General features: G+C 46.4%; 2 protein-coding genes and 1 long non-coding RNA gene across 3 annotated transcripts; 1 reads left to right on the top strand and 2 right to left on the bottom strand.

The window, feature by feature from the left end:
* Window positions 1–72,080: 72,080 nt before the first annotated feature.
* LOC115339902 lies at window positions 72,081–88,778 on the bottom strand. The gene is made up of 3 exons (XR_003922858.2): window positions 88,539–88,778; window positions 77,899–78,001; window positions 72,081–75,987 (listed from the first exon to the last, which is right to left on the bottom strand). It is a non-coding gene; the product is annotated as an uncharacterized LOC115339902 (long non-coding RNA).
* A 19,386-nt stretch (window positions 88,779–108,164) lies between these two features.
* On the top strand, window positions 108,165–112,820 carry DLX6 (distal-less homeobox 6). Its single transcript, XM_030010502.2, has 3 exons — window positions 108,165–108,739; window positions 109,706–109,899; window positions 111,679–112,820. The coding sequence occupies exons 1-3, from the start codon at window positions 108,379–108,381 to the stop codon at window positions 111,928–111,930; spliced, it is 807 nt and encodes a 268-aa protein (XP_029866362.1). The 5' UTR covers window positions 108,165–108,378; the 3' UTR covers window positions 111,931–112,820.
* A 7,683-nt stretch (window positions 112,821–120,503) lies between these two features.
* Window positions 120,504–123,395, bottom strand: DLX5 (distal-less homeobox 5). Its single transcript, XM_030010698.2, has 3 exons — window positions 122,817–123,395; window positions 121,439–121,623; window positions 120,504–121,195 (listed from the first exon to the last, which is right to left on the bottom strand). Exons 1-3 carry the CDS (start codon window positions 123,169–123,171, stop codon window positions 120,863–120,865), a joined length of 873 nt encoding a protein of 290 aa, XP_029866558.1. The 5' UTR covers window positions 123,172–123,395; the 3' UTR covers window positions 120,504–120,862.
* Window positions 123,396–143,651: the final 20,256 nt, after the last annotated feature.

Below are 143,651 nucleotides of genomic sequence, written 5' to 3'. Positions count from 1 at the left end.
CTACATCTCATCCTGCCCTAATGTAGACACAGCCTGCTTCCACCAGAGTTGGTGGTAAAAGTCCTAACTTCTTCTTCAAGCAAGATTCATGTTTGGTGCTTTGACATGTCATTATTGACATGTCAATAATGTTCCCCAGAAACTTCAGGCTCCTTTATTTTTATTTTCCTGATTGCTTCACTAGGGGATAGGAGAGCCAGAGGCTAGGCATTTAGATTAGGGTTATACTGTTCAATCTTTCTACGGTGTGATAAAGTTGTCATGGCCAGCTCTGGGGAGTCATCACCCTTCTGACCATCAGGAGTCACATTGGTTTTGATCTGGCATTGCAGTAATGAACTTTCTTTGTTTCCTTTATCAGCAGGATGGTACATGCCTCCAGAGACAGGAAGACCCCCAGATGAGAGACGCAGAGGCCACCAGTAGGACCTGTGTGGGAAGCAGTGGCAAGAACACTTGCTGGCCACATTTTATCCCACTTCTTGCCCTCACACTTTCGCCAGCAGTCGTGTGGCTTGGGGCAGGGCAGGCTGCAGGAAAATAGTAAGAAAAAACACAGTAGTGTTTCCTCTTTGAGTTACGGTATAATAAAATAAACAGCATGGAACTACTTGTCCCACTCTGTGAAACAAATAGATGGACTAAGGACAAATAACTCCAGTCCCCAATTTTTCATCTTCAATTCATCCTGGATATTAAATGGGATAGAAGGGTAAACTGTGTTTGGGGGTTTTTTTGAGTCGTGTGCAGCTGACAGAGCATAACATAGATGAAAGAACGTGAGTGCTGTGGAGCCAGAAGATTTCTATGCTACCATAGTGTACATCCACAGTCATCTACTTCAAATTACTCGCTTCACGAGATGTACCAAGGTGGGGGAATTCAGAGACTCCAGCTGACAGAAAAGGAAGAAACAGGTTCATTTCTCCCCCAGACAGAATGTGTATTATGTTCCTCTCGCTTTGTTCTTTGAATGAGTATTTCTTCACGTTTGTTAAACTACATATCTTTGTAAAAGTCACAGCTTCCCACAATGTTATTAATTTCAGTTTGAGAGGATTGAAAGAGCAAGGGCACAATTCATTACACAGTATGAAATAGTTAGATTTAACAGGAAACTATAAAGATTTATTTTTTTAAATGTTTCTCAACTGCAGCACTAAGTGAAAGTGTAAAGCAAAAGATGATGGATTTTTTAAACGCCAAAGTAATTTTGCCCTATCTCTGGCCTTTCCATTTGCCACATTAAAGCAGCCCTGTTATTCTGTAAACTTCATAGTCTCAGTGGGAATACTACACAGCATTTGCCAGAGCCAGCTTTAAGGGTAGGCAAAGTAGGCAGCTGCCTACCCTAACAAGGGGCTAGGTGCACCAAAAAAAAGCAAATCTGCAAATATAAAACAATATTATTTGCCAGCAGTAAGTGTTTCCTGTTCAAATTCGCAAGAGAGGGTAGTATAATTCTTCTAGTATTTTGTCAGAGAGTGAAGAAATCCACAGGGGAGGACATGGAAAAGTCTTTCTGTCTGACATAAAGGGGGTGAAGGCTGGCACTGTCTCCTGCTGCTCTGCTATTTGTGGTGGCCTTTGGCAGCTGATGGGTGAGGGAGGAGGCCGGTGGGAGCAGATCTGCTAACCCTGCAGAGGGCAACACACCTAAACATGCTCGCTGCTACAGAAAGGCCTTGCCTCTACAAGCACGTACTTTTGGAATAACTTTAGAGGGTTTTTGTTCAAAATAAACTGCCTTGCAGCCATATACAGAAGTTGGGGTTGGTTTTTTTTTTGTTCTCGCTTTTAGTTTTAAACAGCCTGGTGTTTTATTCCACATCACCTGCAAAATGGGCTAAAGCAACTGTTCTGGGTTTTTTAACTGATTTCTTTTATCTTTGCAGTTACTACACTAGGGAGGACTGGCATTTTAGGTTTCCAGCACCTGAAAACTGCAGTCTTGCAAGCTGGAGTCTTTTAAATGGAAAGCAAGAAAGAAATGACAGTAGTTCACAGTGAAAGAATAACTTCTGGGACCAGATACTCGCGTCTTAGTTCTGGATCAACCAAGCAAATTAAGGTAAAACCCAGAGGGACAAATATACAGCACAGATCAGCTTGGAAAGCATCCTTTTGTAGAAACAAATGGGGAAGTAAAACGCGGTGCTTTAAAAGTGCATTAACTATACTTTATTCCTCATCTCAGAGTTAATTCAAGCAATAAACTCACAGATTTCACACAAGCTAAAGCTTCCTACAGATCTCACAACCGAGCTCCCTACTGAACCTCAGGGGAAGCTTTTCTAATAACTCCCTTCCCCCACCTCCAAGGTAACCTGGAAATGCTTAGAGAATTGTGCTTAGCAAAATTCTTGTCCTAAGACTTTTTATTATTATTGTTATTACCTGTGTTTTTCTCTGAACCACGTATAAAAAAGAGAGGGGATTTCCCCTTGCACCAATTAAAACCCAAATCTCACCTCTCCTTTCTTCCCCCTCAACAAGAAGTTAACCCCTGCTGAGCTCTTTCCCCCAAGGCATCTATAAAGCCTCACAGGTGAGCTTGCTGCAGCGTAATGAGAATGAATCAGCACTGATCTTCCAACAGATAAACACCAGTCTTTTCTAGCCACCTGGCTCTGGACTTATCAGACAAGAAAATGGCTATGGTTTGAGTTAGGTGGATTTTCTTCTTTTGCAATATTCTTTCTTTTGTATTTTCCTTCCTTCAGCAAGCACTCTTGGGCGTAAATGTGCTTTGGAACATCTTCAGGCTGGGACTTCTTTCCTAAAATCCACATTCTGACACTTTTTGTTGGAGGAAATTACCTTGTTTTGTGTATGCTCAGTCTCTTAAAGTCTTCCAGTTGTGTCAGGACTCTTTTTTCACCGAGTCCTTGAAATATAGATGAGTTTGTCACACCTGGACAGAAGTAACATGGAAATATTTTCATTAAAGTTAAGCTTTAATTATAATTAAACCTAGTTGTTATACCTCGGGAAAAATGAAAATAATTGTGTGGTTATATAGGTAAATTTGTCTTGTCTCCCTGTGGTTTTGACCATAAGAATGTAGAGTCAAGAATTGTAATAGTTCACGAAAATATTTTCTGTCCTAGATGTGCATGAATCATATAATTGTTTGCCTAATGAAGCTCTTAAGAATAACTAGAAGAAATGAAATGCATTAAGGAGTCTAACAGGAGAACGGGCCATTGCACCAAATTACTTTGAATTTTTGTGATTGTTCTCAAGTAGGGAGTAAAGTGGGAGGATGAGAAGACAATTCTCCAGTTCAATTTCTACCTCTTCACTCATTTCATGTTATAAAAAAGTGGTTTATAGGACTGCTTTCGATTTATCCTCTGGTCCTGGCAGACAGATACTGTTCTGTTGCCTTTAAATTTCACCTTTCCCTCTTATACGCTTTGAGGAGAACATCAGCAAATAACGTTAAGTCCTGTTTTCTTGAGTACTTTTTAAAAGTATTTCTGAGCAAATACACTTACTTAGAATTTGTAATATGAATTTTGGGGTCAGCTGCTACCCACAGTTTTTTCTAAGCCTATCACAGGGGAAAAAATAAGGAGTCCATGTTTTGAGCCTTTTAAATGTGTGCCTTTTGTCTGCTGCTTTTTTGCTTTGTTCACTCTAAAGGGAATGGTCTTTCTGCAAAAAAACCCGTCACAGAAACATTTATCATCAGTCTCGTGTGCAGTGGGGGTATTTGTACCAGATAGCAGCACAGATATATTAGCTAGAGTTCATCTTGGGTTAAATTCTGGGAAAGCCACAGGAGAACAAGCTGTCTATTTAACTGGCATTTTGTATCTACAAGGGAGGTTGTGTTGCTAAAACCCAGGCAGGGTAAATATCCCTTGTGTTTAGAGGACTGGGATATTAACAGATCTGCTGCTGAATTTATAACGCTATCAGTGATTTACTGGTTTTGTTGTGTCCCTTACTCATTACGATGTATTTAGGTGCATTTCTATACAAGATTGTTGAAATCTTCCTTCTTAAGAGCTGCATTTTGGGTTCAGTCACTGCCCATGGATTATTCCCTGGAAATGGAATGTTAATTGTGTTGGGCACAATAGATGCCAATATTTATTTACATAAATAAACATTATTATTCTACGCATAAAGCATTTTTTGTTAAAGCAATTTTCTTTCTTGTGGACTTGAAGAGAAACATAGTCTCATTTTCTCACTTGGTGACTTAGATAAGAGTAAACAATTTTTCTACACCGCACTTTGCGCAGAAAGAGAAAGATGGGCAGAGAAAGAGCCACGTTATTTATAATAAATGAGAATTAAAAGTAATTAGTGGAACAGCACAACTCAGAGGATTGGTAATAGAATCCAGAGCCTTTTCTTTTCCAGGTGTTCAGATGCTGGGTAATGAACATGTCATAAATACCTCCATGGTGAGGTCACCAGTTTCAATGAGGTTTGCGTCAAGAGTGGCAGGAAGGCATTAATGCATGAGCATTGGTCACTGGGACAACACAGAATGCTTCTGCCTGTCACAGAGGGGTGAAGACCGGGCTGTGTTGGTGATGGGGCTGGTGTGGACCTAAACAAGGGACCCTCTGCCAGGGGAGGCTGTCACCATATACCCTGGCATACACTGCAACTGCCTGTGGTAGCTGTCCTGGGGGGACCTCGTGGACCATAGACTTGCTGTGTTTGTTGTGTGACTTCTGCTGGGTTTTCTTTGCCGGATGCAGCTGTGTACAAATGCAATGGCAAAGGGTCCCTAACAGGCTTACGTGCTGGAAGCAGCAAATTATGGCTTATTTTATGCAGGAGATGTAAATTAGATGACTGTGCTAACTCTGGCCTCAGACTGTAGTTCTCACAGTTTGTTTCCATGTAAAAACCATTACTTAAAGGAAATGCTACACTCGCTAATGTCAATCTGTACTCTTCCTGACCTGTAGAGGAGCAGGGCTGGATCCCAGGTGTGCCTTTTTTGTTTGAAGGCAAAGCTGCTCCCAGACTTGCTTAGAACAAAGACCAAATCTTTATTTAGCAGAGGGTTTGTATTAACATCATTAGAAGTTTAGCTGTTGTTTTGAGCCTTTTGAAAGCAGCAAACAACTCGGTCAGAGGGCCATGTCATTCCAGCACTAAAGAGAATTAATTCCTTTTTTTTAATACATGGGAAATACGGTCTGTGCACTTTCTTAGCACTACTCAGAGCTGTGAAGAGAGCCTAACGCTTGGAGCTTAGCTGCATATACCTTTAAGTATTTCTAATTGAAAAACACAAAGCATTGTTTTCTCTTGGAGAATCAGTTCCCACTTTGGATTTAGGAAAGAATGCAACACTGAGATAATCTCACTTTTCCCATCATCATCCTTTCATTCTTCTTCGCTTCCCCCCTCCCCAGACACAAGGTGACATATCCAAGTACTTGTCCTTCAACAGATTCTTCAGCAAGCAACAGAGCAGAAAGCCCTAATATCTATTCATTTGTAATCTGTCATTCTTAAAGTATTAAGGACAATTGACTTCACATGTCGCAGGTAATTAGAATAGTCATCCTTTGCTCCAGATTTTTAAAGTAAGTGTCTCAAACTCTTAATCAGTACATTTATTGATGTCTTTCAACATATCTGTTTCTTGTCAAGTGTGTGTTAGATTTGAAAAAAATCTTGCATACTGAATTCTGCATAAGAATTATATTAAAAACCTTTTTCTGTTGCTTTTGTAATCAAATAAAATATATTAGTGACAACGTGGTATTTTCCACATTCAGAGTAATCAATCTCTTTTTTTAATATGGAAAACTGCTCAAAAGCAAATCAATAAATATAAATGTCAGGAGTTACATTTACACAAATGTTTTAGTACTTGTTTTCCCAAGTTTATATTTCCACATCAAGCAATATTAACTATGATAATAGCTAATACCATTTTACAAGCTCTAAGGGGCTCATAAAAAAAGGTTGTTGGATTTCTTCAGCTGTTACTGATCTTAGCAAGAAAAAGCAGCCATTCCTCACCTCAGAAACCCGAGTCCTAACTTTGGCCACTAACACAGGTTTATGTGATTTTTGTTAGCTACGGGTATGGGAGATCTCTAGGAACAGGTACACGTAAGTTGAGTGTCCTCAGTGCCCTCTTGGAGCGTGAGCACTCCCAACAGATAGCGCTCTCCTGGTCTGGCAGATCTGTATTTGTGAGAAGAGCAATCTTTAGGGCTTGCTAGGGTATTGCCATTATTCTATAGCTATGACTATAGGGGCTTATCCACAAATAGGTTTTTGGGGCTCGCTGTCACATTGCTCATTTCAGCTGTCCTATTCAAGACACTCTTCCCCAGCATCTCTTTAGCAAGGAACAGGCAAGTCTCTCGATGCTTTAGAGTAGTGGTTACTTAAACCATCCTGCAAGTGAGTCTCAGGCTGACTTCATGTGCTGGACAGGAGAAAAAAAAAACAATCTGGAGTGGTTTTTATTGATTTGAAGGCAGAGTGGGGAAGCAGGCAGCGGGAGATGCATGTCTCTGTCAGTGGTGCAGTTTTCTCCTGTGAGCCGTACCATACCAAAAGCAGGAGAGTGTTTCTACAGCAGGGATTTTTGCATGAAGAACTGGAGCCATGAAGTCTGGCCAACGCGGAGAGCAAAGCTGGTCCCTCCCTCCTTTTGCCAGTGTTTGCCCTTGTGCACCCCACTCTCTAGGACTTTCTGCCTTTTAGGATGTGGTCCCATGCCTTTTAGGATGTGCAGTCCCATTCAGGGACTGGTTTGAACTCTCAGACTGAGAATGTTGTCTTTTTATTGGGGTTTTTTTTTTTAATATTTGGCAATAAATTATTAACAAAAGATGGAGAGAAATATACTGTGGTAAAACAAAAGCTTCGGGATAACTTGGTGTTGTCACCATGTCTTAGCTGTCCCCCAGCCACAGGATATTCCCCAGCGTCTCCCTGGGGAATATGCATTGTAGACAGACTAGGAACCACATGTAGACACACACGCTGCTTAAATGGATGCTGTGCAGACCTTTTGCACATCCAGCTTGTTGGAAGAAACAGGGATGAGCTCCAGTACCTCTTTCTTTGATTGGCACTCTCTCTCCTGTACATCATCATCTTCAGCTCTGCAGGCTGTACCGATGGCAACAACAAGAGAGAAACTCGAGCTGGTGGGGTGTAATCCAACCTGAGCCTTAGAGCAGACCCAGGTCTCCCAGGAAAGGTGTTTGCTCATTATAAAAGAGGTCTTTACACCTAAGGGCTGTGTACATGATTCGATACAGGGGATACAAAGGAATATATTTGAGGTGTGCTTATTGGGAGTTGTCCCCTTTCCAGTGAATTTCTCCCCTCTTCCTTTCATTTAATTTCACTTTGGGACTTGGGGTGCATTGTGAGGATGTGAGGATGTGGAAAGAGGCAACTCCTTACTGAGGAAGAATCTCGCGAGTCTGTGGACGCTGCATATGCTAGTACATGACGGAATACCCTGCGGGCTTCAAATGAACCCCCAGTTTCACCAGGAAGTGGAAGACCTATGGGATACAAGGCAGCTGGCAGTGTCATGAGTGCTATGGGTGCTTGCTCTTTCAAAACACATATGTGTTGAGCAGAATAACTCAATTACAGAAAGGGTGTTAGGTCTGTCTAAGTGACATAGCATTGCGGTTTTCTGTGGTAATGATAGCTGTCCAGATCCAAAAAAACAAAACTAAGTCTTCATGTGCATGGTTATCTCCATCAGCCAAGGAGATATATCTCAGGACTTCAGTATGCTGGGTACCAAAGTGATTCTGAATTGTAAACCTTCAATAGCTCCTTGTTCATAATGGATGAATTCTCTGATTTACCTTACTTCTCCTTTCCTTAAGAAATGAATTGGTTCTGCACATACATAATACTTCTTTTTGTAATATATTACTCAACATGGAATAATGAGGAATACCAAGCTTGCACTGAGCAGCAGAAGGACAATGCTTGCCTCCCACTGAATCATTTTTGTCTCTTTAAAGGATTCATTTCCCGATTACTGAATTATTTTAAACATAATATTTAACCTTCACCTTCTTTAGTTTGCATGCACATTAAACAAGCCTGATAATTAAGGACTGTTGCATCTCGAAAATATGGGGCCCCATTCTGAAAACCATTACTCTTACGAATAACCTCAGTGGAATGATTGATGTAAGAATAGCTGTGGTTTTAATATATAGACGATTGGATTTAGTATTTTGCCTTCATCCATTTCATTGGAAGGTACTTACCTGTATCCCTCTGACTGCTTTGAAATTATTTTATACGAGTATCTAAACATGCACACAGTGATGTATCGCTATGTTTATCACTGTTTTAGTTCACCGACAGCCACTTCAGCTGAGTTGCAAATTCAAAATCTTCCCATAGGAGAGGCTAATTGACTTGTGCTTTTGTGGTTTATAGTGTCACCAAACCCCTTGACACAATTCTAGCTCTCTGTTGAATGGATGCTAATCTGTTCTTATTCTAACTATTGACTTAATGTGGATATAAAATCTATCTATACTTCTCTTTCCTGAGAAGACACTTTATAATTCAGTTACGATGGTAGATATTGTATCAACTTGAGACATTGTGACTCCATGGAAAAGTAATGTTTTAGTGAAGTTTATATAGATTTTGCCTTTCTAAAACATATAATACTTTATCAAGAGGGAAAATACTGATACTGGCTCAGCTCAAACTTTTATTTCAGGACTGGGACAAAAGAAACTTGGTTTCATAAAAGTGTCCAGAGCAATTTTATTGTTTATTAAAAGCCATAAAATATACCTAGATTTGCTGTTACATTATAAATCATAGGCTTTTTCAAAACTAAGGCTGTGTAGACCAGATCTCTCTTTCTTCAGTTACATAGCCACAAAAATGAGTTATCCTATGCACTACATTTTCTCAGAGTTCAGAATGATACTGCCATGAATCCAAGAACTAGAAAGGGGCCAAAGTGGAAGCCAGGGATAGAAATGGGGCTTAGCTTTATCCCAGTGTGACTCTGTTGACTTAAGAATAACAGCTGAAAGCTTTAGAGTGTGAGCTCCATCGCAGATGGGAGCTTTTCCACATGGAATTTAGGAAGGAGATAGGACGGGAGTTTGAAACCTTCCTTCTTGGTTAGGGAACCAGATGTGTTTGAGGTAAAAAGGGAGGCTGGTCTTCACTCCTGGTCTAGAGGGCTCAGATTCTCCTGAGTGGAGCTACTAGGGGTAAGATTTTAGCTCAAAGTGGCAGAAAGCCCGTGAAGGCAATTGCTATCCCGACTTTATTCCTCATCCCCTTTAAACTGGTGAGTACCTCTGAAGCAGAGACTGGAAGAATTTAAAGTCCCGGGTCTGAGTCTGAGTTTTATTTGACCCAGAACTAGGTTTTTAAGCTAAATTATAGTACTGTCCCTCTGGCCAACCACAGGTGGTGTGGTAAAAATGAGCAGCTTTATGGTATGTTACCATTCATGTTCTTGCTGGGGCAGATCCAGCTTGGATGTCTAGAAAGCACAAAGCACACTGGAGCTGTAGCCACAACAAATAACGAGTGGGCTGGTGTGAACATTTTTATCTGCAGTATGTATTAATTGTTCTTTACTTCCTGACAGGAGAAGATGAGCACAGCTGAAAAGAGAGGAATGTTAGGGTATGCCTGGGGAAATGTGGGAAGCTGAAAGGCAAGGCCTGGTGCTCTTAATAACCATTATAATAAATTAGCATATGGTACAAATAATGCATCAGAAAGAAAAAAAAAAAAGCTGTCTTGTAAAGCAGGACATAATTCCGCGACATGTCTACTGTCTCTAGATAAAGATTTGAATGGTTTTCCCAAGAAGAAGCTTTATGCAAATGCATACTGTCATGTGAATCAGATTGAGGAAGAAAGACTATTTATGCATGAAATCCAAACATGCTTCTGGGGAAAGGAGAAGAGAAATAAACCCTTTCTTTCACCTCAAATACAATATATGTGCAATGACTAAAGAGAAATGAATGTCACCTCTATTACTGACACTAAGTGATTTCCCACTAACAATTAGCATGAATCATAGTGATAAAAATCTGAGATGGAAAAGACCTATTAGAACATCTAGTCCATCTCCCTGTAAATACAGGAATCTCCCTGAAAATTTCTATTGAAGCAGTTCACTGCCCTAGAGTTTGTGTTTTCACCAGTGCCACTTCACATGGGCATTTGCTAAGAAGTCTTTACAACTACCACATCTGTTCTTCACCCAAAAATAGAATTACATCAATTCTGCTCTTCCAGATCAAAGTCCTTCTGGAGAGACTTTTGGTCCTATGAGTACCTGGAACTTAAAATATATGTTGTTGCTTTACAACTTTAAATACAATGGGTTGTCTTTGCTTCCACACAGCACAGAAGATGTACAAACTCTTCATATATTCAACAGCAGCAGAGAAAGCAAACAAAGGGAAAGGCTTGGTTACAGTGAAATAAAATAACGTAGCAGAAGCATTTTGGGTGACACCAAACTGGACTTAGCTACGTGGAGAAGGTGCATACGGAGGTGTTTGTGGCTACCAGGTTTTGGGGCTTGTTCTGTGCCACCTTTACCCCAAAGTTAGGTTAGAACAACCTTAGGATTGTTCAGACTCGTCCCATCTTGGAATGGCCCTCAAAATAGTTTGTTCCTGCTCCCTTTTCTCCCCCCATGTCCCTTCTACTGAGCTGTGCAGGAGGCGATGGGACATGCCTGGCTGTGCTGGCTCTGCTCCCACTAAGGGTCTCTCAAACAGAGGGCAGCTCTCAGTCAGCAGCACAAAACATCCAGGATGCAGACCACAGTCTGACTCTTTGTAACCACTGGGCCAAGCTTCAATGGGAATTTAGGATCGAGTTTGGCACTAATCCCTTTTTTAATAATAGAGAGGTACCGCTAGAAACAGAATTGGCTGGGAATGCCTTTGAAGGTAGGCAGTGTGTGAAGCAAGCCTGGAAGTTAACTCTCATATGCAGCTTGGCTTGAAAGTCGGGGCAAGTAGGTTCGTTTCACTGCAATCTCAGCATACCCAGGCTAACTGCTTATTTATCTGAATCTGAGGCTGTTTGCACTAGTGTGATGCTGTAGGCATATTCCATGCACTTGAAAACTGCCTGACCAGATTCTCAGCTGACATCAATTGATTTTTCCCCACTAATTTCCATAGAAAATAATTTCTCATCCCAAGCGTTCTGCACGAATCTGAGATGCGAGGCCGGGCATTTTGCTGATCACCCTCAGGATGCACATCATTATGGTATGCTTCAATTCCTACCAAAGTTGACTGGAAACTTTCCAGTAAACCCAGGGGCTGCTGAGCAGCCCCTGTGGAAGTAGAGGCTGCAAGCGAGTGCAGAGTTATAGAGCCAAATGCTATTGTGGGAGTTTTTTTTAAAAAAGAGGTGTTTTGGATATGTGGCGATTCTGTGTTTGTGGCATCCTCCCACGTCCCTGCAGAGGAGGCAGTGGTCCTGTGCGGGAGCTGCTGCTGTCCCAGGGAGGGAGGAATGAAACAAACCCTCTGCGTGGGTAACAGCAGCTACAAGTTTTGCTTAGATGCCTGTGGCTGAACAGCGTTTGTGTGTGTGCAGCCTGGAACAAATGCAAAGGCTGATCAGATGATCCCAGGCAGATAAATTTTTAAAGGGTATTGTTCCTCTGAAATGCGTCAGTTTGCCCCATGTGAGCTAAAATAATTTAGATAAAATTGATCTGCTCATGGTTTTTCTGATGGCTTGTAATGATTTTTCTGAATTACAGTGATCTTTCAATATTTCTTGTAACAGCAGCCGTTACAAAATTTTCAGGCAGAAATCTGATTTACTTTTTATTTAAAATAGATAATGAGCATTTAAAAATAAGAGTTCCCCAGTCCTGGCACCGACCCAGTCATGGGTGTCCTGATGTGTAACTCAGCACAGATCATTTTAAAAACAAGAAGTTTGCTGAACAAATATAAGCTTCCCGCAGCCTGGCATGTCTGTCCCCATGGACCAATGAACTTCCCTGTGACTCAAGATATTTTTAATTCTGCTCTGGACTTTCTCCAGGAAATCAGTAATAATTACTAATTGTATTTTTGTAAGCTAAATGAAAGGATGCATTCTTTCTTGAAATTCTCCCTTAGCTTTTGCAATTAATTATGTTGCTCTTTTGTGTGATTAATCCTTGTCTTTGTATTACAACTTCACTTAATCAAATAGTGCTGTGTAGCGTGCCAAGGGTTCTTAAGTGTGACATATTTTCTCATTTTTCTTGTCACTTTTTTCTCTTCGCTGCTACTCACAACTCTTCTAAACTTTTAGCAAAGTGATGTTTTACTAAGAACTAAAGAGTTCTAAAATCATCAGGGGAAATTCGCATGAGATTATTGTAACTTGGCAAAGCCCCACTGCCATGCATGGAGCTACAAACTGATTTTCACCAGCTGAAGATACGTCCTTACATCACCAACACATACTAAGGCAGTTTTCTGACAAAACTATTATTTCAGCAGAAGGTCAGTCAAAACTCCTAAATGACCTCAGGTTTTCTTTCTAAACCTTTGCTATATGAAATATTTTAAAACAGACTTACCCGACCTCCTTAAATTATATCTTAAAATTATCCTCTTGCAATATGCCCACACTGGAAATATCAGGCGGAAAGAAGCTGGTTTTGAGTGGTTTAGAGAAAGTCTTTAACACTTAGGTTGCTGTGCGATTTTGTGGCAAATCTTACTTCTTCCTTTGCAGCCAGGGAAAGGTTTTTCCATGGTGGAAGTGTAGCATGTCTGTCATTCCAGCATAGCATGGCTGCAATATTGCCAGCATTATATGTTCAAAAGTCAGGAGACTGGTTTACACAGAGCAAGGTCCTTTCTTTAAACTGAATCATTTTCTCTTCCAGTTCCTTATTTTTTAGGGTGCCCTAGGGTCATATTTCCAAGGGCCCTTCTGTATCATAAAATGATTAAAAAAGCAGACAAAATCAACTTCGGGAAAGGTGGCAACCTAATTGCTGCAGGACCTGGAGCTTTAAGAGCAAGATCTTACCAGCCTTGCAGTGGAAAAAGCAGAACTGGTCGGAGCTGCAGGGGAAATGTAGTCGTTTTATCACCATAGAGGTGTCAGTGGGTCAAGGATGTGTCTGAATATCTATTACCATGGAAACCCTCTCTCCCTGGAGCGCTGCAGAGGATGGGCACTGCCCATTCAAAGCTCCACCAAGGTGAGTAAGCTGGGCTGGAGCCCAGGATGACATCAGCTCTTAGGAAAGCACTGAGGAGGCTGCTTACCTTTCATCATGGGATCACTCTCACAACTTAATAATGAAATAATAAGCGAAGGCAGGAACTGAAATGTTCTGTGCCAGTGTAAATATAAGCGGTTAGCGAATAGATAAGATGCTAAAAGACATTGTTAAAATAGACAGTGCCATCACTGTAGCATGAGTCAAACTTCTTGCCAACGAGTACCACAGTGGATTCCTCTGTGAAGCTTTTTACATGGAGTTCCTAACTGCAAGGAGAATGAGCAGGCAAAGGAAAAGAGTAAAAAAGTAGAATTAATATCTCCCATTAAGCGCTTAATAAATGCTGAAAAGTAGCTTCAAATACTCAGACAACTGACCTGCATCAGCAGAGGATGGAGGTGCATGCTCACCTTAAGCATAGTTGTAATCTCATGGAAATAAAATAAAATAAAGTATTGTGGAGTTGTATGGCCCTGCTTGCAGGAGTAATGCCAGGGATCTGTTTTCTTGAACCGGGTCCTTTATGCAAATACTAAGTCACAAATGTGGTAAGGATTTATTTTATGTTCTTTCAAAAGAAGATGGGTTGGCTGTATTCAGTATATTAAATCCTTCCTGCTGCTAAGCTTAAAGAAACTGATTCTCTTGTAACATATTTTGATTTGACTACTGTAGCTTCCAAGTGCTATAAAGCACTAGAGTAGTTTGCCTTGGCCTCACACCTAGTTACAGTAGTGCTAACTTTAAAATTGCTGAAGAAACCCACATCTGGAGTCAATTGAGTGAATTTTAACCAGCTTTGGTGGTAATATGCAAGTAATATTTCATCCTCGTGTGTATTTCACTCATCTTATAAAAAAGATGCCTCATTCCAAGACTCCTAGACATATTTCTTTGCTGTCTCATATATCAAGAGTATCAGACTAAGCAGACCGCTTAAAACTGGATATGTCCAAACACTCTCTTATCCTAAACAACGGCGAATATTTTTGCCAACACTTCCATTTCCTGCAGTGGAAAAAAAATATATAACCCCAAAGCCTTGGCCAGATCCTGCTTTCCTTGAAATGCATGGCAAATTTGTCAACAAAACACTCTCTGGCTCGGTAGTGGGGGGAGAAGTTTAACAGCTGGAATTAACCAGCAGGAATAATGTGAAGCAGGCTGAAGCTTCGGATTAGGTTTAGTCTAATGCTGGGGTTCAAGGCTGAGCTTGCATTCTGATCCGCCTGTGCCAAAATCACGGAAGCGACATCCAAAACCAGAACCAGAGACCAAGCCCTTTCAGCTCTGGATTTGGCCCAAAGCCAGACCAGGGCTGCGGGCATCGGTCCAGGAATCCGGCGCTGAGACACCCGCAGGCCCCAGATTCAATGGCTTGAAACACCAGTTTTCTACTGTCAGAAATATTAGTCTGGTGCAAAGAAAGTACTTTTATTTACAAAAATGTTGAAAGCATAAGTAATTCATTCCTATTTGCTTGGACCCCGTTTCTCTGACTGTTCGCAGGGGGATGACCAGCCATATGGGAGACAGGCATTAAACTAAACAAGACCCCAGACTGGTTTTATTCTTTTTTTTATCTGAAGGGACCACCACTGGTGCAAAGCTCGTTTCTTGTAGCGCCTCAAAAAGCTATTAAAGGCAATTGTCATGTTGGACAGACTGGGAGTTGAAATCCGGAGATACCATCCTATTGGTGCTCCCAACATTTGCCTCCTCCACCCCTCTCCGACATGAATTTAATGCAGGTGCAGACACAAGCCTAACATAAGGGAGCAATTTTCTGATTCATTCATGTAAGACCCTGAGGGAGAGTAGGAACAAGATGTACAAAGGTAATGTGGCATTGTTAAAAAATTAACTTTGCTTCCATTTTATGGAGCCACAGTGCTGTGTTGCTTAGTTACGTGGATCAGGAATTTAACTGTAAACAAGATATTCCACTCTTCAGTCCCTAGGGTTTTCAGCTCCATTTGAAAAGCAGTTAAAAATGTGCATCTTTTGCCATATTCTTGGGTCGCTTCTTACCATTGCTTGTACCCTTTGTGTCTGCTGCTGCTGTTCCAGCAGCGCTGGGAGACGGGGGTGGTGGTGTCCGTGCTAGCGTGACCACTGCAGGGCTAGAGCCACACTCCTCTCTGAATGCTGCACTTGTTCAGAGACGAGACAGACTGCTTATGACTTTTGTTTTGGTTTTTGTTTGTACAAATCCTGGCTGCACGGGTTCCAAGCATTGGGAGTTTGCCAGCTGGACTATGCAGTTATTCAAGCCGTTGGAAGTGGAAAAGGGGTTAATTATCCCGGTATATTATTACATCACTAGTGGAAATTCTGCTTTTGCCCTCAGGATCTCCACTGCTGTGTCTCCTCAGAGCTGTTAAATATGACAAGGTCACTCACCCTGCTTTAGTAACAATGAGTGCTAACAAATTTGGGGGTTGCATGCATTGTCATTGCTTAACAGGGTCGTCCCTATAACTGCAAGCATCGCCTATGCCTTGTACAGAGCAAACCTCGCAGCAAGAGAGCTGTTAGATTACGCTGCTTTATGTTGGAATCTGTTTATAAAAATACAGTGACATACAACTTCCCTGCCTATTTACACTCTAAACAAGATTAGGCAACTAACAAATACGGAGAAGATGGGGAGAGATAAGTGATGAAGAGAGGTTAAGAAGTGGGCCTGAAGATATGAACAAAATACTTTAATTGATAAGGCCAACTTTCAAAATATTTTTCTCCTCCGTTTTCCTTCTGGCTCTGCAGATGGCTGGGGAGAATCTGTCTTTTACAACATCATGTATTGAAGCAACATGTACTTCTGAAGTTTAGTCACCCACTAATTACTAGTCTTTCATTAACAGCACGGAGACACAAATGATGAAGTACTTACTTATATCCAGTAGTCTCTATTGTTGAGGCTTAAAAAAATAAATCATTAGCTACATACTTGTTAAGCATGCTAAGACTGTTTATGTAAACTGCCTTGCTCTTATTTTGGCTCACACAGATGGTTAAGATACTTCAGCTAATATTTCTTATTTTAAAGAGACGGCTAATTGCCTAAATGTCAGAAGTGCCAAGTATTGCTTGTCTTGGAGAGACTGGGAATGTAATGTGGGTACAGTTCACCCTAAATGTGGGTTGCTGTTAGAAATTTGTTGTCTGGCTACCAATTTGTAAGAACAGCATTGTCACAGTTGAGGAAAACCTCCATTGTGGCCATGGCCACACAGGTCTCTCAAATCTCATGTTATTTAGGAACAGTTTTGCGTTTCTCCACTGAGAGTGCTCTTCAAGGGAATATCTGAAGGCTGAGGCAAACATTAGTAAGCAATGCACTTGTTTGGTTAAGACTTCAGCCTTGACCTCCATCTTTAAGCCCTTGTTCATTATTAATCACGTGTTTCCTGAATCAAAGAGAATATTTTTGGAGAGGGAAAATTGTTCTGGGACTGGAGCGTTATATGCCAAACACACTTGCCCAGATGACAAATAGCCTTCGCATGATAGCCAAGGTTCATCCAGCTGCTCGGCCCCGTACCAAGTGATTGATGGTGTTGATGTTCTAAATAGGCTTAAGATATGCCAAATATCAGGGCTGTAACAAAGTCCTTCAGATATATACTGTAGATAGGCAAGAAGGCATGTTCCCAGCATATGGCAATTCTGAGAGCGGTGTCAGGATTATAAGTAACCTCGCAGGGTTTGTCTGGTTTCTTTCGAAGTTAGACAAAAACAGTTTTCTGTGCCGGAATGAGCAGGGTCACACGAGGTCTGCGCGAAGCTTCCGATTACCACCGATTTTCTCTGTAACTGGACACCCTTCGGAGTTATAACAACATTTGATTTCTTAGCAGAGATCAATAAACTGTTTTTCTACCACGGTTCTGAGGAGGAAAGAAGAATAGGATGTGCTCAGAAGTTGCTGTCAGGGGTTTTTTATGTCTTAAAGGAATGGGAAATTCACACCTGAATAGTTTTATCTAGGTAACATGACAGTGCTGGTTCTTTCTACTAATCCACAAAGGGCTGTTCATCGATATACCACGGGATCAAGCAGCTGCACCGCAGAAGCAGCAGTTTCATTGATCACTCCTTTCCCCCAGAGAAACTTCCTTTATTTTGTATTTTCCCTTTGCTTTGCAGCAAATGCAGATCCCTGGATTGAGCAGGGCTGCGTGCCTGCTAGGCGGGGAGCGGAAGCGCCGTCTGGGAAATGCTGGGATGCTGGAGGACGAGCTGCCCTCTGTTCCAGCTATAGGACAGGCAGAGGTTAGAGTCAAGGGTGGTAAGGTTTTTCTCTGCTTGGTCATTCGGAGGTGATCTCAGCATTAGACTAACCCCTCCCTGACAGCTAGCAGGGTCTCAGACCCCTCGCTAAGGGACATTCTCTGGTGCAGCCCCCCGCTTGGCATTTCATGTCTTCATCTGCCACTGAGCCCTGTAATCTCGAGTGGGAAATGTGTGTTCCTGGCCCCGCAATCTCTCCACACAATGCCGTAATCTTGCTTTCTAAGAGATTAACCCATCTTGGGTTTGAGCGTGTGTTTGCATGGTTTTCTAGGAATGACGCTGAGGAAAGCATCTTTTGTGAAAAGGCCTTGATGGTGTAGGCTATTTCCTGCCAAAACCAGCACACTTGGTAATTGGAAGATGAGTCAGGCTTACACGTGCAAAAGCAACTTCTCTACTGAGTCACTCCAGTTTGGGGCCAGCAGATACCTACTGGATGCTGCCATGAGAAGTGGCCAAAACAGCCTCTGCCATGCACCAGACCCATAATGCAAATTGGCCATGAAATAGGATCAAGTGACTGCAGGGCAATCATATTTAGCCAGACCATACCGGTAAACTCAGGATCAGCAATGGTCTGAAACACCAGCTGAGCAACAGAGAATGGCGTTTCGTAATAACCAGCTCAGTTTGGGGCCACAACATGGAGCAATTGGCCTGTGTTCCTTTTCCACTCAGCCCGGCTGTAACCGGCTTCTTCAGCGATCAGAGGTTTCAAAATTCCCTTTTCTGTCATCCCCACGGCCTGGCTGGAATCAGCCAAAATCCCAGAATCTGTATCTTTATTTATTGCCGACTCACTTCTTGTTGGCAGTTGGAACCGTTGTGTCGCCTGCCCACAGAGCCAACAGGCTGTCAGTGGTGATTAGCAATTAAATCGTACATCGTTCAGGGGTGCCTCAAGTGATTTCGTTTGCATTCAGCCTGGGAGCAGAACAACAAGCCATGTTTTAATTCACATTGTAATTTAAGTGTGAGCCTGTGAGTGGATGTTCTTATCTCTGTGTGCTCCATTTCAATGGAGCTCAAACTTGTTCAAAGTCACTCAAGTTAAATCAAAAGTGAGAGCTCGGAGGATGAATGGAAAATGAATAATCACACAATTACCTTCAACTAATTAAATATGTAAATGAAACCAGAACCAGCTTTTCCAGTGGGTTCCTGTTCATAGGTAGCCCTCAGTGTGACAGATCAAATGCAATGCTAAGAGTGAAGCTGGTGATGGTCACAGTCATATTCTTGACTTTCATGTCATCTGCTGATGGGGACGTTAAAGCCCTAATGGAACACCATGGGTATGTGGTCTCACCTGCACAGCACAATTCATTAAACATTGTCTAATAATTTTGGCATCAGGCCCTTAACTTCTGCCTGAATTATAGCCTGTGTTTCAGAAAGACAGGCCACCATGACTTAAAGGCTACAAGTCACTGAGTATCTGCCACGTTCCTATCCAACCCGATCTGAGGGTTAATCATCCTCCCTAAAAGAAGTCCCATTTCTGTTCTGTAGCCTTTTCTCCAAGTTGCATGTATAACCATCTGTAATGATAATGAACAGTGATATTCCTTACTTTTGCTGATTTTCAGTTGTTGGGAAAAAAAATTAGCATCCCTGACTTTGGCTGAACTGATACTACTAGCTAATTCCAGCTGGATATTCCAGTTCATTGAATAATTTCAGTGAAATTACATTTGGGAGCAGGAAAGCTAGATTTGCCAGACAGCCTAAATAGAGGGTGATGATGTTGTTCTCCTTTTAGTCAACAGCCAGGACACTCTTCCAGGCTGAATTGAACCCAAGTTCAATTTCCATACCTGCTTGAGATGGTTATGACCTGCCAGTCCCTGGCATGGCTCTGACACAGTTGTGTTGTGTTTCTAGGTGGGGGCTCCAGCAGTCCTTTCTGCTGATGCTGCTCTTTGCGTGGGAAGCTGACGTATCATTTAGCCAGAAGGGGTGGCAGGTGGACATGTGTCCTGAGGCTGGCGGGGAGAACGCTGATTCCAAAGGTGGAACATCTCACCTCAAGCGAAAAATCTAAATATAAGCATAAAAAGTGGAACAGTGCCAAGAAGACAAATTGACAGCTTCCTTTGCCTCAGGATGCTGGAGCCTGGCAGATAAGGAGCTCCCCAGGTACGGCTCCTGAAAAGAGGACTATTGCACCCCCTTCTCCTCCGCAGTGGGAGCCATTGGATGAAGAAAGTTGGCTCCTTCTCCCTCCCTGCAACTTTAGTCTCATATGCTTCTCTTAGAAGGGACCAAAAGGAATATTTCATACTGAGCAAAGCAAAATATTTTTTCTTTCATACAGAAGAACTGAAACATTTTTAAATGTCGTTTAAACTGTTCCTTAGACAGTTGCTCTTTTGGCTGCTAAATCAGAGAACCAAAAATTAGCTAATAATCCTGGATGATGCTGTCTTTCTGGGAATGCCTTGTGAATAGGCTGTACACAAGGAATGGTTTATCTGATTATGTGCTTTTCTTATATGGTCTTTCTGTAAAGAAATTACAAGGCTTTTTTGTTTATTATCTTCTTTTCATGTACACTGATGCAGCTGTAGTTATATGGGTGTAAAATTGATCTGACGTAAGTTCAATCACTATTTCTACCATGACTTGCATACATCAATATTAATTCATTGATCCTCCTTCAGCGATGGAAAAGCTGAAGACATGATGGAAATCTACAGCAGAGCTAGAAAATAAATCAAGTCCTTTGCATTTTGGTCCTGTGCCCTGACAACACTTTCTCTTCTTACTCCTTGTAACAGAGTATGTTTCACAGCATTTTTATTATTGTAACACTTGCTTAATTTAAACCCCGTTACTTGTTCTTCTGGCCTTGTAGATTAATGACATTCATTGGTCCCTGCCTTCCTTTCTGTATCTAGAGATATTTTCTCACTTCTCTCAGCTCTTCACCAGGCTGAACTTCCCCAGTCCCTTAGGCTTTTCCCACGTGGCAGGTTACACAGATGTCTCATTCTTGCTGCTCTCCTGAGCTCTCCCCCCCTCTCAGTCCTTCAGGAAGCTCAGCACCCATGTCATCCTCCCCTTGCTATGTCGGAGAAGTGTTTGGACGTGTTCTCATTATGGAGCAGATTTGAACTAGACTTCCAGAAGTCAACAGCTGCGTTGGGCCATTGAAATGACAAAGCTGGTTCTAGTTCTTGCAAACTTGCAAAGTTTTTAAATGCACCTAATGAAAGTTTGGCTTTGGATATCCCCTGCCTGTGAGCATTTGATCTGCTCTGCAGCTTTGAGTCTCCCAGTTATTTACAACTAGCTGTTTGTATACTCAATGGGCTCCACTGTATGAGGAAACTGTTTAAAAATACATTTTAAAGAGATGATTTCACTTCATGTGGTTTTTTGCCAGCAGTGTGGTTTTTAAAAATGTTTTTTTAAACCTGTGTAGCGCACAACTATGAAGCTGTACCTTAAAAGGTGAAGCAGAGCCCTTCGCTTGCCGAAAGTGCTCAAGGGAGCCGCTGTTGGAGCACATTGCAAGCCCTGTGCACCGCTTGAAGGCTTGGTGGGAGTTTTGCTTCCCTGTGCAGGAAAAACAGTAATAAGGTTGTGCAGAAGCAGGCGGGAAAGGTTATTTAAAAATTGCTTCAATATGGCCGTTGCTATAACATTATCTGAATTGGCCTGGATATTTAAAAGAGAATTAGCCATAATGATCTCGCTCTGTCGCTTTTCCTTTTGTTCTACTTTTCCCAGAAAAAAAATGAATTTCGTTTATCAACAAAGTTCAGTTGGGGTTTCTGCCTAGATGTCCTGTGTCCAACCCACCTCTCTGTCGCGTCCGTGTCTGCCCTGGGAAGGATCGCTAAGGGCACTCGCAGAGATGGAAAGCCGCATCAACAAAATTATTCCTATCTAATCCTGCTGTCTTGATTAATGTCTGCTACCCCAAAAGAGGTAGCAGGTCAGCCAGGTCCAGCTTCAAGGGGAGCTGAGCATGCCAGTTTGCCCTGCTACTCAGTGCCTTCTCTGTTAAGGCAAAGCAGCCTGCGCGGAGATCCCATGGGTCGGGAAAGGGGTGATGAATCCTCAGCTGGGTGGGAGCAGTCTCCCAAAGGGCATTTGCCTCCTGCAGGCAAAACAGCTGTGCGGGGAGGCTGAAAATTATGGGACTTCAGACAACCATCAAGCCCTGGAAATACGTTCTCTCGTTGCTCAATCTCCAAAGTAGCAAACGTATCGCATTCTTAAAACAATGGTAAAATCTCATTTTACAAAACTTATTTTTGAGCTGTAACAGACTCAACATTATTTTAATAAAACGACAGACCTCTTTTCCCCTGTCCTATGAAATAAAAGAAATTTTCAGCTTGGAACAATATTTTTGCTCAAAAGAAACGTAAACAAAGAAAAATGTGGCTTTCTTACGGAAATGCAGATAGCAGTTGCTATAGTTCTCAATAGCAGACTGGTATCTACAAGTTTTATCCATACATACTTTGCACGTACGGCAGCAGTAATTGGTGGCCGAGCCCCTTGTTTCCAAATGACGTGCTAAAAGCAGCTTTCTGGCCACAAGACACGAATAGTTTTAGTTATTAAACTTAATTTTGCAAGGAGCCTTCCTACCCTGTCATAAATTCTCTTTCCAAAATGCTGTGACAATGAATTCCTTAAAAGCAAGTACAAGTGGGGTAAGGTTTCTAGGGAGAGTTAATATCTGTTACTTGACCAGCTGATTTATCCAAAAGCATGTTTGGTTTTTTACAGCCAGATTTCTTGGTTCCAATTTGGTTTGTATAAAATCTCAAAACAACATATCTGTTCAAAATATTCATGATGAATTCAAAGGTTTTCAAATATTCTTCTCAAGCTTGCAGAAATTTTTAAAAATTATAACCCTCGGTGGTTCCTGCTGAATTTTGTGTGCCTCACGTTGAGCAGATTAGTTTTGTTCTTTTTCCCCATTGGCTCCATCCAAACAAAATCTTCTAGTTTTGCATTTGCTGTCCAAAAATCCTTTTAGTCTCCTTCTTCTCTGCCTTAAAATTTCACAAGTATTAAATTCCATACTGAAAAAATTGTCTTCACACACTTCCATATGATTTGACACCAAAAATGTTTGGAAGGCAAAGCAACATTCCAAATGCTAAAAATCATCTGAAAGGGAACAGCCAATCGGGGTAGGGAGCTTAATTATTTTTTTCCCCCCAAAAAATAAAAAAATAACTCTCACACACTTCTTGAGCAAAAAATTTGGATAAAAAATAAAGAAGCTGGAAGTGGCTGGAAAAGATCTTCTGAGGAGTGATTATTTTTTTCCCCACTAGCAAAATAGGTATGGAAAATGTAAGTATGCACAGCTGTGTTTATTCCAATGATTAGACATTCTATTTCTCTGTGACCTCTCTGCATTGAGCTGGCAAGACACCTGGGTATGCTTAGAAGTGTCTCATTCATACATTTACATTTATTCAACTCGGACCTTTCTTTCTCCCTCCCATGCCCTTTTCTTCTCTAAAAAGACCACAGAAAAAAACAGTTGAGTCTGGTGCACTCCTTCCTCTCTATTTTTTTTCGTGTTCACAAGGTGTCAGTTAAGACTCGGCCCTGTGCTTTTACACATTTTAAATGAAAGCATTAGCACTATTTTAACAGTGAGCATAAAACCTTTCTCGGGGCTTTTTCAGGCTGAATCAGAGGGAAGGGGTGGCTGCAGTGTATCATATAATGTGACTGCACGTGTACCGTACCAGGAGTGCAATAGAAGCTAAGCCCCAGAGAAGCTAAGCCCCAGGGTCTGCATCTCCCGTGCTCTACATCTGTGCTTGCATTTTATTTATGCAAAATATGTGAGCGTGTATAATCTGGGCTATACTTGCACTAGTGCCTGACTGCTCTGGTTGATATTGATGGATGCTTAGTTGACATGGAGAGGTTTGCTTATAAAAACAGAAGGTTGGCACAGAAATTTTGCAGTTCAGACTCTGTTACTGATGTAGAAGTGGGACAGAGAGGGGTTAAAGAGTTTCCTCACTGTCATTGGAGAAGTTTGGTACAGAGCTGAAATTCCCCCTAGGTCTTCTGAGTCTTAATCCAATGCCCTACCTGCTACTTCAACCTTCCTCTGCAAGTATGCATCAGGTTTGGAAGCAGGGCTTCCTTTATGAGTGTCCAAGCTCCAAAACTTTTCCATATTTTTTTTTTCTACTATCACAGAAACGAAAAGCAGAATTTCCAATAAATTGAAAGGATCAATTCAAGACTGATTACCTCAAGCTTATTATAGTTTTTCCCCCTACTTCTTTGGATAGCTAGGTATTTCAGAGCACTAAATACCGACTGCAAACTGTAGATCCAGTTCTTCTTTCAATAACTGCGTCTTAACGTATTGTTGGTTTCCTTAGAGTTACTATAAATTTAAGCTGAAGAAATATGACTGTATATACACAGAATTAGCATAAATGAAATGACAACGAGAAGCATCTGTACATAAGACACTCATTTTCCTTTCCTTTCAAGCTATCTGAATTCATTAGCTGGCCTTCATACAGTGTGCTGTGTACAATACAATGTCTCGTATCGCCTCCACTCCGTCAAATTTGCTTTCTTTTTTTCTGCTTCAAAATCATAACTCAAAAGCTCTGAATTACTATTGGATAGTAGTCAAAGGTTCATTTATTTGCTGTTTTGATCATTTTTTACAGGAAATGTTTAGGAAGGGGCAACTCCCTTACATGTATTAATTTCTACATTATGTATGATTAGGATGTGTTTGTGTTTGCTATATTAGTCATCTTTTCTAGGGGTCAGTCTTGCGAAGGGCTGAGTGTCCAAAGCTTTCCACTGGGGTCCATAGCAGTGGTCCATGCTCAAGGACCCAGCCACAGTGCCCTCCCTGTGCAGAATCAAGCTATATGTTCTCAGGACATATTTGAACACAATCTAAAGAGAGAATTACTGGGAGATTTCTTGCACCCTCACTGCACAGCAAGGCTGAAAAGTCCTGAAGCTCGAACACAAGAAAACTCAACATGGTAACCCACCTCTTCATGTGCCCCCCAACATCATCCTTCAGAGCTGGGGAAATGTAGGCAGATAGAAAAGACTTCACAGTAGAGCAATCCTATAATTAGATTTGCAGGGAAGTGTAAAGAAAAGATCTAAGTCTGAGATAAATGGGTTTCTGTGTATTGGTTTGTCTGCCTTTGGCTAGCTTGTTAATGCACTGGAAGCTATAGAGCCAGATCTGTATACTTTGTTTATGGAAAAGAGAGATAAGCAACTTTGGCAACACACAAGGTGGAAGTAAATGAGGGGAGTAAATGAGAATGGAAGTGAGGAATAGAAACAGCTAGGCTGGAAGGAAAGGGAGAGGAAGCAGTAACAGGGATGCAGTATGAAATCTTTTCTTCGCACTTGAACTGGAAGACTTTTCAGGTGGGACATTTAACGTGAAGCCAGACAAAGTACTAGCTTATACATTCGCGTTACTAACCTTGTGTTTTACAGGAATGAGCTGGTACTGAAAGGGGTAGATGCATGGAGTAGTTTCCTCTGGTGGCAAAGCTGATTTAACAGGTTTCCACCACCTCCATTAAACTATTTGAGCTAAGGAAAAGACCAACTATTTTTTTCAACCCCTAATATTTTCAAAACTCAGATCATCTCACTTGCCCCGTTTTTAACGTTGCTGTGAAGAACTTGTCCTGCTGAGCATGAACTGAAGCACCCTAGCAGGGACAGCGAGCTGGGGGTGCTGCAGGTGGCAGTGATAGGGGATATCAGAAGAAAATGTCCCCTGTGCCACCAGAGAAACCACGTGCTCTAAGTACCCTCGGCAGCTTTACAGGGATTTCCCTCCCTCCACTGAGCGGAGGGGGAGAGAGGGGATGACTCTCAGGGTTTGCTGTCCAGAAGCGTCCAAGGGGTCTAAGCACCAACCCTCAATGAAACGTAATGGGCAGGAGGTGCCTGAATCCTTCAAACCCTTTGGGGATCACATGTTGGAGGAGCCCAAGGAGAGCATCCCCCTGGGATGGGATAGGATGGGATGGGATGGGGCGGCCATGACTGTGGGAGCCCGGCCGCCTTGCAGAGCTGACACAGCAGAGGCCGCGTGGAGGTGGGGAGACCTGGGGAGCACCGGGGGAGCGAGTTTATGAGGCTCCCTTAAGCTCAAAGCACTTTGCAGGGGTGGGGAAGGGCTGCCTTCCCAGCCCCAGGTTGAAAGGAGGGCTGGAGGGAAGGGGTAGGAACCGGCAGCCGTCCGTGCCCTGGCCCCAGGCGGAAAGGTGGTGCGTTTGCCGCCTTCACCCCTCCCACCTTTCAGCCACATTAAAGCCCGATTATTCACGCTTGATGTCAGCAAGGCAGGGCCCCACTACCCGCTGCTCCCGGATCCCTTCCCCGAGGGGCCAGATTACCCCGGCATGCACCAGCCCATTCAGGGTGGGGTTCGTGGGGCGCCCGGGCAGGCAGGGGCCCGGGGCTGGCACCCTCAGCCCCACGCGGCGCCTGCTTCATCCGTCCCGGCACGTCCCACGGAGACGTTGCTCCGTCGGCCTCCGAGGGACGGACGGCGGTGGCTCTCGAGAAGCGGCTGCTCCTCGCCCTGCCGCGGGCTGCGAGCTCCCGGGGGTGACGGACAGCCGTCGGGCAGGCGGGAGCCCTGGGTGCCGCCGTGGCACACGGGCACCGTGCGTTCACCGGTCACGCCGGCCGCGCTGCTCCCGGCGCAGTCAGCTCTGGGACGAGGAGACAGGGAGGGACAGCCGACCGCCCCACCGAGCAGCTAGGGCCGTGCGGGATGTTCTGAAAATTCACAAGGGAGGCAAGAGGGAAGGGAGAGGACTGAATTGACCCTTTTTTCCCCTTACCATTCACATGCTTACAGATTTTTATCAGGCTTTTTAGCTGCAGGGCAGAGTGTTTCTTTATAGTTCCTTCCAAAGCGCTGCTGCCAAATTCAGGCTGCAGTTGCAGCAGCTGTAACCCATCCCCCAAGGCCTGCACACCCCTGGTCTGGGAGCAGTTCGGCAGGAGCGCCTGAGAGCACTTGCTGAAGTCTGGCGGGGAGGCGATTTCGGTCTGCTCCAAGGCCCCCGTGCATTCAGCGCTGCGAGCATTTTGTAAGGGCTTTTGCCAGCTTTCGCAAAAGCACTTTGCCAAAATGCACGTGGTTGCGGCAAAATGCCGCCACCGTGCCCTCACAGCCTGGCCGCTGCCGGGGCCGCGGGGAGGTGGGCTGCGGGGCACGTTTCGGGGGTACCGCGGGCTCCCCCGGGTGCAGGGTGCAGGGTGCAGGGTGCAAACTCCTCTCTTCCCGGGATGGGATTTACCCGCCGGTCAATGGGAACCACGAGCTGCTGATGCGGTGCCGAGAGGCAGGCGGAGGAGCGCCGGGTGTGAAATCCGGGTGCCAGTGCGCGGCCAGCACCGCTCCCTCCTCCCTGCCGAGCCCAAGGCAAGTGTCGCGGTGGTGGCATCCCCGGGAAAGGGGCCGTGCAGCACCCACGGGTGGGGAAGGGGCACGGACAAGCTGGCGCTCAGCAGCTCTGCCCTCTCCCAGGGCTGAAGACAAGGGGGTCACATTCTTGCAGGCAGAATTAGAGCTTTTATGGCCTGTCTGGGGCTAGTTTTCTCTCTCTCTCTTTTTTTTTTTTTCCCTTCCCTAGCGGAGACTTGCTCGTTTGTAATAGGAAGGTTCATTGTTTTCCCGTCTGATATTTCTTTGATTACTTAAAAAGAAATCCCAGAGGCTTGTTTTCACAAAATAGTGATTGCATAATTGATGTGATTATGATGTATTTTGCTGTGTCACTGCAACTCCGTTGATTATTTTGAGAAGCTCTGAGCACTGTTAGTGCTGCCATGTGTTGTGCGTGCGTGGCCCGGGCTTTCATCCCCCTCCACATGTGTACAAGAGCCTTTCAAACACCGTTTCCTCCAGCGGGGACTGCACGAGACCTTGCTCGGCGCAAGGAAAAGGATGCAGACCCACAAATGGCTAATGCCAATGAAATGACAAATACCGTGGGGTGAGCTGCAAAGCTTTTTCTGATTTAAATAATAACTTGCTGATGTGAATAATCTCCCTAAAATCAGATTTATCATGTGGGTGAGTACACAAGTAAAATCGTGGGGCCAAATTCTAGGCCCTTTCCCTGGCTAAAAATGTACAGATAAAGCAAATGCAGACCAGCCAGGTGCGCTGGAAATAAAATTCTTCCGAATATAAAAACCGTGCAGAAGATCATTAATGGTAATTATTACTTTTAACTTGAAAATGTATCAGCTAGCTGCAGGTAGGAATATTTAAGAGCTCACCCAGGGAAGCCTCACGAGAGAGGATCGCCTTCCCTTTTCTTGGCTAGAACTTTTTAATTATTTTCAGCTTGAGGCTAGAGACCATCCTAAAAGTCCTTTCTTTCTCCTGGTGACATTTTTTTTCATTTCTTTTCTGTATTCTCCTTTCTTTTCTTTTTAATTCAGGGATGAAGCATTGCCCTCAGTAAAGCTTCTTGGCCAAATTTCCAAAACCGTTTGTTTTTCTCAACATGTGTGCAATTTTCACTATTTTTGTCCAGCGGTGACCTCTGGAATTCCAGAATAATTTTCCCTCCCCTTCCTGGTGCCCTCACGTGACCCAGGAACACAAACATCTGAGAGACCTCTGGGCATCTTCACATCTGCTGGTATATAAGATCAGAGCCATTGTGTGATGTATTTTTAACAGCAGGTGTTGGGCTTGGAGAAGGGTGTGTTGGTTTTTGAGGGGCTGGGCAGAATCTGCACTTAATTCTTAGTTCCCAGGCTATTTAGGAACAGCTTAAAAACACACTTAATCTGTTTGTACAAATTTAACATTGTAAAACCACAATAAGGAATTGCTAATCAAGTGCAAGCCTGGATTTAGTTTCAGCTTTGCATCATTGCTGTCCTAAAAAAACAAAAAACCCACCAAAACCAAGAAAAAAAACCACCATCAAACTTTAAAGCTGAGTCCAAGATTCTAGTTTACAACTTATTTTCATGAAATACTATTGATTGATTACTTGAAGCCTGTTAATTATTATTTAGTCACGGTTTTCAACACAAACTCCTTACAGCAGCAAAACAAACAGTGTGGATGTTTTATCTTTTGCCAATTAACACAGTTTGAACATGACTTAAAATAGGCTGTTAGCTCAGGGTCTGATTCACAACTGCATCTCTCCTGGTTGTGCCGCTGTAATTCCATTGATTTCCACAGCATTGCAGGAACGTTGGTGCAAAATGAGAAAAACGCTTCTTTTTAATTGACACCCCCCTCCATGTGTAAAGGAGCTCATGGCACACCAAAGCCTCACACATCACTCTCCACCATGGTCCATTAGTAGAAATTCAGCATCTAAATTAGAGAAACAGTATAAGCAGAGTGTTTTCCCCAAATATCATTGAAATCCTATTTTCACAGAAATCTCTCTCGAATTTTTTTATCAGACAAATCTAAAATGGTGCTTAGTGTTCAGTTATCTGCCAGGCATAAATGGCATAAATGGATGATTACTTTAAATACATCTTCTCTGAGAAGGGAGTTATGGGACCTCACAAAAGCATCAAGCTGTGACTACTTTCAGGAAATCACCTGGAAATAAATAAGATGATAAAGGTTGCTTGCAAGTCCTTAGATTCTCATTGCCTTTTTAGGCAGATAATTGAATTCAGTGTGAGCTGTAATTCCTTTCTGGTATCACTAAGGAACAAATTATTTATTATTTGGGAGAAGAGACTGAATGACCTGACAGGTCCTTTCAGTCACAGCATTTATGATTATAAATTCTCATGGCACCCATTGCATGGGTGTATCCACACTAAAATAAAGAGGGAGATTTTAGCCTTGTTGAAATTGGTGAGATTTTATTGGTGGTGGTTTCACCAGTAACATGGTTTCACCTGTCCACTTTTCTAGGCTAGATTTGAATTTTACCACATGACCTGTTAGGTTGTCTCTGACCAGAGTCAGAATAGCTATTTCTGACTAGTTATTTTTAATAACGTGCCACGTGTGGGTACTTCTGAAATGCAAGGCCCTTACTGTGGATTGACTCAATCTGCTTTTGATTCATCCCAGCTGCTGGGTGTTGAATTTGTATCCTCCTTTACTCCAAATTTTAATATAGAAAGCCACCAAGGGGGTGCGTATGGACCTGACATCCCAGGAGCAACCCAGAATGTCCTGCCTCCTTCCAACTGCCTCCTGCTGTTGCTGACATGCCACTTGCTGTCTCAGAGCCAAGCAAATAGCAGCCAAACATGACTGTATGCACCCGGTTTGTTGCACTGGTCAGGACCCACATGCTGCCCTCTCCTTGCCCCCTTCACCCACATCAGGCTTTATCAGGTGAGATATGGGATGCCAACAGCAACTGAATCCCTCTACCTTACATCCAGCAAAGCATGCCTTGACTGGTCAGAGATGTGGCTTTCGGATAACCAGAGCAGTTTCTTGAAGGATGGGATGCCTGCACGTGAAGCTTCTTTTAGTTTCTTTTTTTAAAAGTTATCCCTATTCTACAGTTGAGGAAATGGCGCTGTTGACTGTCTGGGCGTACGTCAAGGTCTCATCCGCTGGGCTGCTGGACTTCATGGTGCTGCAAATGTTGCTTCCAGTCCTGTGTGCCACATTCCCAGAATGGCACAGAACAACCAGGAAAGTTTCATGGAGCAACTATGAGAAGGGCTGGAGGAAATAGGACTTCTGAAGGAAGGGCAAAAGCATTGCGGTTTCTTAGCCTTAACAAAATGAGGCTATGTTGAAGGCTTCTGCAAAGAGGAAAGATTTGTCCTGCATGTTTGTAGGGGATAAAGCAAGGCTCGAGCTTCAGTGGAAAGAATTCATGAAGAGTAAGGGTAGTAAAGCAGCAGAGCAGGTTGACTGAAGAAGCTATGGAGGTCTTTAAGAAGAGATCAGTCAGGACTGGATGGCAGTAACAGCCCATTCTGCCTTGGGTTGTGGTATCTCCAGAGATCCCTAACAGCCATATATGTTTTTAGTGATTCTAAGGAGAATAAGAGGTTTTCCATTCACTTCAGTGTAAGTAGAATTAGAAACAAAGTAGAGGAGGTCTCTACCTCAGTAGAGGTGCTTCTGATGACGGTAGAGGATGGGTTTGGGAAAGCTCTTTGTTGAGGTGCTCAGGATGAACAACCCCCACAGTTTGGCAGCTGTAGCTGCCCTCTTGCTCTTCTCCATCTGGGGCTGTGGAGTGCTCACTGTGGATTGGGTCCTATGTCCTGTAATGAGATACAGCAATGGAGATCTTCCCCAAGCATATCAGACACACATCACCATTTTGCAAATGCCACTACCTTTAATGTGGTTGGAAATACTTTCCAAACATTTCTCTTCCCAGTTAGTTGTGTCCATAGAGCATTATGAAACCCATAGTGATTGTGCAAATTTGTTTTACACTAAGACTGGCTCCACAACTGATCTGAACTGACTTGGAATGGGTTTTAAGAAATATTAAAATAATTATCACTTGAATTCCAGAGATCTGCTCTTGTACAGCTTGGTCTTTGCATCTTTCACAGCACAATAAACCTAACCAATAGAGCAGAGAAGCTGTGGGACAGTTATCCAGTCAAAGTAGTGGGGAAGTAACAACAGACATACAGGGCCCTGTCATCTGCCCTGTGATGTTTTTAAGCTCCCGCAAACTTGCTTCATTCCACTCAGAATACAATTTGAGTTAGCCTTCCAACACTGAGGATGCTTTCAGACAGTACCCAGCGACCTACGTAGCTGTCCTGAAGTGACAGAGGCAACATTTTTTTCCCCTTTCACCATTCCCAAGAGACTGGAGGCCAACCATCTCTCTCTGTCCTCTGCCAGACTTCTGCAGTTGTTAAGCATTGTCTTTCTTGTCTCTACCCTCCGAGCAAAACAGCCAGTGCTGGTACAGCTGCACTCACCATTGGCAGACCTAAAACATCTCTTCTGGTTTTTAGCACAAGGATAGGGTATGATGAGAGGGGAAGGGGCAGTTAAAATCTCCAGTGCTTTTAAGATAAAGATGAAGGGTGGTACCTGCAAAATAATGAGCCAGATGTGTTAACAGCAAATGCCCTGTGTTCTTATGAATGACGTTACAGAAGGTCCACTGGTACACAACAACCAGGTTGTTGAGACCTGACAAGCTCTACACACACTATCCCGACAAGGAAGTGTCATGGGGACACACAATCCCATTCTTGGACACTTCAAGCCTGGCTAATGCACTAGCTAAGGCCAGTGAGTGATTTCCAGAGAAGAGTCAGAAGGTCTCTGGTGGGGTTGTCTGCTGGAACTGAAGCTCTTTATGTAGTGTACGAAGGCTGTTGTGCTGAAAAAAAGGGCCAAGAAAAAGCAAGCAGAAGGAAACAATGAGGAGATAGAAAAACATAAGCCTTCTACTTCAAAAAGAGTTTGCTGACTTGTCCAGGTTGGGACACAGCCTATCTCTTGTCTCTGCATCAGCAAGTCCTCTCTTGTACAGTTAGTGCCTATGCTGACCCTTTCAGAGAGGGTACACCCAGAGAAAGAGGGTAGCTCTCACTTTGGTTCAGTAAATCCACCACTAGCATTTTCATCCATGCTGATTGCACTTGATTTCTCCCCTACTTTTCTCCCCACTTGGCCCAATGAGTACCTCCTGACTGGCCCATCCACAGGGCATCTTCAAGAGCAGGAGTACCTTCAACCACAGAAATTACTGAGACTAGAGCCTGTAAGACAGACAGGCTCCCCTTGCTCAGAGGGGATGAACCTCATTTCACACATGCTGCGTGGGTGCTCTGACCACCGAACCACAGAGATTCACCACCATTTTTCTTACTGAGCTTTGCATGGTGCCTGATCTGGAAGGTGTGCTCTGAAAATGCATGTCAGGTCAGGCCTGGCAAGTGGGGGGTAATGCTTTGTTTGCAAATCCCAAAAGAGCTTAGATGTGATTTAGGTGCTCGGAGGCTCACACTGTTAAGACCTTGGCAAGTTCTGGGCCAATATTTAGGAATTTTTCTGGCAGGGAAATAGACACCTCCAGGCATATGCAGGAGCTCAATGGGAATGCAGATGGTGGTGCTGAGAAGTACAGTGGCAGGTAAGTGGTGCTAGGTGAGTAAACCTTTTTGTGAATCTAGTCCAAATCCACTGCATGTAAATAAGGATAATATCTGAAATGCTGGAATGGTGATCTGAAGGAGGTGTGGACTTGAAAAGGAGGAGGCAAATAAAACCAGGAGAGATCTAATGGAAGAGAAAAAATCCATTTAATGAGCTCATGCAGTGAGAATTGTGTAGTAATATTTAATCCTCTGTTAAAAATCAGACCCTCTGCACTTGTAGCTTACCTCAAGTTACAGAGAAGGGTGGCTAGAACGTGACTGGCAGAACTGATCATGTCCTAAGGGTGGGCTGAAATCTTACACTGTGTTTATGCAAAAACACAAGTGCTTCTTTGCCTCCCTCCAACCTTGATGCATAGAATTGCTTTGAGTTGCAAGCAGGCTAATTAATCTGGTCTGTGCCTGCTCGTCAAATCTTTCTTGTGGTAAGAGCATTTCTAGCTGTTTTAAGTGAAAATTGTTTTCTTTTGGAGAAAATTGCCTTGTGTTTCAGATTTGGGGTTATCCAATGGGATATGGGGCAGGATAGAGGCACCCTGCTGTGGCACGCTGCCCGTTTGAGGGCCAGAAGCAGTCCCTCCCGTGCTCGTTTGCACTGGGCATGCAGATGGATGTATGCAGCCACAGCACTTTGTGGGAGCTCAGCCCTGTTCATCTCATCTCTCATGGCTGATGCTGTTCTGTTAACATCTTATGGGCTACTCGGTTTGGCTGCCCCGAGAGCATGTTGTGTGGCTGTGACCTGCCTTCTCTCCATCCCCCTTGCTGAGGCTCAGGGCAGTCAAGCCGGGCACCCTTCTCAAAGGTCCTTTGAGTTTTGGTTCATGCAGCCAGCATCTATTTTAAGTCCTGTGGCAGGAATGTTACACTTTATACGTACTTAGCTGTATCCGGGCAAAATACTTCATCTTATCCATTACTAAAAGCTGAGCTGCCTTTGCTGTTGTTAGCAAAACATGTTTTTCTTCTTGGCCTGTCTTTTCTTTTGTGTGGCATCTACATTTTGATGTGGAGAAGATCTTTTAGCATGCAAATGCATCTAACCTCACAGAATGGTTCGTGTTGGATGCAGCATGTTTGCGCAGTGGTGTTCTGGAAGAAAGGAGATTTTCCCTATGATGTACAGATCGATTCACCTTAACCCCAAAAATGGGTGCTATTGTTGTTGCTTTTCTCTGCACACCATAGAAGAAACACAGGGGAAGAGCAGACATGAAATAGATTTTTTTCAAACAAACTCCAGACAGAACAACGGACGAAATGAGTCTCTTCAAGGTTTCTGTGTCATCAAATGTTATTGTTGACACTCTGAATGTAGCAATAGTTGTTACGCTAATTAGAGTGGTGTAGTTCTAGAAACAGGAACTGTGAAAAGACTGTGTCTAGAAGGTACTAATAATCTTTTGATACCTGTATTTTTGCCATTCTTTATTATTATAATGAGAGCATTAATGTGCAGGGGAGAAATCATGTGTGTCCTTAATAAAGAACGAAGCAGCACAGTTGTTATCATCTTGAGTATCATATTCATTTAAAATCAAGTAGGCAACTCAAAGGTTAAGAGGTTTAATGTTCCTGAACTGTACAATTGAAGCACTATAGTCCAGGTTATTGTTAGCAATTATTTAAAGTGCTTGGGGATTTTTATTAGAAACTTCATTTTCCAGAATAAAGTTCCCCACAACTTTAGCCAGCATTGCAGTGTGACCATTTAACAGCCAGACACTTCTGCACAAAGCGCATCACGAGATGTCATGACATAATTTGCTCCCAGCTATTTATATGCTTAGATAACCATCCTCAATCTTCAAACTCTCTTAAGTTTTCATGGCACATATCTTTCCAGTGAGAATCAGAAATCTTAAGAAGCTCTGTATTTAGAGATTAATGCAATATTCTGCATGCATTCTTCCCAACATGAGGAATATGCCATTTTTTTGCAGCTTTTCCGCACACAAGAAACAGACAGGCTTTACTAAAACAGATAGTGTACCAGTAGGTCTATTGGACTGTGTGATAAAAAACAACAAGCACAGAATTAATATTATGGTGAAGAAATACTGAAGGAATCCAGCTAACTGGAGGGAAGAGAGGAAGCTTAAAGAGGAATTACAGATAGTTTAGGAGTGCGTTAAATGCAAAGCTGAACTCCACGTCTTAAGCACAGGCAACCATAAAAGCTAGTTGATATAGATGTGGATGATTACAACATAGCATCCACAATTAACCTTTAAAAATAGGGTCTCTACAGTAAACAGAGGGGGTGACCTACAGGCTGGAAAAGATGTGTATGAGCCTGAATCAGCCCAAGGAACTTGAGAACACTTTTGCAGGAACACTGCAAAACCTAAAAAAGGCACTAACAGAAAGGTGACCATTTACTGAAAGGCCAAGATTCAGATTCTCTTGCCTACTTTTCATGTCTTTAATCCCTCCAAGATATACTAGAAGCAACAAAACTGCTGGGTGTTTTGTATTGCTTCTCTTCCACTTGATCAGTCACAGCTGTGTTGTTTTCCTTTGGTCCCTTAATAGAGGCTTATTGGCAAATACATGTACTACGGGATGGGTGTTCCCGGCCAGGTTCTTAAACTCATAGCCTTCTACTTCAGTAGCTAATTTACAGCCTGGTGCCTACAAATCAAGACCTTTCAATTGTGACTGTTTAATCTGCTAACACGATTTATGGAAGTTACAGCTTAGACTCCATTTAAGCGGCATCAGTCTGTACCAGCTGTATCTCAGCTGGCTGAGTTTCTTTTTAAACTCTAACAAAACCCAACCAGAGAGTGAATTCCCTGTTTAGGGATCCTCCCACAGCACAGAACCACTAAGCCAAGCTGCATGGGTGTAGTTTCTTTGCCTTTATTGATAGGCACATCATTCCAGTTTTACTTTATTAGTTCAGAATTTTGAAGTTTCTTTAACCTTTACTGTGATACATACATTTGTGTTTAAAGCAGTCTTTTCATAGCAGTATCCAACAGTCTTTCCAGATCCTTTCAAACCCTTGGAAAGGAAGAAGTCGCCAGTACCTCCTTGCACGTTTTGCCCCGTATGGAGAAAAAACAAGCTTCGTGGCATAATTTGCTGCTCAACAAATCAAGGGTTTTGGTGAACTGAGACAGAAATTTAGCTCCGCAGTACGGTTCCCTCACTTTTGAACAGCACGTCATGTCTCAGACTCAGCAGTTGAAGCTTCCTTGCTATTACACAAGGAAGGACAGTATCTGGTGTGGCTGAGATGCAGTTCCTTCAGGATGGATAAAATCAAGTGCAAAGAAGAAAATGGGGCAGAGCCGAGAGGTGGAATGACAGACGTCACCTTTACCAACATTTTCCCTGATTTCCAGATGCTCCAGTGATGAAGCTGTATAGGAACCCCTTAAAATGAGCTCCTGGCCTGTGTGCAGAAGTAACCTAGAAACCAGAGTGGCTCTCCAGGCTCTGCCTGTCTCTTGCAAAAATCTCCTTCAGGGCCCTGCATTGGCCCTGCTGAGGGTGAGGGTTGGAGGGGCTGGGCCCCAGCAGTACCTTCCTGAGTAATGCCGGTCCATGATGATGGGGACTGTGGTGGGGACGGCTTCCTCATTTGGTGTCACAAATCACCAGCATTAAAAAAAAGAAAACCTGAAGGGCAAAATAGCCGTCTGTGCTCCTCTAACTAGCTGTTTCCCCTGACCCCTGGCATGTTCCCATCCTTGCCTGATTGACTCATAACCAGTTCTGCTTCATCCAAGCCACAGCTGCGTCAAGGCACAGTGAAAGCCAATCAACCCTACCAACTTTGTCTGTGTTTCATGACAATTTAATCACTGAAGACTGTCTCTGTGTTGAAATATTTCCCCTTGGGGTTTTGGATAGCAGGATTATATCAAGGCAAATCAAAGCAAAAAGTGAAAAAGGCTCTTGCCCTCATGCAAATCCTTTGGAGTCAATACAAAAACACCTCTTCTGAGCGAACATGCATACGTTTTGTGAGCCCTCCACCTCATGCAGTCATAGTGGCTCACAATTCACCTGAAACAGCTGCATTTTACATTCATTTCATTGACGTCAGTGATGACATAAGTTAAGAGGATACAGCCTAGAAAGCTAGTCAGTCTCACCATCCACATCAGCTGAAGTGAAGAAAAGGTACCGGACAGTGTGAACTGATGGCAAATATATTATTGCCTCGGCCGGATTCTCTCTGGGAGCAATCAGAAATTAGTACTGAGGTATTCAGAGTTAGACTGCTCTGTAACCAGGCTGAGTGGGAACAGAGTCAGAGGAACAATTTCTGTTCCACTGGTGCCTTTTTTCAGGTTATAATTCTGAGTGAACAGTGTCATATTTTCCTCTGCATCATATTTTTATACCATCTGATAGTATATGACTGATGTGGCTCAAATTGCTGTGTTGAGATTCACAAAAAAAGGCAAAATGGAGAGATAATAGAATCAAGCACAGAGCACTGCTAACGTGGGACCTGAGTGCTTTCTCACCCTTCACTGGAACAAGCATCCAGAGACACTTGTTCACTGCTTTTGTTAAAAATATCTAATCAAACCAATATTATTAATGTATACGAAAAAATTATCCTGTACACAAGTAACACTGCTGTAAGGAAAACACTTTTTTCAATGATGTTACAAAAATTATAGGTCGTTGCACCCGCCAAAGTTATTTTAGCAGAGCTATGTTGTTAGTGCTGGAACTAAGCCATGTTTTCATAGTCAAATGATAGGCCTTTTCCAAGGTCATGCCCACCCAGTACAAAGCCCACTAAGTGCTTCATTGAAAAGGCTAAATGAAATTCACGCTTCTCAGGCAATCATTTTATTATGATCAGGATGAGTATTCACAATGTAATTTTTAAAATCTTGGAAATAAAGCAGACCAGTATCTAAAAGCAATCACATTACGTGTCACGTTGAAAAGCTTGTGATTTCTGGCTTTCACTTCCAACATATAACATACCATACAATGAAATTAACATTTGTTACTATATTCTGGCCTTTTAATCACATGCTGCTGGCTTACAGTTTTGCAGGAAAAAAAATCCACTTAAAAATAATAGAAATCAAGATTTCACTTTTTCATACTGAGACCTACCAACACTCATGTAACATTATGCATTATGTAAGTGGTATGGAGCCTTTAAAGAAGGGACAGAAGTCAGTGCATGAATTCAGGATCCTTTAGACTTCATTGGGTGTTTGGTTTTTAGCACCTGGTTTAGGTAAATCTAGACCAAAATATGGTCAATGGATTCATGAAATCAGACTTTCATCATCCACCACAAGTGGATATTAACCTAATTAATAGATAACCCATGAAGACGTAGTTCTAGGTGGTGCTAGGCAGGACCTCTGCTCTACCCCTCAGCCTCTAGCTATCGTCAGGGTCTCTCTGCAGGAGATGGCTTTCATGCCAACATAATGAACAGCCACGAACATCCTCCATGAGTTTGTCTAAACCTTTTCTGAGTCATGAATACCTCAGACCTCTGTGACAACCTGGGCAATGCCTTCCCCAGAGTAGCCACACAGGTATAGAAAAGGGCAGAGAACTGCCAGCAGGCTGGTACATTCGCATGGTCTTGCAGGGTTGTCTAGCTTGACTTCAGTAAGACTTTTGTCACCTTCATGCATGGCATTCTCATAAGCAACCTATGGAGAAATACAAGAGGGTAGGTGCATAACTGACAGGGTACTATACGGCCAAGGAAGAGTTTAGTGTTTCAACACTAAAATGAAAAGATACCTGAAATACAAAACCAACTCCTGCCAGGCTCCGTCTTAAAAACACTGCTTTTTTTTCCCCTTTAGTGAGCTGGGTGATGAAATAGAAAGTATGCTTACTACAGCTACAGGTTATATGATACTGCAGAGATTGCTGGCAGATTGGAGGATAGGCTTGAATTCAAATTGATCTGGACACACTGAAGGAGCAGGCTTGAAAAAAAAGGGAAAATTTAATAGACACATGTGCAAAGTGCAGAATATAGGTAGCAATAGTCAAGCAAAAGCACAAGATGGAGAAAAACCTGTTAGGGAGCAGTTCTTCAGAAAAGGAGACAAGCATTATAATGGACCACAGGCTGAGTGAGTCAACCCTGTCATGCTGTGGCAAAGAAGTCAGACTGTGTTGGGTGTGTGGACTATGCTCCTATACAGGAGCTCCTACACAGCTTGCTGGGCATCTGCAGGTGTCCTTCCGCTCCACGAAGCACTAGTCCAGCTTCAACTGCAAGGATGCACTTAGGTTTGGCTACTGTGCATCAAGGAAAGTGAGGACCTCTCAGAGACATCCCAGAGGCAAACTATCCGAAGTTTCCTTTGAGGAGGGACTGAAGAAATATCAGAAGAGTTGGGCTAGGGAGTCCAAAGGAGAACCATCTTCAAGTACGTAAAAGGCCATTGCCAAGAAGGGAAACATCTGACATCTGTTTCTATCATGTCAAGAAGCAGCAACACATTTTAATTGTACCCAGAAAGACTCAGGCTAAACGCTTTAGGAAAAACCTTCCTAACACTACAAATAGTGAAGCGCTGAGGTTCACTGGCTGGCAAAACAGTGAAGCACCCGTTGCTATAAATCTTACGAACCAATTGGACAAATGTGTCTCAAGGACAGCATGGATATGTTGAGTCGGCCGTCCAAGTCCCTTCCATCCCTTCGCTTCGATTAGCTTGGATGTGCATCATGTCCATGGGGACTTACTTGTTGTAGAGTCTTTGCAGGACAGTTTCTCGGACTATCCTGGGAAAGCAGCTCCAACAAATAGGCAGCAGGATTATTCCTAATATGTCTGACAGGGATGAAAAGCACCTCTGAGGGACAGGAGTCTTGCTGTTTGGATGGGGTCCTGGTTTGGTTCATTCTTCAGGCTTAGCCCACTACTGGAATTGAGGGCCAGCTTTTTAAAGGGTTTTTGTGGTATCACAAATGAGCAAAAAAGCCCTTTTCTTTCCTTTTATTTTTGAACACTGTAATTCATCCATCCTGGTACCACAGTCCACAGGCTCAAATCGCATTGCACATATCAGTACCATCTTCAGATGAAAATTTTTATCATTTAATGACTCAACATGGTGTGATAGCAATTGTGCTTCTTTACATCAGTGCATGCCAGGGAAAGTGGGGGGAATAATTCATAGTGTCTCCATTATTATTTATACAAATCTCAGGTTTCATGGCTGGGAAGTATGGAATTTATACAGATAAATGGTAATGAGCCATCACAAAAAGATGAAAACATAGGCCCATAGTCCCTGGCACTGTGCATTAAGTGCCAATAGTACATTTAAGTCTGACCCAGGAAGGGAAAGGTGGGGGTCTGCCTTCGCAAGAGGGCTTACAATTTTAAAAGAATCTCACCATCTAAAAGGGATCTTTGCAGATAGATATGCCATTTGTCATTCTTGTGCACACACAGATCAAGGGAAGGCCGTGAGACCATGGTGCTTAAAGCAGTTTTTAAAAACTTCTTAATCTCCTCTGCTTTGGGAAGTGCTGAGATCTGGTCTCCTTTACTTTGCCTTCTTTTATTTATGTATGAACCCAAAGCCTGGGTTCTTTAGAAAAGGGGAAAGTTTGCTTTGAAGTTAATTTTAGATGTAGAAGCAAACCCTGACCACAAGAATGCTTTCAAAGGGTCATAGCACTGTCTGGAGATTGAGTTGTCCTGACATTTCCTAGTATTGGGGATAAGGCAAATTCCTTTTGCCTTGATGTGAGATATTAAACTTACTCAGGTTTTATGGGTTAAAAATTGTATCCTACAAAATTAAAATTTGTGAGGACTTTTTCTTTTGTTGTTCTCAGCGTTTCTACACCCAATCCTCCAAGGGTGCCTCTGAACTTGTATTCACCATGAGTACATCTTTGCAGTTGTGGGGTTATAGCGTAGACATCACGGAGGTGGTTTCATCACTATATCCTGTAACCTTTTCCCAAGCGGTTGCCTGACCAGCAGACCCATTGCAGCCTGGGCTGTGTTTTCCCACTAACGTCTCCCTTCTGCTGTGCTCTTCTCACAGCAGCGACTGCCAGGAACATTTTGGTTGTGCCAGAGCAACAACAGCATCTCTGTCCTGGCGAGCTGGATGCAGCCAGGAGCTGTTTGGTTCCCTGGGGCAAAGAGAACACTTCAAGTAGGAAGAAAGCTGAAATCAAAACCTAAGGCAGAGGGGAACATGTGAGCCCTCACAGCCATCAGAGCAGGCGTGCCCTGGCCCTGGAGAAAGGGCAGGTGAGAGAAGGAAATGGACCCTTCTGCCTGGCCGATGCTGCATAAAAACATGGAGGAGTTACCCTTCAAAACTGAAGAAGGTAGCATCCAGAGGCAAAGCAATGGTAAGCTTTTTGGTTCAGAAAGATAAAAACATGTTATATGAATCTTTTATATGTGCATACACTTACTGCACTATGATCAAAATAGGCCAGTATACGGCTAGTGTATGCCAGTGTGCCTTGGCAATGCTTCAGACAGATAACTCTCTGTTTCCAATGGCCATGAAACTCCAAACTGTGAAAGCAGGGAATCTTTTTTTCCATTATATTGTTATTTCTTAAGCCCTCTCAGCTAGTATATAAGTGGGGATATATAGGTGTATATATGACGTTACACTCTAAAAGAGATATATTTGCAAAAGTATTGATCTTCTTTCATTCTACGGTACAAATACCCCTGCAGAACCAGACATCCAAAATCACTAGTTGCTTCTATAAGGCTTGATCACTATTACTTAATAAAAATGATCTAAGTTTTGACTTTAAAAAATTCACACTGTCTTCTCCTTGATATATTTTTCACCATTTCAATTTCCGTCTTTTTGGGACATCCTTAATAGGCTCAGCTGAGATGCTACCAAACATTAAACTGAGCCATATTTCTTATCACAGTTTAGAAAGAAAAATGTTTAATCTTACATGACATACCTTAAAGCCTAACGGAAGAACAGCCCCGAACATTGGTCTTTTGGTAAAGTACAAGTTTTAAAAACAAAAATTAAACACAGTTACAATGAAAATGCAATTCTTAAGCCCCCATAATCTTCTGGCATTTCTCCGAGTTCAGTGAATACATGGAAAGTGCTGGCACCCAGAGCAGTGGCTTGCCAGAAGTGAAGCATGTCCAGTCCTACCTGTGCCCAGAGTCCCCTGCCCACCTTCCCTTGGGAGCACCAGTCCAGAGGTGTTTCCCTAAAACTCTCCTTTCTGCCTTCAAGTTGCCTGCTCCAACTAACCTGACACAGCAGAGAGAAGGCAGGTTTCTGGCCTGGCTTTCTCTCCTTTATAAAGAAGGAAAAACTCTCAAAGCTCTCTTAAATGATGTTCATAAGCTTCCAAAAATCCTGTTCCCACTGAACAAGTGGCTTTTAAAAAGCAAGATTAACCACATGCCCCGTTCCCCGACAGCTCCCCACTTGCTCCCAGCCAGCAGTTTCCCTCCAGCTAGGTGCCCCCAGGCTCGCCCACAGGCATACCACGGCCTCTCCTCCAAGGGTATGGTCCAGAATATTTTTCCCTAAATGTGTAATTTATAGAAGGCTTTTAGATTCCCTGGTCAGGCTCCCCAAGGTTAAAAGGATATTTGGCTGTATAGGCAGGACAAGGTGGAAAAGGACATCCAAGTTGTCTCAGACCATTGGAGACGGGGAAGCTCTTGGCACATTCCCAATGCAAAGAGTCTCCCACATGGATGGACCTTCCTCCTGGGACTGCCCAGGTGCTATATCAATGATGCAATCAAAAAAGCATCACCATTTAAATGCAACCAGTAGGCAAGAGTGGCAGGACCATGGCAAGGTGGGAGGATTTACACCTACTTCAGTGAGAAATGCCACGTGGTGTGTCAGCGTCCACACAGAGGAAGGCTGTGGTTTCTGAAGCTTCAGATGGGCACCCAAAGGTGGTGTGACTTACGCTAGGAAAGACTTCGATGTGTTGTGATTTGCTTGCCTTCAGCATGGAAACCCTTGTTATGGTGGTTCTGTATTTTCATTTTAAGGCATATTAAACCATTTTATTTTAAAGATCTATCAGATAAATGGTAGAGCAAACCTTTGAGAGTGCTGTTAATGCATACTTTAGATTACTTTATCTCTGGGAATGGGCCAAAGTGGTTTCTGTCTGTGTGCGTGTGCGTGTGTAATTAGCCCACAAATTCAGACGCAAATAAAAATAACTAGGCAATGAATGTAAATAATCAGGGCCACGATACACATCACTCTCAAAATGTGATTCCCATGCACTGAGAAGACACAGGCACTGTAAAAAGTTAGAGAACCCTTAACTTTCATTTAAATCACTGGGAAGTGCTGTGGGGCAACATAGATACTCCCTCAGTTTGGTACCTGTCTAAAAAGGGAAGCAAAGCAGAAAACCAGGACCAATTTCCATGCACAAGGAAGTGCCTAGGTCAGTAAAACCTATGGCAGAGTCTAGCTAGAAATTAAGAAGGGGGGCCATGGTTTGCAGAGCTTTCTGGTTTGGAAGCCGCTTGCTGCCGTGGAGGACCCAGCCGGGCGAGTGGCTGCTCTGGCCCTCGCACCTCCTGTCCCGGGCTCACCAGCCAAGAGCTCAGGACGCCTGCTGCTAGAGAAGATTTTTTATATCCCACCTGGCTGCACTGCATGGGTGAGAGTCTGGGGCCACACTCGGGCATTTGGACACCGCTCCCGAGCGCTTTGGGGACAACTTTGCCCCATAGGCCAGGCTTCAGGGCTTGCACCTCAGGTAGTGCCTGCAACACATGGACATGCCTTCCCGCAGCCAGCCAGCCCTGTGCATGCAGAGCAGCCTCCAGGAACCTCCACCCAACATTTTTTTCCTTCCTTGCAACATGGCATGTCTGTGGCCACAGGTGCCTCTGCAGTGGTGGGGGAGGCTTGTGTAAACAGGTCTTCAACCTTCCTGCTCTTGTGTCACCCAGCATGAACCAGGACACGCTGCGGCGGTGCAGACTCCAACTGCCAGCGGTAGCCCCTGCTACTATCACCGAAGTCGTACCAGCATTAGTAATGATGGAAAAATTCAAGGGGGAAGCCTGGAGGGCAGTCTCCTGAGATACTTTCTACAGATGCTTTCCCAGAATGAGACAGTGGTTTCACAATATTCAGTGGTCTGTTTCTCGTCTACCCTGATACAGAGGTCAGAGGAGCTGTAGGCAGCCACTGCTGGCACACCCGGGCAATGTCACATGCTGCCAACAGATGCGAGGGAATGGAAACACATGGAAATATGATACTATCAGAGAGACCTATGGCTGTAATATTTAATAGTGCAGTTTGTGAAGCTGACAACACCCACCACAAGTCGCAAAACAAAACAGAAATGTGTGGAAACTGTAAATCTTTCTGAGGACAGTTGGTGTAAACCCTTCTTAAGTTTTATCGCAAAGAAGGGCACACATCACAGAAATTTCAAACATCTTTTTTTACTGTTCCTAGCTTTACCTCTCCGCCAAAGAGTAGGCTGGAGCCCAGCAGGGAAAGGACACCCTGTAGCTTCCCTAGCTGCTACTCACTCTGCTATTTTCATCCCCTTCACCTTGTTTTGCACCAGGAGGTGCCGCTTCTTTTTAGATCCCAACAGGAAAGACACAAACAATTTCAAGACAGATAACTTGACTTGACTGTATTTACCAATACGGTCACAGGTAAGGTGACAGGGAGTTATAAAACCTGATGCCGTATCTGACAATGGGGAGCCCATAATGGTGATATGGGCTCTGGTGAGAGTGCACAGTTCCACATTCCCATGCGCTTTGGCAGTGCCCAGCTCATGGTACAGGTTCACTCGTCTCACGGGAAGAGAGGGTGAGTCCCTGACCAGCTGGGTGAACCCCCGACCAAGCTGTTTTTCCACCTATCCCATGTTTCTACAGCAGACTGTTTCCTGGCATCAAGAATGCCAGAGAAGCCATGGCTGGGCAGCCCTGGCTGGAGAAAGTCCCAAGCGCAGAGAGGTTGACATAGTCTTTCTGAATCAAACCTCTCCGTTATCTCCTTCCGTGATGTGAGCCACAGCCCCATGTCACACTGGGTAGCAGGGGACACAGTAAGTCTGGCAGATCCTGTGGGAGGATGGGGCTATGCGTTTCCCATGGGCTATTTAAGGGATGCGTCAGCCCTAGAGGGTGTGATGAGAACGGTGCTGAAATCCTTTTGCATCATTTGGTCTATAACAGCCTGGGTGCATATCATTTTTCTGTAGGAGAAGAATAAATTGGTGGTACCACTCAAAAACAAGCCAGAATTTTGGGCTTTGAAACACGATCAGTTTAATCAACAATTCTCAACTGCAATGACATTGGGTCAGTCCAGTGGTTCTTGAGGTTTACGCTCAGCTATAGTTTTGCTTGGGAACATCACTGACAGCTAATTTCTGAAAGGGAGAAAATTACTTGTTTTTCCCTCTAATGAACACCTCTGAGCTCCAGCACTGAAAGGGAAGGCAGGTTGGAAAAAAAGAAATTAGTTGTGCCAAGTGTCCCCCTCCTTTTGCCCTCCCCAGTGTGAACAGCATCCTGCAGCACCTTTCCACTCAGTCACCTGCTTCAGGAAGGAGACATATTCTGAAGCAGTCAGTGCACTTGAGGCAAAGGTTTTCAGCCTAAAGCACAAAGGAGTGGAGGGGATGCACCAAGGACACTCTATTCCTGCATGCTAACATATGTGCGTGCATATAAGAGAAAGTAAGTGATGTAGAGATCATGCCACTGGAGCACAGGAAGTGTTCTGCACCATCTGCAGCTGTTTGGTACTGACTGGAGATGCAGGCAGAGTTTATCTCCATTTGCAGAAGTCTTTTCACCTCAAAAATTACTGATGGTTCTTTTCATGCACAGTCACAGGACTTACGTACTCTGGTTCAGAAGAGTGTCTGGTCACGTGCTAGAGCCATTCGTAGCATCACATGTATGCAAGCCCCAGCCTACGGTCTGTGCTGCAATATTATTCCATATTACCTGGTGCCGCACCTCATTCCCACTGCTCAGCTATGAAGCATGATGTGGGATGTGGATCTGTATCCTGAGACAAACATGTTGACGGTCTCCATGTGTACTTACCACTTACCATCCACTTACCACTAATTCAGGTGAGCAGGGAGTCAAGTAATTTGCTTCCCAATATGACCAGCACTGCCAGGCTATGCTGGGGTAGTACTTCTGAGCACTTGTTTGCAGAGCCTTGAACAGTGTTCAGGACCCCAGGCAGGGCCGTGGAGCATGAGCCAGTGGCTCCCCGTGCGCAGGGTGACTGGATGTGCTGCACTTGTGGTGTTGAGTCATCTGCACGCGTGCCAGTGGATGGATAGTGCAGCCCTGTCTGTCTGGCAGCAGGGCACGGGAGCTGCTGGCCAGGGAGGATCTCTTATGAGTGGGTACCTGACTCTATCCCCACGGGCTTATGCCTCAACACATCACTGACTGCCAATAAGAAAGTAGCTTGCCATCTTTTCCCACTATCAGCTGTCCTGCCACCATGCAACTTAGTAATGCTTACTAAGCCAAGGTTTCATCGTGGCTATTTATGGATGCACATGTCTTGTCTTAGGTTCTTAGGTTATTACTGGTGTTACCAGCTTCACTGACTATAGATTATTCAAGAAGCTTTATAGATGGTGGCATCTGAGTAATTGTTATTTGATCATTTTAAATGATAGATATGATGATGATAGCAATACATTATTGTTCAGTGCATTATAATTTAAGTAACAAGATTTCACCTACCCATCTTCTAAATACTTTTGAAATAGAAATATTGACAGAAAGCTAACTATTCTCAAATGCCACAAATTTACTCAAACTATCTGTGTATAGTTTACATTTAATTTCAGAGTCAACTGCAAGGCGACTCCAAATCAATGATCTGATTCTTTTTCTACCTGTGTTTGCAGAAGCCATATGAACTAGTGGCTGAAGGAGATAAGGGTGTATTAATGACATTTTACAAGTCCCCAGTGAGAATTTACCTCAAACGCTGTGTACCACTTTGACGTTCCCCTTTCGTGAAGGAGCTTGAGATGGTGCCCACAACCGACCAGAGTCAGATTCCGTGGCCCTGGAAGTACCTTTCCCGTCCTGTTGTCCTGTGTGCCAACTGGCATGTGAGAATGAGCCAAATTGATTTATTTTTCACAACTATTCAAATAATTCCAAAAGCACAAACTCACTTTAGAGCATACAGTAGTCTAGATTTAGCTGCAACTATAGGACATCTCATTTGAGTTAAAATTCCTGACTGGGATGCAGGGAAGGACACAGCTGGGTTTCTGGAGCGTGACACAGTGGCATTTGAAAATGCATTGCAGTTGTATCTCAGTGAGGTGATTTCTCAGCTCCACTGAATCACGGGGAGTTTTACCACTAGTTTTAGTGGTGCAAGATCATGACCTCTAGAATTAGTTGAAATCGGTGCAATTATCCCTATTTGCAATGACATCGCTGAGATCAGAATCTGGCCCTTGTTTTCTTACTTGGTGAACTAACAGATTTAGAAGCAGACTCTTAAATTCTTCTAAAAGTTTCTGAAACTCCCATCTCCAGTCCCTTGTCTTCAGCACCACCCACTGCTCTGTTTAGCATCCCAGCTCTCCCAATAAGGATTTCACTTCCAAGCCTGCTGCCCCAGATCCTTCCCTGAAAGGGCTACTCCCATCCAGGACTGACTCCATGCAGTGACCCAGGGTGGAGCAAGTTGCCTTCTGCTGGCTGGTCCGTGGTAACCCTCCACCCCTGCATATCAAAGGCATCTGTTCCCGCCAGCGCGCTGAGAGAGGCAGCAGATTTTGCAAAGCAGCTAAAGAGAGGCAGCTTGCCAGGAGGGATGCAAGGCATGGGAAACGCAGGCTCTCAAGGACCCCAGAAGCATAGGATCCAAAGCAACCACCTTAAGTTGCTTGTGCCTGTGACTGGCCTTGCTGGTTTTTCTCTTTGGAGGGCTCTTTGGGGGGTGCTTATAGCATATAACCCTAAGCATCTCACATAGTGCCCATGTTAGAGTACCAGCTATCTTGGTCATATAGGCAATGGCTCCTCCAGTGCCCCTACGGTAGGCTACTGCGGCCAGCTGCCCTCCAGGGAGCCTTCCCTCCTTGGTGACTGTGCAGGAGAGCCTGCCTGCCTTGCTTCATCTCCTGCGCTGCGTGCCTCAGATTGTCCTGCGCACGTACCCATGCACACATGCACATCCCTTCTCCCCTTTCACCTCCTTCCCTCGGGTCCAAATGCATCCATGAGTCACTATGGGAAGTGCACCTGATGATCTCAGAGACACAGCACCAAACACGAAGCATCACAAACCAACCTGTGTGAGAGCTGGGGACTGAGCCAGCTAAAGCCTAACTGGTCAGATATTCATATCTGAGGTTTTATCCATTTTCACAGTGTTTTCCAAGCAATAGTAGTTCTTCACTGTATGAGTTTGACAGACATTCAAATTCTGAAGTGGGACATAAAAATTTACATCTGTGATGTTATATGATGTGTCTGAGTGAACAAAATGCAAATAACTGAATTGTCATAAGAGAGATGGAGAGGTTATTTATAGTTTAAAGGTTGCTTTTAATCTACAGATGTATCTGGCATCGATTGGAATAGAGAAGTGTAATATGATCACAGAGCAGGAGCACGAACTTTTGCTATTGGTGCTGTTTGTGCACCATTAAAGGGGACAGAGAAACTCAGCCATTAAGGAACAATTGTCATCAATACCAACAATATTTCAGTGTCCATGAATGGACGCATCCAGATGTATTTAAATTGGCAGTAGCAGATGCTCCATTTGCAAGGAATAGTCATACTGGGCCTCACACATCAGTGAATTTTGTGTGAAGTTTATGTAAGAAACTAGATCCATCTTACACCACTGAAAATGCACAGTAAGTCTCACTGTACTCTGGCTTCACAGCTCTGTGGTCAGGATTTTCTTCAACACCTTCTGAGGCAGGAAATGCATTTCTTTCCTTTTGTATACATTTTAAAGTAATGCTAGAAATTATTTTTAATAACACAAATACTACCCTGTATGGCAGCAGAGCTCTCATGATGCAGTTGAGGGCAGTAAATCCTATTTTCTACCAAGATGAACAGGTTTTGCAGGCTGAACGTGCCTGAAGGCAGCTGTACTCTACACACCCAATTTTTTAGAAAACACAGCAAGACAGGTTCATGTCTGGTGTAATCCCTTTGCCTCCAGAATATTTCCATCTTGGCAAATTGGTCTTAGCAGCAAGCAGTATGCTGCAGCGTTCCACTCAGGGGCCAGTTTTTCTTCTATTTCCCCTAGACCACATCAACTTCCTGAGCTCGGCGCTTTTTTTCAGATGGGCAGGACACTCTATGAGGTCAACTTTGAGCAGTCCAAGCAAGAAAAATAACACAAATCTTCCTTCGGTGGAGAACGAGTGCAAAAATCGGAGATGGGCAGGACATCGAGGTACAGACCTCATTAACAGGCGCTGTATGGAAGTGGTTTTGGCTGGAATCTCACCAAACAGTCCTTTTCCTTGCGGCTTGGAGCTCCCACGCCTTTCCATTCGCGCAGGCGATCTCTTGTGCATCACAGGGTGATGTGAGCCAGACCTGGAGCCTCACGCTACTTTAATGTGGCGGCCTCAGGTTTGGATTCAGTTTGGGATTTGGAGCATTAGTTAGGAGTTCATCCACATGAGAACACGGCCGAGTTCGCTGCTGCTTCCCTGTGTCACGGCAGCCCTCGTTCGTGGCTGTGCATCCACCTCGCTTCTGCTACACCCATGTGAACCATGCCTCACCACAGGAAACGAGCTGATCCAGTTAAAATTCTCCTCTCTCCCTGTCAACACGTAGAAATGAAGACAGAAACTGCTGCCTCCGTGTTGCTCAACGTGCCGGGCGTTTGAAAGGGCTTTTAGGTGAACATGGAGCCAAAGTGTCTGTCTCCACCCACTCTCCTTTTGCCAAAGAGGCAAGAGGGAAAAAAAAATATAGAGAGCCCCCGTCATCGTTCTCTGATTTCAGTGGGTTGCTGGATGTGTGTGCATGCGTCTAGCAGGGTTTCTGCTATAAAACACCTCCCTGTTTTGGAGGGGAAGAGGTTCTTTTCTGTGTGCACAATTGACTCAGACTTGTTTGTCCTGCAGGAAGAGTTGCAGGATTAACTTTGAATGCTTTGATATTCAGCGATGAAAAAGCACGCGCCGACATGGGGATTTGGGGAGGCTCAGTGTGTCCTTCCTTCTCGCCTTTTACGCACCTAGAAGCTGGGCATGATTGACAGATTGCAACTTCACTCCTGGAAATAGTCTCTTGAGGCTTAATCCAAAGAGCAACAGATGCATCATGAAACCTGGTCCTGCTCTACTGAAAAATCAAGAACCCAGCTGCAGGCGTGAAATTCACGGTGCCAAGGTAGACTCTAATGATCAAATTCACAGCTGTGAAAGGCTTCGGTGCAGTCAGCTGGAGCTGCCAAGGCCAGAGGCACACATAAAGCGATGTCCTTCTCCCAGGCAGTCAGAAGGTGCATCTCTCAGGTGGCAGCTCACTCTCCTGTATCCATGCCTGATTCAGGAATGAGGCAGAGTGACTTGGCCAGTGTACACACGTCTCTTTCTGATGACAAGAAAGGAGGAGGAAATGCTGAAAGCACCAGCCTAGTGCTCATTCAGGAAGAGAAAGACCTAGACACCAGAGCTTGTGCAACCCGAGAAGATTCAGATTCACGGCTTTGACCTGGTGTAAGCTCTCTAGGGCATCTAAAGCATCTCAGGGGACTATGAACTGAACACTAATTAAGCTACGTAATAGGCTGCATAGTGTGCTAACTTCGATATTATCCCTAACCCCATTTGTAACCCATACGTACTTAGGCATGCTTTCTGCCCACATTCAGAAATTACAGATCAAAGCTGTGGTTCTCAGACTGCCCAGCACCAAACCAAATCTCTCCAGGAGGGATGATGAGAGATGCGGTAATGGGGCAAAGGATACAAGGCATAGGGTGCATTTCTTTCACACAGACAAGAAGCTGATAAAAACATTTGTCTGTAAAACTTCACATCGGCATTCCTGATACAAATAACTTACTGTAATTACAGATAAAGTATTTCTTCTAGGAAGCAGAGGAAAAAAAACAAATCTCAAAAGCAGCTGTTGCCTGTTGCTAAGATGAGTACGGTTGCTACAGAATTTCTTCTCTAAACCTTCCAGTAGGACATCCACACCTCCAAACACACATGGCCTGAAACACCCCTGAGAAAGCACTGCCTCTGCAGAGGAGCAGGGGTAGATATGGTTCTCTCTTTGAGAGTCTCAGAAAAAAACCACATATACCAATCATATAACTGTGATTTTTACTACTTATTTACCCATTATTTATGTCAGTAATGCCCTCAGCTTGGCTTTCAGTATCAAAAAGTATCTAACACTCCATCCTTAGGAAGTGCCTTTCTGTTCTTCAAGACACTGAAGGAAAATAATATTTCTCCAGCTGCCAAACTCGTGGAAAATACAGAGCTGATCCTATCTTAAAATTAGTTTCATTTCAAAGAAAGTAATCAGTGTAATGCCACAAAAAGAGCAAATCCTCGAACTTTGTTGTCAGTTATTTACATTAGACCTGGTTAAGAGGTTGATGGCATAACTGTCTACAAGGAGGCAGGCATGCTGCAGCATCTTACATTTCTTGACTAGACTGGGGTTTTATCCCTCTGTAAGCTCCCCACAGCTGAGACATGAGAAGCACTGAGCATTACAAGTGTAAGGCTGCACTGCTAGCCTACCAAGGTCTGGTGACACTAGCAGATCTTTAGGGGCAAGGGGAAACCAGACTGACTTTAGCTAAACTTCATTGACATCAGATGATGGTTTGCCTGCCTAATTTTAGAATGTGAAATGTTTTCAATGAGCTTGCATTGACAGAAAATTGCCGTGATATTTTAAACTCTGGTTTGAGTTGCATCATTCCTGTGGAGTCAATGTAATATCTATAGCTCATGGTGCAGGACGGCCCACCCTGGGCTTGAACACAGTGATATTTTGAAGTTTGTCCTGCTGAGGGCTGTCTTCCTCCTGAGGAAAGCTGTGCATTCACCTTTAAGATATAAACGTTATTGGGAAAGTGAAGAAACGGCATCTGATCTAAGAAATTAGGGACTAATTGGAGTGGGCAATATTTTTTCATCAGGATTCTGCTGGATGAAAAATGCAGATTTGTCAACACTGAAACTTTCCAAGAATGTCCCATTTCACCAACTTATTTTCACACACAAAACTGAGGAGAAAATCCCTGAAAATTAAAATCTTTTGTTGTAACATTTTCAAAATTAAGGATTCAGTGTTTCTTTACAAAACAACTTTTTGTTTTGAGATGCCTTTCAACTTTCTTTGAAATAAAATTGAAAACATTTTTTAAAATCTCAATTTCAAAATAAAACAGTTCAGTTGGGGATCAAACAGAATATTTCATTTAAGTGGTCAGAAAGGCTTTTTATTCTTTGGAGCTGCTGATGAATCAGAAAAATTCTTTCTTTCCACGACTCTGATATATGCTGTGTTGAAGCTGCTTTGATATTTGATATTTATTACCTTAATCTTATTTGTGCCTTAACATTACTGGCTATAATGGCTCCATCTTTGCCTGATGTTAGAAGTTTAAATACTGTGGGCCTGAGCAGTGCTGGGATTGAAGTCCACTCGGGGATCATGAATACTGTTGACATAAACCAAGCAATTCTGATGGGACTGCTGACCTGGGAGACAAAAAAGAATAATATCTTGGTCACTGACAGTCACAACACATGGGTGTAAACAAAGGATATAATAACAGTGAATCTTAATTAGAGGACAATCTGAATGTAGGAGAAAAATCAACTCAAAAGAAACGGAGAGGTCTTACGGCATTCAGATTAACTTTGAACCTATTTAAAATTATATCTGAGAGCTGATGAACAAGGTGTCATGTTTTCAATGACTAATAAAAGTAGTCTTGAGCCAGAACTGATCTGAAGTTAGGTATTTGCTTTTAGCAAATAACATATGTTAGTGCTTTGAATACGCTGACTTGTGACTACAGAAAAGCTGCCCGTCATCTGCATTTTATAAATACATCTCTTTTTTTAATGCACATAGTAGGGAATGTCGGTCTTTGTGTGGCTGGTGTTCAATGCATTAAGAAAAATACTTTTTTTTGGAAAAGAAAAGGAACCTTTTGCCACCAGAAACCCAAAATTATCACATTAGGACCACCCTGGCTGGCTTCTCTGTGGAGTTCTAGCTTCAAGCAAGTAGTATGGATACAGAAAGTTATGTTTAAACTGAGAAGACTATATAGGTTTGCATTGGAGATTTTGTTTCTGTATTTGGCTTTAAAATAGCAGTCATTATCAAAGTAACTGAGTATCATACAGACTTTACTCTTATTGCTTAGGGAAGTATTATCTCCCATTTTCAGAGAAAAAAGAGAGTTTGACTCAAGGAGAGAGAAACTTCCCAAAGTCCAAATGTTAGGAAGGGAACCAAGGTCTTTGGACCTCCAGTGTGCTGTGACAGCCACAAGCCTGTTCTTCCTGGCAAGGCCTGTTCCAGGCATCAGAGCTGGAAATGTGCCCTTTCATCTTGATTTTTGTCTGTGGGCAGGACAAGGGCAGGGCAACGCACGAGAGTGACCAGCCATGAAATTCCTACGCAGTTCTAAGTTTGGATCCTGAAGCTGCCCTCACTAAACTTCACAATTTTGATTTAGGCATTTATTTCAGGGCTATTTATACTTACACAATGAAATCTGAACACATACCAGCTAAGCCTTTGAACTGTATCCCTTCTTCTTAGTGGTCTAGTAATCTTTCCATGGTAAATATGTTAGATACAGTGATCACTGTTAGAGTGGGTTCAGCCAATTCCACATGGAAAATACCTTATGTTGAGATATTGAAAAGTGCAACACCTAACTTCAGCAGGACACATTTTTGGAAATGGGCTTTAATTCTAGCTACAAAGACAGCATGAGGCTGTGTTTCAAGTGGTACGGATGGTGGGGTCAGGTCCTCGAGCCAGAATTTCAAGGTCAGGTATCTACATGCTAATTCATACAGGCAGCTGAACAAATGGTCTCAGAGCAAACATCCACAAGGGACATAGAGGATATGAAAGAAGGAGTTTACTCCTACTTGTGTTTGGTTTCACTACTCAGATGGCCATAGCAACCTTGTCTCCATCTCCTTGTCCAGAGATAAGTTTATGCCTGAAGTTCTGCCAAAACGCTTTGGTGTGCCAAGGGGAGCTCACAAGAGGCTCAGCTGCTTCTGGAGAAAGGGCCATATTTTGGATGCATCTTCATCCCACATCTCCACGCTGCTCTATCCAAGTGTGGAAACATCCCACATTGCTCAGTCCATGCATGAGCTTTTAGCACTGCTATAGCGTGCTCAGGTGTTTGCTTCAAGAACGGCCAAATACGTCAGGGAAGAATAGCCGGTGGGTCATCTTGGTCACCCTCTGCCAATGCAGGAGCTTTCCCTGATATGTTTTCCCCGTAGCATAGGCAGGTCTGATCAGGCGCTCTGGGTGAATGAAGGGAGTCAGATGAAAGACATCTGATTTGGAAATCTTCTTGAATTCCTCCCTGTTGCTGTGAATACTGCCTGTTTCAAGTTATCTGGTAAATACTTGTGTCATCGTGTCTAATGACCTGCCTGAAGAAAAGGAAAAAGACATATAAAATGGAGCTGCATTCAGGGGTAGGTGGCCATGACCTGCCCCTCCAATTTCCTCACAGGCAAACTGCGATGGCTCTCCTTTGTAAAGAAGCTCAGAAACTTCGCATTCAAAATCTGCTGTTTTCCTTACAGTATTGTTTATACAATGGTCATCCAGAAATGGTCTAAAGCTTTACTTGTGCCCCAAAAAAATAACCCAGGCTTTATTTTAATATGTGTCTTTTGATCAAGAAAGCAACCAGTACCATTAGCAGAAAAGCAATTTAGTTAGGTGGTAGCTGTTTGAAAACAAAGTTCTGCTCTGAGTTTTTCCTGGACGAAACCAGATCATACAAACAGGAGTCTGTATACCTGGCACAGCTTTCCCATGTAGAGCCTTCAATGTCCTTACAGAGGATACAGCTACTAGACATTGAGACATAAAGGGACTTGACAAGCTGAAGATGAATCCCAGTTCTTCTGCAAGTCAGGCCACCGAGCGATCTGCCATCTTTCTCTGCCTCACCTGCAAGAGTGGGGAAGGTGAGGAAATAGTCATTTTCCCTCTATCACATCCAAGAGTTAAGTTCTGCTCACTCTGATCTCTGGACATTAAGACTCATTCATGTCCATGTGGAGTCACTGCTTATCTTCTGCAGGGCTGCGTGGCCCGTGGTCCTTTTGGAACAGCCTGCTTGCACTGCGGCTTTGTTACCTTTTTAATTTTTTTTAAATCTGTCTCTCTTTTCTTTTTCCTCATATTTTGCAGCAATAATTGAGCCCCTTTGGTTTGTCTCTGAGGAGGGGAAACTCAATGACTGATAATTACCTTGCATGCCATTTAATGAAATTGAAGGAGCACAGTAACATCCATAATCTAACTCTTCTAGCTTGTTAAGCCCTAGTTCTGCGTATTTCCAAGTGTTAATATTCAGACATAAATGGAAAAAGGTTAAAAGGATTCAGTGAATTTGCAACAAACATGCCCTTTGTATATATGAATTCTGAGTCGTCTCTACTGGACATGGTGTATTGGTTAATCTTGCAATGAATACCAAAATTACCTCCTTGTTAGCAGGACTTTTCATTGCTGTTATTACTGTAGTCCAGTGGAAAGGGCATTGACTTAGGTGCTAAGAGACTTAGTTTCTCATCACATCACTGCTACTGTCCTGCCATTTGTCCTAGGACAAATTCCTGCATCAATTTATTCCTCTGTTTCCTTTCCCACCTCGTGCTGTCTTGTGTATCTAGAAGTGAAGCTCTTTTGCACAAAAAACTCCTTATATACTCAGTGTCAGGTACAAGGGAGCCTAATCTCAGCTGATGTCTTAATGAAGTAGCAACAAATGCCAACCGGCTAAATGTTAAATGAAAAGAAGTTCCATCCAAAATTAGTGAACATACTCAAAACTGAGCATACTCTGTATGAAGTTTAAACCAGCTTTATCAACTAGTTTCAGCAGTCTTGGGTTATCTGGTGCAGGAGATGGCACATTCTGTAGCAACTTCCCCTACATTTTAAATATGGAGGCCTTTCATAAATAAGTACTGAACAAAACCCAACACAGCTGATCCCATGCCTTTTCAGTTTTACCTTCCTTCCAGTCACCCTGCTTTTATCCTGTTGCTTTCCATGCACAGCAGATTTTTGCACTGAAAATGAAAAATGAAAACTCAAAGGGAGAAGTTATCATGGGGGAAGACTGAGAGGTGATCAGAGGTTACCTGGAGTGAAGGTATATGAGTGCTGCAGCTGTATTGAGACAGAGAGTGATCAACAAGAAAAGAGAAAAAAGTGGGGAGCAGAGGAGAAGAGAGGCAGCACTTTATTTATTAAGTGCCATCTATCTTTAAGGCATAAGGCAGAAATTCCTAACCAAGCAATTCATAGTTTAAGTGTTAAATTGTACCTTTAAGTGGAAAAAGGCCACACTGAGGCCAAGAAACCACTTACTGAGATTTCTCAGAACATTTTCCAGTGATGCTGGGGTCTGCCTTCCTCCCACCACTCCGGTGGAAAAGGAGGGTGTCTCCATAAATCACATCTCCCTTAGAGGTCGGTGTCACCCACATGGATATCCTCTGCTCCCTCTATGACTGCTGCTTCACCACCAGAGCTGTGTCTTTGCAGTACTCCACGCTCTCACGAAAGAGTCAACAGCAAGAGAAATGTGGTGGGGCAAGACACTGCCAACCTAGCGAAGGAGTGAAACCATAAAACCATTTCTCCCTCATGAAAAGGACCACAGTTGGTGGGCAGCAGATAATGCGAGCATAAGGACTATTACGGAGTTCCCATCATCCATAGCTAAGCTGTCCTCTCTCCAGCTGGATCCGTTATGTTGGTGTACACCTTTTCATCCGAAGATACCCACTGTTTTCTGCAATGTTGATGCTTGGTGATTGCTACTTTTGGTTGTTTGGGGTTTTTTCACGCTTATGTGCCTGTAGCTGATGAGGTTTTGTCACTTCTGGCTGGACCTCAAGTATCTATGGCAAATTACAACATGCATCTGTCTTGGCTAATGCAGGGCAATGGCCTTTAGATCATTTGAACTCTTTGTGATCCCATTCTAGCACACCTGGATACCTAAGGGTTTCTCTGAAGTGCAACAACTTATGTGGCGGGACAAAAGTGTAAGAAAGACCTTGTATTCCTGCCCTAAGGCCTGATCCACCTCATGCAGATACAGCTTTACCACAGAGGACTGACTTACACACTGCAGGCATCAGGCTACTCTCTACTAATACCTTGACATCTACAAAAACAGAAACAACAACAAACGGGGAAAAAGTTATGAGTAACCCTCTCACTAAGGACGTGGAGTGGAAACGTGACATGTAAAACCCTCTGAAGCATTCCCAATGTCATTCTTGAGTGTGGAGCCTGTGTGAGGCACACAACCTTAGCCTCTCCCTCCTCAGCACCTTTGCATGCTCTTTGGTATTTTGCCTGTGTTGGTAATGAAAAACTGCCTTTTGTCATCATCTAAAAAGCACTATCATGCATTGGAGACAGAGGGAGAAAAGAAAAACACGACCCCATAAGCTGAGAAAGCTGCAGAAAGGTAGTGAGCCCTCCCAATGGAGCTTTTGGAAGCCTGTTCTCCTACCACAGAAAGCAGATAAAATCTAGCTTAGGACAATCATATTTGGCCTAATATGACCCCTACATTTAGAGTAAGATTCAGAAAGAAATATGTGGCCTTGCAAGCACAGAAAGGTATTAAGGCATCCACCCTAGAAATGGTCATTAAGCTAAAAGGCTGCTGATTGGAGGTGTTTGTTTTCTCTACCCATATTTTTCATACCAGGAAATGTAAGACTTTTTGTTGCCTTTTCAGAAAATACCAAGGTTATAATGTCTACCATGCCAGAGTATGAAACAAAAAGAAAATAAGAATTCGCTTCTGGTTTACAGCTGTTGTCCCAATAGTTGTATATGCACCAATAAAGTATTACAATGGCCCAGAGAGACTTATTTGCCAAGCCACAAGCACATCATGCTCCAGAAATAAACAAGGACCAAAAGAAGGAAAGTCAGTCCTGTTGGAACTATGTTAAAAAAACCTCCTTAGCTTGGTTTGAAACCACGTACATTATTGCCAATCTTGCGATACCATAAAACGCTAGTCTTCCACCCCCAAACCGTGAAATTAAATATATATGCACTAGGTATTTTTATTCATCTTCTACAAGCCCCAAAGGTTCAAATGTACAATCTTCTCCCTGCCATCACGAGGGCCTAGCGCATTTCTTTTTAAACAAAAGCTGAGATTATCATGTAATTAAGTGGCTCTAGGCACTGATCCTTAAAAAAATACCCTTTAGAGGATCACTTTCAAATGATGAAAGATGGTAACGCTGTAGCGAGAGAGCCAACAGAGAAAAGTGTGGCAAGCAGATCTGTGTGAAGTCTAAGGTGAGAGTGGCTGAGCAGGGCTGGTGACAGTCTGGGCTAACCCACGGCAAGCAGGGTCCGTCCCAGGAGCCCGGCGAAGAGACCAGCAAATACACAAGCCTCCAGCCTTGGCGTTTGGCTGCAGCTCTGCTGCTCTTGATCTGCAATTCCTCCGGGAAATCCCACTGAGATTTTTGGCCGGAGCTTTGGAACAACTGGAGAGGAAACTTCATCGAGCCCTCCGCCTGTTTGGAGAGCACTTTATAAGTTTATGCTATGCTGACTGAACACTTCTGCAGTGCAAACACCAGCCGTTAGACTTCTAGCTTATATGCACGGCAGTCAAGGTTTGCAGAAGGGCTGCCAGTAAAAGACAGCCCGGTGAGCTGGGGTGCAAGGCGGCTCTTCTTGGCACAAGCTTTTGCGGATCTTATTCTTTCGCTCTGCAGCTGCGAGTTGTGGTAGTTCCCCAATGGGTAGATGGAATCTGTTGTTTTCTCTCAAGAGAGTTACTAATCTTTTCAGCTACATAAATACACTTCTATTATTGTCTGAGTAAATTGCCTTAGAAAACTGTTTCTTCAGGAAAAAAAGCTGAAATTTCTTAAAAGGAAAATGTCAGTATATTTTTCATAATTATTCCAGTACTTTTTTCTACCATTGTTTATGGTAAAATCTCAATAGTTAGGAACTAGCATGTAAACTGACATTGTCATACCTGCTTAAGAATCTGAGCTTACCCAATCCCAAATAAAAAGTGAGACTCATGCGTCTCAATCTCCCTTGCTCCTCTGCAAATCTCACCTAGATTTCTTCCCAAATTATTGCCTGCCTACATTCATTTGTTATTACAACATTTCCTTCGGATGGAGAAGAGCTCTGAAAAGAAACAGATTATACAACCCCACCGTCAGCACCGCACTTCAGTGCTCGCATCCAGCCCTTCCCAGAAAGGTTGCAGTTCAGCAAGATATTTATCCAAATGCTTAATTCTGCACGCAGCAGTCTGCACTCGCTCTGCCCCCTCCAGCATTAAGATGAGGGGTTTGCTCCGGGAGTTGGAGAAGCGAGGCAGTGTTTTAACAGGTCTGGATATCAAGTGGTCTGAACCCCCTGAAAATGAGGGCAGAAGCCAGAAGAGGGATCTGCTCTATTTTATACACAGCATTAGGTGTTTGTAATGATATTACTGGAATTAATAATTCTTTCAGTACTTAAAACTAGACAGACTTTTGAATCATTTCTTCTGTAAAAAGAAAAGAAACTGTGCAACAGGCACTATCGAGATGTAATTTCCAAACCAATCTGCACTGTGATTTCACCAGGAGGTCTGTAAGTGGAACACAGACAAGTCCAGAGGAGATTTGTTGAGACGCCTATGGATGTTTGTCGAATCTGCCTTTATATTATAATAAAAGATTTGGTCAGAGAAGAACCCATGCCTCAGCAGAGTGCACTGGAGAAACTGTAGGCAAATCTGTACCTTATTCATATTATTCATTTTAGTATCTGGACTTACACCCGAGGGGCATTTAATGAATACAGTGAACAGATGCAGTTTGGCTCTATTCTTGACAGGTACATTTATTTGTTATAGGAAAGCTAACAACATCCCAACAGTGATTCGCATGGAAAATTCCTACCTCTAGCTGCAGTTACTAAAATCATAAAAGTGGAAGAGACTGTAATATTTTTTTAGTCTGGTCCTGAAATTACCTGCCCAAACAGCAATTTTACATACCAGATCCCATTTACATCCACAGGGCCAGAAACTCATGCGCAATTCCTAAGAAGCTTATATATTTGCCAAATTACACCTGGATATGAACATTTTGCCCTGTCTGTGGGCCTACTTGTGCTGTGGCCCTGAAGATTTTGTCACAAGTGTTGGGATAGTTTCCCCTGTCAAAATCCCAGCTCCTGGCAGAAGCAGTCTGGCAGAACATTAGCTTTCCTTTGTTTATTATTTGAAGCCTCAAATCTTCTTGGTTATAGAGCAAAGCTCAGCCATATAATCTTCTAGAGGCTTAAAAATCAGATAAAATAAAGTCCCTGCTTCCTAGATCTAAAAATTTCCTGATTTTTAAGCCAAGCTCATTATTCCAGGGATCTCAGCACTGGTTTTTAAATAACTGGGACTGCAATACCAATTGAGGGGTTCCCAGCACATCAGCAGCACGTCTCTCCTGGCTTCCAGTGGTAGCAGGTCTGGCCTGATGTCAGTGATTTATTCATCACAGAGTTTGTCAAAAATACGTTTCAGCTGCCAGCGTTAGCAAGAGGCAAGGGGGACGAGAAGCAGGTGTTATGTTTTAAGAGAGAGGACTGTGCCTATTTACTTTATAATCTAATGTTTTTACTTTATAGTTTTAAATTTCACATAAAGCTGTCGCAAAGCCATTTAGTAAATAACAGAGGGAGCAGTGGCGCTCGGGCAGACAGCAGCTGCTATCGCAACGCCAGCTTCTGACTAGAGGCTACTGTGCAGAGCCCTGCTTTTCCGCAGCTACGGGGACCTGTCAGCTTCTGATCTGCGGCATGAGGAAACCACTATTGCCCTGCTGAACTAATAAAAGGAAAACGTTAAACAATAAAGACCATGTTTGCATTCCCCACTCGGCGTTTCCTTGCGGTAAACGGTGTCTGGGAGGGCTGGGGGTGTCTGAGCCTCGGCAGTCCCGCGCACACTTGCATGCACACCCCAGGTTTCTCCGCAGGCTTTGCTGGGCACCCTGAGTGCGGCTGGAGGAGCCTGACACCTTTTCGCTGCAAATGCTGCACCCCAGCGCTCGGCAGCCTCCGGCAGCTGCAGACCCAGCGTGTCCACGGGAGCTTTCCCCCCACCAGAAACGTGGGGTTAGCAGGGGGGGACACAGTTTCCCAGCTGGTGCAACCCCCAGACAGACATCAGGGCAGAGGCGTTGCAGGGGGATCGTGACCCTCTCGTGCTCCTTCTGTATGGTCTCAGCACTTTCTGGGTGTTCCCTCCCGCTCCCAAAAGGAAAACTTCTGCCGTGATCACGAGGACTTCTTCCTCCTGGGCCAATTATTGCACCTTTTTAGTCGGGGTTTAAGACAGCAAAGTGACTCCAAGGTGTGCAGTGCAGCGAGAGGAGGGGGCCCCGGTCCCCTCCGTGGGAAGGGCACAGGGGGCAGGACCAGCAAAAGCGGCGCAAGATTGAGCACTCCTGACTTTCTTCCAAAAAAAATACTTGCAGAGAAACCTGGAATTATATATAAGTAAAGTTGCCTTTTGATATTACCACGTAATTTCCACTTCTGGCAAAGAGATTTTTGCCCAGGCTAATTTGGAGACGTTTCCCTTCACCACATTGGCACCGCCGTGTCATTTTTGATAGAAGTCTCATTCATCGGGAGAGTCGGGGCAACCCGCTCGCCTTTCGCTCCTGCAAACAGGGCTGTTTGTTGAGTCTCTTGAAAGACTGTGTGAACAGATAAACATGCTACACATGAAGTACATTAGGTGGAGGTGAAATACAGATGATTATATTTAAGGGCTTACAATAGTCGTTAAGAGCTTCTAACCACAGGCCCTGGCAGGGCTAGTCCTCGGCTTGCAGTGCATGTCTTGGCTACATCCTCAACTGACTTTCTGTTTCTCCCCCTTGAAACAGGGCCAATCTTGTCAGTCTGGTGGCAATGAAAAAAAAAAAAAAAAAAAGAAAAAAAATCAACTCTGTTAATAGGATTATAAGATTTGGGGAATATAATGTTGCTGCAGATCATTTATTTTGAAAGCTGATTTCATTTTAGTGAAAACAAGCTCAGCCCTGCACACGGGGGGGTTGCAGCCATTATGCCAAACACAATCATTGCTGGTTTGTAAGATGTGATTGCTTTTTAATGTGGAAATTTCACAAGGTTACAAAAGAGGAAAAAATTAAACTCCTTTCTTATAACAAAGTCACTCTGGGATATGCGCTACAATGCCCTGACAATGTCCAGATACTCTGACCGCATTACACATCAGAAAGGTGGAAGAGTGTGATTTACACCATTTCGCAATTGGGGTTTTTTCACGCAGCTGAAAAAGCCAAAGAGTTTTGAGCAAAAATAAAAACAGTGCTTTGTAAAATGCATTTGGAATTGCACAAACACAGCCCAGGGGTCAAGGAAGTAGAGGGCGGATGAGAAAAGAGTCCAGAGGGATAAAGAGGGGATAACGTGATCTCCCCTTCCATGCCTGATAGCTCTGGACCCACTGTGGCAGCCCATTCGGCGTATTGAAAACTAAGCTCCTCCTCAGCACAGCAGACAATCTTTATATTTGTTAGACATCAGAATAAAAAAGGATAATCAGCATCCCTGGCCTTTTCAATAGCAACCTCCCAAAGGGCTTAAATATGTTCTAGAAATAATGGCTAAACCCCATTTTCCTGGGTGTTAGAAGATGTTCTGTCACCATCTCAGAAGAACCATTGTTGTGACAAAAGCCTCATGGCACAGCCCGGACGGGGCTGAGCAGGGAAACAGGCACTAGCAGGAATGTCCCAGTTGGAGGAATTCATCGGGAGGGACCAAAAGGAATGAATTTTTCCAACGTGCTCTTAAAAGAGTGATGCAGGGGGGGAACAAGGCTGCCCCTTTCCGAGGCAGGCGGGGCAGTACAGATTCGCGGGCTCTCTTCTCCTTTGTAGTGAAGATGCTGCTTTTGATCTACAGCGCAGGGAGAGCTCTCCCCAAAGGCAGGGGTGAGGGAGGGGGTAGGTGTAGAGAGAGACACAAAGGATGGAGCTGAAGCACTGCCTCGTAGCCGGGGATTGAAATGACATGTGCGCCGTGGAACCTTTTTCTTTTCAAAGCAATTTGCTATCATTATATTGCCTGGGCATTTCCAATACATGTCAGCCTGTTCTCTTTTAACTTGGCGGGAGGGGAAGGTGCTTTTATTGCAGGGCTCCTTGCAGAAGCTCGCCAGACATTGCTATTATTACATCTGCCGGGCACAGCACAGATTGATGCATGTTCATTAAAGGAATGGGGGTAGAGTAAAGCAAATTCATTCACTCCCTGCTAGAGGACGCTTGAGAGGGCTTAGAGGTTTTCACGTACAGAAATATTCCAAACTTTAAAAGTAGGATGGTATCTATCCCTGTAACTTCAGTTCAGCTTCTGGCTGGCGTTACCAAAATCATTTAGCTTTGTTTGCCTGGATCCTGTCAGTGGTGAAAATCCAGGAAACTGCTAGAACAACATTTATTAAGGATTTCATAAAGTTGTAAATTAAAAGATTCCCATTAACTATTTCTATTAGGATTCGTCTTCTGCTTTAACTCGTGCGCTTCTCTAACTGTTGGGGGACAGTGTGTGGTTATATATCTGCAGGTGTGGGAGGAGAGGTGGGGCAAGGTTTGAAACAAAAATTCAGATTTCACTTCTTCAAACGGCTGTCCTTTCATTCATGTGCCAAGGGATGGAGCTGATAATCGCTCCATGTGGCACCGTGCCTGGGCTGATACACTGAGGCTTAACACTGATAGGCAGCACACAGAGGTTAATTTAGTCTCTGTTTCTGTATTTCCAGCTATTAGTACAAGAAAAACTAAGCAGAGCAGAACTATTTAACTTTGGTTCCCTCATCTATTTTACCCTGGTGTTGGTTCAACCCCAAACTGCCTGAGAATGACCAAGCCCTTCCTCCAAACGTCTTTTCCTTCTGTTCTTGCACGGGAGGTTGGTAGCTGGAAAGGCCTTTTTGGTGGGAGAACAGCCAAAACCAGCCACCTCTGGCTGTTTAGCTTTGGAGTCAGGATTCCTAGTGGTACAGAGAGGCTCTGCAAATTCTTTGGTTTCTTCTGCAGAACTGTGTAGGTGACATCAGTCGCCTCCTCCAAAGATGGCAAAGACTACGGGAGAGTAGAACAGAAGTCCCAGCCACGCAGACCCATGATGAGCAAACACCAGAAAACTGGGGACTTCACAATGCAAATACTTGAAGTCGTCCTGCAACACGTGGTGAAGGAGCACCAACAATAACGTGCTGCCAATTTACGTCTATCCTTTTCTCTCTTGGAGCCACTGACGGGGTGCTCGAAAAGGAAGGTGATGCTGCTGGGTGGTGGTGATGCCTGCAATGCCTCCCTCCATAATGACGGCCTCATACAGTGCTCTAGAAGGACTTGTGCAGCCAGGCTAAGAGGTGGGCTTGGGACATGAGAGGACCAGAATTTGCCCTGTGGTTCATCATGGTCTCCTGAAGGAGTGTCGAACCGTGAGGAGTCTCTCTCTTGCTCGCTTTCTTTTTTTCGCACAGAAGCCCGACTAACAAAATCAAAAGCATAGCTTGAAACAGGCCCACTGCACACAGGTTTTCTCCTGGCATGACAGGCTATCGCAGCCTTAATGGTAGGCTGCTAGACTAGAAGCAGTCTTTCATTGAGTTTGTCTTACTGAGAGGAAAAACTGCTTTGTGTAATAACTTTATGGTAAATGTTGGCAAAAGATTTGCACTGCATACTGAAAGAGAGACATTTCTGACCACAGCTCATGAACCGCATTTATTTACTCTGGCATTCGTCCATTATTTGTTCATAGGCTTTCTGTCTCTGCTAAATGTGTTCCAATTTTGGGAGCTAAATCATTGCCAGTAGTTTCCAGGACATTCCGCTAGGCTAAGCAAAATTGCCCTAAGCAGTTGTCAGAAACCACTGGAGTAGTATTTTAAATACAGAGTATTTGAAGAAAATAAAAGATACCAAGCGTCCTATCTGTCTGGATCCTGGATCCTGTGTGTTGTAAAAAGTTAGGGAAGAGAAGCAGAGGGCTTAAAGCGGTGACTGTCTTTCCTGAACCATTTACCACCATTTAATGACCCAATCTGATTTTAAAATGAGGATAGTAATTAAAAAATATATGTATTTATCAGCAGCTCTCCAGATAGAAATCACACTTAAACATCAGTCTAGAAAATCCTAGTTATTTCCTTCTTAATAAAAATTAATTACAAAATACAGGAGGAAAGCCATGGCTGTTAAAACTGACACTCAATTGCTATCAGATGGCCTTACAAAAATGTATATTTGTATCTTAGGCAGGATAATAATACAGGAATTGCTTTTCTGGACCAGCCCCCTGAACTATCTGCTCACGGTCCTGTATCTGACAGAGTTCACAATAACCTGATGTGTTACCTGCCCTGACCATGGTCTAATGAAGACTGCAGAATAATCCCTAAGACAGTGAGTGACTGGCTTGAAGTATGAGTTCCTATATTTTTCTCCAATGTTGTTTTTCTTCACATTAATTACTGTAATTGCAGATAGCCTTATTGTCCAAAAGAAAGCTCAATGCTTCTTTCGACTTTGTTGAATTCCTGGCCTGCGTGCTATCCTCTGGCAAAGTAGTCCAGAGTCAGCGTGAGCCCTCAGGGAGCAGAAAACTTGCCTGCTAGTGCTGTGGAATTAGCTGCATTTCATTTTCATCAAGTGTCCACTTTTTGCTGTGTATGAGAGGGTACACTGATTATTTTCTCTACTTTTATCATGTCCCTTTCTTTTTCTCTCCGTTTCAAAGAGAATTTCTCTACCAATGAGTCAGAGTCATTTCTGAGCCCATTTCCAAACACCCTCTCTTTCTGCAGACAGAACAACCCATCCCACCTATGCAGTGCTGGGAAAAGTGGTGGTAGTGATTTACGTAACGGCATTCTACTGTCCTGTTCCTCATCCATCCCATTAAATCCCATCCAGGGTTTTAAGCCACAGCTTCACATTAAGAGAGCATCCTCAATGAACTGCCAATTAGGATTCCCCTCTAAATAGGTGCTTAAATTTAGGGCTCTTTGAAAAAAGGAGGGTTTTTCCTTTCAATATGTATATATAAATATTTTATCAACGCTTAACTTCAGCTGTCATTTTATTACTCATTAGTCTGTAACCACATGAACCTCCTCAAAATGCTCTTTTCACACAGCGAAAAAAATAATGCTATGTCCTCTGTTTATTTTTCATCACACTGCCCACTTGTATAGTAAGCGCAGTAGTAATAGTAATATACTAATAGCTATATAGTAAGTAATGACACTGATCCTAATAAATGGAGCATTTCAATGGTAAATCTTTTACTTTAACAAAAGCCAGCCATTTAATCCCTATGTGAGTAATTGTTTATTCACTAGGTATAAAGAGTACTTTGCTTCCTATATTCTAGCCAGTTTTGATTGATGGAAATACTCAGCTTAACTTGCATGATGATTTGGGGTTTTTTCCTTAGCTTTGTGTGTGTGTTTTGTTAGAGGCTTACTGGAAGTCTAGAAGGATAGATGTCTGGTTCGCCTCTGTCCACCCAGCTGTGGGCATGGGCAATGATTCAGAGAGATTAGGGAGATATGATTTGGCAAAATCTGTGCCAAACCTTATCTACTCACATATTCCTGTTGCTATTTTATTTTTTACTTGCCATTTGATGAATTTAATGGGTACAGATAAGATTCGCACTAGTCCATGAATCCCAAGTTACCCCTGTATTTTTAAATACTGGTAGTCTGAGCACTATCCTAATGCTTTAAATATTATGTCTTCTATCTCTTAGAATTTTTCCTATTCCTATCATTAATAAGGAAATGCAAATGTTATCCTATCACTTGGCAGTGGTAGATTTATACTGTATGGTAATCCATTTGCTTTTAATTTACCAGTTTGCTTCAGTGACACCTTTGTTTCACATTCTGTACCGTTACTACTACTAGAAAAGGTGGAGAATAGCAAACTTTCCAAAACCTTATGTAATAAAAATCTTCCTTAGCTCCCCCTTTAATTCCTGTGAGCCCAAGCAATGCTGCAATTCCCTTGAAACCTTCAAGCTTGTACTATATTCAAATAAAGCATTCTTATTCTATTTGAGACATTCAGCTACTTGGGCCTGTAAAAAGCTATCTTGACTTCCTAATTTTCCTCTTGCTTGTTCTCTGCTAAAAGGCAGCACTGTTGTCATTCACTTGTGCATTAGAGTATATTTTCTAACCAACAAAAAAAAAATTAGGACTACAGTGGGAAAGCAATGGCATCTGGAAAAATCAAACAATGTGAATTAATACATTCTTTGTGGGCTAGAGGAAGCAATGGAGTCAAGGAAGGCCTTTGGATGTTATGTTTTACAATACCTCTGGAGGCCCAAGCCCCACTGTAAGCTGTTTTCTTCCTGCCTTTGGACAAGCTGAAATTAACTGGTAATAACACACAATTAAAAGTGCATGTGTGTGTCTGTGAGGGGGGGGTGTCTTTGCTCTAATTCCACTCCTTCTGTGCATTTTAACTTTCAAACTTAGACAGCAGTGAAGAGGAGACAGACAGGTATACATAGCAGCCACATCAAAATCTTGGTGGGGCAGAGGGAACATTTGACACCTCCTTGTTTCAATGCCCCCTGTCTGTTTTTAATTTCACTAAATCGCTCCCGTCTGGGGATTGTATATTTTCAGTGGCCTCTCCCAGCAATGCAGAGGTAGAGCATTAGTGTGCCAAACCCCAGCTATGCTCAAGCGTGGGGCTGCAGCTTTACAGGAGGCAAGAGGGGAGTCAGCTCTCGGGACCAGCCATTCGCCAAACTTAACTCTGGTCTAAAAGTGATGCCAAGAAATCTCACTTGCCCTTTTCCCTTTATAGCCATCTTGCGAGGGAAAAGGTGGACGACCTGAGGAACAAATTGGCTAGTAGACTTTTTACATCACTGTTTTGAAAGTATCATCAAGGTCTGTGTGTCTGAAAGGTCCCTCATTAGCAAGGGGATATTGTACTGCAGTTGCTGCTCAGGACAACGAGGACTTTGTTGGCTTGGGTAGGAGGGTTGCTTGGTTTTAAGAGGCAAGCGAGATCTGGTCCTGAGTACCCCCAGGGAAAAGGATGACTTGGAAGGGTAATTTGAGGAGGATTTCACTGGACAGCTGTAGGCACAGTGGAGCCTGGGCTCCCGTCCCTTGCCACTGAGGCCGGTGGAGGTTTTGCTCCTGGTTTTGTTGAGAGAAAAGCTCAGGCCCAACACAGAAAGCTTGCATCATCTTGGGAGGAGTCACCTCATAGCAAGGAAAGTGAGCAAGAAGACAATATCAAATAGGGAAAAAAGAAGAGCTCCTCAGTCAGCTGCTCCAAGGCTGAACGTCGCTGTCGTAGGCCATAACCCTGCATCCCTCCTCCTGCGAGCATCTCACCAGAGCAATCCCCTAACGAGAACTGAATAATGAATAGCAATTTCAGATATTTATGCCTGAACAGAAACCCTTCTTCACATATGGAGACGTGTCAGGACGTAAAGCAAAGCCATACCCCCTGGCATTAGTTTGCGCAACTCCTGGACGCTCATCTGCCTGTGCATGGATAGGGACACGGGACGAGGTCAGCGTGAAGCACTGGGCAGACTCCAGGCCTGTGTGGCTGCTGGGGGGGTAGCAGAGCTCTGCCTCTAGGAGCCAGGGGGCTAAAATAACCCTCAAGATAAAGCCAGCCAGGAGACACCACGAATTACTTTGGCCGACTGGAGCTCCTCTTGCGAGGAGCAGGATTTGGCCTCAATACAGCAAGGAAACCGAGGTGGTAATAGGGTGCTTTGAGAAATCACATTGTGCCATTGCGTGGCCCTGAGGATGCAATGAATGACTTGCACAATAGGCTAGTAAGAGTATGAAAAGATAAGATACCTGAGCCTATTACACTAGAGCTTCATTACATGAAAGCACATTTTTTAAGATCTGAAGGATTTTTTTTTCCTCCCCTGCCCTCACTGAGTTCTCTGTGAATTGAGCATTACAGTGGCTTTGACTGTAACCATTATAATCATTTTCCAGTGCTAATGTTGTGGTTTTAATGAAAGGAAACAGCAAATGGGGTATCGACTCATATACACAAATCTGCACTTCATTTGCACAAAATAGCTTCTGGATGGCTTTCCTCCATGTTTTTGGTCAACACCACTCTTTTTGAGAAAAGATCAATGTCTACAACTGTTTGCTCTTCCACAGATAAAGCAGATGCTATTCATTACTGTCTTTGCCTTGCATATATTGCTACTTTCCCCAAAGCAGCCGCAGTGGGTCATGTGTTTATTTTTCTTTAAATCCTTTTGTTCTTAAATCACTCCACTTTTGCTTTCAGGATATGATGAATGATTAATGCTGTAGTAGCAGCATTATTGAATTAGAAAAGTCACTGGCAGCTTCCAAAATCATTGAGACAACCAACAAATAAATACAAACCACTTCTTTAGAGTTAGATATAGTGGAGCAGTGTGATGGTGTCAAGATAAGGAGAGGTGATGCTGATGTGAGCACTTTTAAAGCTGTAGGACAGACTTGCCGTTACTGACATGTAAATCATAGCAGCTCTGATAACAATGCAGATGTTTTGAACAATTTTGCATTGAAGTAATATAACGGCAATAAAAACAATGTTAAGGCAAACTCAGAACTGGTGTGGGCATTTGGAGGGAATTCTTTTCTCTAAGAAGCTATATGATCATAAAGAAAAGAATTATTCATGGTTTTACGGTTTGGGTTTATTTAAAGAATAGAGATTTGGAGTCAGATGCTGAAAGGTAGGTGTTCGGCACCTCCCAAGGATTACAGCCAACAGCATTAGCAACAACTCGCCAGGAAAGGAGAGAGATTATAGATTTCTGGAGTAACCCTTTGCAGTCACCACTGGAGCATCTGTCTGGTTTGCAAGTAAAGTTAGCCTAGAGAATGTAATATCGTGAAATTCCAGTTAAATGGGAGTTTTCGTGAAACAGGAAAGCAGGATTAAGTTCATTTTCTGACATTCATGCACAGAAGGTTCTCTACTGGCTTCCTAACAAAGCCCATCAGGTTTCTATGTGGCCCTGTCCCTCGTGTGTTCCGTCACAGCACCTTGGTGGCCAGCAGAGGTAGGGGAGTCGGGCAACTGCTTGCACCACTGAGCCTTTAAAACTCCTTTATGCAGAAGTGAAGGACTGAAAAGGCTATGAGATGGTGAGGATTAAGCCCTAGCATCTCCAGCTCTCTGGGTTTGCAATCTGAAGAGAGGAACCTCTGCAGGTATGGCACTGCGTGTTGTTTGACAGAAGTAATAATCGCAGCTTTCCTCACCCAGGGCTGCCCCCAAGCACACTGCAGAACTGACGAATTCTTATCCCTGTGGCTCTGTTTAGGTTTCCTATAGATATCAAGAGACTCATATTAGTTACTTCAGTGTACTCCTGCAAATAAAGAGCCCCTTTATTGAGCGCTATAGTACTATATACTTTCCTGGCCTTAAAATCTTTTTTTTATTTTTTAACAACTTGTTCTTTATTAGAGCTGGGTAGGAAAAATGGTTTCGCCACAGAGTGAAAGATCTCACATTTTCAGGAAGGTCCCTGCTGCTGTTCTACTTCAGGATGCTACCAAGGCCTTTCAAATAGGGCCTGCTCAGAGCAGTCAACAGCCAGGGCTTAAGACTCTCACTGGAGCTGTTGAAGAACTGGGTAAAAACCATTTCTGTATAGAAATAAGAATAAAATCTGCTGTAGTCCAGGATCAGTTCAGTATGGTGGAGGAGGGTGGGGTGCTTTTGCTCATCTCCATGGCTGAAGCTGTTTCACTTTGTACAGGTAATGACATGTCAATCTTGGAAGAGACCTGGACTTCCGTCTGCTCCTCCCAGCACGGTGATGTAATTCCTGGACTACCGGCTCAGGCTCTTTCACTGTCTTGCCTAATGATTGTCGCAGCATCTATGCGAACTGGAGCATCTCCAACAGGAGGAATTCTCATTTTGAAGCAGTCAGCAGCCCAGAACCCACCCAGGCTGTGGGGTGCTGAATTTCATGTCCCTGGGTCAACTTAAAGAGATTATAGCCCTACATGTGGTCTGCTGTTTTGGACCTGAATATCCTACCCAGGGACTTCTGGCTGCCCTGAGGCAGCAAATGCAGGTCTCTTATTTTTGACCAGAAACTCACTGAACCTGTGAACATCTTCCCATTGAAAGTTCTGGGTTTGACAAATCAGCATTTTCTGATTTAAGGACGTTATTTCAGAAAGCTCCCAGCCATCTGTGTTACCTTTACCTGTAGATCTTCAGTAGGTTCCTCCACCTGCAAGTCTTCATTTTTCTAAGAAGTTTAGATTTAAGTTTAGTTAAGCTGATTCAAGGAACAATATTGGAGACTACTTCATCAGCCTTTCCACAGCATAGGCTCCGCCTTATTTTTCACCATGCTTTCAGTCAACTTGTAGCTGTGCTCACCCAGGTGCAACCCTAGAGAGAAGTTCTCTCTCCTCATCCCCCACCAGCAGTAGGAAACAAATTGCTGAAATCCTTGGTAGGTGTTATACATAGGTTACACATCACCAGCTGAGCAGGGGCACCTGAGGTATTATGGGGAGAAATTGGAGGTCCCTTCCATCTGATTAAGTGAATCCTAGATGTGGGCAGAGGGTGGGGACTATCACGGGCAGAGGTGAAGAATGGCCCTGCCCCCTTGAAAACCACAAAACCCATAAGAGAATCAATCAGAATCTTGCCCTGTAACAGACCCATCCACCTTTCCTTTATTTCCACCCCTCACATGGCAAAGCTTGTACTTGGAAGTCTCCGCTCTTCTCATGGTTGTGTCAAAACGAGGGAGGGCAGAGGCTGCTAGAGCCAGCAGAGTTCAACCACATTTCCACCCCTCCCCATTCAGGCTCACTGCTGTTTTGATGCTCCAGCTAAAGAAAATCTCCACAGATTTTTTTTGTGCTTGGAATGAAGCTTCCCACTGCTAGCCTTGGGAGATGCAGAACATCCCGGCTGGGCAAGAGCTCTTTATGAATATTTCTAGTGCTCAGAGGGAGAAGGGGGAAAAAAAGCAACAAACTAGAGCAAGTTTATGGTAATTGCTTTAATGAGGCAAAGCCCTTTAGAATGCAAACACACTCAACAATACACAAAGAAACAATCAAAAAAAGTGTTTTATACAGGCTGTTTTATAAGAAGGTAATAAAAACAATTGTATGGCACACTCAGTTGCATAAACAGACTCACCATGGAAGGTGTTTGTGTGAGAGCAGGACTATGAATACTTAATTGCTTCCATTATTCTTATTTTCAGTACAAAACACTGCAATCAAAACTTAATCTGCAGCTTGATTTTTAAATAAAAAGGTTATATTCCAGTTCCATTGTTGTAAATATAATAAAACACATTCTTTCTGTTAAACGGTATTTCATTTCTTACTGCTTGTAAGGAGGTATAACAGCGATTAATATCTACATCCCTGGCAATTTCAAAACCTTTTTCAAAGGCAGGATCATTATTTTTCTTCATATGGAAGGCAGAAGACCAAAATGTTCAAAAGGTCTTCATTAATGATGTGACTAGAAGTCATGGAAGCCTTTGATGAGATCCTTCTATGGCTGCCAATCCTCTTTGAACCAAGCCCCAAAAGCAATGCAGAATTCAGATCTATTTTCATTCACACATCTCTTCTGACAAACACAGTGAGTACAAAGGAAGAATGTAAGGAAATATGAATTTGGGGACCTCAATAAGTTGCAAAGTACAAAACTGAAAAAATGCCACCCATTTTCCCATACCTCTCAGTAGGGTAAATTACCCAGATAAAAGGCTGATATGAATTTGAATACAATCAAATGTCTGGAATGTTGTATTCTACATCTAGTGATTTTTTTTTTTTAAATATGTATTGTTACACTTGTGCTTTAGTGGCATCTAGACCACAGTACTTTTCAAATACTTAGACCCAAGAACTCCTTTTTCTTTCCTCTGACTTTTTGCTTTAGGAAGAGATACAGAACTGTCAAAAGACCTGTTGTACACATAAACTGGGTGATAGGTCTGAAAGGATTTAGAGAACAAGATTGTCTTAAACAGGAAAATTAGTATCTTGATGAAAAAAAAAATTCATTAATGGTTTGTACTTTACAGGCTGAGCACATTGCTGTAAAATAACATAACAGAGTAATTCCAGAAAGAACAGAGTCACTCTCACTGAAAATGGATGTCTCTAGGAAAGCAGTGATGATTTCTGGTTTCAAACTAATGGCAAGCACGGCTTTAAATTTCATATCTGTTGCTCATACACATCTTAATTTACATATTTAATTAAAAGAATCTTCTGCTATAATAGACAGCAAGAAGTAGCACTTTTTCAGTTCACTAGGCCTATAATAATTCCTAGCCTTCAAATCATCTGACTGTTGGAATTTCTGTTAGTGCTACAGAGCATTTGCCAAGTAAGAAATGTCACACTTATTTTCATCTTTCCCGTCATTACAGATAGCATAATGCTGTCAGGAATCAAGCAGATACCATTAAATGTTTCCTGCTTACAATTTCATGATCACATTTTAATACGTTACATCACTAATGCCCAAAAACAGTTACATGAAGCAAAAAAAATGTGGTAAGGCAGAAGCTCTTATTCCCCCTATGCCAGGGAAAACAGATAATTTTAACACCTTCCATCTCACTACAGTAGTAATACTGCCCAGGAGAACAAAGGACACGTAACTAAGTTGATGAATATTTTAAACTGCCTATGACTTGCATGAAGAGTATAGACCTTCCTATAGCCAAACTCTGATCAGCTCACAAGCCTTATGGTAAGATCAGCCTTTCCAGGCACTTATTTGCAGGGTGTCCAGGGAGCCAAGAACTCCCAAACACCAACTGTTGACCTTTCAGCAATGTATCTTACCCTCTAATTAGACATCAAAATCAGATTGTTTGCTGGCATCCATCAGTCTTCAACAGTTAAAGGCAAGAGGACATATTGAGAAGGAACATGTGTATGTGTATGTGGATGTATATATAAGAAGGAATTTTACATTATTTATATGGAGGAATTAACATACAAATTATATCCAAATAATATATATAAGGAATGCACATATATATATGTATTAGGCTGAATGCCTACACATATTTTAAGAAAATATATATATATACACGTTTGTATGTATGCACATCTGCTGGCCAAAACAGGTTTGATGATTTAAAGCAAACACCTTGATATACTGAACAGTTTGGTTTAAGCCAGGCAAATTATGGTTTCAAACCTTCCAGTATATGTGTCTCCTTAATTTAGTCATGAAAAGAACCAATTGCTAAACAAAGATTAAATGTGTACCATGGTCCTGTTGATCTCATTCCTCCTAGCAAACAACTTAACAATGGTATTCAAGACCAAATTTTTGCTTGCGAAGGAAATGGGTATCTAGGTTTGGATTACATATTATGCAGAAAAATATAGCACATTAATGTGAAATTTTCAGAAGGAATCCAGACCATGCTTTCCTCTTAGTGTCAAATTCTTCAAGGATCAGAAAGCAAGTCTGCAATCAGAAATCCAAACACGCCAAGACGATCTATAATATGCCACAGAAGTGGAATTGAAAAGACAAGTTATTCAGTCTGATGAGGTAGATGGGTGTCTGGAAGCATGCTGAATGTCATCTGCTAACAACAGCCATCAAGATCAAGCAGTCTAGCAGGGGCAGACTGAATTGATTCCAAAGTTACTCATGAGCTAACATCTGCTTACAAGGACGTGTGAAGAACAGCCAGGAACTAGTAGTGAGGAACTTTCAATAAAGAGGTGTGATATTAACCCGCCCCCAAAACTAATCAGAGAGGCTTGGTGAGATGCCACCATATGATTATCTGACTGATCCTAAACGCATTGGCTCTAAGATCCTAAAGTAGAGTTTTGCCAATGTATGTCTGTTGTCATAGAGGAGTTGTCAAGTCTTCCTCCTCAATCCCTCACCAGAGGTCTCTCGTTACAGAAATCAGGCTACAGTGAAGGTAGTCCTAGATTAACCATACACTGCTCCTTTGACCCTCTCCTCCTTTGGTTTCCCCTTCTCTCAGAGGAATCTCTCTGTATTCGGAGCTCAGTTGAGTTCATCCACTGGCCTGTCTACATCTGCAGGATATCCACGTAAGTCATCTAACGATGTGGAGAGAGGCCTCCATCCCTCCAGGCCAGTGATCACCTTCACAGCAACCTGTTGCCACTGCAGCATGTGGAGCATGTGCTGTGGAGATATAGCACTGAAAAAAAATGCAAGTGACTGCCATGTGCAAGCATACTGATCAGGCCATGTGCAAGCGTACTGATCAGGGTACTGACTGCAGGCAACTGCCTGCAGTGATGCTGCATTTTCATTAAGGACCTCAAAATAGCAGGAATCAAAACAGAGATGCTAATGCGCTGAGTTTGGGCCTGTTTTGCATTGCTGGTTATATATGTTAGATGATAGTAGGTGAAATAATACCACATTCTGGATGTGAACCTGCAGTCAAAACAGGATGCCTGATTTGGCCCTATGTAACATGTTAGTGACTACATCTCGATCACATGTAATATCTCTTATCCTTACTGAAAGAGTCTGCACACTGATAAAACCCCTAACAAGGGCTTTACAAAGTATCGTGATCCAAGTCTTTGGAAGGTGTGAATGGGCACAGTAGCTACAGTCAATCCCCACTTCCAGCAGCTCTTCCTCTTTACCTCTGTTTTTATCACACTTGCATTGGTAAAGTTGCTTACTGAAGAAAAAAAGGCTGCTTCCTTAGAAGAAATGTTGCCCAAGAGCAGTTTACATCATATGCTATCTGGAAGCTATTCTGTAAAACATTGTAATAATTGCTTTTCCTGGACTGAGACACTTACTAGTAGCAGCTAAAGTTAACAGATTGGAAGACTGCCTGAAGATGATGGATGGGTTTTCTCAGATTGTAGATTTCTGGTCATTTTCCATGGCAGCTGTAAATTTAAAAATAATATAATGTTAAGCAGTGGTAGAATAGAATTCACAAATATTACACAGCTACTGACTTGATCATTAATCATCCTAAATTTAATATTAAAGTGTTACATATGATGAGCCAGATTTTTCCCTGGGGTGTATACAGAAGTTTCTCATTGATTACAAATGGGAAATGGCACATGTATGTGATTGCTGAATTTAGCCAACTGCTTGTTTGTTTTGCTGGATTTTTTTTTATTACTATTTGAGGAAGGTGGAGACGTTTCTGGTTTACAAATCCCCTTTCATACTAGTGATCTGGAAGAAAATTATCAAAAGCCATCATCTGATTTGTAGTCAATAGCCCAAGTTATTGCAACAATATCTCTACTTATTTTCAAAGCTGAAGAGCATCAATGCCCTCCCGAGTTCAGGAGTCCTTTGATCTACAAGAAAGCTGGCAAGGGACTTTTTACAAGGGCATGTAGTGACAGGACAAGGGCTAATGGCTTTAAACTGAAAGAGGGTAGATTTAGATTAGATGTAAGGAAGAAGCTCTTTACTGTGAGGGTGGTGAGGCACTGGAACAGGTTGCCCAGAGAGGTTGTGGATGTCCCATCCCTGGAAGTGTTCAAGGCCAGGTTGGATGGGGCTTTGAGCAACCTGGTCTAGTGGAAGGCAGGGGGGTTGGAACTAGATGATCTTTAAGGTCCCTTCCAACCCAAACCATTCTATGATTATGATTCTATGATGTCCACTTTTGAGGTTGCTGCAGTCATAAAAGGATTTCTTATTGGACAGAATGAAGATTTTTGTCCACAACTGATATTCCTTCTAGACTAAAACACCATTTTTCCTAGACTTTGTCCTACTTTACCCTGTTATTTTTGATGAAGTCATGTATCTCAAGTGTCTTCTTCAGATGAGTAACTAGAGAGGAGCTGCCAGACACTCATGTTAAAAAAAAACCCAAACCAAAACAACCGTCCTCTCCTTGCTCAGCAAATCAATTCTGATGCAAATGAAGAAGTCTTGCACTTGGAGATACCATAATGATTCCTCACCTTCTCTGCAGAATCTGGAGGTCAGAAAACCTGTAATAGCCTCAACAAGGTCATGGTGATACATGGATCTTTACCTTGTGAACATCAACTCCTCTCAGCTCCTTTTGCACTTACCTAATACTGTTATACTAATTACATATTAGTTACGCTGCATTTAGGCATATTTATGTTATACATGCTGTTAGTATTAATATATATTAGCTACAGGACCGAGTTTTTTGGCATTGCTTAGTCTTGTATTTAATGTCTTTCAGACTCTAGGTACAAATACTCTACAGTAGTTGTACTGAAAACAATTTATTTGAATGCCAACTACAGAATACTGTTATCAGCAGGTTTTCTCAGGGCCAATTTACTTCTGTTTATCCACAAGGTTTGGTAATAAATACATGTATTTTGGGGCTCTAGGTACATTAAACATACTGAATAGTCAAAGCTTGTAGAAGCTAATTTCCCTGTCATTGCATTATAGTTAAATTGGTTACGCACATCTCATTCAATTATGTAACTTGAAGAATACCAACAACATAGGTTCCTGATTTTAATAGTACATATGCTGGTTTTAGCACTTACAATGGATCAGCTTTTATCATGAGACACTAAACTCATCATGCTTTGAAATTCGGAGCCACAATTTCAAATGTAATATTGTCTTTGTTTGTGTGTGTCATTAATGGCCTTTCTTTTTATACTCCCTGGATATATACTATAATATTTTGTTCAAATCAAAGTGAAGACTGGAAGGTAACACACGATTAATATATGCGGTTAAGCGTTTACACCATCAGATCCTCTATTGATATCAGCTTAGTCAAGTAGGTATTCAACCACTAACAAAATGTGCACAATAGTCAAATAAATTACTTGCTGTTAAATCCTGATGCAGGGAAAGTGCCAGGTATACTACGAAGTCTCTTCAAGGGGACTTCTTTAATGGCATTTATTCTATGTGGAAGGCACTCAGCTGCTGCAGTAGTGCAGAATGAACAAGAAGCAAGGAAGGGTAAAATTAATATCCACAGAAATTGACATACTATTATGATTTTATCATTGTGTAAGAGCAATAAAACACATATCAAATGGATTAAAAACTGGCTGACAGATCTCAAAAAACTAGGCATCAGCTGGGATTTGTGATTGAATGAATGTTCCCCATGTTCCCTTGAGTTCTGTACAAGGCTTAATATTCTTTAGCAATTTCACCAGTGGTCATGTAAACATATCCCTAAATACAATCTGTGAATGACATGAGTTTGTCAGGATGGTATACAATGATGAAAACTGGGCAGTCAAACAGAAATCGGGAATGGCACAGGAAAAAACCACAAAGTTATGCAAAGGAGAATTCCTTGCAGGAAAAAAAAAAAAAATTAAAGAGTTCCGTCTGTTTAGTTTATCAGAAAGAAGATGGGAAGAGGTTAGTTGTACACATAAGTAATTCACAGGGGGGAAATACCAAGTAAGAAAGGACTCCTCCATCTAGCAAGAGCACCATGGGCTGGAAACTTAAGCAAGGTAGACTGAAAGTAAGGTGCCTTTTTAACAATAAAGATGCTTATCTGTTGGAAAAAACTTTCCAGGGATATACCAGATACATTTTATGATCTCTTAAGGCCAAGAGGAAGACACACTATAGCCAAAACCAGAGTTTTTTGTTTAACATAAGAATAACTTGAGATAGTGTAAAGATATATAAGCAAATTGATCATATTCTATGAGTATGAATGTATGCAAATTTACCAGAGCCAACATTTCCTCATCTGCCTGTGGTACGTCTCATTAAGACAATTGCTTATTAAGAACCATCTTCTAAGGAGGTGGATTATCATTGTTTAATCTTACCTTAAGGAATCTTATGAAAGAAAAAGTTTACCAAACATTTAGAAAGTATAGTAAAGTCTACAATACCACTCGTCTTGCAACATTGCAAGTTGCTGGAGACAACAACCCTTATTTGTTAGATACAAACCTGAGGTGAAATACAGTGAAGAAACGGAACTCATCTTAGTTTAGCAAATATTAACACACTAATCATGAAAAAAATGCCACCACCTATGCTTTGAACTATGTGTGTGCTTCAGTGTTATTTTTTAAATAATTAGAACCACAATATGTCTTCAGATACTTTCTGCCTCTATCAAATAACAATAATTAATAACTGTTAGCATCCTCCCCCCTCTTCCATTTTGACGCATATAATATCTTCCGGAAACTTGCTGAGCCAGTTACATTAGCAAAAACAGAGAGTAAATCCATTCAAAACAGTGTGACTAAAAGCAGAATCTGTCTGTTTGCTTTTGCATGGTTAGAACAAAAGGTTCCACTGCTGCTTTTACAGCTAAATAGCATTTTATAATGAGCTCTGAAATTTTTGGGAAAGTCAGATTACAATGTTGGTTTAACATCAGACACTCTATTGTTTAGATGTAGGATCACTGCGATGTCCGGTCTCTGAAAACTTTAGTTTTTCTTTTGATATTAAAAAGACCACTGAAGTAATCCACAAAGAGCTCGGGCCTCAGGAAAGAAGTCTGAAAAACAAACACTGTTAAAGATCGGTCAGACACGATTATGTGGCTGACAATTACATATGATAACAATTAAAATTATCTGATTCCAACCACATGGCATCTTAATACAGCAGATCTCCAAGCAAATAACATGTCACATAATAGGTTTTGATTGATGTTGTCAGCAGCCTTTTGAATGTTACAGACACCTTCCCATGAATGCCTCAGAAATCAGTTGAGACTACTGACCTCATCCCAAACTGAAATTATTTGCATGTACCTAAATACCCTAGTTCTAACTGCTCAGTAACCTAAAACTCTTGTTTCACTAGATGATTAGATACATGCATACATGGTGTCCAGCTGCTTACTTCCAGTTGTAAATAACTTAGCTAATATATGCATTAGTGGTTTTAATGAAAACCCTAGATGTTTTCTGAGAGCTCTTTCAGTTACCTGCCAGCACATCTCTGGGAAGATATGTCTGATTACAAGCCAGCTGAAGCACTCCAAACAATTGCTGAAGTCCATGTGTTGGTTGGCATAGGGGACCTAACCAGAGAGCATAAGGAGCTGCCAAGGAGCTGCCACTGAGCAGCATGAGCCTGCTCTACTGCCGACTTTAATTTGCATTGAAAAAAAATAGGGATGAGTTAATGATTGCTAAACCAACAAATCATCCTCCTATTGGAGGAGCCCCAGAGGACACTCTGTCTCCAGTGGTGATATAACCAGTAAGCAAACACATTGTCACATTGCCTAGAATGGGCATACAAAAAGCAGAGGGGATCGGACCAGGAATTTGGAGTATTTTCATGGTGCCAGTCTCCACACATGTCCTTGGCTTAGCCTCCTGCTCCTTATTTTCCTCTAGACCCAGCACAGCCCAAAAACTACTCTTCAGATCTGGGATGCAAGTTTTATTGTTTCCTTCTGTATACTGTTAAATAGGAAGAGAAACATAATGTCTTAAAAACGAACTGAGGAAAAATACCATACATTTGTTAGAAGGACAGGTTTTGCTACCATTGTTGTTTTAAAAAAACAACTTTTTCTGCTTTGGCATCTAAATCAGTATTGCAACATCACAGCTGGAAAAACTAACCGTGGCTGCCGTGAACACAGTTCTCCCACTGTAGGCTGTGGAGTCAACAGCACATTGAGAATGACGGTTCAGTTAAGATATTGCAACAGTTTTGTCGGTGTTGTTGAAGGTGAGCAAAAATCTTATGGTTATTCACATCAGTTTCACTGGTCTGACAGAGTATGTTACACAGCCACAATGCAAGATTTTGCCTGTGTTATAAACATGTGGGGTTTTTAACCAATGCATTGTAATTTTTCCCATTCTTTATAATAGATCATACTAAGGATGAAGAAAAATATGAAGCAATAAAACTCATGAACAGACAATGCAATTCAGCAGTTATTCTTGACACCTCAGTCATAACTGTGTTTCTGCCCTGAGTTAACAGTTCTACAATGTATGCCACAGCTTTATCTAAATGGCCTTTCCAGTAAGCAATAGTCATTTGACTGCACGATGGATGTCATCTCACTGTGAAGGAAATATATTGGTTTTCAAATAATAATAAGAGAGGAATTATCTAGAAGGTCCATGTTAAATTAGAATCACATATTGCTTCTCTGCAAGAAAAATTACATTTGTTGTAGTTATGCATCAGAACTGTTAGCATCACAGGAGAGCAGCTTCTCCAGAAGAACAGTGAAGCACCAGCTCATTGCAGTACACAACACAGGATGAAGACTCCCCATAACCATATAGCTCTAAACTTTCAGCACCAATCAATCACATCCCTTGTCCTGAACTGCAGGGAACTCTCTCCAGAAAATCAAGTCACATGATACTTAAGACTTCACAGAGACAAGATCTCAATGTTGTGCAAGAATACACTAGATAAAATGTCCAAGACATTAAAGAGCCATCAGTAGAGCAATCAACAGAGTATGTAAACAAGTCAAATTATACAAAAACAGATATAGCCATGCATCTGTAAAGATGTAGCCATAGCCATATTCTCCAAAGAACTGGGTGAACGGTATGGTAGACCTAGTTCAGCTGATAGGTATTTTCCATCCCTGATGTCCAACACTACACATTCAGAGGCTACTTCATAAGTAAAATGCTTGTGTGGCTGAAGCTTAAGCAGAGGTGACTAGCATGGGAGCAGGGCCTCTCGCTTTCTTCATGCAGAGTCTGTTACAAAGGGATTTTGATCTTTAGGGGGATCCCTACCACAGTGCAAAATGATAATGATGATAAAACAACAGTAATAATAGGTACAGATAGCAATCCTGAACCTTGAACATGTATCCATTATAAACACATAAATATTCAGTTGTCTACTATAAGAGCACAGGTCATAGACTCTTTAGCTTCATTTCCCTCCTACACAGCCAAAAGTAGGCAGGAAAATTATTGAAATATATTTATTAGCTCGTAGATAGTATCTTTTCGAATTGGCATAACAGGAATTTGAGTTCCTAATATTAGAAGCAAACAGAATATTTGAGCTGTGGAAGAATCTACAAAAATTGCCAAAACAGCAGAGACTTTCTTTCAAAATGGGACAGGAGAGGTTGTGACACACATCTAAATTCCCTGCAGTGTTTTGAAAAACTTAGCATCTACCTACAAATCAATTGAGGGCCTCAATTTATTATTCTATTGATTCTATATATGACTTTTTTTTTTTTTTAAATAAAGGAGAAATGCCCAACCTATGGTCTCTGGGCCAGCTTCCAAAGGCCAGAATAACTTATTCAACCTATAGCCACACATTGCTGTCACATCCTTCACTGAAGCCCTCAGTCACAGGGAATCAATGAATTGCAAGCTGCTAAATTGGCAAAAAGGTGCCCAGAAGCTTAGTCTTAGCATCGTTTTTGCCCAAGGCCCTGTGGCCTCTACACCATTACAACCAGGAATTGCATCCATCCTAATTCAGGCATGCCCCCACCACATGATGAATGGATGACGTGAACAGCCCTGCCATAAAAGTATGAGTGAATCGCAGCCTTGAGACAGGTGCTACTTGAACTTCCTCATCTATTGCCAAAACGGGCATTTTCTGAAGGAAGCACTTGCATTTTGGTTTTCTAATGGATTGCCTCTCATCAAGTCAGAGGTCAGAGCATGTGAATTCTTCCTTAAAAATGACACAATCTTCCAGACCAAAAGGCTGAGATTGACACAAGGTATGTGGAGTACATATTTATGGAGTAAATGCAACTATTATTTCTTGCCATATCTAATGCACTAGAACTTGGCTTTGGACATATGTAGCAACAGTCTAGCATTTTCCTGACGTTGTGAGTAGTGTCTTTCTGTCACAATGATTCATCCACGACAGTGAAAGCATATCCATGTTTCAGATGTATGCAGAAAAAGAGCATCCCTGCCTTGGGAAATCAACACTCCAAGAATGGAGGGGTAAAAAAAGGTCCAGAGAGTAAAACGTTCAGAAGGTCATCAACAGTGAGATTTTCTGCAGACATCATAGGAAGGGAATAGGTATATTGCAGTGGAGAAGGTAGTAGCCGGGTGAAAGAATTCAGGGATGTTGAATAATACCAGGGGGACTCCATGGAAGGAGCCAAATATCTCCTTTATTTTCTGATCAAAAGCAATCTCTTGAACTCCAAACTCACTGAAAAGCGATGAGCTACTGCTTCAGAGAGGGGTTGAAAACAGGGAGGTGGGGCTGCTTGCATAGTTATGCTTGGCATAGTTTCATTTTTCGCAAAAATGAAGAGAGAAAACAATAATCCCAAACCCTTCCCAGGCAGTTATTAATTATTTTTCTCCCTTGGATTACAACACACACAAACATAAACAACCCTTTTGGTTATGTTGGTCTGGAGTCCTGTCCAGGCTTTCCGTGTGGAGCTCGTAAGGAGCTGTCCTACTCTCTGTGTGTTGAAAGTCTCTCCCCTTGGAAATGAATTTGGGCTGGTGCCTTGAAGTGACATTTGAAACCTGCCCATGCTGCTTTGCTTTTTTTCCGCTTCTTGTTGTCAGGCTCATCATGCTGAGTCATATCTGCAGCTAGTTCATAATGATTATCCTGAAATGTCAGCAGCTGCTCTTTTCACCCCCATATGGTGCCAGATTTAGGATGAGGTTTCCCTAATGCATAAACAATGACTATAATTGTGGTTTTTGACAACCAAGGTATCACAGAGATGTTATTCTGTTGTAAAAAAACTGCATTTCCACAGTTGTAATGAAGGGGTGGGTCATACTGACCCATATGTTGCTTTGTATTTCTCCCCAAAGAAAGTCTATGACATAAGTGAATCCCTGTCAGCGTGGCTGTTGGACATCAGATGTTGTTTGACAGGGGAAACAGCTAAAAGCTTTAGCAGTTAATATCTTCCTAACTGTGAGCATTATTTGCCTAATTCCAGAGCTGATTGTTTGATAGACAAAAACCTGCCTTTAACTTCTATTCTCTTAATGTAGATGCAATTTCCTTGCAGTTCTCAGATAGCTCTGTCTTCTCCCTTAGTGCTGCTTAAAGTTACCAGCTCTCTTCAAAAGTCAACTAAAAAAAAGTTGAGCTATCAGAGAAATAATAAATAAACCAAACCAAAACAAAAAACTAGCAGGAGTTGACAAAAGTAATGAAAAGCCAAGGCTCTATCTCTTCTTTCATTTATAGATGTGCACCAAAAGTATCTCCACTATCTAGTATGTGAGGAGATGGAAGATAGTGGAACTGTGTCAGTAAGAGGGGAATCTAGCCCCAGAACCTCCAATCTGTATTTTAATGCCAAATAAAGCAATACAGAGATAAATGAAAGATAAGCAAGTAGAAAATCCTGTAAGGGCAAAGGCAGGGTGAACATGATGTATTATAGTTGAAGATTAGCAAAAGTCATTGAAGTTGATGGAAGTAACCACCACCCTTCATTTGAGATAACAGAGCCAAGTAAGTTCTTTGATGAGGTAATACAGGTTTCCAAGACAAGGCAAAAGTGCACTCTAAATCTTGAATAATGTGGGCAGATGGTACTGCTGGTTATTGCTTTGGGTAAGGGTGTATTTTTGTGTATGCTTGTACAAGAAAACAAGCTAGCTGAGACAGAGAGAGAAAAAAGCTCTAAACACAGCAGCTAAAAGGAAGCTATCTAGGCATAAATGCCTAAAGGGAGAGCTTATTGGGGGTACTGAACAAAAAAATGTGATGCTATAAGCAAAGATACTGTCTTTGGTGGTTTGATTGCATCTGGAGTCAGAGAAAGGGGAGTTTGCACGTTCTTTGTGAATAGGTGCAACTGCATCCAAGAAAGGCTTGACTCCATCAATGGTTTAGCTTCCTAACCAGAACAAGCTCTGATTTGTGGCCATCTGTGTCAAAGAAAGTAATATTATAGGTAACGGAACAGACTAAAGGGAAGACTACAGACAAACCTATGCTGTCCTGAGAAAGCTAAGGATGTTGTAATGAATTAAATCTTGTTGTAATGAATTAAATTCATTACTTTGTAATGAATCAAAAGCCGCATGTACAGAAATTATTGCAAATGCAAAATGCTTTAAGAGATAGCAACACTGACACTAGCCATTTTTCACTAAAAGAAATTCTCCTGAAACTTAAACCAGCCCTCAGGAATGAGCCTGAGAAGATACCAGTGCTCTACAGGACAAGAGGTTCAGGTTCGGTGAGACCAAAGTGGGAGGTGAGTTCCAGAGCAGTGTCCTTCCATGAGAACAGAGTCCCTCCAGGCTCAGTATGTAGGTGCTTAGGCCTCATCCTCAAAGCTGGCTTAGACAGCTAAGCCCTAATTCAGTGCCTAAGGTCCCATCCCCTCCTTCCCCTGAAACAATCAATGAGACCGGATTTTGTGCACCAAATGGTACATAAAATGGCAGACAGGGGTCTACCTATTTTGCTGGTTTCAACCCTGCCTGCACAAGCCTTTCTGCTGAAGCCATCAGATGAGATGAAAACTAGTTGGAGAGATGAGCACAGGGATGAGCTCTGCAGGAACCTGAAGCGTACACGTTCTACTCTTCCTGTGGCATCAAGCAGTACATGTCACCCTCCTGATTAGCAGTTAATTTGGATCTCTAGTGCTAAAACCATACTGCACTTCCACAGCTGTAACTGAAAAGCAAAACTGGTCTGATTGGAAGCTATTCTGATCCTTCATAAACTAGGCACAGAGGAAAATCTGTAGGATGCTGAACATTCAGTCGCGGTTGGATTTTTTTACACATTTTTACTTTCCCTATGTAGCTGTTCTCTGGGCATCTTGTTTCACCCACTTGGATGATATTCATCACCTTAAATTTAGCTGTCTAAGAATTTGGTATCTACGATAACTCAGTTGTCTATGCCTCTTTTATAGTTACGGAGGCAGATGCTCACTTCCAGAAACATGTCACCATACTCTAACAAAGAAATCTAAGTTAGATATCTCTGAAAAATAGTACAGCCTGTCTTTCTCCATTGGCTGAAGTGGGAGCCTAGACAACTAGTCAGTCTGAACACTCTACTTTGGGACAGTAGCAGTCAAGTGACACAAACACTAGTTCGTGTGTATTGGGACATGGTACATTGCCAAATCTTTCTCAAGGGCATCCGTGGTTACTCATGTCTGTGTCAAAAATGACACTGTCAAATGGAGCGAGCTTATGAGAATGGATGATCTGACAAGAACGCTCTGAGAACAGATCCACTGGGCAGGTTGCTTGGGTGTCTCACCTGTTGAACAAACTTCACGTGGCTTCTTTCCATGAAGGAGCACTACTTGTCATTCAGTATTCCTCCCTCATAAAAAGTTGTGTGTGGTGGGAAAAAAAAACAGTACTTGGGTTGTCTCAAAAAGGTGTGGCTTGTTTAGGAGGTTAGACTTGAGCACTATGGCTGTCTGAATGAGGAGTAGTAAGAAACGAGAGCATTTTGATCTGTCTGCCACTCTCTAAGGGGTAATAGGAGATTGTTTTATTGTTCCTCCCGCATAATATACGAGGATGATTTGTAATGAGGCAGAATCTAAGGTAAATAGCTCTTGCTATAATACTTTGCCTTCAGATATCTTAAGAGGTAATCTGTGGTGGGTATGCTTGCTGTAAATCAGAGGCTATGTCTTTGCATTTGGAAGTCACTATTATTATGTTAAAGGGTGTATGCTTATATAGTTGACGTACGGCATTTGGAAAGAAGTAATTTCACCTCAGAGTGGAAGGTTCCCTGGGGCACAAATCTTCAACAGTGAAATTTTGTATGTGTACTTTGACAAACGCATGCCCCGTGGGCATGTGCCAAATTATGCCTTTGAAGCCATGGAAGCCTGGCTGTGGGAACCTAGAACCTTGAAGAGTTTCTCAAGGGAGAGGAAACAGAGCCAGCTGGACCCATTTTCTATAGACAGAAATTTAACTGCTAGCTAGTAGCTACTACATTAGAAGAGAAATCATTTCAGAGACCTGGAACATGCTGGTGTGAAGCCCTTGTTAGAGGAGTTGGGTGGCAGCCTGACTGTGACCCATCCAGACCCCTCTCTTTGCACATTCTTTTTAACTCCAGTATTTACTGTCATGGTAAAATGTGATCATAATTATAAGAACCAACACATAGTTGTTGTTACTCAGCACCTAAGAACAAACTGTAAATACTGTGCTTTTGAGTGCAAACCAGCTGAGCAAAGAACAATTTCTCTAGAGCTAATGCATATCAATTCAGCAGACTTACAAGCATAAAATTAAATCTATGTAGTAAAATTGATGTACAGCCTCTTCTGCAAGAAGCAGTTCATTTTCACAACCCAGTGGTGGCTGGACTCTATCTTCCTCATTCTCTGAGACAAAACCTTGCAGCCCCTGAGGGGCAGGCTCCTCTTTGTGGTACTGGATATCTGTCTTCTACTCCATGAGTTCTTTTTTGACTTCATCCTTCTTCAGTGCTCTCATGTAGGTCCTACATCATCCTTAACTCATGCAGACAAATACATGTGTTATTTTGTTTGACCACCAAAAGAGATAGAAAACTGGACTAAAACATTGCCCTATGAATAGGAAGTGCGTGTGTGCAGTGTAAAATAATAACTCACATGTTACCGTACTATTAAGATAATGTTTCTCTACCAAAATCACTACTTTATAAAAAAAACACTTAAGATAATAATAAAAAGTCCTACTGAGAGAAATTACCTAGTGAAAGGAGGCTCAGGATATACCTTTATCACTACTCTGAGATCAGAACTAATTGGCAGACAACAAAGCTTATGAACCCAGAGGTTGATTGCTGCCTTCTGCTTTTCTGCACTGACAGATGAGCACACTTTCCCCTCTATTACTCTTGTGATTTATTTTTACTTGTACGTAGATCTCAGATAAGATTAGTCTATCATTGTGTTGGACTCTTTACCAACATGGAGTGAGAGCATCTCCACTATACGGTTTATGATCTGGACAGAGAAGGGAGAAGAGGGAGGTAAAGATTCCTCCCTTTTTACATGGGGAACAAACACTCTGATGCACAGAGATATTTAGGTGCTTTGCTGATTTGAATCTAATCGGTCAGGCTCATAACCATATTAAAATATCTTCAAGCATCAGTTGATCTGCTGTCTCCATGCACATCTTCTTACTGCACAGTAAGGGCAAAGTAACTAGACCTGTTTCACTACAGGTTAAATCAGCACTGCCATTGTATGCCCAACATTGCAGAGTGACCTGCACTGGGGAACTGGTGAAGATTAAAAACAATCCAGAAAAAAAGCATAACAAAAAAACCCTCCCATATTTTAAATCAGATTAGTTGCATTCTCATGGATACAATCTCATGGCAGCAGAGTTGGTTGCACTGGCTTAATTTGCTCTTATAACCACTTTGGATCACATCAGCCTGTGTTTGCCCTGGTAAGAGTGCACACAAGGACAGTCACTGCTGTTCAACTGAGACACAATAGCTTGTTAAATTGTCATAAACTGATCATAAGTCTGAGTCCCAAATGGCTTACCCGAGGTCACCCAGCAGTTTGAGACACACCCAGTGACTGAACATCTCCGGAGTCCAGCCTAGTGTCAAATACAATGGCACTTTTCCTCTCTAATTGTGACCAGTTGTCACTGTCTTCTGGTGGGTGTAACCCGGAGAAAATGGACATGGGAATGAACTGGGATTGTCCAGTGAACCCTTCCAGTTTCAGCTGAGGCATGTTGGCAAGGCTTCATCAGGAAAACTCCATGGTTCCACCAGGTCCTGTCTCTCCAAAGACAACAAACAATTAGATATTGTTGAGTAACTCAGAGAAAAGTTCCTGTGATATGTGTAGGTGTTGCTGCCAGACAACAAGTTTCAGAGAGAGTGGGCATCAGTTGCAGAAATAAAAAGCATTTTTTGATCCTAGAGAAGCTTGTTCAATTCAATGCCTTCCTTTCCTATGCATCAGAGTGGCAAAGTGCTATGGTTAGTGCTACACAGTGCATAGTTCATTAGCTTTATATTGATCTGAAAAGCAACTAACATGGGAGATGTAAAAATGAAATAGCGGGGCAGGGGGATCCAGTGCTGGAGGAACACTGCTTTCCACAAGCCATGTAAACCCCAATTAATAGACAAAGGGCTCTATTCTTCGCCTGTGTTTAACTCCCCCCCCCCCGTCTTGCTTCTCTTCCCTTTAACCATACTCCTTTTCCCCCTCCAGTTTGCCGTAGCATATACAGGGCCTGACAAAAGCCCACACAAATCAATGGCAACACTCCCATTGACTTCAATGGGCTTTGTGACAAGCAAAAAGAGAAGAGAATAAGTGATTATTTTTCCTTTCCAAATGACGAGCCCCCCACCCCCCCAGTAAAACAATCCATATAGTAGTCATAAGTGCTTTATATTGTGCAGTGCATGGGCATAATTACTCCAACCCTCTAAAAACCACTAGCAGCAGTTGGTCTCTCTAATGCTTAGAAAATTATTTTAAATAGACTTCATACCTACAAGATAGGATTTTTTTAGATTGTAAATACTTAGGGTCAGATCTCAGCATTGTTACCAGCATATCTGCACTGACTTCAAAAAGGATAGTCAATTCACACATATATAGAAGAACTGGCCCAAACCAGCACTTGCTGCTGCACAGTGTGGTGGTTTTGGCTGGGATAGAGTTAATTTTCTTCATAGTAGCTGGTATGGGGCTGTGTTTTGGATTTGTGCTGAAAACAGTGTTGATAACACAGAGATGTTTTTGTTACTGCTGAGCAATGCTTACACAGAGCCAAGGCCTTTTCTGCTCCTCACCCCACCCCACCAGCGAGTGGGCTGGGGGGCACAAGAAGTTGGGAGGGGACACAGCTGGGACAGCTGACCCCAACTGACCCAAGGGATATTCCAGACCATATGACCTCATGCTCAGCATATAAACCTGGGGGAAGAGGAAGGAAGTTCGGAGTGATGGCGTTTGTCTTCCCAAGTCACCGTTACGCATGATGGAGCCCTGCTTTCCTGGAGATGGCTGAACACCTGCCTGCCGATGGGAAGTGGTGAATGAATTCCTTGTTTTGCTTTGCTTGCGTGCACGGCTTTTGCTTTACCTATTAAACTGTCTTTATCTCAGCCCACAAGTTTTCTCACTTTTACCCTTCTGATTCTCTCCCCCATCCCACCAAGGTGGAGTGGTGCTTAGCTGCCAGCTGGGGTTAAAACACAACACACAGTCAAAATTACTGTGATATCCATAAGCTGTTCTCTCAAAGCCATAAAGGTAGGGTCAACCGTGCTGTTGCCCTTCAGCAAATTATCTAGGCATGATCTTGATTAATGACTCACCTGGCTTTTCTTTGAATTCAAGCAGACTATCATTCTGTGTCTCCACAACATCTCCATCTATATTCCCTACTCTACAACAGAGCACGACAAGATTCTTCAACCTCTTCCTCTTGATTCGTTGATGTAAGGACTTTACTGTGAGTATTAAAAATCCCAGGTGTATTTAAAAGGTTATTTTCTTTTCCCTCATCGCTGCCTGCAAGTTTGTCTGCTTAACAAAGGGCTATGATATGGGGGGAAAAAAATCCGTCACTAATTTAGTGTACTAGCATGCTCTGGGTATCTAAAACTTCTTTTGTTTTGCTTTTGCCAACGCTTGGACAAAAATGATCCAACCGTATTGCAGTTTAGGTCATATGCAAATGCTCTTATTCAAAATGGTGTACGGAATACTATCTTTCTAATCCTTCCACTAAAATATGATTTGTGGCTGTTCTTCAGAACGTCTGCCTGATTAAACATCCTTGGAAAAAAACATGCATGGGATTGTAATAAAGAAAAATAAAAAGGTTTCTTTTAATCAGTAATTAAGTAGCAATTAAACATAATTATTACAATTTGTATCTAATTTATAATATCGGTAGAATGAACAGGTGTAATTTATCCTCCAATAGTCAACAGTGTTTGGCTTAAGCAAAGCCACCTCACACCTTCCTTCACATTGGCAACTGAAAAAGACACCGTGGATGGTGAGCGAATGTGTCTTCTCCAAGGGGTGGGAACATTCAGCTGTGGGGTAGGAACTGCTCAGTCATCTGGAAGCATGTGAAAATACCTGTACAGGCAACATAAGGTTTTCCTCCTGTCTTCAGCAGAGGAATCTTCCCTTTAAGTCAAGTGATAAAAATCTTTAGGTTTTTAACCTCAAGTATGAGGAGCTCTCACTTTTGTGTAGCTGGTACAGTAACTCTGTACAGTAACTCTGTTCAGTGTTGCAATCGACCTTTACAAAATGTACCCGTAGGCCTTTTTCTATAAAATATTATTAAAATTGGTCAAGTTATTTTCATGTGGTGGTTGGGGGGAGTTCTTCATTAAGAGGCTAGGAAAAATTACTTAGTTTACTGTGTTACTGAGTAACTCTGAGAGAAAAAAAGTTTTCATTACAAACTCTAGGTTAATTTTCTTTAACTCCACAGTTTTTAAATACTTGGGAAACACGGGCATGATCTTGGACTGTCTGGAAGCAGCCAGTCTGATTACTTTCTGCCATGGACGCTTTCAAATGAAACTATTATGAAATTTTCTTTGTTGTCTGACCTTGCTTAAGGTCCATCTGAGCCATACATGACTTGACTGTAAAAAATCAGTCTTTACATACAGCTGATTACCACAGGGCTGTGTTCAGAAAGTCAGGTGATGGGTGGCTATAAAAGCACCTTAGAAAGTTCTCTGTAATCACCAAGTATAAAACAGGTACATTTACAGACCAGAAGCTTTACCATTTGTGTAACAATACCAAATTCGTACAACTGGCCTCCTGCAAAGGCGACCTTATGAATCTGCTTCAAGGAAAAGTGAAAACTGTGCATTTGACAGATCCCAAATTTCCTTCAGGCTCACAGGGCTGAATGCACGTGCCCTGCCCTTACCCTGATGCCATACCAGTCTGAGAGTTGATCCCTCAAGCATTCCTGCTGCTTGGGGAAGAAGATGCCCAAAGAGAGCTGCAAACATGCCCAGAAGGAGCTGCAATAAACTAGTGTACTAGTATTAGATCTGCCCAGCCTGAATCTAGAATTGCTTGGGACTTGAAAAGGCAAAAGAACCTGTTGAGATATTAAAATCTAGCTTGCTCAAGCCAGCATTACTTTGGAGAACCAAACAGGTCTGTAGTTTTCTCAGTGACAGAAGCCTCGCATAGTTCGTGGGATCTGTAAACCAAAGATTTCATGGATTCCTTACCACTTGCAGGAGCAATGTAAGTTTGTTAAAAAGATAGTTATACAGCAAAAACTTTACGGTTTTAAACTGAAGTCGATGGTTTCCTGATGAAATGTACCATTAAAATCTAGCCATTTGAAAGTGGTAGTAAGGAGACAGATGCATATTCAAATGTTTATCTCTTTAATTTTCCAACACCTAATCTCTTAAATGAGCATAATCAGAAAAGAGGCATTCTAATTCTTTTGTGGGGAAGAGAAGGCGCCAGAGATCAAGTGATAACCAGGCTGTGTCTCAAGCCATTCTCAAGAGACTTTGGCTGTGTTTGAACCCAAATTGGAGAGAAGAGATTTTTTAGGTACTGTGTCTGCCAGAATTCAAACAGCAGACACACTTATGCTCTCAGGGCACAAATCCGAACTATGGACAACCTCCATTCCCCAAAAAATTTATAAAACTGTCAGGCTTGCTTATTTTGCTTTGGTTTACATAAAGATCTTTCTCACACACATATACCTTGAAGCTAAAAGAACAGTGAGATTGTGAAGTTAGTCACTCCTAAGGTAGAAAGTGCCAGACATGAGGTTACATATGCAACCCAAATTCAGTTCCTTATGTGAGCTTATGATTAGACATGCTTTAATCACATGGCCACATACACTTTTTCCACAGGACAAAGATAGTGTGAGCTTGACTTATTAGAGGAGCAAAAAGTAATATCATGTGCTGTGCTGGACACTCTTGACGAAAGACAGAATTACCAGGTCTGCATGGCAAGAAACAGGCTGAGCAACCCACCTCTGCCCTGGACGGTGGAGGTGGGAGGCTGTGAAATGCCCTGCTGCCAGGTCAAGAGGTTCCTTCCCTTTGGTGTGCCAGGAGCCTCCTGCACAGACATGTGAGGAGAAAAGGAGAAAGGAGGTAGCGGGCTAGGGCTGCAGCAGCCTGGCATGCTACACACCATCAAGGGAATCGCTGACAAAAAGGGGCAGACTGCAGCCAAGGTTGCTCCCTAGCCTATGACCCGTTTTGTTTTCCATGGCAATCTGGTTCACATTACAAGTACAGTACTGACAAAGTTGGGGTGGGTTTTGGGTTGGTTTTTTTTTTTTTTTTTTGTTGGTTGTTCTGGCATTTGCTGGCAGTTCTGTGGCTTTTGTCACCTCTTCTCTAAATATTTCTTTGTTCAGCCTTGTGCCTTTGAAACTTTATACCCAGCTCTAGTTATCTTTGCTTTTCTAGCCCCGCAAACAAAGTAGTCGCTATCTTGTAAGCAAGCATGGACTCATCTAGGCCTAAAGCTTTCTTAAACAGAAGACTCCCAAATAATCGTTACGACTGTAACCATCTGCTGCCTGAAAACACACCAGCACCCTCTGAACCACAGCGGGTATTAACAGATATTTGGTCTGACTTCTACAATCAGTTCAATGTGCAGGCGTTGGCTTCCTTGAGCCCGAGTCAAGTCACCACATTAAGGATGGCGGGCGGTGGGAAGCCCAGACAGAGGCTCTCATCTCCCAGATAATAGCAGGAGACTGGGCCGCAGCGGCTTTAATCTCGCCTCTCGAATCATAATTTATCCCTTTCTATTGCCAGTGAGGCACCTGGCAAGGGAAGCCCGGACTCCTCTGAGGGAGCTCCCCTGCAAAGCGCTCGTTTCCCTGGCGGGGCCTGCCCGGCCCGGGGCGACCCGGTTTCTGCTGGGATCGCCCATCGGGCACCAAAGCGGGGCTCGTGGCCTTCCCCGCCGCTCGCAGCGGGCCCACGGTAAACGGGCGGGCTGCAGAGACCTGCGGAGGCCGGCCACTCAACGGCGGCGAACCGCTGCGGGCTGGCCAGCCCGCCCGGGTGGGGCCGGCCGCGGGAGGCCCGGCGCGGTCGCCGGGGCCGCGCTGCGGCGGGGCGGCGCAGGCCGGCGGCCGCCGCGGGCGGGGGAGGCGGCACTCGTCCCGGCGTGGCGGGTTTCCGCCGCCCGCCAGGCGCCAGGCCCGCGGGGCCGAGAAGAGCCCCCAGGTGCGCCGCTCCCGCAAGCCCTGCAGCCGCTCCCGCCCGCTCCCCGGCAGCCTGGCGGCGGGGGCGAGCGGGCCGGCTCCGCGCTGCCGCCCGGGGCCCGCCTCCGGCCGCCGCGCCCCCGCCGGGGGCCGGGCCGCCTGCGGAGCGCGGCGGGGGAAGCGGGGAAGGGAGGCGGCGAAGCCCGCGGGGGCCGCCCGGCTCCGCTCGCTTCTGCGTCCCCGGGGTGCGGCCCCCGGCCCGCCCCCGGAGCGGGGCCTCGGCCGGGAGCGGGCCGGGGTCCCAGCCCGCCAGGGCGGACGGGCGCGCCCCCCCTGCCCGCCACCCGCGGGGCTCCCGGCCGTCCCGCCGGCGGGCAGGTCGCCGTGCCCCACGCCGCGGCAAGGAGGGCGCGGGGCTGCCGGCCGGGGCGGCGCGGAGCCGGCTGGCGGGGCCGCTTCCCTTGGCGGGGCACGGCTGGAGCCTCGGATCCCCGCGTTTAGCCTAATCTAATAGCAGCAGTGATTAGACTATGTTATTGTTTGCGCGCTGATCTTTTCGGCTGAAGGGAGATTTAAAAATCAATAGTAAAGTCGCATGCCTGACTGCTTGGGCGCTTATGGAAAAGCTGTTGGCCGAGGCCAATAAATCAATCCTCCTTTTTCTTTCTCTGTCCTGTTTGTTTCTTTTCCGCCTCCAGAATTTTCTTCCTTGCAGAAGGCAACCACATCTAACGAGGTGCCGCTTGGAAATACATCATGCTTGAAGCCAACGTGCTAATTATAGATTAATAAGAGGTAAAACTCGGTTGAAATGACATAGTGAAAAAAAATCCACGCTGATCAAATTTAGTATGTCATCAAATATATTATGGTCGCTTAAAATCCTGCGCTTAAGAGGACGCTGCGTAATCTTCGAAACCCCATGACTCACTGGCACCAGCTTTTGCTCAGAGAAGTGAAGTTCGAATTCATTTAAAGTTTTTTTGTGGTAACCGGGCTCCCAGACCTCTGAGAGTTTTTACAGCCCCAGTCAAGGTATGTCCAGTATTTCCAGCCTGACACAGCAGCAGCCACAGACGGAACAAGTAAATGAAATGGAAGTGTTTAACAGGCTTCACACGTTTCATTTATTTGGATTTGAACTGAGGAGCTGAGCTGAGCTGAGCCTTGAATCACCAGCGAAGGAAGAGCATAATTACTTGTCATTATATTCATTCCGATTTATAAATAATGTTTCTGGCTTTATTTTATTCAATGCTTAATTTTAAAATAATGATTAAAAATTAGCCCTTGGGCTACGTGCTGGATTATAGCCAGATGCGTTATTACTTCTCCTTGGGACTCCGGAAACATCTAAATGGACTGGGAGGGAAAATGAAGATTTCCCACTCAATTAGTTATGGTGGAAGGACAGTGCTATGGCTTAAGCATTTCAGATTTTAATTGTTCTGAAAAGACGAGGTGTTTCACCAGAATCAACACGTAACTGTTGGGAGCAATCACGCCTGCTGGAAGGTGATAGTGCACGTCTTCGGTATCCTCTCCGCCTCGCACACGGAGGAACACACAGCACTGCATTTTTGGGTCTGTCTGCATATACACACACACGTAAGGAAATCGTGGGTGGCTGTGTATCTGCACGCGCACGTAAATTTCTCTAATATGTTTATATGTTCAGTTATATGGAACAGCAGCAAAATAAGCTTTCCCTGATTTAGAGCACTTCCCAGGTACTGCAAACACGGATGAACCAAAATCCTTATGTGGAAAATGAATAGTTCCCTCACACATACGCACAAACACACCCCCCAAAAAAGGAGAAATGAAGAAAGAGAGAGAGAGAGAAAGCAGAGGAAAGGGGAACTCGATTTATTCTCATTTGTTTATCTCTAGATTTTTCCCCCTTTCTGCAAATTCATTTGAATAGCTTTCAAGCTGCAAAATGGAAATGTGGCTCCTGCCCTCTATTTCAGCAGCAGCGTCCTGGCAACAGAGCAATTTTCTATCATCAAGGATAAATGGCATCGAACAGAACATTCTGATAAAAAAGAAAAAAAGCTTTAGCCCAAGAAGCCCATGATTGCTGCCCTTCCTGTCTGTCATCCCTTTACAAAATCCTCTCCTCCAAACCTGAGCTGCATGCTGTCAGAGCTAATAATGTCTCCTAAAGAAAAGGGGAAGAAACAGCATTCATGCACAATGTTCCCATTTATTACGTAGGGTGCTTATTTAAAAATTGCAAATATCTTTGTTTGGTTCACTGCAAATTAAAACCAAGATGTAGGAAGTTACACGATGCAACAATTATTCATGTCACAGCAGAGCATCAAACCCTCATATCTTGCTTTTCTATTGGTTAATGTGTGTGCGTGTGTGTGTGTGTGTGTGCGCGTGTGCGTGCGTTGTGTGTATGTGTGTAACGCAGGGAATATCCCTTGTTGTGAAAATAAAAACCACTTCAGGTAAGTCTGTGTTTTGTTGTTTTAGAGCAAGGGGGGGGGGGGGGGGGAAGTCATTACTGATACGCAGTAGGAAGAGGCTGTGTGCGTGTGCGGTCTTTGCGATTCCACAGGGGGCTGAGCCCCAGGACCCGTAAGAAGCCTCTCAGGGGAGGCTGCTCCGGGAATGGGGTGCTTCGCTGGGGTCGCGGGGCTCTCTCGGCGCACCCTGCGCCGGAGCCGCGGCTCGGCTCCGGCTCCTCGCCCCAGAGACACCCCCGCAAACGCACTCCCCGGCGCCGGTGCGTTCCCGCGGGGTGCCAGCGCCGGGGAGCTGACCCCCTCCGGCTACGAAAGGACCCTAGGTAATAAATAAAGCTGCAGGAATAGTCCGTCCGAGCCGGCCTTCGACGTGCAGAGACTGTCTCGGGGAGGGGGGAATTGCCCTGCAGGGAGCTGTGGCGAGGAGTCCCCGCCCGCCGCCTCCGAGGAGCCGGGACGGCAGGGCCGCAAGAGGCGGACACAGGTGTCACAGGCCGGGGAGAGGCCGGGGACGGCGGGACCCTCCCGCTTACCCGACGGGCTGGGGGAGGAGGGAAGGAGCGAGGGCCGGCGCCGCTGCCGGGCGCCCGCACCCCGGCACCTGCGCCGGTTGGCGGATGGGAGCAGCCCGACCGGGAGGGCTAAAAATAACCCTTCGGGCGCGATGACTTCATAGGGTGCTTCACCGCTCCGGGGCTTTTCTTAGCGTGGCGACGTAACGCCTCGGCGGGCGGGCTGCAGGCCGGGGACCCGGCGGAGGGCCCCGAAGCGCGGGGGGCGGGAAGCACCGCGGCCCCCGGACCCCCGCCGCCGCCGCTGCCGGCCCTCGCGCGCGGCCGTTGGGGCCGTGGAGGCCCGCCGCCGCGCGCATGCCCCGCGCCGCGGTCACGTGCCGCGCGGGCGGCGGTAAGGGCCGTGAGGGGAGGCCGCCGGGCCCCCGCCGAGCGGCACCCCCCCCCCCCCGCTCCGCTCCGCGGGAAGCGGGCGCAGGAGGAGGCAGGGCCGCCCGGGGGAGGCAGGCCGTCGGAGGGGTCCCGGCCCGCAGGCGCCCGCTGGCAGCGGGGAACGGGTTTCCCCTCCCGCGGGGGGATCCGGCCGGAGCCCTGGCGTCGCCTCAGAGGGCGGCTGTGGGCTCCCCGGGGCTGCCGGGGGGGGCCTCCCGTGCGGCTGCCCGTGCCTTCGACGTGCGCGCAGGGACCGGGGCACGCCGCTCCGGCCGCCGCACCCGCGGCTCTGCTGCCCTCGGGGAAGCTTGCTCGGCCACTCGCGGTGGTCCGCTCGCCGGCCCCGGGCAAGCCGCCCTCCCGAAACAAACAAACAAACAAACAAAAAATAACCCCAGATCACCCATTTAATAAGCCGGGGTCGGGTCTCATGCCGGGGGGCCTGATTTTCCTCCTTCCCTCATTCTCGCACACACGGGCTGCAATACCGCTGACTCCTGCTTTGCACGGTGGAGGAGGCAGCGCAACCAGTCCCGACCCGGTTTAGTGAGAACCTTTGAAGTTTGGATCAGTGTCCTGAAAACTTGTATAAAACTTATTTTATCCACGGGCCACAGGCCACCTGGCGAAAAAAAAAAAAAATCCGAAGACACAAAGCATGAATCATTTTCCTCATTCTTTATCCATATACATGCATATAAAATTAAGCGAACCCTTTAAAGTTTAGTTTAAAAGCGGCGAAGTCCATGGAAGACTTCTTGCCCCATTCTAGCTGAGGGCTGCAGGCAGACTATTTGATTTATTTTCATTTTTCAAAGGAATGGAGAAAGTCGTCCGATTAGTAGTGGTACTATTATAATCTCCATTCTTAAACCTTGAAAGACCCTCGTAAACAATCGGCTCCCTCTCCCAGCCCGGTTCCCACCGCCGCTTAGTAATGACTGGAAGATTAATGAGGCTTTTTTAGCAACACCTGTCTTTTTAAGCTGTCGACACAACCAATTAATACTTTTAATTACCACTACAAGGAAAGTAACCAGAACCTTTCTGATTTGATTTGGCCGCTGCATTTTGTCCCCTCTGAAACGAAGCAGCCCCAACGCGAGGCAGGGCGGCCCACGCGGGGGGGGGGAGGCTGGTTTTGCTGCGGGTTTATTTTGCCCCGGGCTGGATGGGGGGGATTATCTGTTTAGGGGAAAAAAATTGTTTTCGGTTTATTTCGCTTCGCTTTTCCCCGCGCCTTTGGAAGTATTTTGCTATCCCTTTCGAGAAGGGAAAAAAAAAAAAAAAAAAAAAAAAAAGCGGTTGCTGACAGGACCCCGGAGCTCCCAAGTCCCCCTACTCCCCGAAAACCAGCCTCTCGCACCGGCGGCCCCGGGGGCGGCGGGGGAAAGGCTGGAGGGAGCAAGCAGCCGCTTAGACAAAAGTAACCATAGAGAGAATCAGTGCGGGGGCCCGATCCGACTCGCACCGAATTCAGGGCAGTTTTTACGAGTTACTTCAACGAAGGAGGGAGTGCCCGGCCGGAGGAGCCGGGAGGGACTGGGGGCAGGCGGCAGCCGAGCCCCGCAGGCGGCGGGACGGCGAGCTGAGCGCCGGGCGGGAGCTCCGCTCTCACCTCGGGGCTGGGCTATTCCCTCCCTGCACCCCGCTTTCCTCGGGGGTCCCTGAGATCGCCATTTGAATAGTGGAACAGCCGAGCAGGAGACGGCGCAAACACTTGAACGGACAGGGCTTTTTCCGTTCAAACGGCATGGGTGCGACCAAAAGTTCACCGACGCCCGTGAACGGTGCCGGCGGGACGCCGTCCCCTTTCTCCAAAGATCCCCCTTTAGCCACAAGGCGTGTGGGTCTGCGTACCCGCTTCCAGACCAGCCCCAAGTGCTAGGAAATGGGGCTGCCAAGGGACCCCCGACCTTCTCCTCGGGGGATTGCAAAGGACGTGGTCAAACCTCGCCCCCACGCACGTGTTTCCCAAGGCGAGGTGAAGTGGGCAGCAGCGTGCCGAAACGAAGCGGGAGCACCCAGCTCGGGATGCTTAACCCCGGCTCATCCGCGATGGGCTTTTCCCTGTCCCCCCAGCCCCCAGCTGCGGCATGTGCATTGCTGGGAGTTGCTCCGATCGAAAGTCGGGAGCTGGGAAGCAGAAAGCGGTGGTGTCTAGGTTAACCAGACACCTCTCCGCCTGGTAAAGCACCCCGTGCTGTTCCTTGCCTGCTCTCCATTGTGTTATCTCTCGTGCTGCCCAGGCCTCGCAGAGTTATGCCGTAAAGGCGATGTCCCACATTAAAACAATATGAATTCGCGGACGGATCCTGAATATGAATGAGGTATGTGGTCGTATGACTGCTTTGAAGCTGTACTTCTCCGAATATGGCTTTAATTAAATGTCTTCCGGCTCTAAGAGATTACATGTTGTGCAAAATATATCCTAGCATGAAATTTACTTCCACGATACGAAATTAGGTTACTTATAAATGTCTTCATTTAAAAAAGAAAATCGCTTCTCCTCGTTCTGGTTTCTGTTTTGTTGAACAGAGAGCTCCAACGAGGAAGGAGGGTTGGGATAATATATTTATAGAGGCACGTGTAACAAAACCTGCCAGAAGTGGAGTGGGTGAGGGCTGCTTGCTCAAATGCAGACAATTCACAAAACAGGCAAGTTAATCCAGATCTGATTTGTTTCAGATCCAGCTGTCAGAACCCCGGGATACCTCCCGCGTCTCATGCTGCAGACATCTAATGTGCTGTTAACCGCCTCCCCCACTCCGTCCCTTCCTCCTGCATTTATTCCGTGCGAAGGATGCTCGGGGCAGGGGGGGGGGGAGAGGGGTCAGGGCAAACAGGTGGAGAAAGGTGACGATCTCCACTCGCGAAAAACAAAAATAATTCTTGGCGGAGTAGAGGTGGAGGATAGCGTCGTGGTGAGACTGGGACCAGTTAATTGGGCAAAGCAGTTTCACTGCGCCAGTGAAATCGCGCTCGGTGTCAAGAGCTTTGCTGCTCCGGACGGTGGATGCAGGCGGAATTCGCGTTGCTGGAGGCGACGCTCTGTTTGTCTGTTTCTTTTTACGCCCTCAGATACGGGACCTCGCCTAGCTGAGTTTCTATAGAGAGATCAGATAATGGATCCCTCCGGATTACCTTTCTAAATTAACTTTTAGATTTGTTTTTATAGCCCGTTGAGACCCTGACAAAAGAGGCTGTAGCTAGATACAGATACGAGATAAACATATAAAGCAATCTCATTACACGGGAATGAGTGAAGAACTCTCCTTGCAATCTACTCTAGATAACGAGGCTGCCTGAAGAAACAAGTAAAGCCGAGATATTTACTTCTTTTCCTATTAAATAAACCTCAATAACTGCATTGACTTTGCGCAGTGTTTACTACATTTCCATTCAATGCTTGGGTAAATGCATCCCTAAAGGTAGAGTAAATAATTGCACTGATCTCAACAAGGGAAATGTGTAGGCATTTGAAGTGTACTAAAAATAAACGAAGGCGAAGCAGACTGAAAGGAGAGGACATCGCGCCCGTTCGCCGCGGTTAAAGCCTCTGCTTTCGCTCGCCGGGCTTCCCGAGCGCAGCCGGGGTGACACGTTCCCCGCGGGTGTCACCGGGACAGGACCCGAGTGGCCGTGGGGAGACGCGGCTCGACCCGGCGCGGCTGGGCCAGGGAGGGCTCGGCGCGGCGTTTGGCTCGGGTGAGAAACTGGCCGCTACCGCAGGAGAAATTGCAGCCTCTCTGCTGACTTAAAAGAGCCTCGAGTTTCCATTCGCCTCTGAGCCCTTCCAAGATGGGCACTTGAGAGCGGTGGTTTTCTTTTACTTTTTTTTTTTTTTAATTGGACGGCGTCTTCTTCTTCTGCCAGAAGAAGGGTTTTTTTTAATTGTTGTTGTTTTTTCTTTCATTTGAAAAGAAAACAAAACAACAAAAGTCCCCGCTAAAACCAACATCTCTATTTCTGCAGCACCCGCGCAGGCGGGGACGCCTGCCAAGTGAAAGCCTCACAGGCGGAGGTCTGCGAACCTGCGGCTGCATTCGGGGAGGCTGCCCCTCACCCACGGAGGGGAAGGTCCCCCCACGCCGCTCCCACGTCAGGCTCCCAGCGGAGGGGCGAGGAGGGCAAACCCGCCCGCTCAGACTCCTTACTGGGATCCCGCATGCCGGGGCCAGGCTCGCCCTGTGGGCAGAGCGGAGGAGACCTGTCCCCGCCGTTTCGGTGAAGGCGGTGTGGATGCACACCTGCCCAGGTGCGGGGAGAGGCGGGCGGTCGGGCCCTCCGCGGGGGTCCCGTTCCCCAGCCGGGCAGCCACTCGCCTAAAGCCTAATTCCATTTTAAAGCAGATATCCAAGCCCACCCCCCCACCCCTACACACACCCCCCACCAGGGAAAACAGCCAACGACAACAACGCGACAAAACATTAACCAAACAGAAAGCCCCAGCCCCCGACCCTCTGCAGAGCCACACATTGAATGAATCTGGCTGTAAGGTTTTAATTACAGCGAAGGCTTCGCTACAAATCTGTACAAGAGACAGTGGCTGGTTCCCTCTGGATCTTTCCCCTTCTGACTCCTATTATTTTGACCCAGGCTACAATATAGAGAGCGGCGTGTGTGATCCATCTGCGAGGCTGGGCTGGGGTTTACCCCCCCCCTCCGCCTCCCTGCCACTTCCTTCACACTCGCGGTATGGAAAGCCATTGACGCCTGCCTGTCTGTTATAATGTTAGTGGGTTGAAATCCAGAGGAGCCTCCGCTCCGCTCTCGCTCTCGCACTGGCAGCGCTCAAATTCCCCAGTCTCTCCTTAAAATGGCTCGCTTCCAGCCTGAGGAGGTGACCTCCTTTTGCGGGAGCCTTTGCTCACCACTCAGCTGCTATTAAGACGATGGCAATATGACATGCTGGCAGAAAGAAAGGAGGCCATGTGTTTTGGGGTAAACAGGCTTGAGAGACCGGGAAAAAAAAAAATGCCATCCGCAGATGCAAGGCGAGATACTCCGTTGTAGCTTCTCTGGGAGCTGTAAATAACGCGGGCAGAGCCGCGCTGCCAGGCTGGGACGGCGGCTGCCGTGCCAAGCCGAGCCGTACCGAGCCGGGCAGCCGCCTTGCACACCCGCGCGGTGCGGCCGCGGACACCCGCGGAACGCCACGGCCGCGCGGGGCGGGGGCGCAGGTTTGGCGGCCGCCGAAGCCGCGCTCCAGCCGGGGAGAGTCCCGTGCCTCTGCGGAGGGAGCCTCTCCGCAAAAATGCATCTGGAGCGGATCGCCGCCAGCGGGAATATGCTCCGGCTTTCCACTTCTCTCGAGATTTCTCCCCGCCACTCTGCAGGAGACCCCCCCACTCTCTCCCGAGCACCTTTCCATTGCTTTGTGGATTCCGTTCTGTTGCTGAAAAAACGGGGGATCCCGCACTAACCTTTGCCTTCCCCCCCCCCCCCCGCAACATTTGTCTGCCCCTTCTAAAAATCCTGTTGCAAGATCCGCTTCATGCATGTACATGGGCTTCCCGCGTCAAAACACACGCACTAACGTAATTCCTGAAATAAGCTTCCCTCGGACCTTCCCAGCCACCCTGCCCGGGGTGGGACAGAAAAAACTCTCCCGGACTCTGGTGTGAATTGGGGAGGGGGGCTGCATACTCCCAGGAAGTAGCCCTCAGCCCCTGCGCACTCCTTCCGCGGGCAGGAACCCCCCAAGGAGAGCATCTTGGGGGATCCTCGCCCGAGGAACGCCATCAGCTATCACACCCCCACCAACAAACAAGCTGAACAACCAGAAAGAGGGAGTCCGCTCGCAGAGCCCACCCGTGCAAACCCAGAGCAGGACTTCCCGGGAAGGAGGGGGTGAGAAACGGAACGGGAATGTTTGTTTTCCCTTGTTGTTATTGTTGAACGCATGAATGAATGAATGAATGAATGGAACAGAAGGTGCTCGGAGGCATATAGGAAGCCTCTGGCCGCTTACATTAACTTCCTATTATACCCTAAAAATAGAACCCCGTTTCCTGTTGTTCGTCAGCTCCTTCTAACTGTTGTGTCTGTTGTGTGACATCTTTCAACTCACAAATGTGACTTTAAACCACGCACACAAGCTTTGGTCTTTTGAAAGTATAAACCGCAAACGCCAATAAAGCGACGTGGCTGAAGGTGACACAGAGGACCGGTAGCACGAAGTCACCCAGTCCTGGGGCACAGGGAGCCCGGTGCGCGGTGCCACCGCCTCCGCCCGTCACCGCGGCAGCGGAGCGGAGGAGCACCGGGGGGGGGGGGGGGGGGGGGGGGGGAAGGCCGCGCTGCCCCCGCGGCTCTCGGCCAGCCTGGGGGAGGAGCGGGACTGGCCCTAATCCCGCTGGGGGTGCAAAGGCCTCCCTGGCCTCCAGGGGAGCGAGGGTGACTCGCGGAGCGCGCCCCCAGGGAAGATTCAACCGGGGGGTGAGGGAAGGAGAAGCCCGGCCGGGGATGCGCGGGCAGGGCGCGGCGTTGCCCGCGGTCCGGAGCGGGCAGGGCGCGGAGCAACGCGCATCCCTATCGCCCTCGGCCAGGGCTGCAGCCTCCTTCTCCGGGAGCTGGGGTTTGGCCGCGGAAGGAGCGGAGAAGCCAGACGGGGGGGGGGGGGGGGTGGTGTCACAGCCGATGAGCTCCTGCTGCCTTTCCCCGGGGAGGGACAGGTCCTCCCGGGCGGCGGCGCAGGGGGTCCCCAGCCGCCCCCGTAACTCGCACCTTGCCCCAGCCGGCCCGGCTGCTGGCCCGCCCGGCCCCGCGCAGCTCCCGGGGAGCTGGGTCGAGGCCAGGCAGCTCCCCCCGTGGGCTCCCGCTCCCGCAGCTCCGCGCCCCACTCGTGACTGCTGCCTGCTCGCTTTCGGAGGCACTTCAGTGCTAGGGGACTAGGAGGTGCGGAGTGTCCGCCCCCCACCCCCCTTTTTCACGAGTCACCCACCCGGGAAACGAGCACCCCACTGCTCCGGTGCGTCCAGAGCTATTGACTCAGGTCTAGTTTCTTCAGAAGGAGGCCGGTAACGGAGCTCGGCTGCACGCAAGCCGGAACAGGGGAGGACCGGTGCCCGGCAGCGCGGGGTCCCGGCGGGCAGGCACCTCCCGGCCGCCCCGGCACCCCCCGCCAGGGCGCGGGGCCCGGGGCCTGCCTGCCCCTCGGAGAAGAAGCTCGGGTCCCTACTACCCCCCCCTCGACCCCCGGACCCCTTTGCCCTCCCCCCCCCCGGTGCGGGTAACGGCCGGGCGGAGCAGGGCGGCGGGGCAACGGTGCGCGGGGTAGCTCCATCGGGCAAGCAGCGGACCCGCGCCGTGCCGAGCCGTGCCAAGACATGCCAGGCCGGGCCGGGCCAGGCCGGGCCGGGCCAACCGGGCCGTGCCAAGCCGTGCCGTGCCAGGCCGTGCCGCGCAGCCTGGCCCCGCCACCCGCCGTGCCCCGGCCACGCCGCGCTCCCCCTCCCCGCAGGCGCGGATCCTTCGTGCCAGAGGCCACGGGGAAAAGGGGGATGGGGAGCGCGGGGGGGGGGAGAAAAAGAAAAGAAAACAATAAATATTGACAAGCAGCGTGACTCCTTGCAGCCGAGTCATTAACATCGACCAATCACCGGCAGCTCCATACCGAGAGATTTGCCTAATTAAATTGGGGAAAATTATCGGTGTGAGGCTGGATGGAGTCAACTGTCCTGACGACAGACGAGGATGCCTGAGCACCGCGGGGAAGAGCCGCCCCGGGTGCCCAGCGCTTCCCTCCCGACGGCGCCCACCGACGGCTCGGCGGGGGCTGCCGCACCCCCGCGGGGCCGCCACCCCCCCCCGAGCCGCCGCCTGCCCGCGGGTGCGACACCCGCTCGCCCCACCGCAGTTCGTCCCTCAGCGAGGCTGAGCGAGGGATGCACATGTAACTCCGTTTGCTGCCTATCGAAGGGAGAGGCTCCTGCAGACTCTCCCTGCCTTCTCATCTTCTCCTTTTTTTGTTTCGCGCTGCCTGACTCAGACGCCTTATTCCCTTCGCCGAGGCGGCATGTAGGTGTCTCCTCTCCTGCCCAACTCTCCCCCATTCCCAGGTTAGCATCCATTACACGGCAGGAATTATTTCGAAATAAGAAAGCACCGTGTTGCAAACGCTCCCCAGCCCGTTTTCTGACACCTTTTGTTATGCATGCTTTTGCTGCTGGGGAAAATGCTAGTATGTGCACCTGCGAAAAAACGCCTTCATGATGTTAACAGCAAGCTGGAGGGTATAAAGCAATAAAACTGCCAAATGTACCTGTTCCTATTGAGTCCATGACCTACACCTATGAATAAAGAGTCGCAGTAGGAATTCTTTCCCCTCTCTTCCCCTTTCTCTATATTTTTATTCATCGTAGGTTTGTAAACGCCTGGATCGGGTTACCCTTTCGCGTGTTAAAGTGGAACTCTTGTTAAAAGCAGGAGAACAAGGCAAGACACTTACAACCGCATTCAGAGTTACTGAACCGACTCCAAGGGCTCAAGAAGTGGAACAACGATGAGAGGGTGGTAAGGGGACACAAGACATCCCAGCCGCCCAGGAAAAGACACCCCCTCCATACCCCCCTGACATAAACCAGCTGAACTCTAAGCGCCGAGAGACTACGGGTTATATCCTGCCACCGGTCGAGCATCGCTTCGCATCCCCCTTTCCTCCGACCCCCCACGGACGGTGCGGTATGCAAACAGGGGGCTCGCATCCCCCGGCTTCCCAGAGCTAATGACCGGGCTGTGGAGAAACAAAACCCCAAAATCAGTGAAGAAAGGGAAGGGGGGGGGGGAGAATCCCAGAAAGAAAAATAAAAACCCTCTAAATGTTTCCAAAAGCGACGCGTTAAAAAAAAAAAAAAAAATCTGCAAAATCTAGAAACCAATCCTCAGGCAATGTCGGTGTGAGAGGCAGTGTCAGGACCCGTGCTCGGTCTGGGGATGTCTGGGCTGTGCGGGGTTTGGCAAGCGGCGGCTGCTGGTGCCGGTGTTGGTTTTCAAAGCCCGAAGCCTCCAGCCCGTTTCCCCATCTAGAGCAACTTTGGGATTTCTCTAGGCTTAGCGAGTTCCGTCGGGTCCTTCCTACCTCAGTCCTCTCCGGTGGGGTCTGTCTCTGGAGTTCATGCTTAGCTGGACGCGAGGAGATTTAAGCGAGGGAAAGGGGGGGAAAAAAAAAAAAGAGAGAGGGAGCGAGAGAGAGAGAGGGGAGAGAGAGGAGAGGGGAGAGAGAGAGAGATCCTCCGCCGCGCTGGATCAAACTTAATGTCTTTCCCTAGTCCATCTTTGAAAGAGAAGTGGTAATACCACCTGGATGTTCGGATATAAATCCCCTTGCAAATAATAAATGGATTAATAATAACAAGGTATGAAGTTCTTTTTATAGAAAAAAGGAGAGAATTGAAACTAAATGCGGCAGTTAGACAACCATTTTGATAAGAGGATAATTGAGGCGACACTGGTGTATAATTAGAGGATAATTTATGCTATATCCACTTTTATTCCACCTCCCAAAATAAACCCAGTCCATAATCATTACAGGCAAATTGTTCTGAATTTTATAGCAGCAATTTGAACAAAGTACTGCAGTTAATCATGGGAGATTTTTGTGTATTCCTGATTAGAAGTCTAATTGCCTCCTTCCAGAAAGTAAAAATAACTGTAAAACGACTCTATTTTTATCATTAACAATGTTGACAATAAAATAAAATCAACTGGAATTGTAATCTAAAGACAAATTTAGGGCGCAGGCACTTTTTTTTTTCCTTGGGTCGTTTATATCCTAATCAAGCTTTTGCCAAAACCGCCAACCGCACGTAGCCATTTGCATATATTTGAAAGCGATTACGGGGAGCTGCCGCCGCCGCCGCTGCTTTCAGCGGCGAAAAATGCGCTGCGCGTCGCTTCGCCGCAGCGAAAATACCGCGCAAAGCAGCGCGGGGGGGGGGGAGATATGGAGGGGGCGTCGTGCAGTGTTGGGGATGCGTGGTTTTGGGGGGGGGGGGGATGGGGGCAGGCGCTCCCTTTTTCCCCACCCGCGCGCGGGGCGCGGAGCGCGCGTTGGGCGCTCCGCGCCCCGCGCGCGGGTGGGGAAAAAATGTTGGGGGGGGGGGAGAAGAGGAGGGGGGCGGGAGCGGGCAGCGCGCGCGCTGCCGGCGCGGCGGGGCGGTGACGTCAGGGGGCTGAGTGACCAATGAGGGAGGCGCTGCCCTCCGGAGACGAACCATTCGACTTGTGCGCGTCCCTGCCCTTCAAGTCGAAGCGCCGGAGCCCCAACTTTCCCGGCTCCCACCTTAACCCCCCCCCCCCCCAACGCCCGGCCCCCCCCCCCCACCTCCTCTCCAAAAAAAAAAAAAAAAAAGAAAAAAGAAAAAAAAGAAAAAAACCCACCCCACGCGCCGGAGGGGGGGTGGGGGGGGATGAAGGAAAAGAGCGGCGCAAAAAAGCGCCGGGAGTAGCCCGCCCTCCCCCTCCACACACCCCGCACACCGCCCTCCCCTTCCTCCCCTCCCTCAGTGAACGAGGCCCCTCGCACAACGGCTCCTTGGAGAGGAGGGGGGGGGGAAGGAAAAAAAAAAGGCGGAAAAGAAAAAAAAAAAAAAGAAAAGAAATTAAATTAAATCACCGCCGCCTCTCCAGCGGTGCCGCGGCGGGTAAGGGGAGCGGCGGTGGCTGGGCAGAGAGGAGGCAGAGCGCGGGGGGCGAGCCGGGGAGCGCCGCGCTCTCCCTCCCAAACTTTGATGATGACCATGACTACGATGGCTGACGGGCTGGACGCGCAAGACTCCTCCAAATCCGCCTTCATGGAGTTCGGGCAGCAGCAGCCGCCGCCGCCGCAGCCGCCGCCGCCGCCCCACTCCCAGCAGAGCTCGCCGGCCATGGCCGGCGCCCACTACCCGCTGCACTGCCTGCACTCCGCCGCCGGCTCGCACCCGCACCACCAGCATCACCACCACAGCTCGCCCTACTCCGGCAGCGCCGGCTCCTACAACCACCGCTCGCTGGCCGCCTACCCCTACGTGAGCCACTCGCAGCACAGCCCGTACCTCCAGTCCTACCACAACAGCAGCGCGGCCAGCCAGACGCGGGCGGACGACGCAGGTGAGCCGGCACCCGCTTCCCCGACCCGCCGCCAGCTTCTCCCCGCCACCCTCCCCGACCCCCGCCCCTCCATCCCCGGCCACCCCCGGGGCAGCTGCGTAACGACCCCCGCCGCGGCCCCCGCTCCTGCCCAGGGAGATGCCGGCCCTGGGCTGCGCGGCCCGCCGGGGAGAGGAGGGGGGGGTTGCTCGCTACCGCGGCCCCTCCGCGGGCCTGCTGCCGCCGTACCGGGCGGCGGGGCCGCCGCGCTCCCCCCGCCCCGGCCGGCCTGCCGGCCGGCGGCGGCTGCCAGCGGTACCGCGGCGCTGGGCACCGGCGCCTCCCCGGTCGCCCCGCGGCCGGCGGGCAGGGGGCTGCGCTCGGCGCTCCTTTGTTACGGCGGGACCGGCTTTGGGCAAAATTCCTGCTAACACCTGAGGAGTGAAAGTTTCCAGGCGAGCGGGTCGCATTCCGCTCGGGGGCCGTCTGATTTATGTATTTTTTTTTGCAGGGAGCCGCTCATTTTGTACGTATTCATCCGGAGGGGCACGGCGGGGGGGGGGGGGGGGGGGGGGGGAAGCATTGTTAAAAGTCTCGGACCGGTGATTCACGGACCACCGAACTGGCGACGCGAAGTCAATTAGCTGGGTAAAACCTGGATGGACCTGGAACCAGGCATCCCTTCACGAAGCCAGCGCTGCACTTCATTTTGATTTTTTTTTTTAAATTTTTTTTTTTCTCCCCCGGGGGGAAGGCGGCGTGCCCACTATGCCCGGACAGTTGTTTGGTTTTTTTTTTTCTCCCGGTAGCTCCCAAGCAGCAGCCTGCGCCGCAGCGTGCCTTTAAGGAGCCGGAGCTTGTTTGTGCGCGATGCTGTCGAAGGGGCGTCGGGGCCGGCTGCCGGGTTTTTAGGAGCCGTGGCAGCCAAAACGCGCGCGTTAAATAGCTAAGGAGGGTGATGTTTCAGCTGCCTCGTTTTGCTTGCAGATCAGCAAAAAACCACGGTGATTGAAAACGGTGAAATCAGATTCAATGGAAAAGGGAAAAAGATTCGGAAGCCTCGAACCATTTACTCTAGTCTACAACTCCAGGCTTTAAATCATCGCTTCCAGCAGACTCAGTACCTGGCACTTCCAGAGAGAGCTGAACTGGCAGCTTCATTAGGACTTACCCAGACACAGGTAATTACTGGGAATCCCCAATCACTGAAATCCTGCTCGAGCAATAAAGGCCAAGCAAAGTACGGTGCTCCCTAAACGTTCTGGCCTCTGTACGGGAACGCTCGAAAAGGTAACGCACACGGTCCCCATCTATACGTGATAGGACTTATCTAATGCACGACAGAGAGACCGGTCTACCGCAGAAGGAGCTGAACGCGCCCTTCCCTCAGCCGCCTGGCGAGCAAATGCTCCCTTTTGATGCAACACATAACATTTTAAAATTGCCTCTATTTTTCGGATAATTCCAGCACCGAGATGCAGTTGCCCAGCTGTGAAAAGGAGAACAAAACAAAGGCAAGGAGTCGCTGGGCCCGAGGTAGAGCTAAAAGCAAAGCTGCCTCGTAGCGAGCTATAGGTAGTGGGGAAGCAGGAACACGTTAGGAAATACCTGTAAAATCAATAGTTAATTCACCCTGGATGACTAACTCAAATGCAGTGGTTACCCTTGGGCAAAATGTACGAAAGGTGATAATAGATCTGAAGATCAAAGACAGCCGTGTACAAAATTATAGCAGGTTAAGCCATAGTTAAGTGTGGTTGGAGTAGCTGTGCCATTCTGCTAATTTAAGCTTGAAAGACACATGAGGCATTACAGGCTTCCCAGGCTGGGGTTTGTGGAGAAGTGCATGGATAGATGGGATCAATTCGGGTAAAATGTAATCATGTGAATTTATGAGCTTAACAAATGACTGCAGGATTTTATCATTGTCATTGATAGCAGTCGCTTCCAGCTAGCGATTTTTAAATACTCAACAAACATTAATCATGGGAATAGACCTGATAGTTTTACAAATGCGATTTTAGTATCCTTAGCATGCACGCTCTGTCTCACTGCTGTCTCGCTTTCTCTCGCACGCCTAGATTTTTCAGGGGCCCGATCCTGGGCATGCAGCTCGACAAGGACCCCTGCTTATGCCCTAACATTACGGCTGCGAAGTTTGCAAGGTCAAATACACGTGTGGGAGGTGTTTTCTTTGTTTGCTTGATTTTAAGGAACATGTGTGTCTATATGTCTTGCATATATATAATTTCCATAATAATGCTGATCTGCCGGAGTGGGCCCGATCCTTGCACACCTCATCGAGTGTAGGCTCCCTCCTCGGGAGTTCTGCTGGATTAGGAGCAGGATGAGACCCAAAGCGATCTGAATAGCCCATTACTCGCCGAGAAAAGAGAATTTTCCTTTCTTTAAAAACAACTTTGAAAAGAAAGCCACGATCCTGGTTCCATTGTGCCTCCTTCCCCATCACATCAGCAACGACCGCTTGATCGTGCATGTTTTTGGATGCGCGATTTCTTTGTAAGTGCCCTTTGTCTATTGGCTCCTGTCTCCTGGCACAAAATCATATGATTGCCCGTGTTTGACAACAGTTTGCACAAATGATCAAATGACCTCCAAAATTCTGAATGAGGTGTTAAAGCAGGAGAGCTCAGAGCACCCTACTCTGTTGCAGCTCGATCAGTCTGGCCTGCCCAGGGAAAATAGCGTTCCAGCTTAAACCCTGCACCCCTCTCGCTTTCCAGCTCCGCTCTGCCTCTCCCGTTCTTTCCAGCTGCACCAGGAGCCCGAAAGCAGCAGTAGCTCATCCTCCTTCCCCTCTCCCCCCTTCCCCAGCTCCACAACCGACTGGCGTGGGCTCTCAAGACCTTCTCCAGAGAAAACCCGGTCCCCCCGGGGTGTCCCCTGCTGTGCTCTGGGTGCTGACGGCAGCCTAATACATGCTGCGTTTTGGTTTACAGGTGAAGATCTGGTTTCAGAACAAGCGCTCCAAATTCAAGAAGCTGCTGAAGCAGGGCAGCAACCCCCACGAGAGCGACCCGCTGCCCGGCTCCGCCGCCCTCTCCCCTCGCTCTCCGGCTCTGCCTCCAGTCTGGGACGTTTCAGCTTCTGCCAAGGGAGTCAATATGCCTCCCAACAGCTACATGCCTGGCTATTCTCACTGGTATTCTTCTCCACATCAAGACACAATGCAGAGACCACAAATGATGTGAATTGTCCAAGAGAAATAATCTCCCAAGAACGCCTCGTCTCGACATGGCAAGAAGTTCCCCTGCTTTGCCAAGCCGTGCCAGCTAACAGGCTCTGTGTGAACTTGTAGATGCGGCAAAGAGACAGAGTGGCTTTATTTTATTTTATTTTTTTTTTTTAAGTAACCTCAGCGATTGATCTTGAACAGAAAGACACAATTTTCATTCTGGCGCACAGAAGACACTTCTCTTTAGGATATTTTCCTTTGGACTCCAAGGCACCAGCCTCTTTCTCTGTGGAGTATACGTCAAAACAAACTTTTTACAGACTTTGCCCACAAGAAGAACCTGAATGTACCATGGCAGCCGTTTTTACTTGTTTAATGAGCTAAAGACATTACATGATGAAAGAGAGACTAGTCAAAGCTCCTTCATTTTTATTCACCAAATCCGGACTGGGGAAAAAAAAAAAAAAATAAAAGAGAGAAGAAGGGATTTTTTAAAAAAAAATGAAGAGGGAAAAAAAAGGACAACTGGTTGAAAAAATGAAAATATACTGTAAGATTAGAACATTACCACGAAGCAAAACCTGCATGCTTTCTCAAAATGCAATGGGCTGCGGCTCAGAAGAAACCACCGTCTCTCCCGCGAAGAGCCCCCGCACCCGCACACACCCGCACACAGCCGGACAGACTCCCGGAGACGAGCAGGAAAGACAGAGCGAGGGATCGGCGGCAGCACCCGCCGCCGCGGTCCGGGGAAGGAAGGTTCTGCGCTGCCTGACGGCAGTCCCCCCCCCACCCCAAGCGAGAGGGACCTTTCCCCCGAGCAACCTTTCTGTATATATTGTTGAATTTTAGTTGTACATATACTTTGTATGTTTTTGTCTTCTTTCATATATAGAGTAAAAGCCACAAAACGCCCGCCTGGCTCCTCTTTCTCTCCGCCTTAGCGGATCCCCACCTCCCCCGACCTGCCCCCCCCAGTTCAGCCCAGGCAGCTGGACGCTGTCCCCCCGCTTGCCTGCGCGCACAGACACCGCTACCTGCACATACATCTGCGAGCAAAGACAGAAAAGATGGGGGTTGGGGGGAAGGTTGGGGAGTAGCAGCTGGTGGTTTGGTCAGTTTTAAGGCTACGGCTAAGACAGGAGACCTCGAGACCGCAAAGATAAGCCTAGAAGTTTCCCATCACCCGGCCATTTCTGCTGCGACTTCACTGCTCCGCTGCTCAGCTGAGCTGAGCTTTCTCGCCGAGGCAAAGCCCAGAGCCCTGCCTTTCTTCCCCAAGGTTGGAGACTCCAAATTATTAAGAAAGGAGGCGCCCTCCTTTGTTTTTAAAGAGCAGACAATGCAAGCTGAGGAATGTTTTGCAAAGCCCTGAGAGGTGCCCAGGCACACAACACGCTGTCCAGCCAGCTCCAGCCTCACCGGCTTGTGGAAAGCACAGCAACTACTGACAATGAAAAGCCCTTTCCTCATCCAAGCTGGGTGCCCCATACTGCGAGAATTAATGGCTAGAGACCTGGGCATCCTTCAAATTATGAACCTTGAAACCACTGAGCCATTTATCAGAAGTCAATAGAGATCCTCAGAGTGCTCCATATAATGACAGCTACATACAGTCGTGCAAAAGGACAGTCACTATAATTAGACACAAAGCAAAGACTACTTACCAACATACCAGTTTTTTGGGGGGTGTTTTTTTGTTTTTTTTTGAGCAACTTCCACGCTCAGTCAGTCTTCAGAGTGGTTTAAAACCGATCAGTCTTGTCATTTTCTACCATTCGTATTGTTACATTAGGAAAAATGTTTTCTTTTCTTTTTTTCCCCTTCCCACTGTGAAACTTTGGGTTCAGAGCTCCCCAGGATCAATTCTGAACAAAGCCTCCAGCTGCAGTGCCATCCAATTTGAAGCAGACATTGGGGACAATTTAAGGTTTTTATCCACAAGAAGGTTTTTTTCCATTCTCTTAAATGCAGCCATAATTAGAGTAATTTTTCATGTAGCCCGCTGATTACAGCGTTTTTACCGTCAAAGATAATTACCTGTAATTTTCTTCCACTTTTAATACTAAAAAGCCATCTTTATTTAGATTCAGGAACAGGAAAGGCGAAACAAAAGAGGAAAATTATTCTGTTATTCATACACAAATTGCAGAGACGTAGGGCCTAAAATTGAAAATTAACCAAAATTATAATGCTGAAAAGAATGGAAGAGGCTTCAGAAGTACAGCTGGTAGTGGGGCTCACTGAATTATTCAAATGACACTGGAGAGAAAGCTACCATACATTTAAACCAACAGCATTTGCGTGTGTGTGTGTGTGCGCATCTCTCAGAAAACCCTGCTTTAGACCCCCCCCCCAAGCTTGCCCCCGTGCGGGCTCACCCTCGCCCCCGCAGAGGGGCGGCGGATGCCCCGGGGAGCAAGCCCCGCAGCCCGGGGAGCCCGGCCGAGCCCAGCCTGGCGGGTCCCGGCCCCCACGGTCCCCGCAGCCGCCTTAACCCTTTCGCTGCAGCCCCCGAGTGGAGACGGCGGCGGCCGGGGTGTGTGTCCCCCTCCCCGCCCCCGCTGGCGGGCCCGGGGGGGCGGGAGAAGGGGGCTCGCTGCTTCTCGTGGGCTTTCGGGGGGCTCGCCCTCACCCGCATGCCTCGCGGGTGCCCGCGTGGGTGTCGGCGCGGAAAGGCTCTCGGTGCGCCGTGCCCTCCTCCCCCACGAGTGATTTCTCGGGTGGGCTTAAATAAAGGCCAGACAAGAAGCAAGCAAGCAAGCAAACGAACGGTAATAATAAAAAAAGCGCTGTAGCTCAACCGAGTGGGAGAAGGTGGGAGAGGCAGGCCTCTCCAGCAGCGGGGTGGGAGCGAAGGGACGGCAACAGCGGCAGCGCCGGCTCCCACTCGCGCGGCGGCCGCCCCGGGAGACTCTCGTGAAACAGCGTCATCTATGGATGGAGCGGCAGCAGCTCCCCACGCCAGCCCCCAAACCTGCTGCCGCCGGGCTGCCAGCGCCGGCCCCGCCACCGCCACCGCCAGCCGCCGGGCTCCGCCGCCCCGGGGCCGCCGGGAAGGGCGCCGCGGAAAGGCGCGCTGTCGCCGCCCCACTGCGGGGCCGGGCGGCCGGGGCTGGCCCCGGGGCTCGCAGGGTTTCTCCGCCGAACCCCGCGCCGCCCCTCCGGTAGCCCGGCGGGGGCCCCGCCGCCCCGCGCCGCCCGCCGCCCCCGGCTGCCCCGGGAGGGGGAAACCACCGGCGCAAGAGTGACCGCGAAAGCGGGGGAACGAGCAAGGACGGAGCGTGCCTCGAAGGGGAAGGCGCGAAGCGGTCACAAACCGAGCCCAAACCCAAGCGAGCCCCAAAACTTACCCCCTGTGAAAATCTGCTAAGCAAGGATCGGGGTCTAGAAATCTACACTGAACAGAAGCAGTGGAGAATATTTTTCTGAGTCTCAGGGCAGAAGCTCTTTCTCTATATTCTTGGTTGAGTGAGCACATCCAGGTGTGAAATTGTTTGCACACCCCAGCACCTCTTATATTGCCAGCAAAATTAGCTGTTATTACTGTCACTGTTTAGTGATGGTTAGCTTGATAAAAAAAAACTGCTGTAATCAAGACCTGGCGCATCTTTGCAAATTACAGATAATTGTAAACGTCCAGATTATGATAATAGCATCCTAATCCAGCCTGCAATATAATTATTACAGAGTGTTACATCTGAAACTGTCCAGTAGGGCTAATTCAGCCATTATTTAGACCCTATTTTTGCACTGCAAATGGGTTGCTGAGTTGAAAATGTACGATTGTAATTTCACGGGGCACTCAATGAGTAATGGTATAGGGAGAGAAAAATACAAAAGTGAAATGTGAACAGTAGCGATCAAATCAAACTCTGAAGGACAAAAGACTGTTTGATTCATAGGGAATGAGAAGAGCGGGAATTAAGAAAATAGCAAATCAGTGGTCTGCAGCGTTACGTGTCCAAATCTCAACGAGTGCGAGCCTGATGTGCAGGCAGGGGCCGATGCTGCGGGCTCCCGCCTGCATCTGTCCGCCTCTCGGCTCGGCTCTTCCCGGCAGTCTCTCCCCGGTGCCCGAAGGATCCCCGGGCTCCCCCCCACATCCCCAAAAGCGGGCTCGCCCTTCCCGTGTGCCTCCTCTCAGGTGGCGGAGCGTCACTTTCGGGCAAGAAGCCTCGGGAGCCTCGTCACCGGGCGGGGGGAGGGTGCGGGATTCGGCGTGCCGGACGCCGGGGCCGGGCACCCTTCGCCCGAGGCTGCGGACCCCTCGGCCTCTTGCGCTCCCGCGCACCCGCTGGACCAGTCGTCAGGGGTCCTTAAGGAAATTATCACAGAACCGACTCAATTGTAATTAATTAACCGAAAGAGCCTGGCTAACAGGACTACCTGCAGCTCGCGAGGTTAACTCATTGGGCTAGGTCGCTTTCCACTCCTGATTAGCTTTTATTAACCCTGGACACGAAATACACAAACCCGCTTCATTTTTAATGGCCCAAATCATCAAAGCGCTGCTGCTGCCCCGCCGGCAGGTACCGGCGGGATCCGGGTGCGGGGGGGGGGGGGGGGGGGGCGCCCGGGGCTGGCCCCGTGGGCAGGAGGGGTGCTGGCCCCGGCCCTTGCTGGCCTCCCCCGGCTGCAGCCGCGCCTGGCAGCCCGCAGCCTTCCTCTGCGCGCTTTTCTCCGCGGGAATTAATAAAAAGAACGCGAAGAAAGGGAAAGGAAAGCTCAGTGGATACCGCGAGGCGAAAGCCCTATAAAACGCATTATATGGTGCACAGCGAGGAGACTGTAAAGATTTCCTGGGATGGAGGGCCAGCTCCGCAGTCAGGCAGGCGATGCCGCTGCAGAGCACGGAGCCAAGTCAGGATCCGGCCCGGCGAGGCTCGCTGATCCCTGCTGCAAAGCCCAGGCTGAGGTTTAGGCAACCTCTCCGGCAATGCCGAGGGGCAGGCAGCAGCGGGAGGAGAGCGAGGAGCCATCCTCGAGCTCCTCCTTGCCAAGTGCTGAATCAGTCGCGGCTTCTGGCCGGGCCCGGCTCCCCGGGCCCTCACCTAAAGGGAAATAAGGAGGCGAGGGGGCCTGGGAGTTTTGGCCGCGGCCTTGAAGGTCGTGTCCCTGGAAGGTGTTCACAGAGACACCCTAGGGGGGGTGGGTGAGTGTCGGGGTTTATCGGGTCTGTATTCCTGTCAGATAAACCATTGCTTATCCTCCCAAATGGCATGTGAACAGACGCACCGCCGAACAAAGAGCAGAAAGATTTAATTGATGTAACACAGATTCTCCCTAAAAAAAAAAAAGAGAGAGAGAAAGGGAGGCTTAACGTAAACTCCGCCGTTCCGATTTTCACGGCTCTTGTCTGACCTATAAAACAGGTTATTGCGTTACTGCAGGCAACCGCTCAAATGACTGAGAGCAAGAAGAGGGGCTTCTCCCCCCCACCCCGACTTTCCTGCAGCAATAGCTCTCCTTGCCGTGATCCACGACCGAGCCACCTCAAGACTGTCAGTCGCCAAATCGCGTGGTAGAAATCTTTAATCGATGCCACATGTGCAGCGCACGTTGGGGATACAGCGCTGCCGGCGGCGGAGCGGGCAGCGCCCGGAGGCCCGCGCAGGCAGCGCGCGCCGCGGGGGCATGAATTTATGGGGGAGACCGAGGGGGGCGAGAGGGCGACAGAAATGCCTGACGAGCGGGCTGCCTTGACGCGGTGACAGGTTGGAGGGGGTGGTTTTTTTCTTCCCCAGGGAGGAGGGGGAGGGAAACCGAGCGGCTTAGCGAGGAGGCAGCGCTCCCCCGGATGGAGGCTCTTCCCCGCCGAGCGGTGCGGAGGTGCCAGGGCAGGGAGCAGCGGGGGCGGGGGGGGCTATTTGGGGGAGCGGGGGAAGGTGTTCCCCCGGTGTCCGTAGGTGGGGGTGGCGGGCAGTGATCTGTATGTGTGTTTGGGTGTGGGTGGTGTGGGTGTGCGCCCCGTCCGGGGGCGAGCGCAGTGTGTGTATGTGTGTGGGGGGATGGATCTGCTGTGGGTGGGAGAGCCCCAGAGGTGCGGGCAGTGTCAGGAGCTCTCGATCTGGGGCAGCTAGGGCTGCAGGCAGCTCTGTGTGTGTGTGTCAGGCCCTGTGGCTCAGCCCTGGAGCCGCTCTGCACCCACAGGAATGTGGCTCCTCTCGGCTCCCCGAGCTGCCCCGGCTCCACATGGAAGTGGCCGCCAGGAAAAGGGAAGGGAGGGGAAGAGAGAGGGGGAGGAAAAAAAAAAAAAAAGCCCCGAGCCAGCAATCCGCCGAGCCCAAACCCAGCGTCAGACAAAGGACAGTTCATCCCATCCCTTTCCCGGGGAGGCAAGGGGGGAGGCCCGGACAAGCCAGGCTCCCTCCGACCGCCGCCGGAGCCCCGGGGGTGCGCCCGGGCGGGGAGAGGCGCCGGGGTGCTCCTGCCTATGCGTACGGGGATGGGAGCATCCCCCTCGGCCCGGGGCTCTCACGGAGGGGCGGGCGGCTGGAGACCCTGGGTGCGCATAGGGGCCGGGGCCACGGCGACGGGGAGCCTCGGCGAGGGGCATTGCCTAACGGGGCCTGGCTACCCTCTCCCGGGAAGGGGTGCCAGGCTCTCCCCGACCTGCCCAACACCACCCCGAGCTGGGAGGAGGAGAAATTCAGCAGGGAGAGGGACCGGCGTGGAAACAGAGCGGAGCTGACTCGGCTGGCCCGCAGAGGAGAGCGGTGCCAGAGCCGCCGGAGCCCAGGCTGCCCGGCCAGCGCCGGCAGAGTGAATTCTCGTCCCTGCCCGGCATCCTGCCTGCCGGCATCCCGCCTCCCCGGAGCTGTTCCTGCGCTGTCCGCCCGAGCCCTCCCGGCCCCTGCAGGTTACCGTAACCAAACAAACAGCCCCGCGGCAGCTCCTCAAAGAAAAGGGTGGGTGGACCGACCTGGGAAATAGACCTCCAGCTCTTGTGTCCGGGCCTTTCTGCAAAGGGAAGGGACCTCGGGGAAGGGAGAATCTCTTACTGCAGGTTGAAAAAAAATATTAATGCTTGTCTAGTGGGAAACGAGGAAAAGAACGGAAGAAAATGAAAAGGCCGGGCTGCTTTTTTGCAGGGGGTGGAAGTGAGCAGAAGAGACAAAGCCGAGCTTTTCAGCAGCCCCAGAGTCGCGGAAAATCCCTGAAACCTTGCGGGTGAAATGAGCAGGAGCCGGTCCCCAGAGCCGCTGCGAGGACGCGGGGAGCGGCGGGGCACCGGCTGCAGGGCGGCCCGCTAGCCGGCAGCGGGCAGGGGTGGGCAGCCGGCGGCAGCCCCCGCCGCCCTGTCTCTGGCACCCACGCACCCCTCCCCGGCGTGCAGGGAGCAGCTTTACCCAACAAACTGGTCTATTGTACTGCAAGCCATTTACCAACCCCCAAACCTGTTACAAAACAGCAACCTCGGGCTTCTTTCTTTGGGGAGAAAACACGCACACTCACACTCACGCACACGCACAAAACATGGCAGGCAGGAGCGGAGGGAGAAGAAAGGAGGGGGAGGGCAGCGGGGAGGAAGACTAGAGACAGGTAAGTGCACCCCAGGGCAGGAGCGTGCCTTTTCAGGCCTCACTCCCAGCCCTGCCAGCGCTCTCCCTGCCGTCCTCGGGTGGCAGGGGGTAATTTTCTATCTCGGGGGATCCTTCAAGGGACGCCTTTGTCACATTCGCTGCTGCCGCCTTACCCCGCACGGCCGTGAATTTCCAGCGCGGCTCCCCGCTCCCCCCTCCCACCCCGTGACGGCCGGGGAGAGGCGGGGGGGGGGGCCGCGGGAACGTGCGCCGCCGTGGGGGCCCCGCGGGCCGGTTGCTGCCGGGGAAAGCCCGGGGTTTCTGCTGGGAGAGGGGCCCACGCTCCGTTCGTGCCGCCAGCTGAGTGCTGCGCGCCCGCGGGCATCGCCGCGGCCACCTCGCCGAAGCCGTGCCTCCGGCACCGGGCAGCGCTCGTGGAGGCTCCGCCGCCCGGCTTTTTCCCTAAATCGTGTAGACAAGAGATTTTAAAAAAAGAAAAAAAAAAAAAAAGTACCTCTGCAAAGTCCCTCCTTCAGCCGGAGCCGCCGCAGGCTTTTACCAGGAGGAAGGGGAGCGGGGCCCTCATTTTATCCTTTTCTCATATTTAGTGGCTCCCTTTGACAGAAACGTAATTTGTGTAATTAGCCGAGCGCACACGGGCGACTGATGGGCTGTGGAGTGTGCAGCTCTCGACGCTAATTGCTCTCAGGAAAGGATTCAGGGCGGCTTAAGGCGAGATATTTGCTTTCTAGCGTCAGGATGGGCAGCTTTCGCTTCAGCTCAAATCACTGTGCGATAAGGTGTACGCGGTCTTGCAAAAGCCCCTTTTCCAGCGGGGAGAGAGCATCTCCGCCCCTCGGCTCGCCCGTGGGGACCTACAAGGGTCAGATCCTGCCAACACGCCCCGGCTCCGGTGGCACGGCACGGCGACCGAATGTGAGCTCCCAGGATCGGGCCCCTCAAAATCCCCCTTTCCTCGCTCGCTCTCTGCAAGCAAACTGGTGTTATTTTTTTTGCCCCCCTCTTATTAATAGAAGAAGGGGTAATTTGGAAACGTTTCTCGTGGTCGAAATAATTTTATTTTATTCAGAATATACAGTTTAATTCCTCTATCTACAATTATTTACAGGGTTAAAATAACATTGAAAAAAAGTCTCTGGAAAAGTTGAGGTCATAGATTTCAAGGCACCATTGATAGTGTCCACAGCTGAGCCAAAAAATGTCCGTATTGTATAAAAAAGGGTTTCCTTTGAAATGCAATAAGTTACATGCACAAGCTTTACACATTTTAATCTTTTTGTTTGTTTCTTTTCCCTTTAAAAATCCCCCATATGCATTCCTTTCGTTATTATTCCTTTAACAGTAAAACACAGGAGTCCAAGGAACAAAAAAAAAAAAAAAAAAAAAAAAAAAGGTCAGACTCTAATAAATTGTCCCAGAGGCCAGCGCTAACGGGTGCTGTAGGGAGCCGTGGGGTTGGAGGTGGGAGTTGATGGAGTTGGCAGCGGGGTACCAGGAAGCGGAGCTCTCCAGGTAGCTGGATGCAGGGGACGGGTTGGAGTTTGGAGGGTGAGCGTGCGCGTGGGCATGGTGGCTGAGGGAGCGGGACGAGCCCTGAGGTTCCCAAACCGCCGGCGACTGTGGAGAGTTGCAGGCCATGGGGTCGCTGGAGCTGGGGCTGTGCTCCGGGGGCATCTCCCCGTTCTTCATGATCTTCTTGATCTTGGATCTTTTATTCTGAAACCAAATTTTCACCTGGGAGGGGGGCGGGAGGAGAGGGGAGGAAAGAGGGAGGGCGGAGGGAAACCGACACCATTAATGCCCGCCTGGCAAGCCGGCGCTCCGCGGCTGCGAGGGACCCACTTCCCGCCACCCTCCCGGCCCCTCCGCGGGGCCCGATCCGGCCCCTCCCGCCGCGCGGGGGGGGGCGGCCCGGGGCTCTGCGCCCCGCCGGGCCGAGCGCGGCCCGGCCGAGCCCAGCTGAGCCGAGCGCGGTACCTGTGTCTGCGTGAGCCCCAGGGAGGCGGCCAGCTCGGCCCGCTCTGGCAGGGCGAGGTACTGGGTCTTCTGAAACCTCCTCTGCAACGCCGCCAGCTGAAAGCTGGAATAAATAGTCCGGGGTTTGCGCACTTTCTTTGGTTTGCCGTTCACCATCCTCACCTCGGGCTCCGCCACCTCCTTCTCTGCACGGGCGCAAGGGCGGGAGAGAGACACAGACGCAGACGTTAAGGCGCGGGACGCGGCTCCGCTCCGCGCCGCGCAGCCTGCGCCGCCGGCGGACGCCTCCCGCCCGCGGGCCGGGCCGGGCCGGGCCGGGCAGCTGCGCCGGCCCGACGGGCCCCCGCGGCTGCCCCCGGGGCTGCCGCCTCCGGGAGGCGGCCCCGCGCACCCTCCGCCGGCTCCCCGCGGTGAGGCGGAGGGGGGGCCGGCCCGCTCCCTCCGCGCCGGGCCGCCGGGCCTTGGCCACCGCCGGCCCTCCTCCGCCTCCGCGACCGCCCCGGGCATCCTCGGCGGAGGGCGGCGGCGCCGGGCGCGCAGCGCTGCGCGGGCGAGGGCGGGAGCGCGGGGCATGCGCGCCCGCCGCGGGAATGAAGAGGATTATTGGAGCCCTGCTGGGAAGAGGCCGGCCCGGAGCCGAGACCTACCCAGGAGCACCGACCGCTTCCCCCGCACGCCCGCGCCTTCCCCCCGCCGCCGCCGGCGTGTCCCCGAGCGCCACCGCGGCCGCACTCGTCCCAGCCGAGCCCCAGCCGCTTGGCTTGGCTACGGGCTTGCTTTATTATTTTTTTCCCCTGTCCCCCCTCCTTCGTCCCCCCCCCCACCCCCCACCAACTTACAAAGAAGTAGATGGAAAGCGCTAAAACCGCGGCGCTTTCTGGTGAAAAATCCCTCCCGGCTTCGCAGCCCCGCCACGGCTGCGCTCCCCCTCCCAGTCTCCTCCCCCGCCCCTCCAGCACAGGGGGAAGGAAACTTTCTTTGCCACCGCGAACCTGAGTTTGAGACACGCAACAAGGCTCGGCTATCTTTCCCCCTCTTCCTGCGGGGGGAAGGAGGAGGGAGGCAGCCGTGGCGGCCCGGGGCAGCTGACCGACGTTCGCTTCTCTAAAGCACTAGTGCTAGGATTCATGCTTCGGACCGTGCGGGCTGGTCGGGAAAACTAGACAAGCTTTCCACCTTTTTTTTTTTTTTTTTACACTTTCCTTAGTTTTCCTTTTAAATTTTTTTCCCTTTAATTTTTTTTTTTTAATTTATTTCTCCCCGTGGATCAGGGAAAGCTGCATCCCCGCTGTCCACGGAGCTGGGATCTGCCGGGGCGCGCTCTCCCAGCCTCCCCCCGCCGCGGAAGCTCCCGCACGCCCCCGGCCCCGGCTCTCACCTGGCTGGCTGGCGGAGCTCTGTACGCGGTTGTAAGCCCCGCTGTACTGGTGGTAGGGGCTGGCGTAGCTGTAGTCTGCGTAGGCTTTGGCAGGATAGTTCCCAGCAGATCCGTTCATGCCGTGGTACTGATACTGGTAAGGGTTGAGCGCTTTGCCGTAAGAAGCCGAGGTAGGCGAGCAGTAGCCGTGCGGGGCTCCCCCCGCCGGGCTGTAGTAGTCGGAATCCGTAGCCGAGGACTCGGGTAAAGTGGGAGATTCCTGGGACGGGTGGTGCATGGCTGCGGCCGTCTGGAAAGGAGCCTGGAAGTCGCCGGATCTGATGTTGGGGACCCTTCTGTCAAATACTCCTGTCATAGCTCGGAGCCGGCGGCTGGCTGGGGCTGGCTGCTGGGGCTGCTCGGGTCTAAGCAGACATGTCTGGGGGAGGAGGCTGCGGCGCTGTGTCTGTCTCCGGCAGACTGCTGGCTGGGGCGCAGCATAGGCTTGGTTAAATCCTTAATTGCGCTCTTACGCACAGCAGGGTGGATCGGGTTCCATTGGCCAGAGCAATCGGGAGCAGCGACACCCTAACTCGTCCAACTAGTTTAGCACAACAAAGCTTTGGCTTAAAAAAAAAAAAAAAAAAAAGTCCCATTCAAGCTCTTTTAAAGAGAATACTAACAGCAATCTCCGAGCCGGAGCGTCGCGATCGGGAGGTTTCCGGCTCCCCCCCCGTCCCCCCCGCAGTCGGCGAGGGGTCTCGGCTGGCCCCGCCGCCCCGCGGGCGCGCAGCCCGGTGCCCCCGCAGCTCCAGCCCGCAGCCCCGCGGGGGAGGGCCGCAGCCACGCCGCTCGGATTTGCCGTCCGGTCCCTCTCGGCTACGCTGATGGCTTGGGAACAACGCACCGGGCGCTCCCGGTTACCGACGCGATTTCTGATCCGGCGGCGATAACCAGTCGCGTCTAGTCGGGGTTGTTTCCCTCGGATCGTGCCCCCTCTCCGGGGGGACGTCGGCCGGGACCTCCGCGTTAAATAAAGTAAATCATATTACACACACCCCCCCCCCCCAATCTTGAATTTTAGTTACATCATTTCCTGCGTCGAAGACCCGAGCACGGCCCGGAGCCAGGCGGGAGGCTCCCGGCAGGACGCCCTGCCGCGGGGGTGTGGGGGAGCTGCTGGGGCCACTGGTGGCACCACACGGCCTAGGGGCAGCCCCCCCGCCGGTGTCGCAAAAGGCGACCTGGCTGTGGCACGACGCCCGTGGGCGGAGAACCCCCGGCCCCCCCCGCCAGCGCCGGCGGCCCCCCAGGTGCGCCCGTGGCGATGCTCGGCCCCACGCGTGGTCGCTCCTCGCCGCCCCGTGGCGATGCTCGCCACCTGGTCCCAGGGCCAGATCCCCGTCACGAGGGGAGCTCGGAACACCCTTACGCGTGGGCAGGACCTCTGGCAGGCCGCCGCGGGGCTTCGCCGCTTGGAGGCTGTCGCAAGAGCCCACTTCACGGGTGACAGCCCCCCAGAAGGGGCTGGCGCTGCGCGGGGGTGTGTGTCCCCGTCCCGTGGCCCCCGCAGCACCCCGACCAGCAGCACCCGGTTTTCCGCGCCCGTCTATGCACCCAAGTCCCAGGCGATGGGCTCAGTGGCCGGGCCAGGGCGAACCGCGGGCTGGTGATGCCCCATCCCTGGTGATTTTACAGCAGCGTTGCAAAGAAATGGATCAGATTTTACTAGACACTAAGGAAAACAAATAAAAGGCTGTTTTCAGTGACCTGGAGTTGTAGATTTTTCTGAAGTTGTTTACTCTCCAGATTTAGCCTGTTTGCTCACCGAAGATCTCCTAGCCAGCTGGGTAACACTTGTAACACAACCGTGCATGTTGTACTTGAACTTATTGTTTGCTTTGGAAATGTCCACAGCTCATATAAAATCGCATTAAACAAATCCCTAAGCATTTCATTATATGAATCACTTACTTAAATCCATTGGAAATGCCTCCCCCCCCCCTTTATTTTTTTTCTAAAGAGAGGAACCGGAGAGGGATGTATGTTTACGACTGGGGGGGGGGGGAAGTAAGTTTATTAAAGCTCCCCATTTGCATCCAGTTGGAAGGGACGGTAGAGATTTTAAACAGAGGAAGAGGGGGAGAGGGTGGGGGGAAAGCCCATTTGTGTCATAAATTCCAGGGCACTGCACTTCAACACGTCCGGGCAGGAAGGTGCCGTTTGAAGGGAGAAAACAGGAGAGGACCTGGGCGCTGGTATCGCACCCGGCCCCGGCAGCGTCGGAGCCGCGGCGGGTCCCGGCCAAGCCGTTTCTGCAGCTCACCGGGGAAATCTGGATCGGTTTCCTGCAGCAGAGAAAGTTTGCTCTTGTTTTTTTCAGTGGCAAGGCGGCGGGACACACACACACACACACGACCAACAAAACTTTTGATATTAAATTAAAAAAAAAAGAGGGAGAGAGAAATCCAGCAGATACCACCGCAAAACCCCCGAGCGGATTTTTTTTGAAGGCATCCGCGGCCGTCGCAGTCCGTGCGAGGATCACCGGGCTGAGGGCATAGAAATTCGCCCGTCTGCGGGTTTCCTGCCCCTCGTCCTTCCCAGCCCGAACCCGATTTTCTTGACTTTCTGCTGTTTTTTTCCCCCAGCGGTTTTTATTTAACACATCCGGTGGGGAGCGAGCGTTTCAGAGGGAGCCGGAGTCTGTTTTCTATTTCACAATATGGTCATTGTTTACCGGCACATGCCCGCCGCCCCGCCTGAGCGGCTGCCCAGGGCCCCCGCCTCCAGCCGCGGCCCTTTCGGGCCCAAGCCCCGCTAATCCGCGGACGGGGTGGGGGTGTGCGTGCGTGCGTGTGCGTGTGCGCCCGCCCGGCGCTTGCAGCCGGTCCCGGCGCGCAGGGCGCGGGGGGCGCCGCGGCCGCGGACACGTCGGAGGCGCGCGGCGGCCGTGCCCGTGACAAGAGCGCCACGGCGTGGCCGCGCGGGGCGCAGCGCCTCCGCGCTACCTGCGCGGCGCCCGCTCCCCCCCGCCGCCCTCCGCGGCCCCCCCCCTCCCCCCCCCCCCCGCCGCCGCCGCCGCCGGGGCCAGACTGAGCGGCGGCGGCGGGCGCGGAGCCGGGCGGCCCCGCCAGCGCTCTCCCCGCAGGGCACGGGGACCGGGGCGCGGGAGCCGCCGGGTCGGCGGCCGCGGCCGGACAACGCGGCGATTGTTCCCGCCGCCCGCGCCGGGACGGGCTGCCGCGGAGGCAGCGGTGGGGCCCCCCGAGCGAGCCCCGCGGCGGGCCGGGGCGCTGTGTCTCGGCCGGTGCCCGCCGGCCGCCCCGCCCTGCCCCGGTCCTGGCTCGGGAGCATCCCCGCGGGCCGAACCCTCCGCGCCAGGCCCGCCTGGAGACCGGGGGGGGGGGGGGGATTTGCAGTGGGTTCTCCCTCCGCTCCCGCTCGGCCGTGCTTTGTTTCCAGCCAAGGAGCGAAACATGTCAGATGAAGCCTCTCAGACTTTTGGATGAAATCTTGCAGTTGTTCAGAGAAAATCTTTCACTTTCTGCATAAAATACTCTCGTCCGGGCACCGAGTTTTTTGCTGGAAACATTATTTCCATGGAAATTGCTGGCGAAGAATGAAAGGCATTTTTTTCCCTTCTTTAAAAAAAAAATCCCAAACAGCCCTCCACAGTGGAAACATGGATTAACTCTTGTTTTACAGCATCAGAAAATGGTGATTTCCAAACAACTTCGACAACTGAGGGCTTTCCTGGCGCTCCAGTACATCGTCTTAGGCTTAGGACTTGTTTACCTAGGGGAGTATTTTCGGAATGAAGAGGCAAAGGGACTGAAAGTCCTTGTATTCTCGCCTAAGGCTGGGCAAAAAAAATTACATCTGCTCCAAAGTAAAAATCTTGTCATGTTCAGTGTGGGCAAAAGCTAGCGGCAATCTAGTGGGGAGGGCTAGTGAACTACCCAGAAAGATATTCACAGGGTAGTGATAAAAGGGAAAAATGCAGGAAAGGGATTTTGGAAAAAAACCAACATTTGGGAGAAGGGGAGGAGAAATAAACCCAACAGAAAACCCAGGGAAGAATCTAGGATGTTTTGCTCGAATTTCAGTGGCTTTCTGCAGAGCCACCGGCTGTGGGTACAGCCGGTTCAGGGACAGGAAAATGGGCACTTCTCCACCTAAGCATGACATGCTCCGCTTTGGAGAACTTACGTCCCTCCAAAAGACAAGGAGGTTTTGTGTTCCTCTGAAGGTCACCATTCGTGTTGATGGTAGGATGCACATGTGACTTTGGGATCAAAGCCTGTCTGGTCTCTCAAGCACTGGGGTAGGCGTTGGTTTTGCCCTCCATTCCAAAGTGATCTCTAGGCTCCGGTCGTCTCCCACCCCTGGAACAGCCTTTTCTTTTCCAGTTGCTTGAGCGTGCCCAGGAAATGCTGGGCCTCTAGTTAACGAAGCGAACCTGTCACTTCGGCATTTCCACGGCTGATGGACTCACTGCTGGGGTTGGCCGCAGCCTGGGCTCTGCTGGCCTCGCTCCTCTGGCCTGTAAATTGCACTGCGCATAAAACCCATGACGTACAATGTCAAGAATTAGAATTTGCTTTTTAGGGCAAATTGTGGCTGTCTCTTTTACTTGCCAAGGAGCTGACACAAGGAGCTTGCACTTGCACCTATTGCCCCCACATTGCACCGACATGACTGAAAGGAGGAGCCAGGGCTCCTTGTTAGCGTCAGCTGTAGCAGACTGAGCCGAATGTGTGGGACAAGATGATGTTAAGCGATTCCTAGAGACGCAAGACTCTTGCCTGCAGCCCCCCTTCCCTCCTTTCTCGGGGTGTGCCTGCCAGGGTCACTGAGGGGTTGCTTAGCTGTTTCTTGATGCATCACAACCTTCCCAAGGCATGGCACTGCCTGGCAGTCACAGTCCAGCCAGGGCCTGCCCCTCTAGACTGGGAAATACTCAGTGAACTCACCCATTCCCTTCCCTTTTGGAGCTCTGTCCACATGAGCTCATGGGGCTGATGGGGAGCTCCCATTGTCCTTCGATTCAAGGGCTTGACGTGGACGTGACCCATGTTTATAAATAAGGAGATCTGCTCTGGGCTGGGCGGGATGTTTCAGGGAAAGCCCATCCCAGTCTTTTTTCCCATTCCCAGCCCATGTGCTTCCATCACGGTGTAACACCGGCCTCTTTCTGAGGTCATGGAGGCCAGTAGAGAAACGTCATCAGAAAACCCAACTTCTCCCGAGTTGTTTTTCTACCTGCCCGCTCCCCAGGGAGCTGGGCATTGTTATTCCAGGAGCTGTAGGTACTTTGACTGATGTGAGGCCCAGCGGTTTCCAAGAAAGACAAGACACAAACCAGATGGAGGCATCTTCAGATCTGCAGTTTGGGTCAGCAGCAAGAGCTGCGGGAGCATGGCTCCCTGTGCAGTTGCCTGAGGTTTCCATAACAGGCGTTTGAGCACGGACCTGGAGCTGCATGGGCAGAACTGCTCCTGGAGGTGCTGCTCTGATGCAGAGTGCGAGCCTGCACTGCCGGAGGGCTGGATGTAAAAGCTCCCCTTGCCAGAAATGCTTCTGAGAAAATACTTGCCGAAGCTGCCCTCGCTGCCCAGCTGCGGTGCCACGGGGAGGGTGCTGCAGAGCTCTGGTCTCGCACGGCGATCGGGGCGGTGGTGGTGGCCGTGGCACGCTGGGAAGGGCGTCCGACCAAGAGCAGAGGAGGGAAGGACCTCAGCTGTGGCGGCAGGAGGGGCAGGAGGGAACGACTTCAGGAAATTCAGCATCCTGGATGAGTGGGCAGCTGGGCTGGATGACTGTAATGATCTTTTCAGGCCTTAAAATTTATTACTGTAGCTTTTAGCTCCGAGTAGCCAAAGGCAGTTGCTCCTTAAGGAAGAGGGTTGATTCATCTCCAGTACGGCCATTCACTCTGCTTATTCTCTCCCGCCTGTCACATCTCCTTCAGCCGTAACTCACTTCTCGGCCTCTCAGATAGGAGCAGGGTCGCTGCCTCTCTGCGGGACTTCAGATGTGAGATAAATCCCTTTGCATCCCAATGCCGCAGGAATGCTTTCCCAGATCTCTGACATCCTTGTTAAAAGATGACCGGTCAAAGAATTTGAGGCGTAGCTCTTCAGGCCCTTTGGTGTGTTTTGAGCGGAGCAGGGCAGGGCAGGGCAGGGCAGGGCTGCTGGTGGAGGGGCTCGGGGAAGCCCGCCCGCGGGGGCCCTCGTGCAATGCAGCACGCGGATTTTCCCCTACAAAACTCAGGAATTAAGCTTGCAACCTTCCTCTTTGAATAATGATCTAATATGTTGTTATCCTACAGAGGTCAGCCAAACTTCTATAATTTAGACCTTGAAGGATTTGCGGATGATGGCAGCCTTAGGAAAAACTCTCGGAAACTCCTGTTTAGCTAATGTGAAGTTTAGTGCGAGCTTAGCATGCCTGTGCAATCAGCTCGAATCAGGCAGCATTAAACCATAGGAATGGATGCAGAAATAAACCAGCAATTAGGCTGCTGGAGCAGTGAATACGAGAAGTGACACTGAACAAGGGGCCAGGACACCTTGCAGGTTAAAGATCAAAATAGCAAAAGCACGTCTCGTCATATGGTCCTGTCCTTATTACTTATGTTACGTGGTCTGTCTGGCCTCGCCTATTAGGTTTATCAATGTATACTCACCCACAGTATATATGCTAGCTAGAGGTAGATAATATCTATGAAAGGACTTAATAACTTGCATCTGTCATAAAACCCACTTGACGTTCAGTTCCTCAGTTATAGCTTAGCCTTATTTTTTAAATAAATATATGCTAGACTTTCCCTGTGACTGCAATTCCAGGGCTATATTATTTTATTTCATCTTCTGCCTTAGCTTTTATGTCCTTCACTAAAACATACGCTGCCATAATCCAAACTTGGTCTCCTAAAAGTTTCCTATGCAGCACAGGGGAACCTTCTCCTCCTTCATCTTTCACAATCCAGCCTGCAGCTGTGAGCAGCCCTGCAGGGAAGCTGGATGTCACTGGCTGCGTTGTCAGTGCTGTCTCTTCAAGGGGCTCTGTAAGGTCACCGTCATATTCATAAGCGTAGAGGAAAAGACTTTTCTTCTTTTTCTGTCTCCATGTTTGAATTACATCTTTGTCCTTGAAAGAGGCCCTGCTGCAAGAAGCATCAAGATGCTCTGCTTTAAGATTCATTCTACATTCCTGTGAAGATCTTCATTTATTGGAAAAATGGAGGTTATTTTCTTCTTCAGCTCAGATTTCTTCATCACAATGTTCTCTAGTCAGTGACTGAAAAATAGCTCTTGGGGCTGTATCATTTGTGCTTCTGAGAGCCTGCTAGTTCTTTTATTATTAGGAAAAAGCCTTGGTTTGGGAATGAGAAATAAGGTGTTTTTTCTCAAGAGACTTCAAGGCGGGCATGTATTTTGAGGTAAAGTACCACCTGGGTGAATACCTACAGAAGGAAAAGAATTTTCATTAAAGATATTTATTGAAAATACATTTGGATTAGAAATAAGATGTTTTATCTTTTTTTTCTTTCTTCTTTCAAAAAGGGTCAATTAACCTTTGAAAAAAACCCCAAAGGGTTACGGTGGCTTCTGTGTGACTTGTAGTTCATGAAGATGCCTGCCTTTTCAAGGGAGATCTTCAGATCAAGCAGAGAACGAACAACTGATGCAGACATGACCAAATTAGGTTGTATGGCTTGTGCTGTGCAGGAAATCAGAGCAAATGATTGCTGTTCTGGCCTTCAAATCTGTATATTTGCAATAATCTTTTTGTCAGTTTCATTAAAAAATCCCACTTTTTTTCCTCACGTGCTGCCAAATAAAGCCCTCATGGTTAATGAGCCATCACCCTGATTTCAGAATCCCTCTTTGATAGAAATGGGTGCATGACAATGCCTGGATTTGGGCTTGGGACTCTTCATCACTCGAAGGACCAGCAGTTAACCCTAGAGCTCTTTACAACAAGGTGTGCATGGCTGCCCCTTCCTTTTCCCCGGTCTCTATGGGGAACCCACCTGATACAAACCACCAACATGATCCAGGTCCTGCTAAAACCAACAGAAAGGGTCCCTCTTGGCTTCAGTGGAGGTAGACGGATGCTTTGTGTGCCCACGCTCCCTCTCCTGGTTCAATACCTGGAATCACAGAGCTGTAGCTTCTGCCTTAGCCTACCCATTTCAGTACCCAACCTTTAGATACTGTCCCCTGCCCTCTTTCTTCTCCATCCCACTTTGTTGGAGGATTCTGCTCCGACGAGTTGGACTTGAAATCTTTTCTTCCTCTGGCATTTGTTACTGATTTTAGGCAGATCAGAAATCCTTGTCATGCTTGCTGTTGCTCTTTGCCTCTACATACTTACAGTCTGGAGAAAGTACGGGATGGACTGGTGAGCAGAGAAAGCCATCGGCCCGAAGCCTGTCCTCGGCCTTTTTGCTGTGTTATACAAGACATGACAATTATCCTCTCTGGCTTTGGAAAAGAAGCTAGATAAAATGCAGAGATTATGAAGGGAGGCAGTCATATTACAACAATTCTGGGCAGGGAAATAATAGTTGTGGATGGAGTGAAAAGATGGTACAGTGTGATCCAAAGGCGCGCTGGTGCCAGTGCGAGTCTTTCCAGCCACAGTCAAAAGAACTTTATGCAGCCCTTTGTGTGCTTACACATCATGATATAAAAGACAAAATCCTCCATAGACCGAAGTGGCCAGGACGTCGTTAGTGTTATCTTACATAGGATTTCAGGGGAGATGGCTTCAGGTGTTTTAGGATTTCTATCAAAATCTGATTCTTCTTTTGGTGAAATAATAGGTGATGGAGAACGGTTGCAGCTCGAATGGAGCAGAGCTCCTTATTGAGGGCTTCACATTTAATCTTTTCCCACTAGGACTTCAGAAAGTAATGGAGTGTTAAAAAAAAAGTGACGATCCCATATTTCTGCACATTTTATTTTTATAATTGTAATACTATAGTGCTGTTTACTCAACCAATATAAGCCTGGTGCTCTCAGGAAATACTTACAATATGTGTGCTCCGAATTTATTCTCTGCAAAGCAGACTTTACACACCACAGATGAAAACGCTTCAGCCTCATTTAAATAGGAAATAAAAGGGATTGTATTACTTTATTTCTTTGCAAGCTGAAAAAAAATAAGTAAAAGGCATTGTCCTCTTTCAGAGTTCAGATTTCATTTTCTTCAAATGAAGTTGTGATGGTTAGATTTACAAAACCTCTATTCTTTTTTTTTTTTTTTCCCCCCAGATCTGCAAATTTCCTATCTTTAAAGTGTTTGCACAGAGTCAAAAAGAAAACAATAGAAACGCAAATCTTCAAGCCAAAAGTTCCAAGCTGGCATGAAAAATGGCAAGAACAAGATTCGAACACTTATTAATACCAGTGTAACCACAAGATTACTTTTAAATTCCTTTTCTCTGAAATTCTGTATTTTATTTATTGGGGCAAAACAGAGCATAAAGCAGAAAAGACATTTCTAAAGATTTTCTTAGACTTTTTAAAGCTATATCTGGAGACATATAGACTATAATAGAAACACATAGACCAAATTATTATTGTGTTTTACATTTTTGCATTTTTGCAACTTCCATAATTATGTCATTTTAGTACATTAAAACAAACAGCAAGGAAATAGAAAATACTTCTTCCACAGCTGTGTTTACTACCTTAAATGTGTTTTTTTCTCAACCAGGCAACTAGTCTGAGATAAGAAGTTTCCCTGCTGTGTAACACAGCATAATCAGAAGCACACGCAGCTCCCACCTGGAGTATTCCAACATACAAGAGTAGTGGAAAATTAAAGCAATAGAATGGAAAAGTCAATAGCTTTTTCCAGTGAGACACATTTGACATAGTAATAGACTTACTTTTTAAATATATGAATGTACAGAAGATCTTGGAGAATTTCTTTGAGTGAAAATCCTGTTTATACAAGGAAAAAAAGAATATTCAACCTTCCTTGAAGAAATAAAAATTTTAACTGAAAGGCTTTAAAACATATCGCCATTTTACCATAATGTGAAACATGATTTTCCACTTTCTTTACTACTTTGGGGAGTGTATTTTACACAAATGAAAGCCTAATGACCTATTCCTAGTCAAATGGAAATATTTTGTCAAAATTGCAAATATCTGAATAATGTTATTTAGTCAAAATCAGCAGCACCTTCAGAGATTTCCTAAGGAGTTTCAATCTGCTTGTATGTCTATTTAGAAATGAAATTGAAATTTTTCTTACCACCATTTTTATAGCAGAAATAAGTTGCAAAATCATTGTAGAAAAATATCTTTCCCTTGAAATTAGCGATATTGTTTTCAGCCATTGCTGATATGAGGTAACCACTTTTCAAAAAGCCCAAGCATTTTAGGTAGGATCTTATTTCACTGGAAAGTCTGATGGATCTTTTGAAAACTTATTTTGAATGATCACTCAATAATTATTCTGAATGTAGTAGAAATCAGAAATTCTGAAAAATTTTTCAGGTCATGTAAAACATACATTTTTCTTGACCTGAAATTAAGTAGTTTACTTCAGCTCTGAGTGTTTCTTTAAGGTCTTTGGTTCTGTATAAAGGAAATGAAAGAAATTTGTCATCACAGAATGAAAATGTGTTGTAAAACACCAGTGTGGACTTTTTAGTCTGACTCTCAAATCAAGTCATGGAATATTTTTGAATAACCAAATTTAGTTTTTGTTAAAAGACAACTTTGGCTGAAAAAAAGTAATCAGAACCTACTTTGTTATTTAAATCAAGCCCTGGCAAATGTAGCGTAAGCCCGTACAGCACTTAGAAAAATTCTTGTCATCAGCTGAAATTTCAGGCAAACTCTTTTGTCTTGTTTGAAGGTTCTACCCATGAACATCGGACACAGTCTGGTCAGTAAGCTTCATTAACACGGTCTTTGCAGCTCACCTTATTTTAGCTGCCTAAAATCCAGGTTTCAAGTCTAGGCCAGCATCCTCAGCCTCCAGTGCTGAGGTGGAGAAAGATGGGAGTGTCTCGAGGAGGGATCACTCTCTCCTAGGAGAGACATCATGGGACAGCTATGTGGCTACATACCTGACCTATTGCTTCAACTAAGAATACTGTCAAACTCAAGTATTTAGGATGCCAATATAAGCATTGCATGCTGTATGAATTTGACTTGTCAGGAGCACTTTCCAGACCATCTATAATACCTTCTGAGTATTTAGCTCTGTAACTGCATGTAATCCAGGAGATCCACTGGGAATCAGCAGATAAAAGTGGTTTCACTCTCTGTGTGCATATGCCATGAGTTTAATGTTTGACTCTTCAAACTCGTAGGTAACCAGAGCATCCCCTGGCATGGCTGCCACTCCAAGCACTATGGACGGGTATTCAAACACAGGGACAAGTGTAGTCCCAGGAGAAACTGAAGTCAGAGTGCTCCAAACAGAAGCGATACCACTCCTTTTTAATAATGAAGGTAATTAAGCCTCAGACACCATAGTGAAGGTCATGGCAAATTCATCACCATTAGCAAATCAAGTCAAAAGTGTTTTGGAGTCCGGCTGCTCCCATTGGTGCCAGAGGGCTTCCCCAGAAGCCAAGTCAGGTCAGCACCGAGCCTTTGCAAATTCTCAGCTTACCGTGATGTCCTCTAGCTTAGTTGTTGGATGGGGCAGGGATAGGAGCCACCAGCTGGAGTTTTGTGTCTGTGCGCTGCAGCAGATGAGGCTGGCTGCTTGTTCTTGCAGCATGCTATTTCACCCTTTGCTCTGTCCTCTGCAGCACTTGGCTTTAAAGAGGACTGTTAGAAGTATTTAGAAAGAGTTTTAGTTTTGAGGTAGCTTAGCAAATCCTATGTCGCAGACTTAAGGTAAATGCAAAGTATTACCAAAGCTTGGGAGGTCAGTGTTTTACTCAGCTAGCCAGTTCACCTCCCTGGTGGGTTGGCCCCGGCCAGCAGCTAAGCACCCCCGCTGCCGGTTGCTCACTCCCCCTACCCAGTGGGACGGTGGGAGAAATAGGAAGAGCAAAAGCAAGAAAACTCCTGGGTTAAGATGAAGGCAGTTTAATAGGTGAAGGAAAGAGGAAAAAACAGCAAGGCAAAGCAAAGGCAATGACCCACCACTTCCCACAGGCAGACCGATGCCCAGCCAGTTGGTGAACATAGGCAACCTTGGAAGCCAGCTCCCCACCCCTCCTTCTTCTTCTGCGTCAAGTTTTGGTGCTGAGCATGACGTTACATGGTAGGGAGGTGAACAGCTGCAAAATACAGATCCTTCCTGAAAGAGTGTGGGAATTTCTAGGCACTTGTAACCATTACAAGGTAGAAAAAACAGATACAGGGATAGATTTGTCCTACCTGTGATGCCTCAAGGGTCCTTTGTTTAGGATGGTATTACAGACATGGGGATGTGGGTTTATTTAAGGAGGATAACTGGATGAGGAGTGTTTTGTTTTTCCTCCTCTCAAAAGAGAAATGACTGTTTATTTAAGCAAACAATGCAATGAACCTTCCTATTCCATTTCAGAAGAAACCTGGAATTCTGACTACTTAAAAACCACTTTCTGCAACACAAAGCACCATTCCGCTCACAGAGATATTTATAGAGGAAATTAGCACAACTTCTTGATAAATCTGTTGGATTAAAAAGTGATGCGGCTGGCAAATGCGGTTTCCCTTTTAAGCTGTTTGAGCATTTCTGTCATAACAAACATTGTCCCCAAATTGTGGCACCCTTTCCTCTCACAAATTTTTGAGTGGTGCTGGAACACACTCTGATATGATTCCCTTTCATTTCTGACACCGTTATGTCATTTTATGGATTTGCGCTGACAGCATTTCATTTCGACATCATTATAGCATCTCAACTGACTTTCCACACTGAGCACACCAAGAGAGTTTTGTGATGATACTATACTAAGAACAGTTAGAATGCAAAATAACCCTGCTGAAGAGTAATTATTATGCATGAACATGATCAGGTTTTCTTGCTTAGATTTTCAGCTGTTGCAAAGTTTGATATTTTCTTTCTTTTAAAAATCACCAAGAGATTCAAGGTACAGGTGAATCTATCCCAAGGCTGGAGGATGCAGAGCCTGGTGGGTGCACAGCCTGCCGTTATGGCTAGCAAAGGTGGGCACAGCACTCACCGGGAGTCAGTCCATCATCTTCGACCCCTCGGAAGTCAATTGCCTGAGCTGGGGCAGTGAGGTGCCCAGGTGCCTCAGCTCCCGTCACAGGCAGTAGAAGGAATCAAAGGGGGTTTGATCTGTCAGTGTTAGACCCGTCTCTTAAGACGTGATGAGATTTTGTTGGGACGTGGTGGTCCCAACTGCAGCGGGAGCCTAGAGAAGTGAATTAGCGTCCCTGCCTAACTTTTAGGCAGTTAAAGTTAGGAGAACCTAGTGGCACCCACAGGGGTACAGAAAGGCAACTGGAATAAAATACCACGGTAGAAAACACCAAAAACCCCGAAACACCCCAACACATCTCTTTTTATGCCTCTCAGTGCTACGTCTTATAGATTCATGGCTGTGCAAGCCAGGGTGTGCAGGGAGTGAGCTGCCTCTGTGGTGTGTGGAGGAGTCCCAGGTGACAAGTCAAAGCCAGGTGCTTCTCTGAGGCCTCTGTGATAAGGGAGGATTGATCCCACCAGAGATGCTCTTGCAGTGACATCCACGCAGGCCAGCAGCGCGGCCACCCCAGGATCACACATCTCCCTGTCTACTGCAGAGGGTGGCTCTGGTTCCCTGAGCTCTGCTGCAAAACCTCCAACTGCACCTGACTCTTCCCATGCTCAGATCTGCTCTAAGCAAGGAAGGATACTCAAGCTTATGTACAATTGCATTAAAAGTTAAAGAATATTAATTTAGTGGCAGCTCAAATACAGAAAACCTTGGATTTATCAACATGTACAATACTCAAAAAGTCTTCATTCATCTCCCTTACGGAAGTGTGTTCTAACACAGGCCCTAATTACATCATCAACCAATATATATATATTTTTTAATTGGAACATTTGTGTTGATGAGGATATCCAAGGCATGCTTAGGAAGTGAGATACGTCAGTGTTTTTACTGTCATTTTAAAATTAGTGATCCTCTCCCTTAGCTACTGCATTTGGTACAACAAGTAGAGTCAGTCATTTCTTCATGATCATTTGCAGGCGTGGGAATTTTCTAGTCTCTGTTGTATGTAAGTGCCTTACTAACCTTGATAACATTTTTCCTCAGGTGAAACAAGATAATGAATAGCATTACCTCCCCTGTTTGAGATGGAAAAATGAGACAGAGGAGACTTGCTGGAGTCCAGATTAAAGTCAGCTCTTTGGGCTCCTACATCCATCCCACCAGCATACACGCCACCGTCTCCACCTGTGTGTGCATGTCCTCAGGCAGACAGAAAACCAGGGCCCTATTTTCTTCTCCTTTACATTTTGTGTATGTTTGACAGTGTCACACTGTAATGAAGTAGTAGGTTGCCTGAAAACAGTGTGTAGAAAAGTAGAAAACTTCCTGATGTGCTTTTAGTCAGTTAAATCCTCAGTTGAATGTGCCAGCAAGCCCTGGCTGCATGGGACAGGGAGCAGGAGTGAGAGGAATCAGATGGCGAAGCACTGATCTGGGAATACAGCTCAAGACAGTGGCTGCATGTTTCTTATTTTATATTTACGGCTCAGCTGATGTAGATCAAAAAAGTTACCTGAGGGCAATTCCGATGAGAAATGCCAGGTAAGTGTGAAAGTCTGGAAGCGGAGCACTGGGAGCTCAGCAGCCCAAGCCCAGCCTCAGCAGACATTCCTCTACCCGCTTTGGAGAGTGAGCAGCAGTAGGATGTATGACATGACTCTGGAGTTGTGTGAGGGAAATGGGCATGTCACCTGTAGCCGGACTCATATAAGGCTTATATTTTGTCACACAATTATTTTTTTTGTATGCATCTTACAGCCCAGAGGAAACCACTGCAGTACCTATGGGCCCCCACTGAGCATCCTTCTGCTCATCTGGTGGAAAGGTTTGGTGGTCTAGACGGCCAAATGGGTCCTCAGTTACAGGGCCTCTCTGCCTACAGCACGTCTTGTATCTGAACTTGGAAACAGCCACAGTTGCCATCCATGGTTGTGAATGCCCCATCGCTGGAAGTGTTCAACGTCAGGTTGGAGAGGGCTTTGAGCAACCTGGTCTAGTGAAAGATGTCCCTGCCAATAGCAAGGAGTTGGAGGTGATGATCTTTAAAGGTCTCTTCCAACCCAAACCATTCTGTGATTGCTCCCCATGCAAAAGTCTGCCAGGCCAGAAAGGGGTTTTGGTGTTTCCGTGAGCAAGCAAGAGGACGAGCCACTGTCCTCGTAGCTCCCATAGGCATTGCAAGGGAAGAATGTCATTTATCACAGCATCATCTCAGGTTATTCCTGAGCTACTTAAGCTTGAGCAGAGACATACTCATGGGATGGAGCTTGTCCTTTCAAATCCAAGCCTGCGCCTTTCAGCTGCCTCACCCCAACACAGATGTGCTGCGCCCAGCCTCCAGAAAACCTGATTCATGGCTTCATCCACGGCCCATTGCCAGCAAGCAAAGATTTCCATTGACTTCACTCAGTTTTGTGGCCGGCCCCTGGGACTCAAAACACATTGCAGAAGGCCAGTTCTCTGCTGAATCTGTCAAGGGTCTCCTGTGTTGTTAGAGCCAGCGGAGCCTTGCTGGTTGCTGCCAGTGAGGAATTTGGCCCTATGTGCCATTTCTGGCACGGATGTCGCAAGCTGACTTCACCCTCCGTTCATCTTGTGCTACTTCTTTAGATTGAGAAATGAGCTGTAATTGAGAATGTAGCTTTTTAGATATCAAAGCCCATTTACATTCATTAAGTTTATGAAATGATGGTTAAAAATAAACCTAAAATGATGTATCTTGAGTTTTTGCTGATAAAAAATATGTTAGACTTTCTGGAAAACCCTACCTCTGGGATGACTGCCAAGTGTTTGCTTCTCTATTGCTACCATATTTTGACCTCAAATGGACCTTTCTAATTACATCACAAATATTATTGTATCATGCAAATTAGGAAGCTGTTAACATAGTCCAGGATAAAATAGCTGAAAAATAACAGGCTGCAGCCACTTTTCATTACACTCTGAAGGTCTAAAAAGTTTGGAAGTATAAATCCTCAGTTTTGCCTCTTCGAGTATTGAAGAGCAGATTACCTCACAGCAAAGCAAGCTAGTTACTTAAAGAAGCTGGCTAATCCACGAGACATTATTTCTGTCCTCTTCTGTTGGCATCTTTTGTAATAGTTTATTAACAATGATTTGTGTCCTGTTGAGTAAGCTGTGTTTGTATAACACCATTGGCACTATATTAGCTGAGACCAAGGGTATTCTGGCTAGTTAGTCACAGCTATCAAATGCTTGGAACTTAATTTTCACTCTTCTCTGACTAAGCATCTTTAACAAATATTTTGCTGCAGGGTAGAAAAAGTCCTAAATAGTCAACAGCATTGTTTGCAGGACTGGATATGCATTTGCAGCCAGATGAATATGTTTGATGTGCTCTTGCAGTGGAAACACAATGACATCTACTGGCCAATGCAGATGGCTGTAGGAGTGTTTGCAGGAGGATTATATGCAGAAAACAGTGCAGATTCAACTCTGTGAGGAAAGGGGATGTCATCCGTCTGAAAGGTGGGATGATAAATCAGAAGAACATCTGCAGATATCTCAAGTAATACAATGGAAATTGCAAAACTGAAAATACAAGGTGTTTTACTTATGTACCACTTGTTTATTGTTTGTTGAAAAACAAACAAGCAAAACACTGGCCAAATCCTATGATGGTGAAAAGCTTCCCTATTGTCTTCAGGAGTGGCTGCCAGACGAAAAAAGGAGTTAAAGCAACTTACGCTGGGTGTAACCAGCTGAAATCCACAAACAAGAACCAAAATGCACAAACATGCCTCCTCTGCTCTTGAAAAAGAGATACATGTAAGAAGGGGTTTCTAATAAATGACACAGTCCTGATTTCTGCACTGCACTGCTATTAGTGCATTTTTCTCTTAACATGATGCAATCTCTGTAAGTTTTCTGCAGAAAATTATACCTAATCAACCCCAAATGCACGGTGCCCTAGCAGTAAGGTACTTCTCTTGCAAATAATGTTATTAAAAATAAATAAAGGAGGTAATCAAAACATGTCAGTTTCTGAAGATGTGAATGCTAACGATAGCAAAGAGAATAAATTTCCTACCAGCTAACACTTCTTATGTTCAAAGTGTATCATTTTGAAATCCCTTGTCTTCCATCAGCTCTGCTCCTATAACTTTTAGTTCTGTTGCCTCAACAAAATGACGCAGTTCAGGGAAACGAGCACCTCTAAAAATCATCATACTTGCTTTCGAAAATACAAGCAAATCAGTCCAGAGCTGAGGGATACAGCAGCATGGACTAGATCCAGTCCAGGGTTGTACAGGCTTCTAGATGGTGAGAAGAAAATCTAGGCTGTCCAAAAAGGGCCAATATTGTGCATGGAAGCAAGAGCAGCAAATATGAGCAATGCGTTGATATAAAGCTCTGCATTAAAGGCAGTCACCCTAATCCATGGAGATCTGAGTACTGATGTGCGTTGATTTTAGCGGGAGTCAAGAACGTGCCTAAAGTGAAGCATCATCCTGTAGGCTCTGTTTATACCATAAGCAAGGGTCCAAAGCTCTGTACAATTTTGTATGTTACTCTCTCACTTAGATTTCATCCCTTAGAGAGCAGAAGAGGGAATGTGAGCAAAGGGGTAGGGATTTGACCCTAATGTCACAACCCCACTGCTCAACAATGGGCTTTTCACAGTGCTGTTTGCAAGGAAGAAAAGGGGATGGGGGGGGGGGGGGGGGAGAGGGAGGAGACAGGAGGAGAAAAGGCAGAACACAGAAAAGAAAAAAATGGTAAGGTGTTACTAGTTCAGTCTGTGATTATACCGATCTAAAAATGGTCTTCCTCATAGCAATAAAACAGAAATCAGTGATAAAAATGATCTGTCAGTCAAAATATTACAGAAAGTTCTTACCAGACCATATACAGGAGATGTATCCATCTGTATATCGGATTTAGACATGCCCTGCAGGGGATGCAGAGATGCTAGCAATGGGACAACTGTGGGCTGGATTTCCCTCCTCAAATAATTTCAGAGCGTCAGAATTGGCATTTGATTCCTGACTGGCAGCATTCAGGATACAGGACAAAACAGGAATGTGTGTATCTGCAAAGCTGCTTGTTTGGATATGACATCCTGGGTTTTGGTTCTGAATGGTTATATTGTATTGAGAAAAAAAAAATCAAGAGCAAGAAAATGTCTTCCATATTTTCTGATATGTGTAACTTCTTTAAATAGAGCTATTATGGGATGTGGACTTTCATGTTAAACACAGTGACACCTAATAATGAATAAAAAATAAATCAGATGCAGATTTCTGTGCTGCTGTGCTATGTTACCATGCCATCCATGACTTCTGCAAGTGGTCATGTATGCTAGTGATTTTCTTACTGCAGTAACTAAACGAGATGCAGCCTGAAAACTATAAGCGTGACACTTGTGTCCCTGTTTCATGCTAATATAAACCCTCTGCCTTTCAGGCTGGCAGGTGGGCACACATGTGTATGTGTCCATGGATGTGTTCCACAATAACTCTGGGTAATAATCAAACACTCTGCGGAGTCCCCCTAGTTATTCTCTTCCCTCGTTTGACTGACTTACATTTCCCATGTACTTGGTTACCCAGGAACTGTTAAAAAAATATTTGTTCAGATAATAAAGGGTGGGGTTTTTTTCATCCAAACCCCCAAAATCTGCTGAGTCTCTTGACCAGCAAGAAAACAGTCAGTGGTAACCTTTGCTCCCCCTCCAAAAAGCATTGCATTGCCTGGGTTATTTGTTTAAAGGGACACCGTGACGTCAAACTGAGACCTAAAGATAGTAATTGTAAACACATTTTTTTTAACAAACTGAAGACTCATGGAGATATTTCTATGTTTATCATTTCCAGTGGATACAGGAGATTTTGGTGTATCTTTATTACAAATAAACATCTTCCACTCAGCCAATGCATCCCAGACAATGCAGCCTTATGCTTGTGCATGGGAGTCAGGGAGAGAAAATGATGAGAAACTAATTACTTAAACCTGAAATGAATCAACCCATTTTGCTTGTCCAAGTTGGGAGAATGAGGAAATACAGAGAGGCAGTTAAATACTTGAAAAATATTCATAAAGTCTCAGAAAATAAAGGTGGTAGGGTTAAGCACCTTGGTTAAAAACACAGATGGAACAACATTTGTCCTCAGGTGTGACAGATCACTGCTACTGCCAGTTGAACAGTAGGGAGGGGTCTTTTACATAATTTTCTGTTTTCTTGTTTTCAATACAGAGGTCTGCTTGCATATGTGGATGTATAAAGATGTATATTCTTCGCATACATGTGTAGAGATGAACCGGAGAGCTTTGCATGCACAGAGCTGCAGTCTCCATCCGGACACACTTCAGGAGCAAGCTGGCATTATTCACCTTTGGGTGCTCACTTTGAGACATCCTGGAAGAACCTGCTTTTCGGGAGCAGAGCCTGTGCCATCCTTAGGACACTTAATTCAGACACTAGAAGTGATGAACACTTTGTTTCCAGCCTTAGAGCATCGTCTGCCAAGCCAAAAGACAGAACTCCTCTGGGACACGCAAAACTGGACATGGGAAATCCCAGGGTGAGGGGTGAAGCCAGGAGAGGGAGGTGAGGCTGCTGAGGCTGCTCTGCTCTTGCCTTGACCTCTTGTTAGCCCTGGGTAAATCTCTTCATTTTCTTTAGCAAGCAGGCAAAAAGGAGACACTTACCCACTGAGGAAGGGATGATTACTAGGTAGTGAATGAGCAAACTGTGGAATGGGTAAACAGCATAGCCATATTAATTATTCATAGCAGTTTTTAGTCCTCATCTCCTTTTAAACATGCTTTTTTGCCCTGTGGCAACATTCAGCTGCCTTCCTCTGGTCCTGCAGTGTGGCGCAGTGCTGAGATTTGACTTACCACCGCCTGGAGGTGAGATGGATGGAATACAAAACTTCTATTTTGCTAAATGACCAAACACAAATAGCCATCTTTGACCCCTTCCCATCCTTCTCCACCCAGAAAAGACCAACCAGAGAACAGAATAGGACGCATATAAAATATCCTTAAACTTGTGAGCATCTCCCGGTTGGTGGTGTTCATATGACTTTTGAATGTTTCAGCATATCTTTAGTTCTCTTTGATTCTTCTGAGGTTATATGGGTGGTTACTGGCAGAATTATACAAATACAGTCTTCACAGCTCAGCAATCCTTGGATCCAGATTTGGAGTTCAATGTGGGTGGCATAGGAGTAAATGCCAATAAGAAGGCTAGGACAGGGTTGTTACAAAAACTGAATGACTCAGTATAGAGCCTTTGCAAGCTGCAATTAAAGAGCCAGAAGAATATTTTGTAACTACTAAACTGTAAGGGGGAAACCTCATTTTTTTGTAATGCTGTTTTATTTTCCCTCTTTAATGAATGCTTTAATTTTGCCTTAAGACATATTTCTGTTACTCAACATCAATCAGAGACAATCAGTATCTTTCAAGTCTTTTGCTGCTAGGGGCATTTGCAACTCTGCTGCGGGAACATCTTTCAGTTCATTTTAGGGTTAAGATTTCAAACCTCAATAACTGCATGTTCCCTTTGTCAAAAGAGCCTCTGCAGTGTATACAGAAAGATTTTACTAAACTTCCCATAGACTTTACATTGGTTTTGTATGGGTAACTTATCACACGATGATGAGGTATTGTCCAAAAAGTTT

Source organism: Aquila chrysaetos, chromosome 3 (genome assembly GCF_900496995.4).
Source record: "Aquila chrysaetos chrysaetos chromosome 3, bAquChr1.4, whole genome shotgun sequence".
Classification (NCBI taxonomy): domain Eukaryota; kingdom Metazoa; phylum Chordata; class Aves; order Accipitriformes; family Accipitridae; genus Aquila; species Aquila chrysaetos.
Note: the sequence above shows the minus strand (reverse complement) of the source record. Positions and strands in the feature narration are given on the sequence as shown.

Bases quoted from the DNA above. Each gene is read 5' to 3' on its own strand.
- DLX6 (XM_030010502.2), top strand. From the start codon at position 108,379: ATGATGACCATGACTACGATGGCTGACGGGCTGGACGCGCAAGACTCC. The intron at 108,740-109,705 runs GTGAGCCGGCAC...TTTTGCTTGCAG, and splicing joins GACGCGGGCGGACGACGCAG to ATCAGCAAAAAACCACGGTG. The intron at 109,900-111,678 runs GTAATTACTGGG...TTTGGTTTACAG, and splicing joins TAGGACTTACCCAGACACAG to GTGAAGATCTGGTTTCAGAA.
- DLX5 (XM_030010698.2), bottom strand. From the start codon at position 123,171: ATGACAGGAGTATTTGACAGAAGGGTCCCCAACATCAGATCCGGCGAC. The intron at 121,624-122,816 runs GTGAGAGCCGGG...GCGCCCGTGCAG, and splicing joins GAGCTCCGCCAGCCAGCCAG to AGAAGGAGGTGGCGGAGCCC. The intron at 121,196-121,438 runs GTACCGCGCTCG...CCCCCCTCCCAG, and splicing joins TGGGGCTCACGCAGACACAG to GTGAAAATTTGGTTTCAGAA.